The sequence below is a fragment of the Bufo gargarizans genome, chromosome 3 (genome assembly GCF_014858855.1).
Source record: "Bufo gargarizans isolate SCDJY-AF-19 chromosome 3, ASM1485885v1, whole genome shotgun sequence".
Lineage (NCBI taxonomy): Eukaryota > Metazoa > Chordata > Amphibia > Anura > Bufonidae > Bufo > Bufo gargarizans.
The window spans coordinates 426,814,374-426,958,552 of NC_058082.1; the positions used below are offsets into that span (position 1 = coordinate 426,814,374).

The following is a 144,179-nucleotide window of genomic DNA, read 5'->3' on the forward strand; positions in this document are numbered from 1 at the left end:
GCTGCAGTAGTACACGCTGATGGGGGAGGGGAAAGATTTTTTCTATGTGTTTGCTTGGGATAATAGTCCCTGTCATCAAGCAACACTTTAATTCTGGGATTATAGGCCCCTAAAGATTGGTGCACTTGGACAGAGGTGTTTGTTACTATCTATATCCACCTCATTCACTGGCATCCCCTGCTATTGTATGCATGACCCTTATTACATACCAAATTCTTGCACTGGTTATGTACTAATTAGGTTGTGAGTTGTGACAACTAGTGCTCACTGTAGCAACACTTGCAGGTGTATTGGGATTAATGTGTGCATTGGTAAGTTTGGCTATGGTTTGACAGTGGTATCTAACTGTCCACTTTATATTTTTTGACCTGACTCTTTGCATGTTATTTTACATGCTCCATTGCACAGTAGTCTGTAAGCAACCCAATAGCACCGTTTTTTTCATCCTCTGGGTGTTTCAGAGGACGACGTCAGTATTTCTAGGCCCGTTGCTGGGTGTCCCCCCCTTTTAAACTGATTATATCAATAAAGATGATTTTTTTTGAATTTTAGTGTCTATCTCAGGCAGTGACTTGTGTATTAGTGGGGGAAAAAAATATTTGCCGTTCAGTGGTGAAGTCCCATTGTACTACAGCCATTTACAGGGTGTATTAATAGGATAGATACGTACGTCCTATTAGCCGTTCTGCAGTGAATTGTGATTGTTCTATTTATTTTTTGGGGGTGTATTAATAGGAAAAAGAATACAGAAAAATTGATCTGTGATTGTAGACTTTCTTCTGTATGAGCCGAATTACGTTGATTAGCCATTCATTGGTGAAATTATTTTGTGAAACAGCCTTTATGGGGAAAATTGGTTTATAGCTGTAACTATGGTCAAGGACAATATATGTATTTTACAGTCCACTGGGTAAATGTGGTTCCTGCCCAGCCACACCAGCAACTTGGCCAGGTGACGCGGCTTCCGCCTTCACGTTCTCACGGCATTGGTCCTGCGACAATGTACGCCTCTACCTCCTCATCCTCCACCGTGTCCTCAGTCTCCACTGCAGGGGCAATTCACAGTGCTCCTCCAGCATACCACATGTGCAGTGCACGGCAGTGTCGCGGAGGGCTGAGCCATGCGCTCTGCATGGCACACGTGTTCAATCTGGTTGGCAAGCAGTTCCTGAAGTCTTCCACCCATCTGCAAGACATTCTATAAATAGCCAGAAAACTTTGCATGCACTTCAGCCACTCGTACACCACAAAGCACACCCTCCTTGAGCTGCAGCGGCAGATGGCATCCCCCAACATAGGCTGACATGAGATGTTCCCACCCATTGAAATTCTACCCTCCATATGTTGGACCGACTATACGGACAGAGAAAGGCCATAAACAATTTCTTGATGATCCAAGCGTACAGGAGTACTCCCCTGTATAACTTCGATGTCAGCCAGTGGCAGCTCATTCGTGACACCTGCCGTTTGCTCAGGGTCTTTCAGAACGCCACGTTATTTGTCAGTCGCCAGGACCACAGGATGAACAGTCATTCCACTGTTTCATGTCCTGGAACAGATGCTGGTAAATCTGGCTAGTCAGGGGACTGGAGACATGGCACCTAGAAAGATGGCGGCAGAGTTTGATACATTTGTCTGTCAAGTTCTCTGTTTACAGTCAGTGAATTGGAACATCATTTATCGCAAGAATATGCAAACACCTACCGATGGGGTGTTAACCCCCAGAAGTAGGTCATCGCCACGAAGGAGCAGTCATTTTCACAGCTCAAAGTATCTTCCCGGAAGCTTGACCTCTGCCTGTCGACAGTCTGCATTGCGAAGCTTGACTAAAAGAAAAATCCCGCAGTGCACCCCCTTGGAGGAAACTCTTCATCCGGCACATGCTGCTTTGCTCCTTCAAAAACAATGGACTCTGTACAGCATGACACCAATGTATAATTTCTCATACACCAGACTGAAAGAGTATTCCAAGCACCTGTCTGACCACATAGCTGCCGAGAAGCAGAAGGGACTTGCCATTAAAGTGGGCTCAGAGCTGAACCTAAAAGCCAAATTTCCCTGTTTACCTGGACTCAAAGGAAAGGACAGTGATCCACTGGCTGTGCTCATACAGATTTCATCCAAGCCTCCACTCACCAAGGCAAGCACAGAGGACCAGATTGTGTGGACAGGTTGGTTCTGCAGGACGTACACAGAGGATGATCTGTTGGAGGTGTTACCAGAGACATTTACTTGCCTCCCACTCTTCCTGTATAATGGCTCTGAGGCGCTCGCGGCTTTCGTAGGGACATGGTTCCAAATAAACTTTGACTGTTGTTTCGGTAAGCTGGTGATCAGTTCTCAGGACCTTACGTGATTAGCAACGATGTGGACCGGGTATGATCTGTCTGGATCAGTGTCGGCCACAGAGCTTGTTTTCTCTGTTATGGACATTTCTTATGCCAGCCACGCAGTTGACTTCAAGACTTTATGAAATGATATTCATAAAACAAAGGACGAGGTCACATTGGAGGAAGTGGGTAATTTATTCCAATGTCTTTACTCTCATTTCTTCAGACACTTTAGAATCCACTTATCAGCAACCCATCTCGTTAAGGTGACGACATCTGTGACATCAGCGCATTGTGAAGGAAGTTCCTCAGTAAGGACTACCTAATCCGAGTGTTGGGATTTATCACGGACAGGGCCGTCTTTAACGCGGGGCAAAAGGGGCAGCTGCCCTGGGCCCAGTTGCTCCTGGGGGGCCCAAGGCATCTGCCTCTTGAGCCCCACTGCGGTCCTGGTGTCAAGTGGGGGTCACAGGGAGATGAGTGCTTCTATTGTGAAAGCGCTAATCTCCATAGTCATCTGTATCGCCATTCTCAGGACAGCGATACAGAGAATGCAGCCTATCAGAGGCCAGTGCAGGTGGAGCAATGACATCATCGCGCTGCCTGAGCCGTACAGCGTGGGACACAGGCCAGAAAAGGCCTGCATCGCATAGCTGCCAGCCTGATGGAGGTAAGTATAAGTGTTTATTTTTTTATATGGTACTACTTAATGGCACATGATTGGGGGGCATCTATGAGGGCAATTTTTAGTGGCCCATGACTGCGGGCATCTATGGTGCACTTGTTACTGGCACATGATTGTGGGGCATCTATGGGGTACTGGTTACTGGAACATAATTGGGGGGCATCTATGAGGGTACTTGTTACTGGCACATGATTGGGGGGCATCTATGGGGTACTTGTTACTGGCACATGATTGGGGGCATCTATGGGGGCATTTGTTACTGGCACATTATTGGTGGTCATCTATGGGGGCACATTTTACTGGCACATTATTGGGGGCACTGTGGGGACATCTATGGGGGCACATCTTACTGGCACATTATTGGGGCACTGTGGGGGCATCTATGGGGGCACTTCTTACTGGCACATTATTGGTGGCACTTTTTACTTACACATTATTGGGTGGCACTATGGTGGCACTTCTTACTGACACATTATTGGGGGCACTATGTGGGCATCCACAGAGGCCACAAAGAAGGGGTGTTTTATATGGGGGAAAGGGGGGAGAGGAACACTATGGGGGCTTCTACTGAGGCCACAAAGAAGGGGTGTTTTATATGGGTGGCATTATATAGGGGCATTTTATATTGGGGTGGGAACTATGGGGAAGAGGGCACTATATATGGGGTGTTTTATACTGGGACATTATGGGGGGCACTAGGAAGAAGGGGGGAGAGGAGCACTATAAGGGCATTTACTGGGGGCACTATATAGGGACATTAGTTTATACTGGCACATTATGGGGGCACTATGGGGACATTAGCTCAACTGGGGGCATTAAAAGGGGGTATTTTTTGCACTGGCACATTATAAGGAGAATTATTACTACTGGCAGGGCATTATGATTGGCTTTATTACTACTGGGGGTCTATGGGGAACATGATTACTAATATGGGCACTATGGGAGCATTATTACTTCTCGGGCACAGTGGGGACATGTTGGGGGCACTGTAGGAGCACTATTACAATCATGTGTGCTCTAGCAGAGAATTATTCCTATTGGTGGGACTTTTGGGAGCACTATTACTGTGGGGGCACCTTGGCACAGTATCAACTTATCACAATTATTTTAGGGGACATTAGGTTTACACTATTAGTGTCAGGGACACTATTTGCTGGGTGCAGTTATTTTAGGGCACTGTGTGCCAATAATTATTGAAGGGCACTATCTGCATGGTACTACTATTATCAGGGGGTTTATCTGTTTCTGCAGTATAGTATTGGGCAGCACAGTGGCACAGTATTAGGGGTGGTAGGATGATTTGTCCAGAAGATGGGAGCATGATGGAAAAGAAGTGAACTAAGATTTTGTTTGTCAAACTTCAGAGATGAGAAATGGTTGAAAAATGGTGCTCTGGTCTGAAAGGAGAAGATGAGGAAAGAGAACATTTACATCAAAGAGACATCACTGGATGTAGGAGGTATGTGGTGCTGTATTACCCTGTATGTAGGGGTGGATGGAGGGGTTAGTAGTACAGTACTATCTGCACATTGTAAAAAAAAAAAAAAAAAAAGAAAATAAAAGTTATCTGCAAAATATATATATTATATAACATATTTGTGTCAGAAGTTGTGCTTTTTTCATTTTTAGAATAATGATACAGCCATTTTATTTGATACGTTTGTGCTGTTTATTTTATTTTTTCTCTATATTAAGGGACACTATAGTCACCAGAACCACAACAGCTAAAGGTAGTAGTTCTGGTGTCTATAGCATGTCTCTGCAAGCTTTTTAATGTAAACACTGCCTTTTCAGAAAAAAAGGCAGTATTTACATTACTGCCAAGGAACACCTCTAGTGGCCACTCATCATTATTACAGTTTACTACTCTACGAGGTGTGTGGATTAAATTTTTTGTGTGTGTGTGTGTGTGTGTGTTGTGGTGGAGGGCGTGATTGCATGCTAGGGTGTGGGAAGGCAGGATCCAGGGGGCCCAAGTAAATTCTTGCCCTGGGTCCAATCAATATTAAAGACGGAGCTGGCCATCAATAACATCCAGTATTGAACACATGGACACATGGACGACTCTCATCTCAGACCTTGTTCACAATGTTCGGGACCCCCCGGACGTCTTGTCTTAGACATGGTCCTTGCAGTGCTTACTACTTACTACTTTTTTTTTTCAGTTTATCTTTTAAATCTTGTGGTTATGCCCCTTATGTGTTGTAATTTGTGTCCTGTTTGTGAAATAAACGATTTTCTTTTTATCTTTAATAATTAGTGATTACAACACAAACTTACTGCTGACACCCTGTCCACGGTGTAAAAGGAGTGTGCTTCTTCTTGGCGCTAACATCTACCTGTAAGGTTGAGTTCATACTTGAGTTATTTGGTCAGTTTTGGCCCCGTGACTGCCCAAATAAGTAAGGTATGCAGTGATTCTAAGAGCGACGCCTGTCATTTGCATGTCATACTGACTCACAGTACTATTTCATTACCACAGCAGACTCCCTATGCGTGTTATTGCAAGGCACGGTGTTCTACTCCACTATAAAGGCTCTCTGCAGCCAGGAAATAGCTTCTTTTTTTTTTCATCCTCGAATAAATTCGGATCAAAGCAAATTTTTTTTTTAAATTCAGTGAACCTGCCAAATCGAATTTTTTAAAAATTTGCTCATCTCTAGTAATAACTTTGGAACGCTTTTACTTGCCCAAGCCATTCTGAGATTGTTTTCTCGTGACACATTGTACATCATGACAGTCATAAATTTGAGTCAATATATTTAACCTTTATTCATGAAAAAAATCCCAAATTTACCAAAAACTATGAAAAATTATCACTTTTCAAAATGTCTATTTCTCTGCTTTTAAAACAGAAAGTGATACCTCATAAAATATTTATTACTTAACATTCCCCATATGTCTACTTTAGGTTGGCATCATTTTGTAAATGTCATTAAAAAAATTTAGGAGGTTAGAAGGCTTGGGGTACTTTCACACTAGAGTTTTTGTTTTCCAGTATTGAGTTCCGTCACAGGGGCTCCATACCAGAAAAAAAAGATCAGTTTTATCCTAATGCATTCTAAAAGGAGAACATTCCGTTCAGTATGCATCAGGATGCATCAGTTCAGTCCCTCTTACGTTTTTTGGGCGGACAAAATACCGCATCATGCCGCAGTTTTCTCTCCGGCCAAAAATCCTGAACACTTGCCGGAATGCCGGATCCAGAATTCATTTCCATTGAAATGCATTATTGCCGCATCCGGCCCAAAGTGTTCCCGCAAAACGGACCAGGTTTTGTGGTCTGTGCATGCGCAGACCTTTAAAAATGGGAAAAATAAATAAATACCAGGTACGTTTTTCCGGATGACAACCGGAAAGACGGATCTGGTATTGCAATGAATTTGTGAGACGGATCCGCATCCAGATCCGTCTCACAAATGCATCTGTTTGCGTCCAGATTGCCGGATCAGCAATGGAACTGCCTGACAGAATCCTCTGCTGCAAGTGTGAAAGTACCCTTAGAAGTTTAGAAGCAATTTTTTAAATTTTCAACAAAATTTCCAAAACCATTTTTTTGAGCACCAATTCAATTATAAAGTGATTTTGAGGGTCTTACATAATGGAAACTACCCATAAATGACCCCATTTTAGAAACTACACCCCTCAAATTATTCAAAACTAATGTTAAAAACTTTGTGAACCCTTGAGGTGAAAATGGAGCTGAAATTTCAAAATTTCACTTTTTGGGTAGATTTTTTATGTTAATTAATCTTTTCTTGCAACACAACAAGGGCTAACAGCTAAATAAACCTCAATATACAGTACAGACCATAAGTTTGGACACACCTTCTCATTCAAAGAGTTTTCTTTATTTTCATGACTATGAAAATTGTAGATTCACACTGAAGGCATCAAAACTATGAATTAACACATGTGGAATTATATACATAACAAAAAAGTGTGAAACAACTGAAAATATGTCATATTCTAGGTTCTTCAAAGTAGCCACCTTTTGCTTTGATTACAGCTTTGCACACTCTTGGCATTCTCTTGATGAGCTTCAAGAGGTAGTCACCTGAAATGGTTTTCACAGGTGTGCCCTGTCAGGTTTAATAAGTGGGATTTCTTGCCTTATAAATGGGGTTGGGAGCATCAGTTGCGTTGTGGATAAGTCAGGTGGATACACAGCTGATAGTCCAACTGAATAGAATGTTAGAATTTGTATTATGGCAAGAAAAAAGCAGCTAAGTAAATAAAAACGAGTGGCCATCATTACTTTAAGAAATTAAGGTCAGTCAGTCCGAAAAATTGGGAAAACTTTGAAAGTGTCCCCAAGTGCAGTCACAAAAACCATCAAGCGCTACAAAGAAACTGGCTCACATGCAGACCGCCCCAGGAAAGGAAGACCAAGAGTCACCTCTGCTGCAGGGGATAAGTTCATCCAAGTCACCAGCCTCAGAAATTGCAGGTTAACAGCAGCTCAGATTAGAGACCAGCTCAATGCCACACAGAGTTCTAGCAGCAGACACATCTCTAGAACAACTGTTAAGAGGAGACTGTGTGAATCAGGCCTTCATGGTAGAATATCTGCTAGGAAACCACTGCTAAGGACAGGCACAAGCAGAAGAGACTTGTTTGGGCTAAAGAACACAAGGAATGGACATTAGACCAGTGGAAATCTGTGCTTTGGTCTGATGAGTCCAAATTTGAGATCTTTGGTTCCAACCACCGTGTCTTTGTGCGACGCAGAAAAGGTGAACAGATGGACTCTACATGCCTGGTTCCCACCGTGAAGCATGGAGGAGGAGGTGTGGGGATGCTTTGCTGGTGACACTGTTGGGGATTTATTCAAAATTGAAGGCATACTGAACCAGCATGGCTACCACAGCATCTTGCAGCAGCATGCTATTCCATCCGGTTTGCGTTTAGTTGGACCATCATTTATTTTTCAACAGGACAATGACCCCAAACACACCTCCAGGCTGTGTAAGGGCTATTTGACCATGAAGGAGAGTGATGGCGTGCTGCGCCAGATGACCTGGCCTCCACAGTCACCGGAACTGAACCCAATCGAAATGGTTTGGGGTGAGCTGGACCGCAGAGTGAAGGCAAAAGGGCCAACAAGTGCTAAGCATCTCTGGGAACTCCTTCAAGACTGTTGGAAGACCATTTTATGTGACTACCTCTTGAAGCTCATCAAGAGAATGCCAAGAGTCTGCAAATCAGTAATCAAAGCAAAAGGTGGCTACTTTGAAGAAACCAGAATATGACATATTTTCAGTTGTTTCACACTTTTTTGTTATGTATATAATTCCACATGTGTTAATTCATAGTTTTGATGCCTTCAGTGTGAATCTACAATTTTCATAGTCATGAAAATAAAGAAAACTCTTTGAATGAGAAGGTGTGTCCAAACTTTTCGTCTGTACTGTATATTACTCTGATTCTGCAGTTTACATAAATACCCCATATGTGGCGGCAAACTACTCTATGGGCACGTGGCAGTGGTCAGAAGGAAAGGAGCGCCATATGGATTTTGGAGGCACCAGTTTTTAGGCACCATTTTGTATTTGAAGAGACCCTGGTGTACCCCTACAGTGGAAACCCTTAAAAAAGTGACCCCATTTTGGAAACTACACCCCTTAAGGAATATATTAAGAGGGGTACTGACCACTTTGACCCCCTAAGCGCTTTACAGAATTTGGAAACACTTGGCTGTGAAAATGAAGTTTCATTTAATCCAAAATCCTCAAATTTTTCATTTTCACAAGGGGTAACAGGAGAACCCCATTGTTACCAATTCTCTCCTGAATTCGGCAACACCACATATGCGGTGGTGAAGTGCTATGAGGGCACATGGCAGGACTCATATATGGCTTTTGAAGCCCAGATTTTGATGGATTGGTTTACGGGTGACGTTGGTTTTTACTTTTTTAAGTGATTGTCTTATCTGGGGGATTATTTTTTGCGGGATGAGATGACGGTTTGATTGGTACCATTTTGGGGTACATAAAACTTTTTGATTGCTTGGTGTTATACTTTATGTGAGGCAAGGTGACAAAAAATGGCTGATTTGGCATATTATTTTTTTTCCATTCACCTGACGGTGCATATAATGTGATATTTTTATAGAACAGGTTGCTATGGACATCTTTTTTAACTTCAATTTTTTGTCCCACGCTGGGACTTCAACTTTTGGGGGTCTGATCCCCTTTACAACGCATAACAATGCTTCTGTATTGTAATGCATTGTCTGTAAGTGTATTACCAGTGTAATACACTTACAGCCTTCCTGCCTCAAGGGGGCTGGATCTCACAGGCTGACACGGATGGCAGCCACGGTGCCTAAGGAGGGCATCGGGCTGCCATCTAAGCCCTCAGTTCCCCGCCACAGCGGCGCAGGGGCCCGATGGACACAGGGACCCATCAGGATACCGCATGTGCCACGGTCAGCACTGACCGCAGCAGTGCAATGGTTAATGCGCCGGCATCTGTGTTTTCACCAAAGCAGGCGCACACAGCAGGGGTCTGGCTATCAGTGACTGCCAGACCCCTGCAGCTGATCATGACGCCATCACTGTATGGTACTGGGATTTCTGACCCAGTTCCCAGCGCCGTACATATACGGTTTGGTATCCTATGGGTTAAACATCATCTGCCCTGATAAGGGACATTTTTTTAAAGCATGAGCCGGTGTGGTATCTTTTTAAACACACTGTATGATAACACCATCAAATGCGTTGACCCATAACGCCTCCTACACACGAACGTGTGCACCCCATGGCCAGGCTGCGGCCCGCAATTTTCGGGCCGCAATGCTCGCACACCGAACGTGGGGCAGCCACAGTGGATCACAAACCCATTCACTTTAAAAGGTCGGTGATCCACCGGTTCCGCAAAAAGATAGGACATGTTCTATCTTTTTGCGGAACGGAAGTACGGGACGAAACCCCATGGAAGCACTCCGTAGTGCTTCCGTAGGGTTCAGTTCCGCACCATTCCGCATCTCTGGATTTGTGGACCCATTGAAGTGAATGGGTCTGCATCCGTGATGCGGAATGCCCACAGAACAGTGCTCGTGTATTGCGGATCTGCAAATGCGGTCTGCAATACGGCAACGGGCAGCACACGTTCGTGTGCAGGAGGCCTAACTATGTATGTCAGTGTAACGCTGGGTTCAGACCTGAGCGTTCTGAAAGAAGCGCTCTGTATGCGCGATTGTATCGGCGTTTGCAATCGCGCATTCAGAGACAAGCAACGCCCATTGTCGCTCGTTACCGAAAGTCTATGTACGGGAACGCGCGACAAGACGCCCCAAAGAAGCTCATGTACTTCTTGGGGCGTCGGGCGTTTTACAGCGTGATCGTACGCGCTGTAAAACGCCCAGATGAGAACCATGCCGATAGGGAAGCATTGGTTTCTCCTTGTTGAGCATTTTACAGCACGTAGGAATGCGCTGTAAAACGCTCAGGTGTGAACCCAGCCTCACAGACTATTTACTATTGCTGTCATTACGTTCCAGAGCTTGGAAAGGGTGGATGTTGGAGGGGGAAAAAAATCATAAAAAAATGAATGACAAGAGATAACAAGTTTTTCTAAAAATTATGATTCCTAGGGGGTTATATACCAACTTGGAGCAACTTCGATTTGGTCTGGATCAATTCGGGTCTGAATCAAACTTTTTAAAAAATGTGGTGAATCGGACCTGAAACAAATCTCGACTGGTTCGCTCATCTCTAGTTGTGACACACAAATAACACAGTACACAAATCTTACACCGGCCTTTCCTGCATCATTATATTGGTGTTGTTGAGGGGGAATAATCGCATTGCTGGTTTAAAACGTGTGTTTTACAGTAGAGAAATGTCTTTTTTGAAACTGTGGGGGAGATTTTTCAAAGTGGTGTAAAGTAGAACTGGCTTAGTTGCTGATAGCAACCAATCAGATTCCATCTTTCATTATTCACAGCTCCTTTGGAAAATGAATGGTGGAATCTGATAGGTTGCTATGTGCAACTAAGCCGTTTCTACTTTACACCAGTTTAATAAATCTCCCCCTGTGTTTTTACACATACATAATATAGTAGACAAATCTTACCAGCGCCAATACTGCATTACTCCCAAAGTAAATAATCTGTCTTTAAGTGTGGTGGTTGGTTAATTGTAAATAATGTAATGAAGTAAAGGGATCAGGCAAAACCGTTGTCAGGGACAGGCCCAGGTCAGGGTACATGCATTCCAATAAACAAAATGAGGTCACGGCAGACAGCTCAGTATCAGTGCAAAGAACCTCAACGGTTAGGTCAGGCAGTAAAGGGTCAAATCCGAATTAGACAGAAGTTGGTACATAGGCAAATGAGTGAGAAACAGTACACCTTTGCAGGTAACTAGAGAACTAGAAACTATTGCTCATAGAAGAATTTTTCTTAAAGGGAGTCTGTCATCACAGTTTCACCTTTTTAACCCTTCCCATAGCTTTCTAGCAGCATTACAGTTGATAAAAACGTTACCTTTATAAGCAATCGTGGACTTATAAAACTGGCAAAAATCATCTTAGAATGATATGCAAATGAGGGCTCGCAAGTGCCCAGGGGCAGCGTCAACCTCGTAGGTGCCCAGGCAGCTCTGCCTTATCGTCGCCTCCACCCGCCCATCCTTTCCCTCTGCCCGCCCATCTTCTTACTTCTTCTCTCGCCGAGATCCCGCCTGTCGGCCGACGCATGCGCACTGCGATGTCCATTCCTGGTACGGCATCACAGTAATTAATGCATATGCACCGGCTAACTTTACCAGGAATGGACATCGCAGTGCGCATGCGCCGGCCGACGGACTTAGCACACAGGCGCGGGATCTCGGCGAGAGAAGAAGTAAGAAGATGGGCGGGCAGAGGGAAAGACTGGACAGGGGGAAGCGATGATAAGGCAGAGCTGCCTTGGCACCTACGAGGTTGATGCCGCACCTGGACACTTGGAAGCACTCATTTGCATATCCTACTAAGATGATTTTTGCCAGTTTTATAAGTCCACGATTGCTTATAAAGGGAACGTTTTTATCAACTGTAATGCTGCTAGAAAGCTTTAGGAAGGGTTAAAAAGGTGAAACTGTGATGACAGACTCCCTTTAAGTACCTCAAGATGGGCACACTGCTTCTTTAAGCCTAATGCACACGACAGTGAATAATGGCCGTGTGACGGCCGTCTAAGTAACGGCCGTCACGCGGCCATTTTTAGCACCAGTGAATGTCTATGGGGCTAGTCACATGGCCATTCTTTTAACGGCCAGTGAATAGCGTCCGTCCAAAAATAGGACATGGACCCCATTGAAATGAATGGGACAATTTTTAACGGCCGATTGACAGAAGTTCACCCATCTAACGGCGGTTAAAAATGGGTACACAGGCTATTAGGATAGATGAATTACATATAAGTTTATGGGGGGTTGTGAAGATGGCGGCCGGGTCGCGCAGGATAATCGCGCGGTTCGGCTTTATTCGAGCTGCTGCTTCCCTGGTTATAATAGATAGCGGAGTAGGGGTTAAAAAAAAAACTCATCTCATCCACTTTCTCGTGGTGTGGCAGTATCTCCTCTCTTCATTGAGCAGGACCTGCCAAAGTACCTGCGATCTGCGTGAGACGTAACCACGTGGGAGTGACGTCATCACGCATCTTCGGCAGGTCCCATTCTGTGAAGAGACTGCTGCACCACGAGCAAGTGGATAAGATGAGTTTCTTTTTTTTTGGGGGGGGGGGGGGCTGCGGGACACTATGGGGGCATTATATAAACCATGAGGGACATTATAAAGCTGGGGGCCCTAAAAAAAAAACACTCCATGGGGGAAATTATTTAAGATGGGGCCTTACATTGGGGTATTATTAAAGCTGGGGCGGTTAAAAAAAATTCTATACACCGTGGGGGACATTTATTTAGCTGGGGGCCTACATGGGGGCATTATTAAAGCTGGGTGCACTATAATAAAATTCTATACACCATGGGGAACATTTATTTAGCTGGGGGCCTACATGGGGGCATTATTAAAGCTGGGTGCACTATAATAAAATTCTATACACCATGGGGAACATTTATTTAGCTGGGGGCCTACATGGGGGCATTATTAAAGCTGGGGGCACTATAAAAAAAATTATATACACCGTGGGGGACATTTATTTAGCTGGGGGCCTACATGAGGGCATTATAAAAAATGGGGACATTAAAAAAAAAATCTACACTATGAGGGACATTATTTAAAATGGGGACCTACATTGAGGGCATTATTAAAGCTGGGAGCAGTAAAAAAAAAAAATCGTATAGTATGGGGAAATTATTTTAGTTGGGGGCCTAGCATCCTGTGGGTGTTCTCAGAAGGGTGGGTCTAGAAATAACTGACAATCAAATTCATAAATTTTTCATGTCGGTTAAAAACTGATGCAAAACGAACATTATTCTTTCACTGTCGTGTGCATGTAGCCTAAGGTTTGAGGGAGTGTGCAAGCCTGCTTGACAGGCACAGCAGGAAATAAGCCTCAGCCTGCAAAAAGTTTGTTTTAAAATGTGAATTCAAAAGATTTGAGAATGATTAAATATAAGATAACACAGAAAAATCACATACAGAATCATAGAAGCAAATCATCTATCACTAGCCTAGGTTACCGCACATGGCCAACACCCCAGCTTGTACAAGAGATAGAGCAAACCAATACTTACAACCTACCTAGAATGAAGTCTTCAATAGAGTGCCAATTAATGTGTGTGTGTGTGGAAGAGAGTTTATACTTTTTATCACCGTAGTGATGGACCATGTGATCTGATGTCACCACAGGTCCTTTAGCCGGCAGCTCAAGAGGAGAAGGAGAGTTAATTATTTTTTAACCCTCAATTGACCACCTACTAAGCATTCTGTATTAAAGAATGCTATTATTTTCCCTTATAACCATGTTATAAGGGAAAATAATAACATCTACACAACACTGAACCCAAACCTGAACTTCAGTGAAGAAGTTCGGGTCTGGGTACCACAGTCAGTTTTTTATCACCCGCGCGATAAAAACTGAACAACGGAACACAATTGCAGTCAAAAATAACTGCAAATGGGTACCTACTCGCGCGGGTTTGCCGCAACGCATCCGGACCTTATTCGGACACGCTCGTGTGAACTCAGCCTTAGTGGAACAAAATAAAGAAATAGAGGCAGGGCCAATAAAGTAGTGGAGAAAAAAAAAGTTATTTTAATGCATGTTGTGGCAGTCCAAACACATGCTTAATAATGCCTTCTGTTAGCTGTCGAATCACTGTACATCAGTATTACAGGTCACTGTTACCGTCAGGTCTAATTTGTCGCTGTGGACTTAATGTAGTGCCCTAAGATTCAAGTAGTGGCCCATGAGTGCTAAGGGTGGCAGCTGCAGTGGCAGTAATAGTTACAATAGTAGCCCCATGTCAGAGTGGGGAGGGTGGCAGCAGAAGAACTGGCAGTAACCGTGACAAAAGTTCCCCCATGATAGTGTGGGGATGGTTGCATCAGCAGCAGTGGCAGTAACTTTGAAAATAATGCCCCCATGACAGAGTGGGGATGGTGGCAGCAGCTGCAGTGCCAATAACGGTGACAAAAGTTGCCCCATGAAAAAGTGGGGACAGTGGCAGCAACTGCAGTAGTGGCAGTAATCATGACAATAGTGGCCCCATAACAGAGTGGTGACGGTGGCAATAGTGGCCCCATGACAAAGTGGGGATCGTGGTGACAGCAGCAGCAGTGGCAGTAGTGGCCCATGATAGAGTGGGGAAGGTGGCAGAGACAGTGACAGTAGTGGCCCCATGACATGAGTGGAGAGGGGAGGGGGGAGGCATCAGCAAAGGCAGTGATGTTGTTTTAACATCATTATTTATTGTTTCCATTCTTCTGATCCATCAGAAGAACAGAAAACTAAAAACAAAACAAAAAACAATCCAGTATTTTGAGCATCCATAAAGCCTCTTTTAGACTGTCAGTCTTTGGTCAGTGTTTTGCATCAGTATTTGATCAGTATCTGTAAGCCTAAAACAGGAGTGGGTCCAAAATAGAGATAAAATGTAATGGGATTATTTACATCTCATTTGTGTTTTGGACCCACTCTTGATTTATTTTGGATTACCAATTCTCATCAAATATTAATTCAAAACACTGACCAAATACTGACCATCTGAAAGAGGCCTTATGCTCAATCTGCATTCACTTACGTCTGAAATTATTTTATTTTTTTTACAAGGAAAAAAAGTCCTGCATGCATGCCTCTTTCAGAAGGTCAGTATTTGGTAAATGTTTTCATTCAGTAATTGTAAGCCAAAAACAGGAGTGGGTCCAAAACAGAGACAACATGTAATGGGATTATTTCTATGTCTTTTGCACCCACTCCTGCTTTCAGCTTACAAATTCTGATAAGATACTGACCAAACACTGACAGTGTGAAAAAGGCCATATGGATGCTCAAAATACAGGATCCTTTTTTTTATATTCTTTTGACGGTTTAGAAGTAAAAAAAATAAATAAACTTTGATGTCAAGGGTGTAGCAGTGGCAGTAACTGTGACAATAATGGCCCCATGACAGAGTGGGGGCGGTGGCAGCAGCAGCAGCAGCGGCAATAACCGTGACAAACGTGGCCCCATGACAGAGTGGGGATGGTGGCAGTAGCTGCAATAGAGGCAGTAACTGTGACAATAGTGACCCAATAACAGAGTAGTGACAGTGAAAATAGTGACCCCATAACAGAGTGGGTATGAGGGCGGGCAGTGGCAGTAAAAAGGACAATATTGGCCCCATGACCAAGTGGGGAGAGTGGACAACAGTAGTGGCATATAGCACAAGATGGTGGTAGATCACAGTAGTAGCAGAGTTTATACTTTTTAGCCCCTCCTGCAGGGCAGCATGCATGTCTCTGAGATAGCCACTTCTCAGGAATGTGGCCTCAGCACAATGGGGAATGGGGATCTAACTATCTCTAACCGACTACATTACAAAGACTTTATTACACAGAATATTAAAGGTAATATAAAAGAGACAGAATTAAAGGGGATAGAACGAATCAGTTCTTCAAAATTCCCTTACAATACAGAGGTCAATGGAGTAGCGAAACTCAGGAACAACGGAGATTTAATTTCTAGAATGAATCGATTCTACACTTGAATGATAACTCTGATGCTGTAATGTAATCAACAAACGCAGTCACGAGACCAGTCACACATAAGGAAGTGGATGCAGATGGCAGCAGCTTATCAGATAACAAGAAACTTTCCGTGCTGTTTTTCTGTGTAGAAAAGTAGAAAACTTCAAGCGATCAGCCAATTTGCTCAGGGGGATCAGACTAGGAGGAGAGTCCTGCTGGATCAATCAATAAGGTAATAAGCACTGGACACCTAGGGCACTGAACCATGAACTATAGGGATAGGGTGCTAAACTACTGGACACAGGGGGGTGAAATTAAATGACACTTCTCTGTTAGGTGATGTAAAACATAACAATTAGAGAGGGCTTAAAAAAAAAAAAACAGGGGGCACCATAATTAATATGTAGGCTTGGAAGTTAAACTGCCGGGAGAGTGCAGCAAGAGTGCAGGGCAGGGAGAGGGCAGGAAGCATGCAGTGGGAGTGTATCACTGTGTGCATTATGGTCTAGAGCACCCACATTCATACTTAAGCCGTTCTGTAGGTACTGTGCTGTCAGAATTACAGGCAGCTGTAATTTATCACTACATGTCTACATTACTGTGCAGGGCAACCAGATTCATAGTTAACCAGATTCATAGTTAATCATACAACACCCTTCAGTAAATCAGAAAAAGAAAAAGGGTGCGCCCCTGCAGATGCTGTGTTCAAATGGCTCCTTAGGCTGAGTTCACACGGGCGAGATTTCCGCGCGGGTGCAATGCGGGAGGTGAACGCATTGCACCCGCACTGAATCCGGACCCATTCATTTATATGGGGCTGTGCACAGGAGCTGTGATTTTCACTTATGCGTTGCGTGAAAATCGCTCTATATTGTGTGTTTATCATGCAACGCAGGCCCCATAGAAGTGAATGGGGCTAAGTGAAAATCGCAAGCATCCGCAATCAAGTGCGGATGCGGTGTGATTTTCACGCATGGTTGCTAAGATGACAGTCTATTCACTGTATTATTTTCCCTTATAATATGGTTATAAGGGAAAATAATAGCATTGTTTAATACAGAATGCTTAGTAGGTGGTCAATTGAGGGTTAAAAAATAATTAACTCACCTTCTCCTCTTGATCGCGTAGCTGCCGGTCTCTTCTTATTTCTTTAATCATGAGCTGCCGGCTAAAGGAGCTGATGTGACATCACATCACATGGTCCAATCACATGGTCCATCACCGTAGAGATGGACCATGTGATCTGATGTCACCACAGGTCCTTTAGCCGGCAGCTCAAGAGGAGAAGCTGAGTTAATTATTTTTTTAATTTTTAACCCTCAATTGACCACCTACTAAGCATTCTGTATTAAAAAATACTATTATTTTCCCTTATAACCATGTTATAAGGGAAAATAATAACATCTACACAACACCGAACCCAAACCTGAACTTCAGTGAAGAAGTTTGGGTCTGGGTACCACAGTCAGTTTTTTATCACCCGCGCGATAAAAACTGAACAACGGAACACAATTGCAGTAAAAAATAACTGCAAATGGGTACCTACTCGCGCGGATTTGCCGCAACGCATCCGGACCTTATTCGGACACGCTCGTGTGAACTCAGCCTTAGTGGAACAAAATAAAGAAATAGAGGCAGGGCCAATAAAGTAGTGGAGAAAAAAAATGTTATTTTAATGCATGTTATGGCAGTCCAAACACATGCTTAATAATGCCTTCTGTTAGCTGTCGAATCACTGTACATCAGTATTACAGGTCACTGTTACCGTCAGGTCTAATTTGTCGCTGTGGACTTAATGTAGTGCCCTAAGATTCAAGTAGTGGCCCATGAGTACTGAGGGTGGCAGCTGCAGTGGCAGTAATAGTTACAATAGTAGCCCCATGTCAGAGTGGGGAGGGTGGCAGCAGAAGAACTGGCAGTAACCGTGACAAAAGTTCCCCCATGATAGTGTGGGGATGGTTGCATCAGCAGCAGTGGCAGTAACTTTGAAAATAATGCCCCCATGACAGAGTGGGGATGGTGGCAGCAGCTGCAGTGCCAATAACGGTGACAAAAGTTGCCCCATGAAAAAGTGGGGACAGTGGCAGCAACTGCAGTAGTGGCAGTAATCATGACAATAGTGGCCCCATAACAGAGTGGTGACGGTGGCAATAGTGGCCCCATGACAAAGTGGGGATCGTGGTGACAGCAGCAGCAGTGGCAGTAGTGGCCCATGATAGAGTGGGGAAGGTGGCAGAGACAGTGACAGTAGTGGCCCCATGACATGAGTGGAGAGGGGAGGGGGGAGGCATCAGCAAAGGCAGTGATGTTGTTTTAACATCATTATTTATTGTTTCCATTCTTCTGATCCATCAGAAGAACAGAAAACTAAAAACAAAACAAAAAACAATCCAGTATTTTGAGCATCCATAAAGCCTCTTTTAGACTGTCAGTCTTTGGTCAGTGTTTTGCATCAGTATTTGATCAGTATCTGTAAGCCTAAAACAGGAGTGGGTCCAAAATAGAGATAAAATGTAATGGGAGTATTTACATCTCATTTGTGTTTTGGACCCACTCTTGATTTTGGATTACCAATTCTCATCAAATATTAATTCAAAACACTGACCAAATACTGACCATCTGAAAGAGGCCTTATGCTCAATTTGCATTCACTTATGTCTGAAATTATTTTATTTTTTTTACAAGGAAAAAAAGTCCTGCATGCATGCCTCTTTCAGAAGGTCAGTATTTGGTAAATGTTTTCATTCAGTAATTGTAAGCCAAAAACAGGAGTGGGTCCAAAACAGAGACAACATGTAATGGGATTATTTCTATGTCTTTTGCACCCACTCCTGCTTTCAGCTTACAAATTCTGATAAGATACTGACCAAACACTGACAGTGTGAAAAAGGCCATATGGATGCTCAAAATACAGGATCCTTTTTTTTATATTCTTTTGACGGTTTAGAAGTAAAAAAAATAAATAAACTTTGATGTCAAGGGTGTAGCAGTGGCAGTAACTGTGACAATAATGGCCCCATGACAGAGTGGGGGCGGTGGCAGCAGCAGCAGCAGCGGCAATAACCGTGACAAACGTGGCCCCATGACAGAGTGGGGATGGTGGCAGTAGCTGCAATAGAGGCAGTAACTGTGACAATAGTGACCCAATAACAGAGTAGTGACAGTGAAAATAGTGACCCCATAACAGAGTGGGTATGAGGGCGGGCAGTGGCAGTAAAAAGGACAATATTGGCCCCATGACCAAGTGGGGAGAGTGGACAACAGTAGTGGCATATAGCACAAGATGGTGGTAGATCACAGTAGTAGCAGAGTTTATACTTTTTAGCCCCTCCTGCAGGGCAGCATGCATGTCTCTGAGATAGCCACTTCTCAGGAATGTGGCCTCAGCACAATGGGGAATGGGGATCTAACTATCTCTAACCGACTACATTACAAAGACTTTATTACACAGAATATTAAAGGTAATATAAAAGAGACAGAATTAATAAAGGGGATAGAACGAATCAGTTCTTCAAAATTCCCTTACAATACAGAGGTCAATGGAGTAGCGAAACTCAGGAACAACGGAGATTTAATTTCTAGAATGAATCGATTCTACACTTGAATGATAACTCTGATGCTGTAATGTAATCAACAAACGCAGTCACGAGACCAGTCACACATAAGGAAGTGGATGCAGATGGCAGCAGCTTATCAGATAACAAGAAACTTTCCGTGCTGTTTTTCTGTGTAGAAAAGTAGAAAACTTCAAGCGATCAGCCAATTTGCTCAGGGGGATCAGACTAGGAGGAGAGTCCTGCTGGATCAATCAATAAGGTAATAAGCACTGGACACCTAGGGCACTGAACCATGAACTATAGGGATAGGGTGCTAAACTACTGGACACAGGGGGGTGAAATTAAATGACACTTCTCTGTTAGGTGATGTAAAACATAACAATTAGAGAGGGCTTAAAAAAAAAAAAACAGGGGGCACCATAATTAATATGTAGGCTTGGAAGTTAAACTGCCGGGAGAGTGCAGCAAGAGTGCAGGGCAGGGAGAGGGCAGGAAGCATGCAGTGGGAGTGTATCACTGTGTGCATTATGGTCTAGAGCACCCACATTCATACTTAAGCCGTTCTGTAGGTACTGTGCTGTCAGAATTACAGGCAGCTGTAATTTATCACTACATGTCTACATTACTGTGCAGGGCAACCAGATTCATAGTTAACCAGATTCATAGTTAATCATACAACACCCTTCAGTAAATCAGAAAAAGAAAAAGGGTGCGCCCCTGCAGATGCTGTGTTCAAATGGCTCCTTAGGCTGAGTTCACACGGGCGAGATTTCCGCGCGGGTGCAATGCGGGAGGTGAACGCATTGCACCCGCACTGAATCCGGACCCATTCATTTATATGGGGCTGTGCACAGGAGCTGTGATTTTCACTTATGCGTTGCGTGAAAATCGCTCTATATTGTGTGTTTATCATGCAACGCAGGCCCCATAGAAGTGAATGGGGCTAAGTGAAAATCGCAAGCATCCGCAATCAAGTGCGGATGCGGTGTGATTTTCACGCATGGTTGCTAAGATGACAGTCTATTCACTGTATTATTTTCCCTTATAATATGGTTATAAGGGAAAATAATAGCATTGTTTAATACAGAATGCTTAGTAGGTGGTCAATTGAGGGTTAAAAAATAATTAACTCACCTTCTCCTCTTGATCGCGTAGCTGCCGGTCTCTTCTTATTTCTTTAATCATGAGCTGCCGGCTAAAGGAGCTGATGTGACATCACATCACATGGTCCAATCACATGGTCCATCACCGTAGAGATGGACCATGTGATCTGATGTCACCACAGGTCCTTTAGCCGGCAGCTCAAGAGGAGAAGCTGAGTTAATTATTTTTTATTTTTTAACCCTCAATTGACCACCTACTAAGCATTCTGTATTAAAAAATACTATTATTTTCCCTTATAACCATGTTATAAGGGAAAATAATAACATCTACACAACACCGAACCCAAACCTGAACTTCAGTGAAGAAGTTTGGGTCTGGGTACCACAGTCAGTTTTTTATCACCCGTGCGATAAAAACTGAACAACGGAACACAATTGCAGTAAAAAATAACTGCAAATGGGTACCTACTCGCGCGGATTTGCCGCAACGCATCCGGACCTTATTCGGACACGCTCGTGTGAACTCAGCCTTAGTGGAACAAAATAAAGAAATAGAGGCAGGGCCAATAAAGTAGTGGAGAAAAAAAATGTTATTTTAATGCATGTTATGGCAGTCCAAACACATGCTTAATAATGCCTTCTGTTAGCTGTCGAATCACTGTACATCAGTATTACAGGTCACTGTTACCGTCAGGTCTAATTTGTCGCTGTGGACTTAATGTAGTGCCCTAAGATTCAAGTAGTGGCCCATGAGTACTGAGGGTGGCAGCTGCAGTGGCAGTAATAGTTACAATAGTAGCCCCATGTCAGAGTGGGGAGGGTGGCAGCAGAAGAACTGGCAGTAACCGTGACAAAAGTTCCCCCATGATAGTGTGGGGATGGTTGCATCAGCAGCAGTGGCAGTAACTTTGAAAATAATGCCCCCATGACAGAGTGGGGATGGTGGCAGCAGCTGCAGTGCCAATAACGGTGACAAAAGTTGCCCCATGAAAAAGTGGGGACAGTGGCAGCAACTGCAGTAGTGGCAGTAATCATGACAATAGTGGCCCCATAACAGAGTGGTGACGGTGGCAATAGTGGCCCCATGACAAAGTGGGGATCGTGGTGACAGCAGCAGCAGTGGCAGTAGTGGCCCATGATAGAGTGGGGAAGGTGGCAGAGACAGTGACAGTAGTGGCCCCATGACATGAGTGGAGAGGGGAGGGGGGAGGCATCAGCAAAGGCAGTGATGTTGTTTTAACATCATTATTTATTGTTTCCATTCTTCTGATCCATCAGAAGAACAGAAAACAAAAAACAATCCAGTATTTTGAGCATCCATAAAGCCTCTTTTAGACTGTCAGTCTTTGGTCAGTGTTTTGCATCAGTATTTGATCAGTATCTGTAAGCCTAAAACAGGAGTGGGTCCAAAATAGAGATAAAATGTAATGGGAGTATTTACATCTCATTTGTGTTTTGGACCCACTCTTGATTTTGGATTACCAATTCTCATCAAATATTAATTCAAAACACTGACCAAATACTGACCATCTGAAAGAGGCCTTATGCTCAATTTGCATTCACTTATGTCTGAAATTATTTTATTTTTTTTACAAGGAAAAAAAGTCCTGCATGCATGCCTCTTTCAGAAGGTCAGTATTTGGTAAATGTTTTCATTCAGTAATTGTAAGCCAAAAACAGGAGTGGGTCCAAAACAGAGACAACATGTAATGGGATTATTTCTATGTCTTTTGCACCCACTCCTGCTTTCAGCTTACAAATTCTGATAAGATACTGACCAAACACTGACAGTGTGAAAAAGGCCATATGGATGCTCAAAATACAGGATCCTTTTTTTATATTCTTTTGACGGTTTAGAAGTAAAAAAAATAAATAAACTTTGATGTCAAGGGTGTAGCAGTGGCAGTAACTGTGACAATAATGGCCCCATGACAGAGTGGGGGCGGTGGCAGCAGCAGCAGCGGCAATAACCGTGACAAACGTGGCCCCATGACAGAGTGGGGATGGTGGCAGTAGCTGCAATAGAGGCAGTAACTGTGACAATAGTGACCCAATAACAGAGTAGTGACAGTGAAAATAGTGACCCCATAACAGATTGGGTATGAGGGCGGGCAGTGGCAGTAAAAAGGACAATATTGGCCCCATGACCAAGTGGGGAGAGTGGACAGTAGTGGCATATAGCACAAGATGGTGGTAGATCGCAGTAGTAGCAGAACCCAACAAAAGCAGTGTAATAGCAGGGGCCAGTGGCATGCATATCTTTTTTATTTTTTTTATTTAACATGTATATATCAGTAGGCCAAGAAGCCCCTTTGTAGGAATGGCAGTAGAGGTAGTAGGCACAGGCAGGTAGCAACATCAGAATGGTGGCAGCAGCACGTGGCCAGTAACAGCCCATTTTGCACAATATTCCAGTGTGTGTTTCATTAGTGGCAGAATGACCTATTCTGTAGCATCAGGCACTGGTACCTGGAAATCCTGGTTGATCCACGCCTGATTCATCGTTATGAAGGTTAGTCTCTCAACATTTTGGTAGGAAAGGTGAGTTCTCTTAGGGGTAACTTTGCCCCCCCCAACTGCAGAACTGAACACCCGCTCTAATGCCACACTACTGGCTGGACAGGAAAGAAGGTCCATGGCAAACTCGGCCAGTTGCGGCCACAATTCAAGTTTGGCTGCCACGTAGTCCAGGGGGTCTTGAATCTGGGGTGACAGGGTGTAGTCCAAGTATAGAGCAAGAATAGGCATTTCTACAAAGGGCCGCCAGTTCCGTTCCGCAAATTGCAGAAGGCACACAGACGGCTTCCATTTTTTGCGGATCCGCGGTTTGCGGACTGCAAAAAACGGAACGGTCGTGTGCATGAGGCCTATGTGTGTATTTAAAATGTTTAATATGACAATCACTATGCAAACTATTATAAGAATGAATCACCTTTTTTGGATGAACATGCAAAACAGTAAAACATAGAAAAATGTAACATAGCATACTGCCTCAACAGTGCATAGAACACGACAGGTACAAAGTGCTAAATATTTCAAATACCTTAAATAAATAACTCAGTTTCTCCCCTACATATTATTCTCTATCCACAGGATAGGAGATAAGTTGTCTGATTGTGGGGGGGGGGGTTGCCCAGTACCCAGAACGCCGGCTCTGCCAGGCTTCAGAGTGGCACACCCCCTCCATTCATCTCTATGGGAGAGACAGAGATACAGCGTTCGCGTTTCTCCGACTCTCCCAAAGAGATACATGGAGGGGGCTTGTTGACCACAGCTTCAGACTGTGGTCAACAGTAATACGGCAGAGGAGCACCTGGGCACCAGGCAGGAGATCGTGGCGAGTCCCAGCGGTGGGACCCCCTGCAATCATACATTTATATCCTATCCTGTGGATAGGGGATAACAATTAAAGTACCACAGTTTCCTTTAATAAGAAAGAATATCAATAACTTAAAATACCAAGAATCAAAAAACCCTGAGTTTCAAATTTTCCAGCAGTGTAACAAACTTAAATAACAATATACAACAATAAATAACATAAAACGTAAAAGGGGGGGGGGGGGGGAATCCATGAGTTTTAAGAAATTATCACAAAATATGTGCTAAATCACAGTTGGGGCTCATACACAAGCCTCCTTGAGGTGTTAACAGTTGTAAACTTTAAAAGGACCACATCTTTGAGTCAGCACAAGCTGTTGTAAATTTATTCATCACATCTGAATAATTCAATTTTGAAGCCAGATCATGTTCAATGGACAAAATTGCCAGGGCAGATAATCTCTCTTGGCTCATAGTTGATCTGAAGTAGGTTTTTATTAATTTTAGTTTTGAAAAGCTCCTCTCTGCCGATGCAACAGTAACTGGAATTGTTAATGCTACATAAATGTTTGGATAAACAGCAGTTAAGTTATTATTAATGAGGTAATGTATCTCAAAGACCCGCACATATCCAATTTTTGAGGTATAGTACGAGTACACATTCGAAGCTCTTCATACAATTCTAGACTCTGTATGTCAGAATCAGAAGAATTGGGTAAAGTAAGTCGTGTTTCCAGTTCTTTGTAGTTTTGTAAAAGGTCTTCATCAGATTTCATGCATAAAGATGAGATGTCATATAAGAAACCAAAATTGTTAACATAGCCTTTTAAACCTTCAAACCAAGGCGCAGCACTATTGCGAATCTTGTCAACAATAATGTTGCGGTATTCTGCTCTGAATTTGTCTGCAGGTTTAACAACTGGTTCATCTGGGCCGTCATAGTCAAACATTCTTTTGGCCCTGCGTATCCGACTCTGTCGAAATTCTTTTGGAATGTCCAATTCTTCAGCTATTTCGCTGGCAGCAACAATTGCAGAAGTAAAGCCATTTTGCCTATAATCTTCCAACCAGCGAAGGAATTCTTCCAAATGCTTCAATGATGTATCTAACTGCATATTAGACTTTTGCAATACCTTGCTGATCATGGTAATTTTCACCAAAATCTCATACCACACAACTAATGACGGTACAAACTCATATGACAAAATTTCTTCTTGTAGTGAATTTCATTCACTACAGAATGCAGGATCATTGTTTTTCCGTGCTATCTCTTCCAGACACACAGCGATTTCTTTTAGTTGGTAACGAACAGCCTTTACACTCTCAACTCTGCATTCCCATCTAGTGTCAGATAATGGCTTGAGGGTAATAGTAACCTTCTCTTTTAAAGCAGACTGCCTATTGGATGAGCCAGAAAATAATGTGTACAGTCGTTGCAAAACCCCCAAAAATAGTTTAGCTTTTGAACAAGATGCTGCTGCACCGCCAAGTACCAAATTCCAACTGTGACATCCACAGGGTGTAAAAAAGGCTGAAGGATTTATATTTAATATCCTGGTTTTGACACCACTCTTCTCTCCCCGCATGTTAGCACCATTATCATATCCCTGCCCTCTACAGTTTTTAATGTCCAAACCAGATGTTCAATTTCCAGGAGTATGGTTTTTTTGTCAACTCTTCAGGTGTAGTTTTTTCCACTGGTATAAATCCAATGAAATGTTCTTCAATGTCTTCTGACTTTGCATTAACATGGCGCAATATCACCGTCATCTGTTCAATGTGACTGATGTCTCTAGTGCAATCAAGAATGATTGAGTAATATTTTGCCTGGAGAATCTTTTCCATAACTGTTTGCTTGACAAGTTTGGCCATTAGTGCAATTAATTCATTTTGGATGTTTTTTCCCAAGTAATGGTTGTGTACACATTTATCGTCTATCCTCTGTAAGTGCTCACGAAGAACAGTATCAAATCTTGCACAATGTTTAATTAGATCTATAAAATTTCCACTTCTCTCTTCTTCTAAATTATCCCTGTGACCTCTAAATAATAAGTTATGAGATGCCAAAAACTGCACTGTGGCTAGAGGCCTTTCTAGAATTTCCCACCAACGGTGTTTTTCAAGCAGTATTTGTTTCTGTATTTATGCATCACTAGTTCTCCCACATCTAAATTTTGTTTTAGCTTCCATCCATTTAAGAATGTTCTCTAAATGGTCAGAGCTATTTTCATGAAGACTCAGTCGACTGCTGAGGTTCTTCCAGTCACTGCAGCCATCAGACATAAAAGCTTTCCGTGATACTGAGAATAGTCGACAGCGAAAACAGAAAACACAGTCCTTCTAGTAACATAGTACATAAGGCCGAAAAAAGACATTTGTCCATCCAGTTCGGCCTGTCATCCTGCAAGTTGATCCAGAGGAAGGCAAAAAACCCCTGTGAGGTAGAAGCCAATTTTCCTCACTTTAGGGGAATAAAAATTCCTTCCCGACTCCAATCAGGCAATCAGAATAAATCCAGTGGATCAACGATATCTCTCTAGTAGCTATAGCCTGTAATATTATTACGCTCCAGAAATACATCCAGGCCCCTTTTGAATTCCTTTATTGTACTCACCATCACCACCTCCTCAGGCAGAGAGTTCCATAGTCTCACTGCTCTTACCGTAAAGAATCCTCTTCTATGTTTGTGTACAAACCTTCTTTCCTCCAGACGCAGAGGATGTCCCCTCGTCACAGTCACCGTCCTGGGAATAAATAGATGACGGGATAGATCTCTGTACTGACCCCTGATATATTTATACATATTAATTAGATCTCCTCTCAGTCGTCTTTTTTCTAAAGTGAATAACCCTAATTTTGATAATCTTTCAGGGTACTGTAGTTGCCCCATTCCAGTTATTACTTTAGTTGCCCTCCTCTGGACCCTCTCCAGCTCTGCTATGTCTGCTTTGTTCACTGGAGCCCAGAACTGTACACAGTACTCCATGTGTGGTCTGACTAATGATTTGTAAAGTGGTAGGACTATGTTCTCATCACGGGCATCTATGCCCCTTTTGATGCAACCCATTATCTTATTGGCCTTGGCAGCAGCTGCCTGACACTGTTTTTTGCAGCTTAGTTTGCTGTTTATTAAAATTCCTAGATCTTTTTCCATGTCAGTGTTACCGAGTGTTTTAGCATTTAATAAGTACGGGTGACTTGCATTATTCCTTCCCATGTGCATAACTTTACATTTGTCAGTGTTAAACCTCATCTGCCACTTATCTGCCCAAGCCTCCAATCTATCCAGATCCCTCTGTAATAGTATACTGTCCTCTTCAGTGTTAATTACTTTACACAGTTTAGTGTCATCTGCAAAAATTGATATTTTACTATGCAAGCCTTCTACAAGATCATTAATAAATATATTGAAGAGAATAGGGCCTAATACTGATCCCTGAGGTACCCCACTAGTGACAGTGACCCAATCTGAGTATTTACCATTAATAACCACCCTCTGTTTTCTATCATTGAGCCAGTTACTTACCCACTTACAGACGTTTTCTCCCAGTCCGAGCATTCTCATTTTATATACTAACCTTTTATGTGGTACAGTGTCAAATGCTTTGGAGAAGTCCAGATATACCACATCCATTGATTCGCCGCTGTCAAGTCTAGAACTTACCTCCTCATAGAAACTGATTAAATTTGTTTGACATGATCGATCCCTCACAAAGCCATGCTGATATGGCGTTATTTGCTTATTTCCGTTAAGATGCTCTAACATAGCATCTCTCAGAAAACCTTCAAACAGTTTACCCACAACAGATGTCAAACTTACCGGCCTATAGTTTCCAGGCTCTGTTTTTGGACCCTTTTTGAATATTGGCACCACATTTGCCATGCGCCAATCCTGTGGGACATTCCCTGTCAATATAGAATCTGCAAATATCAGAAATAAGGGTCTGGCTATGACATTACTTAATTCCCTTAGGATACGGGGGTGTATGCCATCCGGTCCTGGCGATTTGTCTATTTTAATCTTTCTAAGTCGCTGTTGTACTTCTTCCTGGGTCAGACAGGACACTTTTAATGGGGAATTTATTTCAACATTCGGCATGTCATCTGACAGTTTATTTTCCTCAGTGAATACATTGGAGAAAAAAATATTTAACAGCTTTGCTTTCTCCTCGTCGCTCTCTGCGACTCCCCCCTCATTACTCTTTAACGGGCCGACACCTTCAGATTTATACTTTTTAACATTTATATAATTGAAGAACATTTTAGGGTTAGTTTTACTCTCTTTGGCAATTAATCTCTCAGTCTCTAGTTTGGCCGCTTTTATTTGTTTTTTGCATGTTCTATTTTTTTCCTTATAGTTTTTCAGTGCTTCCGTGCTACCCTCCTGTTTTAGTGTTTTATATGCTTTCTTTTTGTCATTTATTGCTTTCTTTACAGTTCTGTTTATCCACATTGGTTTCTTTTTGTTCCTTAACCTTTTATTCCCATACGGTATGTACCTCTCACAATGAGATTTTAGGATGCTTTTAAAGATATCCCATTTTGTGGCTGTATTTTTATTTGTGAGGACTTTATCCCATTTAGTTAGGCCTATGGCCTCTCTTAGTTGGCTAAATTTAGCTTTTTTGAAGTTTGGTATTTTTGTTCCTCCCTGTAGAAACACTCTTTTGAATGATAATTGGAAGGTTATTACTTTGTGGTCACTATTTCCAAGGTGTCCCCCAACCTGCACGTCTGTTGTTCTGTCAGGCCTATTGGTTAATACTAAGTCCAGTATGGCCGTCCCTCTAGTCGGGTCCTGAACCAGTTGGGAGAGGTAATTGTCTTTAGTTATTGCCAAGAACCTGTTTCCTTTATGAGATATACAAGTTTCAGTTTCCCAGTCTGTTTAGAATAAACCAGCCAGCGCCTGTCTTGGGTTTCCTTGCTGCTAAGAATACGTAAGTAATTAAAGTTGGAAAAATGTCTTTTTGTACTGTCTAATGGGAAAGTTACATTTTCTTCACTGATTGGTCCTATCTGTGTATAACATATTCTGGGCCAGATTTATCATGACTCTGACAGCTCACTCCACTTTCACATGTGGCTAAAGTCAGTTTTAGCCAAGTCAGATTTATGATCAGCCCTTTAAGACTGTAATAAATGTGGTTTGACGGTAGCAGTTTATCCGTCAGCAAGCAGCTTTACAAAAGTCGCCTGTTTTTATGAAAAAGTCGCATGTTCTATTAAAAAGTCTCATAAGATAAGCATGGTCCTCACTGGAATGAAATTGCGACTTTTTTGCGACTTTTTAAATAGTCCCAATAGTAAATCTGTCTAGAGATTAATTTACATAAGAAAAACGCCCACTTTCAGAAAACTGGCAAGCATAGTGCGGAGCAGAAAAAAGTCGCAAATTTGTGCGCAGTTTTAGCGTTTGCACATTTTTGGGGGGACTTTTTCACTCCATTATTCTGACCTGAGCTAATGATAAATCTGTCCCTCTGTCTTTATCGTCCACTGGGAAATTCCATTCCCCAGGATCATAACAAAAAGGCTGACTAGACTCTGTATGGTCAGAACCAGAATCCTGAGGATTTCCTGCAACTCCTTCCTCAGTGCTACACAAAATGTTTTGATGTTCAGTCAGACCAGAAGTGCTTGGCTGTGAATCATCTTTCTCAGCCAAACTGGATTCCACTTGTTCATGTTCAGGTACCTCTTCAACTGCAGTTATCTTCCCTGTCCTTTAAAAATGTATGCATAGAGCCACGTAATTCTTCTTTGCATTCCTCAAAAGCAATATTCTTTTTTCTTTTTTTGTGACCTGATTCAAATTTCTGTCCCCTGTCATGCTCTCTCCCACTTTTATGCATATTTGTCTTCTATCCTATAATATTAAACAAGCATAAATTCTGTTAAATATTATCCCATTAAGGACGGACCCATTTTTTTACCTTAATGACCAGGCTCTTTTTTTTTTTTTCTGGGTCTCTTTAACTGGTAATAACTTTAGAACGCTTTTTCTGAGGATACATGGAGGGGGAGTGTTGACCACAGCTCCGGGCACAAGGAGAGCCGGAGTACCATACAGGAGATCTTGGGGGATCCCATCAGGTGGACCCCAAGCCCCGATCAGACACTTACATGATGCCACATGGAGGGACACTTCCAGATTGTTTTGTGGTGGCGGACAGAAAATAATGTAGTGCTTATAGAACAGACTACACAGTGTAGAGGTATACTGTATATTGTGTGGCACAGTGTAGAGGTATACTGTATATTGTGGGGCACAGTGTAGAGGTATACTGTATATTGTGGGGCACAGTGCAGAGGTATACTGTATATTGTGGAGCACAGTGTAGAGGCATACTGTATATTGTGTGGCACAGTGTAGGCTATATGTGTATAACAAACATATTTCACATGAAAACTTACAATTACTTGGCTTGGCCCTTGGGGATCTCTGACACCACTACAACATTTTGGCAGGGGGGCTCGGTGGAGCTGATGTTGTGTTTTATCCTAATGAGAAAGATTTCATAATAAGGATTTGGAGAAGGGGCAGAGGGATAGCAAAGCAGAGAGAGGTTGGTGCTGCTACTAGGGGGTGATACCATGGGGGAGTAATAAAGCCACCATAATGCCCCCCCCCCAGTATTAATAACTCTCCTTATAATAGACAGTGCAAAAAATACCCCCTTGTAATGCCCCCAGTTGAGCTAATCTCCCCATAGTGCCCCCATAATGTGCCAGTATAAAATACCCCTATATAGTGCCCCCAGTAAATGCCCCATAGTGCTCCTCTCCCCCTTCCTCCTAGTGCCCCCATAATGTACCAGTATAAAATGCCCCTATATATTTCCCCAGTAGATGCCCTCAGTGTCCCCTATAATTTGCAAGCATAAAATACCTCTTCTTAGTGCCCCCCAGAGATGACCACATAGTACTCCTCTCTCCCCTTCCCCATAGTACCCACCATAATGTGTCCCAGTATAAAATGCCACTGTACAGAGCCCTCCATATAACATACCCCTTCTTTGTGGCCACGATTCCCCTATAGTGCCCACCAATATTATGCCAGCAAGAAATGCCTCCATAGTGCCACCTAATAATGTGCCAGTAAAAAGTGCCTCCAATGATGCCCCCTGGCCTTAATGTCACATTACCCCCCCCTCCATCCATGTCACATTTCTCCCCCTCCATGTCACATCACCCCCTCCTTTTTACATCACCCCCTTCGTGTCACATTCCCCCCCTCCCCCCCCCCCCCATGGCACATTTTTCGGACTGATCAGGCATTTTTAAGACTGATACGGATCCTGATCAGTCTTACTAATGCCATTGGTTGGCATACGTTTTGCCGGATCTGCTTGCTGGATCACTCTTCCGCAAGTGTGAAAGTAGCCTAAGTGGAAGACTTGAGGAACCTGGTGACAACGAGATTGAAGACATGCACCATGCAGGGCGCATGGCTCAGCCCTCCCTGACACAGCGAAGACAAAATGTTCTTCCAATTATTAGTGAGCATGGTTACTATCTCCAAATGGCAAGGAGACAGCCATTGTTCGATTTCTTCATTGATGACATGGAACAGTTCCTCCCCGGTGTGGCTCAGTTTGCCCAAGCTGACCAGGTGCAGAACTGCATAATGCCAAGCTTTGCATAGCAGGACCACTGTGAATCGTTCCTACATTGGAGGGTATGAACAAGGTGGAGGATGAGGAGACAGAGGAGGACATTGGCACAGGAATCCCAGCATTACAACGTGTAGGAGGCATTGCCATCCTCTGGCCAAGTTGCTGGTGTGCCCGGTCCGGAACCATATTTACTCAGTGGGTTGTGAACGACATATATTGTCCTTGACCATAGTTGCAACTCCATACCATACGTCACTGTGGTCTGCCAGTTGAGTACTCCTGCACTAAGCTGTCTAAAGATGCACCAAGTTTATCAAAGTGGCTGATGCTGGATGATACATTTGGTGCATTTTTAGAATGGTGTAAGTGTATACCAGCTATTAATTGGCTTATTTTGCACCTGAATTTTGCACACAGTGTTGCAACTTAAGCCATACTCCTTTTAGCCAAACTATGCTTATTTGTTAATTAATGCTTCTCAGCAAAAAGGAAAAGTCAAGCAATTATAGAAATCACAGGATTGATAGACATGTTAAAGGGAACCTGTCACCTCCAAAAACCATCTGAAGCTGCCAGCAGTACCTGAGAGTATCCAGCAGTGTGTTTTGTTCCTGAAGGCAGATGCGGCAAAAGCTCTGAAAACGTTCCTTTATCCCCAGCCGGCGCGATTCTCTAGACATGCTTGAAGTGAAGGGGGCAGCGGCCTCCTTGCTTTAAGTCAAGGTAACCACGCCCCCTTCCTTGCCCCTTTTCTGTGACTGACAGCGCTTCGTAAAGCCAGCCGAACTGCCGGCTGTCAGTCACTGCGAAGCAGGACCGTAGATAATTTTTTTTTCCTGGGGGGGTTCAGCTTTCTCAAATTATAAGACTTTATCTAGCAGACACGCCAGGGTTTGAATACCGATTTAGTTGTTTGACACCATATGGAAAAAACATGTTTTAAAAAGACCTACCCACTCCGGTCTGGAGTGACAGTCTATGGCCCGCATGACACATCACATGCTAGCTTACTCTTGTAATTTCCATAAGACTAGAGTGTGAGAGACTAGAAAAAATACATCAAACCAAGCAGCCTGCACAATAAGTGATGTGGACCAGCATGGTGGTGGCCAATTCCCTCAATTCATAAGAGTCTGAGGGCTGGACTAAATATATGTAGCCTGGTGTGGGGGGTGGGGGTGGGCTTTGAATCTTCTTGATTTTCTTTTTAACTATTACTTTTACTTACACTAGTGCTCCAGAGTCTGTCTGTCTCTCTCTCAAACTACTTATTTTTATTTTCTCTCTCTCTCTCTCTCTCTCTCTCTCTCTCTCTCCCTCTCCAAATCTTCTGAGATCTCCAGGCTCTGTGTTCTGTCAGCCGCCGCCCAGGAGTAGCAGGCCGGGGTCCAGACGTACGGCAGGCGGAGGCGGAGCCTGAAGGCAGCGTGCATGCCATGTGATCATCGGCGTCATCCTTGCCTGGCTGCCCTGTGTGTGTCTGTGAGTTACTTGTGCCGCCGTACCTGTCCCCCTGCGCTGCTGCAGCCTCCATCACCTCTGTGTGCTGCACTGCCCACGCCGCTATTGCAGGCAGCGGCATGCCCGGGCCATTCTCTGGCAGGTTAGGAGGACAGACACTCTGGGGGGGTTTGAACCCCCCTATCCCCCCCTTATCTACGCCCCTGCTGCGAAGGGGCTTTTGCCTCCAGGAACAAAACAATTGTCAGAAACACACTGCTGGCTACTCTCAGGTACTGCTGGTGGCTTCAGATGGTTTTTGAAGGGGACAGGTTCCCTTTAATGATATGCAAATGATAAAAAGTGAAAATAAAATATAAAAAAATCTTCATTTATTTAGTATTGATTAGGGGTGCAATGCACAGAAATACACAAACGTATGTTGGCATGCTATTCATTTGGTTATTAATAGTGGTCTGAGGAATGTTCTGCCACACTTTTGGGCATGCAAATCATGGTAGCTGGCAGCTCCCTTTGTCCCAGATGTGCTCAATGGGATACAAGTCTGGAGATTCTACAGGCCATGGTAGCACGTTTAGGCCACAAAGGCTACTCACAGTGGCACAAGAAAAATGTGGCTTTGTGTTGTCCTGTTGAAAAATTGCTCCTGAGACACTTTGGAGAAGTGGCTGTATCACTAGCTCCACGACCAAATCAATGCAATGCCAAGCTGTTAATATTTCTCAAATTAAGAAAGTTACCGTACCTCATGCTACCCCACACTAAACATTGTGACGTTCCCCTGTGAAGGCTTCTTCATGTCATTGCTCACTGCTATTGAAATCATACACAGTTAAAACATAACTTTTATTACCAACACTAGCAGAAGGACCCGGCTTCGCACGGGTATATTCACTTAATGTTTGAGTGTGTCGTTAAAAGATATCGACAGTATCCCCCATAACAGTGAACTCCACAGCCCCCCACCCCTTAACACTGCCCCCCCCCCCCCCACAGTGCCCAGCCTCCTTAAAATGGCATCTTCACAGCAGCCCATCCCCTTAACTTTGACCTTTACAGCAGCTTGCCCCTTCACAGCACCCCACTCCCTTGACAGTGACCTCCTCAGGGGCCGCTCCTTTAGCAGTAACATCCACAGTGCCTGCCCCTTTAACAGTGACCTCCACAGTGCCCAACCCCTTAATAGTGTCAACACAGTGCCCACCCCTTTAACAGTGACCTCCATAGTGCCTGCCCCTTTAACAGTGACCTCCACAGTGTCTGCCCCCTTAACAGTGAACTCCACAGTGAACGCCCCTTTAACAGAGATCTCCACAGTGCCCACCCTTTTAATAGTGACCTCCACAGCAGCTGCCCTTTCAATAGTGGCCCCTGCCCCCTTAACAGTGTCATCCACAGCGCCCTGCCCCTTTAAAGCTGACCTGCAGCAGTGAAGAAAAATGGCAGGTTTGTTATGGAAACCTGGAGTAAAACTGTGTGTATGTGGAGACTAAGGAACTGCAAGATTCTATTGGCTGATATGGGACATGTGACCGTGTGTATGGCAATTGGGATATGAAGAGAAAGACCTGCAGGCTTCTATTGGCTAATGTAGGTCATGTGATGTGCCATATTTGCATTTTTTGGGAATAATTCAGGAACGGTACGTGCTAGAGAGCTGTGACCCCTCACAAGATTTCTTTCCAGGTAGCAAGGGATGTGTATACCAAGTTTCGTTGAAATCGATGGTTGCGTTTTTGAGTGACTGTGAAACATACACATATACATACATACATATACTGTATTCGTCCTTCTTTATATATATATATATAGATTAACCACTTTTTAAAAATGGTGCTTGCTCACGAGTGCAGTGGCCACCAGTGACCATGGCAACTGAGGGCCAAAAACTCTGGAGAGCTGTGCTACTGGGGCCTGAATAGCTCACCTGTGCAGCGATTGGGGGAGCTTTGGTTGTAAGTGAAAGCCCTACTACAGCTGTGAAAACCAGGGCTTTCACAGCTGTAGTATCTATGGAGAAGAACTTAGCAATAGCAAAGAACTGTAGAAGCAATATAATGATTATTTATTTATTAGCCATCTAGGGTGACAAAAAAGTAAAAAAAAAAAAAAAAAAAGGGGGTTTTGAAGATATAAAAAAAATATAAAAATTCTAATCACCTGCTCCCATCTCCATAATTGAGATAAAAAAACATACATAAATATGACTAACTGCATAACGGAAGAAAAAATAGAAATGGCTGATTTGCCATTTTTCATCTTTTCACCCCAAAAAAACTTGAATATAAAGTGATCAAAAAGTCATGCAAACTCCAAAATGCTATCAATAAAAACTACAGATCACCCTGCAAAAATAGTCCCCATACAGCTCCATAGACATAACTATAAAAAAAGTTATAGGGGTCAGAATATGGCGATGTAAAATTTTTTTTTTTCTAACGTTTTCATTTTTTCCCAGTATTAACCCCTTAACGTCCAGTGCCGTACATGTACGGTGGGGTATTTAAAGATAGCATACACCCGCAGCTCATGTCAGCAATCGGCAGTAATGCAGATCATGGACATTTAACCCCTCAGATGCCTTGGTCAATCCTGACCACATTATCTGAGCGTGTGAAACACTGAAAGCGCGCGCTTCCGATGGTGCTCTGGCACCCCTGTGTGGCGATCAGAGAAGCCGGATCGTGTGCGCAGCAGCCCCTGTCTTTGTGAATGACAGGAGGCTGCTGTATAGTATTTCCTATGGAGCCCTTGCCTGTAATAGGCAAGTGCATTGGAGTCTATGATAATAGCAATCTAATGATTGCATGTTATAGTTCCCTATGGGAACTATTAAAAAGTGTAAAAAAAAAAGTTTTTAAAAATAAAAAAAACATTAAAAAACCATAAAAAAATTCAAATAACCCCCTTTTACTAAAATAAAAATAAAAGAACTAAAAAATGTAAAAAAAAATACACATCATGGCTGTTGCGATGTGCGAAAACGCCCATAGTATAAAAATATATTCCCCATACGCCAAACGGCAAAACAGCAAAACGCGTCCAAAAACTGAAATAAAAAGTGATCAAAAAGTCATACACACCCCAGAATGGTATCAATGAAAAGTACAGATCGCCCCCAAAACATTTGCCCCCATACAGCTCCATACCCATAATTACCAAAAAGTTATAGAGGTCAAAATATGGCGACAAAAAAATAAAACTGATTTTTTTTTTCCCACTTTAAATTTTTTATTTTTTTTATCACTATCAAAACGCAAGAAAAACTACACATATAAGGTATCTCTGGATTCTTACTGACCTGTTAAATAAAAATTAACCAGTCAGTTGTATCATTGATCGAACGTCGTTAATGAAAAAAAAAAAATATTAAAACTGTGGTGGAATAGCTTTTTTTTTTTTGCAATTTCACGCCATTTGGAATTTTTTCCCCGCTTCCCACTACATCATATGCAATATTAAATGGTGGCATTGGAAAGTGAACAGACAAATAAAAAAGTCATGGCTCTGGGAAGGCAGGGAGCGCAAAACGAAAGCGCAAAAAAATTATAAACCTCCGGGCCTGAAAGGGTTAAAACACAAGAAAACCTATATACACATGGTATTATTATAATCATACTGAGGGCTCATGCACATAAATGTGTTTTTTGTCCGCATCTAATCCGCATTTTTTGCAGGTCGGATGCGGAGCCATTCACTTCAATGGGGCTGCAAAAGATGCAGACAGCACACCGCAAAAAAATATAACATGTCCTATACTTGTCCACTTTACGGACAAGGATAGTACTGTTCTATAGATGGCAGGACGTTCCGTTACGCAAAATGCTCCTGGTTGGTATCCATGTTTTGCAAATCCGCAATTTAGTGAACCGCAAAAATGGCTACGGCTGTGTACATGAGTCCTGACACAGAGAATGAAGGGAAAAGGTCAGTTTTACTGCATAAGGAACGTTATAAAAGCAAAGCCCATTTTTGGGAATTTTTTTCCAGCTTCCTACTACAACATATGCAATATTAAATGGTGCAGTTAGAAAGTTAGAAACCTTTAGATCCCCTGGTGACCAGCAAAGGTGTTTGATAGTCTAGTGTTATTGTGATTCACCTGGGTTTATCCTACGTTATCTCCTGCCATTATTCCTTCGTGTTTCAACTTTATACCTTCCTGCCTGTGTACCCCTGCACTTCCAAGTTCAGTTTAGTTTGTGTTTAAGTTTATCAAACTGGTGTAAAGTAGAACTGGATTAGTTGCCCATAGCAACCAATCAGATTTCCACCTTTCATTTTTCACAGTTCCTTTGGAAAATGAAAGCTGGATCTGATTGGTTGCTAGGGGCAACTAAGTCACTTCTACTTTCACAAGTTTGGTAAATTTCCCCCAGTCTATCTTGCCTGTGCTCAAATCAAACCTCAAGCCTGTCTGCCTCATGTTTGTCTCATTACTCCGCCCGCAAGTCTTTCATGTGTCTGTATTAACTGTGCGCTGCCTGGATCTCTAAAACACTGCATTCTAGTCTTGGTGACTGTTCAGACTGTATCTGCGGTTTTCCTGTATTTTTGGTTGGTTTTCTGTATCCTGAGTTTATGGTGCTTGCAACAGAGTTCCTAACCCCAGTGGGTCAACTGCCAACTACACTAAGACCATCCCAGAAGGTAGCAATCTGATCGTTTTTCTCTGCAGTGAAGTCCAGATCCCTGGATAGGGGTTCAAGGGTGAATACCAGGGCTGCATCGGAATAATGCCCTTAGGGTTTAGTTTAAAGCCAAACTGGTTAGTTGGCACCATGGGTTCACACTCAATGATCTATAACATGCAGATCTTAGTGACATCTGACACTTCCTCAATTTACATATCCTTATAGCCTGTCCTTATTACTGTTGCAATTTCAATGTTGAGGAGTGTAAATTTGGCAGATAGCATATGCATGGCCTTTGTAATAAACGTACCTGTCTGGGTTCCAGCAGCACGATCTTCAGCCTTGGCATGGCCGTGTTGGGAGGGGCGCACCGCTGAGCCTCACCCCCTGGTGATGCGACTGCATTCTTTGTCACAGGATGTAATGCTCTGTTTCTCCCTAAAGCGGGCATGAGCTGGAGGAGATTAGCAGTTGGCTCATTAGCTCAGCTGTTCTATTACTGTGTACTAGTGTTTCTGATTAATGGAGCGCCGAGTCATGGACCTATCAGGTTCTGATCCAAGGACTCGGCGCTGTATTTAAATACCTTCCTGGCCATACACAGTTGCAAGAGATAGGTTCTTTCTTTCTCGTTCCTGTTTCGCTTATTGATATTCTGTGTTTCTGACCTCGGCTTGTCTTCTGACCACCTTCTGTCTCTTGTTCTGGTACTACATAACCCATATGGTTCTGACACATTTCTGATTACTCTGGTATTGTAATTGTCTGCCTGTGTTTGATTGTTTGTCTGTCTCTGCACTTAAGTAGCATAGGGACTGTTGACCAGCTGCGTTCTAGCCTTATACTGCAAGTAGGTAGGGACAGTGGGGGTTGCAGTCCAGGCCATCACTGTCCTAGTCCGTATCTATCCTACTGACATGACAGTCTTTCTTGCATCCTTGTAACATTCAGCATACAATGCCACAGACAGTCCGGATCTGTGGCACTTTCGACTGTCTGAAATATTCAATTAATCAGCTTTATTGAGCTTTGCACTGACAAAAAATTGTTATTTACTGAAGAACATGCACTGATTGGCTGTCTAGTAGCACACCTCTACAGCACAGTGTGGTACTACAGGTTCTGTACTGCTATTTACCTTTTCCACGATGAGCTACTTTGGACTTAATGTGAGAATCAGCGTTAGACTGACCTACCAGAGTACCAATGGATACTCCAGTGAGCACAGGCTCTGATACCATAGTGGGCCCCAAAATCAATTTGGAGTTGTCTTTAGGTCAATCACTTGTCACTAGGGTCTTTTGCTTTGAATCAAGAAACTTTAATGATAATATGGAGAATTGATCTTGAGAATAATTTTCTCTAGTAGAGTCAAAGAACTCTGACACTGGTGAGGATGACTGCGTTTTACTTTTTTTGGTACACTGTGTGTATTGTAAAGGACTCTAAGAAATACCAGTCCATGATATAGAAAGTAGTTTATACAGGGAGTGCAGAATTATTAGGCAAGTTGTATTTTTGAGGATTAATTTTATTATTGAACAACAACCATGTTCTCAATGAACCCAAAAAACTCATTAATATCAAAGCTGAATATTTTTGGAAGTAGTTTTTAGTTTGTTTTTAGTTTTAGCTATTTTAGGGGGATATCTGTGTGTGCAGGTGACTATTACTGTGCATAATTATTAGGCAACTTAACAAAAAACAAATATATACCCATTTCAATTATTTATTTTTACCAGTGAAACCAATATAACATCTCAACATTCACAAATATACATTTCTGACATTCAAAAACAAAAACAAATCAGTGACCGATATAGCCACCTTTCTTTGCAAGGACACTCAAAAGCCTGCCATCCATGGATTCTGTCAGTGTTTTGATCTGTTCACCATCAACATTGCGTGCAGCAGCAACCACAGCCTCCCAGACACTGTTCAGAGAGGTGTACTGTTTTCCCTCCTTGTAAATCTCACATTTGATGATGGACCACAGGTTCTCAATGGGGTTCAGATCAGGTGAACAAGGAGGCCATGTCATTAGATTTTCTTCTTTTATACCCTTTCTTGCCAGCCACGCTGTGGAGTACTTGGACGCGTGTGATGGAGCATTGTCCTGCATGAAAATCATGTTTTTCTTGAAGGATGCAGACTTCTTCCTGTACCACTGCTTGAAGAAGGTGTCTTCCAGAAACTGGCAGTAGGACTGGGAGTTGAGCTTGACTCCATCCTCAACCCGAAAAGGTCCCACAAGCTCATCTTTGATGATACCAGCCCAAACCAGTACTCCACCTCCACCTTTCTGGCGTCTGAGTCGGACTGGAGCTCTCTGCCCTTTACCAATCCAGCCACGGGCCCATCAATCTGGCCCATCAAGACTCACTCTCATTTCATCAGTCCATAAAACCTTAGAAAAATCAGTCTTGAGATATTTCTTGGCCCAGTCTTGACGTTTCAGCTTGTGTGTCTTGTTCAGTGGTGGTCGTCTTTCAGCCTTTCTTACCTTGGCCATGTCTCTGAGTATTGCACACCTTGTGCTTTTGGGCACTCCAGTGATGTTGCAGCTCTGAAATATGGCCAAACTGGTGGCAAGTGGCATCTTGGCAGCTGCACGCTTGACTTTTCTCAGTTCATGGGCAGTTATTTTGCGCCTTGGTTTTTCCACACGCTTCTTGCGACCCTGTTGACTATTTTGAATGAAACGCTTGATTGTTCGATGATCACGCTTCAGAAGCTTTGCAATTTTAAGAGTGCTGCATCCCTCTGCAAGATATCTCACTATTTTTGACTTTTCTGAGCCTGTCAAGTCCTTCTTTTGACCCATTTTGCCAAAGGAAAGGAAGTTGCCTAATAATTATGCACACCTGATATAGGGTGTTGATGTCATTAGACCACACCCCTTCTCATTACAGAGATGCACATCACCTAATATGCTTAATTGGTAGTAGGCTTTCGAGCCTATACAGCTTGGAGTAAGACAACATGCATAAAAAGGATGATGTGGTCAAAATACTCATTTGCCTAATAATTCTGCACTCCCTGTAGCTTCCAAAAGCTACATCTACTTGTTATATGTAAAAACTTGCTTTAGGGTCCATTCACATATCCGTGTGTGTTTTGCAGATCCGCAAAACACAGATACTGGCAATGTGCGTTTCAGCTTTTTGTGGAACGCACATCAACGGCACTTAATAGAAAATGCCTATTCTTATCCGCAATTGCGGACAAGAATAGGACATGTTCAATTTTTTTGGGGATCGGAATTGTGGACCCGGAAGTGCGGGTCCGCATTTCCAGATCCGGGCCGCATAGAAATGAATAGGCCCGCAATTCCATTCCGCTAAATGCGGAATGGAATTGCGGATTTGTGAATGGAGCCTTATCTGTAATAGTTACCGACTTATTTTTCCTTGAGCCGTGGAGGAGAGTGGTAGAGGAAGGGAGTGGTAGTGGCCCTGATGAAGTGTTTTGTGTTCTCCCTCAGGCTGTTGCTTCCTGGGCATCAGTGCAGTGGAATTGTATTACTGAAAAGTGAGGCCAGAAATAAATGTAACAAAGTCTTTTTAATAAGTGCCATGTAGAAAGTCCAATACATACAGTAGCAGCAGACAAATCTTCTCTGACACTAGTAATGATTATGAAGGCAGGTTGGATGGTGGCAATGTAACACTTAGTTGGTACTGTTCTAGTAACATGCTAGGTGATGGATGTCTTGGCTGTAATCCCTCAACTTGCAGTAGTGCCTTAAATGCTGGTTGTCGCAGTTCACTCTACTGTCTAGGTTGAAGCTGAAGAAAGATCAATCTCTTTGGAGAATCAAGAACAGAAGCAGGAGTTCAGACTATTGCTTCCTCTCCCTTCTGTCTCTGGACAGTAACTCCCCCTCCTGGCAGGAAGCAGGACCAGCCGACTTCTACCAAGAGGGGAGGAACAGGGTGGCTAGCCCTGTTCCTTCTTAACCCTTGCCATCCACCTCCTTAACTGGAAGATATTGCCATTTGCATGCAATAAAATACATAATGATATAATACAATAACTATACAGGGAGTGCAGAATTATTAGGCAAATTAGTATTTTGACCACATCATCCTCTTTATGCATGTTGTCTTACTCCAAGCTGTATAGGTTCGAAAGCCTACTACCAATTAAGCATATTAGGTGATGTGCATCTCTGTAATGAGAAGGGGTGTGGTCTAATGACATCAACACCCTATATCAGGTGTGCATAATTATTAGGCAACTTCCTTTCCTTTGGCAAAATGGGTCAAAAGAAGGACTTGACAGGCTCAGAAAAGTCAAAAATAGTGAGATATCTTGCAGAGGGATGCAGCACTCTTAAAATTGCAAAGCTTCTGAAGCGTGATCATCGAACAATCAATCGTTTCATTCAAAATAGTCAACAGGGTCGCAAGAAGCGTGTGGAAAAACCAAGGCGCAAAATAACTGCCCATGAACTGAGAAAAGTCAAGCGTGCAGCTGCCAAGATGCCACTTGCCACCAGTTTGGCCATATTTCAGAGCTGCAACATCACTGGAGTGCCCAAAAGCACAAGGTGTGCAATACTCAGAGACATGGCCAAGGTAAGAAAGGCTGAAAGACGACCACCACTGAACAAGACACACAAGCTGAAACGTCAAGACTGGGCCAAGAAATATCTCAAGACTGATTTTTCTAAGGTTTTATGGACTGATGAAATGAGAGTGAGTCTTGATGGGCCAGATGGATGGGCCCGTGGCTGGATTGGTAAAGGGCAGAGAGCTCCAGTCCGACTCAGACGCCAGCAAGGTGGAGGTGGAGTACTGGTTTGGGCTGGTATCATCAAAGATGAGCTTGTGGGGCCTTTTCAGGTTGAGGATGGAGTCAAGCTCAACTCCCAGTCCTACTGCCAGTTTCTGGAAGACACCTTCTTCAAGCAGTGGTACAGGAAGAAGTCTGCATTCTTCAAGAAAAACATGATTTTCATGCAGGACAATGCTCCATCACACGCGTCCAAGTACTCCACAGCGTGGCTGGCAAGAAAGGGTATAAAAGAAGAAAATCTAATGACATGGCCTCCTTGTTCACCTGATCTGAACCCCATTGAGAACCTGTGGTCCATCATCAAATGTGAGATTTACAAGGAGGGAAAACAGTACACCTCTCTGAACAGTGTCTGGGAGGCTGTGGTTGCTGCTGCACGCAATGTTGATGGTGAACAGATCAAAACGCTGACAGAATCCATGGATGGCAGGCTTTTGAGAGTCCTTGCAAAGAAAGGTGGCAATATTGGTCACTGATTTGTTTTTGTTTTGTTTTTGAATGTCAGAAATGTATATTTGTGAATGTTGAGATGTTATATTGGTTTCACTGGTAAAAATAAATAATTGAAATGGGTATATATTTGTTTTTTGTTAAGTTGCCTAATAATTATGGACAGTAATAGTCACCTGCACACACAGATATCCCCCTAAAATAGCTAAAACTAAAAACAAACTAAAAACTACTTCCAAAAATATTCAGCTTTGATATTAATGAGTTTTTTGGGTTCATTGAGAACATGGTTGTTGTTCAATAATAAAATTAATCCTCAAAAATACAACTTGTCTAATAATTCTGCACTCCCTATATATCATATTGTAGTACCCCGAAGTCTGGGGTACTGCACAGTTAGAGTTTGAAGATATGATCTTTTCAATATATAATGGTCACCCTGGAGCTAATATATATATTGTAACTTGAATTACCACAGTTTTACATAGCTTGCTGTGCAGTGGTATAAAAACATCTCAGTTTCTGAGAGAGCTGCTTACTTGGAGCCAGTCTGCCCCTTGGCACAGGACATAATGATATACTATATATGAAAACGTTACCTCCTGCTTTTTTCAGTACAGTAATCTTTAACAGAAGCACAACTTTCCTCCGGGCACATGAAACTTCCGCCCTGCCCTTATATTATCGTCGTAAGAAAAGCCATTTTCTCAGTCAGATCACTTTGGCAGACAGGTGCGTCCAAAGCCTATTGTAAAGGCGCCCTCTGTAATCTCTAAACACTGGTTAAACTTTCAGTGGTTTCCATAGAGATATTACCACGGCTCATTCAGCCCTCCAGGGAGATTATTACAAAGGCTTTCCACAAACAGAAAACCTGTTATGACCCAGAACAGCTGCCTCCAGGTACACTATGTCATCAGCTTTCCTTACGAGCTGTCTTCAAACTTTTAAACTGAGCGACGTATAGAGGGGAAGACATTGCTTTAAACTTCTAGTCCATGAACAAAGGCAATCCTGAGAGCCCATGTATCACACCCGGAAGTGAGAAGTATTTTAACTGCGTTACAAAGTAACAATCTTCCGCATCTCACCTCCAGACTGAGCTTCTGACAGAAAAAAATACATGCTAATGTGAACTTGTACCCAGATCTCTCAGGTAAGCCATGTCTAACCCACCTATTGAGTGTGCTTCAGTGTGTTTAACCCTTCTATCACTGATTTCATAGGAACAGTTCACCCAGCAATATCTGCACTGTCGTAAAAAGTCTTACAACTTTGTTACCGTCCTGAACTATTAGCTCTGTGTAAAATATAGCTACCCATAAGGTTTCAGCTAAGACCATCGACTGAATAGAAGTGTGTAGCACATGCAATTCCTATGACACCCGGCTATGCACAATACCGTAGGGTGCTGTGGTAAACACGCCCTTACAAGCCCACTTATTCTAGTTGAAACAAGATTTGTAAGTAACTTGATTTGTTAGTAACTTATGAGCAGGTACTATACATAAAACTTTATCAAATTCAAATCGCAGTGTTTTATAGTCCTGTTTTTTATTGCATAGATTTCAGTGGGTGTGAAGTGGAGCTCTCAATGTCTAATGTGCGGTAAACAATAAGCATTACAAGTTTCATGTATATTTAGTCATTGGAACCATGTCAAGTTGATTGAGTTTTGAGTGTACATTCTTTTAACACAAAAAAAATAAGTTGTAAAATATTCTAGATAATTCAATATAAAAAAGTGTGGTTATCGTACATATGCATGTAAGTTCTTAAAGCTCCCTCCTTTTTTGTGCTCATTTTAATGTTTATATTACAGTTATGCGACCCCTTGCTGGTCTGCTGAGCTGACTTAGATCATCATGAAATCCTATGATCGTCTGAGTCTAGTTCAGTAGACTTGTTGGGGGTCCAGGTTGTGTGCTGTAAAATGGACGTGAAAATTTCCAGTATTATCGTTCTAATGTTGCACCAGCATGTGAATAAATTCTCACCCGCTGCTGCCAATGGCTGCATGATTTTGAAGTGAAGTCTGATGTATCATGCAACCGCTAGCTGCTGTGAAAGGGAATGGTTTTGTCTGCATGCAACCACCGCAACATTAGAACTCATCCTTAAAGGAGAGGTCTGTGAGAGTGTTCTTTTTCTTTATAGAAACATAGAATGTGTCGGCAGATAAGAACCATTTGGCCCATCTAGTCTGCCCAATATACTGAATACTATGACTAGCCCCTTGTCCTATCTTATATGAAGGATGGTCTTATGCCTATCCCATGCATGCTTAAACTCCTCCACTGTATTTGCAGCTACCACTTCTGCAGGAAGGCTATTCCATGCATCCACTACTCTCTCAGTAAAGTAATACTTCCTGATATTACTTTTAAACCTTTGCCCCTCTAATTTAAAACTATGTCCTCTTATAGCAGTTTTTCTTCTTTTAAATATTCTCTCCTCTTTTACCTTGTTGATTCCCTTTATGTATTTAAAAGTTTCTATCATATCCCCTCTGTCTCGTCTTTCTTCCAAGCTATACATGTTAAGGTCCTTTAATCTTTCCTGGTAAGTTTTATCCTGCAATCCATGTACTAGTTTAGTAGCTCTTCTCTGAACTCTCTCCAAAGTATCAATATCCTTCTGGAGATAAGGTCTCCAGTACTGAGCACAATACTCCACATGAGGTCTCACTAGTGCTCTGTAGAGCGGCATGAGCACCTTCCTCTTTCTACTGGTAATTCCTCTCCCTATACACCCAAGCATTCTGCTAGCATTTCCTGCTGCTCTATGACATTGTCTGCCTACCTTTAAGTCTTCTGAAATAATGACGCCTAAATCCCTTTCCTCAGATACTGAGGTTAGGACTGTATCACTGATTTTATATTCTGCTCTTGGGTTTTTACGCCCCAGGTGCATTATCTTGTACTTATCAACATTAAATTTTAGTTGCCAGATTTTTGACCATTCCTCTAGTTTTCCTAAGTCCTTTTCCATTTGGTGTATCCCTCCAGCAACATCAACCCTGTTGCAAATCTTTATGTCATCAGCAAAAAGACACACATAACCATCGAGGCCTTCTGCAATTTCGCTGATAAATATATCAAACATTATGGGTCCCAGAACAGATCCCTGAGGTACCCCACTGTGTGCTGTGTTCAGACCTCAGTTTCATCATTTAGTCATAAAGCACCTAAAATCTGCATAAGAAATAATCGGCCTGTTGCATAGCACCTGACCCATCAGAAGGATTATATCCTATCACAATAGTACTCATTACTAATGAGATGGAAATCTTTGAGTTGGGTGGGAGAGAGGACTACTGCAGCTCTCTAGGCTAAAAATGCATGGGAAGCCCTGAGGGTTCACATAGAAATATCCATCAGACTTTATAATGAATAACATTTGCTTTGTTTATGCTGTATACAGTATGTACAGTATATATCTTATGCACAATATCCTTCTTGAATAATGATTATGGTGTGACTAAGAGTAAACTAGGTTCTACTTCAGGGGTCAGCAACCTCCAGTACTGTAGCTTCATTGTATCTGGAGCGCTGGAGATTGCTAACCTCTGTTCTACTTTATCACTTAATAAGGCTGCTGTTTTCCTGTGATAATAACAGGTTGGTGACATTCTGGTGATGGTGGGTACGTGTAATTGCTGGCATTGCAGATAACAAAGCAAAGAAAAACATATATTTCTGATTATAGTGCTTTCAGGAAGAATAGGGGTCATACAGAGGATGTGCTATTCTACCCAAACTATCACTGCAGGCTTAAAGGGCTTCTCTGAAAAATTTCCTATGGATAACCTATCCTCAGGATAAGTCATCAATATGAGATTGGCGAGGGTGCTGGGAGTCACCCCCACCACCTTTCCATGATCAGCAGTAGGAAGAGGTTTCAGCTCTCTAGGAGCGCTTAGGCCTCTTCCTAGGCCAGTGACATCACATACATCTGTCACCTGACCTAAGCACAGCTGTCCCATTCAAGTAAATGTGTACGGTGCTGTGCTTAGTAAGCTGTGAACAGACCGCAGTGCTCACCAGACCTCCAGTAAGCACAGTGGCCGATCCAGTGATCGGTGGGGGTGCCGGGAGTCCGACCCCTGACTATCCGATATTGATGACCTATCATGAAGATAGGTTTTCAATATCAAATTCCTGGATGACCCCTTTAATAAACATAGTTATTTCTTTAATTAAAGGTGTAGTCTTATCAAATCAAGTAAAGAATATCACTATCACCACTTCAGCGGTTTTGTGTCCGGTCACAAAACAGAATGCTGCCAGAGCGGAAGACATCCCGATGCATCCTGAACGGATCTCTTTCCATTCAGAATGCATGAGGACTAAGCAGAATTTTTTATTTTTTTTGGTATTGAGATCCTCTGCCGGATCTGCCAAATACGTGTGAAAGTGGGAAACAGGCCTTAATTTGTCCTATACCAGTGTTACAGCAATTACTACTACTAGTCTATGCTGAATATTAACTATAAGGCAAAGTTTACAGAGGGCATTTTTATGCATTTATGTTGTGTTTTTTAGCCATCTTTAAAAGTGTGTGTTTTTAATGTAGTTTTCCCAATGTCTCAAAAACACAACAAAACTATCCTATGTGAATTCAGCCTAACAGTATCTAATCTTTCCACGAAGTATATAATCATTGCACAAAGTGCTGCTATAAAGCATGTTATGTTATGCAGCTGGTTACAAAACCAGATCAAGTGCAAGACATATTATACAGTGAATGCAAAGATAAGTCAGGTAAGGTGTAATAAAATGCAGCTTATATTCAAGACAAAGGTCAGGGTCTTTAGCAGGACTCAGCAATGGTTTCATACAACAGCAAAAGTCAATGTATGACTTAGTGGACCTGAATTATTCTTCTAATCATGTCTGCGAATCCAAACAGCTTTAAACTAATTATTGGTGAAAGCAAACAAATAGCTGTCCCGGTTTCTGTTAATAATTGAGCAAAATTGATGAGTAAAATTGCACAGAAGGCATGCAGTTACAGTCGCTGAATTATTCTGGTTCTTATGTCCAGGGGTGAAGTTATAGGTGGTGCACAGGAAGCCAATACACCAGGGGGGGCACAGTCCTTTTGGTCTGAGTGCTGCATTGTTATACTGTTCTATTCCATTTAGCTGCAAAAAATGTTGATCAGAGGTCATTTGCATCGGCCTATTACCCTGGCCGATGCAAAGTTAATGGGGGAGGAATGATCGCTTCCGCAGTCGTTCCTCCCTCATCCAGTTCTGTTGATTGATTACAGAGGCAATTGTGCTGCTGATCATTGGCACAATTATACAGGCCAGAATGAGCATTCCCATGAACACTTGTTCCCAATAATTAGCTAGTAAATTGTGTAGTTTAGCGGGGCCATAGGAGACAGCATTTCCTTCCCTGCCATCCTGCCTCCTATTCATAAATTAGCGCTTTCCTTCGCTGCTGAGTAAGGTGCTCATTGGTTATTACCGCCTCCCGCCCCCCAGTTATGGGTTATATCTGTGTGACTGCTTCCCTGCAATAACCAGTAAGCACTTTCCCTTACTAGCGGGGAAAGAACTCTTTGGTTAGCCCTTTATTGACCTGACCTTTTTTGTTTTACTATCGGAGAATTGTGTAAACAAATCTTTAAAAAGTATTTTTCTTTCAAATTATAGCTACATATTCTTTAAGTATGCAAACTGACACCTAAATATATTTTTTTAAATGGGTTCCCTATTTTTTGTCGGTAGTTTTGATATCCAATATGTATAGTAGCATCATGTGAATGAGGCAATAATGGCAATGGTTTTGGTTGATGTGAGATTTTTATATTTTTTTTATTTGTATTCTATTACTTTTTTTGCATATTTTTAAATATATTTTTGGCACATAATATGTTCTCCAAGAGATCATTAAAATATCCAGATAAGCCCCAGTTAGGGTCCATTCACACGTCCGTTGTTTCTTTCCTGATCTGTTCCATTTTTTGCTGAACAGATCTGGACCAGATCTGTACCCATTCATTTTCAATGGGTCCTGAAAAAAAATCTTACATTGTGCTGTCCGTTTTTTTTCAGGACCCATTGAAAATGAATGGGTCCAGATCTGGTCCAGATCTGTTCCGCAAAAAAACGGAACAGATCAGGAAAGAAACAACGGACGTGTGAATGGACCCTTACAGGGGAAAAAAGACCTCTGTGGAGACAAAGAAGAGGTCAGAAGCGGGAATTTGTGTCTTCTCAGCGGGGTCCCCGGTTGTCATTGATGAATGCCAACTCTCATCGGCAAGAGGTTGGAAGAGTGACCCCATTGTGGGCCATTGGTTATTTCCTCTCTACTGTCAGCATAAGCTACATAGAGTATCGTACAGTATCTTGAAACAATATTCATACCCCTTGACCTTTTCCTCATTTTTTTATGTTACACCCACAAACGTAAATGTATTTTATTGGGATTTTATGTAATAGACCAACACGAAGTAGCAAGTATGTGTGAAGTGAAAAGAAAATGATACATGTTTTTCAAAAATGTTTATAAATAAAAATCTGGAAAGTGTGTGGCATACATTTGTATTTAGCCCCCCACAAGTCAATACTTTGTAGGACCATCTTTAGCTCCAATTACAGCTGTAAGTATTTTGGGGTATACCAGCTTTGCACATCTAAAGGCTGAAATGCTTGCCCTTTCTACTTCACAAAATAGTTCATGGTCTGTCAGATTGAATGGGGAGCATCTGTGAACAGCACTTTTCAAGTCTTGCCATAGATTCTCAATAGAATTTAGCAGGGCTGGCGTCAGCAACCAGCATACTCGGGCAAATGCCGGGGACTGCTGTTCCTGGGGGGGCCCACTGTTTAGTGGCGTGCCAAGGGGGGTCAGTCCACTCTGGGTGCCAGCTCTCAGGGGGACGGAAGTGCTCATTGCTGGAGCGCAGGAAAGTCGGTGGTCCTTCCATTGACTACCTGCAGCTCCTTCTCTCCTCCAGGCTTGGCCCAGCGGTGATGTCATGACTTGTGTCTCACTGCTGCAGCAGGCCAGAGGAGAGAAGGAGTACAGGAAGAAGAGCTGTGGTTAGTGAATGAAAGGACTGCCGGCTACCTTGCGCTCCAGCAATAATAGGTATGTGAGGGGGCCACTGGGAGGTCATTATACTGTGTGAGGACCCCTTACACAGTATAATGACCCCCAGTGCCCCCCACAGTATATATAAACTGCAAATGGGACTTATTATGGCTTGCTTTAAAAAATGTCGTTCTTCCATTAAGACCAGATTTGTGAAGTACATGACTGATAGATGTCCTGTGGACAGATTCTCCCACCTGAGCTGTGGATCTCTGCAGCTTCTCTAGAGTGACTATGGGCCACATAGCTGCGCTCTCCTTGCCTGGGCTGTCAGTTTAGGTGGACGGCCATGTCTTGGTAGGTTTGCAGTTGTACAATATTCCTTCCATTTTCGAATGTTGGGTTCAACAGTGCTCCATGAGATGCTCAGAGCTTGAGATATTTTTTTAAAACCTAATCCTGATTTACACTTCTCCACAACTTTATCTCTGACCTGTCTGGTGTGTTCCTTTCATGATGCTGCTTGATCACTAATGTTCACTAACAAACCTTTGAGGTCTTCTCAACAGCTGTAGTTTATACTGAGAATAAATTGGCGATGCTGGATTTTATTTAGAGGTATCAGAGTACAGGGGCTGAATACAAATGCATGCCACACTTTTTCAGATGTTTATTAACATTTTGGAAAATCATATTATCATTTTCTTTTCACTTCACCCACACTTGCTACATTGTATTGGTCTATCATATAAAATACATCTAAGTTTTCGGGAGTAACATTAAAAAAAATGTGAAAAAGTTCAAGGGGTATGAATACCTTTTCAAGGCACTGTATCTCAGACTCATTCACTTAATTTAAACAGAGATGCAATACCACGCATAACACATTGACCATCCTCCTAATAGCAATAGAGCGAGAATATTCTATACTACATACATATCTATGGGTTTAATGACAGTACTGCAAAAGTTCTTTACTAAATTATACTGGGAAAGATAAGAACTTCTGTGATCATCTATTGCTTTAATTGTATGTGCCTCAATATTATCTTATGTCCTCAAGGGATATTCTAGGCTTGTAAGGCTACTTTCACACTAGCGTTCGAACGGATTCTGAATAGATCCGATCATATTAATGCAGACGGAGGCTCCGTTCAGTACGGATCCGTCTGCATTAATAACTTAGAAAAAATTCTAAGTGTGAAAGCAGCCTGAGCGGATCCGTTCAGACTTTCAATGTAAAGTCAATGGGGGACGGATCCGCTTGAAGATTGAGCCATAGGGTGACATCTTCAAGCGGATCCGTTCCCATTGACTTACATTGTAAGTCTGAACGGATCCGCTCGCCTCCGCACGGCCAGGCGGACAGCTGAACGCTGCAAGCAGCGTTCAGCTGTCCGCCTGTCCGTGCGGAGGCGAGCAGAGCGGAGGCTGAACGCCGCCAGACTGATGCAGTCTGAGCGGATCCGCTCCATTCAGACTGCATCAGGGCTGGACGGAGGCGTTTGGGTCCGCTCGTGAGCTCCTTCAAACGGACCTCACGAACGGACCCATGAACGCTAGTGTGAAAGTAGCCTAAGTCTTAAGATCTGACACTCTGATGCAATATTGTCTGCTGCCAATTGTTATCGTGTTATAATCAATGTGGGAGTTTATGTTCCAAGAATAAAATAGAGCTTTCTACGCTACCAACAATACAAAAAAAATCCATACCATTTAATAAAATATGAATTAATATCCTTCTTTATGCTTGCCTTAAATATAGCCTACATTTGAGCCCTTTGTGTGGAGGTTCACAAAAACAAGCCAGAGCCAACACAATCTGTTGCACAATGGATACCAGTGGCATCTAACAGGCACTAATGACTTATGATGAGAGGTGGCACTAGCTTCTGACAAGGTGTCTGTCGTTTTGACAGTAAAAATAATAGTTTGTTGTCATATATGTCAGAATCTGAGATGGAGGCTACGAATTGAGCCCCCAATGCAAATGGGAAGAGAGTCAGAGGCATGTTGTATCACTTATGGTGGTCATGTAAAGAACCATAACCATTTTCCATTTTAGAAACATAGGGGCACATTTATTAAGACTGGCATATATAAGCCCTACAGCTGGCGGTGGATCCGCTGAAGTTATGTGGAGCTGCAGGCATCTACATAACTTCGGCACATCCAACTCTGATTCTAAATGTAAGACAGCTTCCTTGCTGTCTTACATTTAGAACATTTTGTATACCTAAACCAAGTGTAGAAAATGAAGAATGAGACTTGCCAGCCCATCCCCTTCCTTGTACATGCCATACTCACTTTTTTTAGACCTGGCGTGAGCAGGGAAGAATATGGCATGCAACAGAATCTGCACCAGATTTATGTATTTCTGATTTAATGGATTTAGAACTTAAAAAAATCACATTAAGTGAGGAACAAACAGAACACTAACATCTTTTTAGCTGCAGATCTGCTATAATAATTCGGAGGCTACTCTTCTGCCATCCAAGATGACCACATCAGCTCTCAGACTATCTGATGCAAAATGTGCATCTATGGTCCAACACACTTCCTACTTGTCCAGCTCTGCTCTTGGATTGGCCAGTACGGTTCACGTGAATAGTGGTGGCCAACCAAGGGCAGCAGGAGGTGTCTTGGGTTGCCAACAAAAGATAAAAGGAGATCACTATGTAAATGTCCTGTTCATTCCCCAGTAAATGTTTTTTTTTTTTTCTTCAACCAGAGGGTCACTTTAAACCAAACACTTTCTTAACTATATTGAACATTCCACTAGGATTCTCATAGCAGCTAGGTTTCACATAGCAAACAAATGGAAACCAACCGATGCTCTCAATTTATCAGAGTTCCTTAAAGAAGCTCTGTCAGCATGATCAACCCATTAAACCAGACATACTGCCTGGTAGAGCTCATTATGCTGATTAAAACAATGGGAGTCATTTATTATTAGATATACGCCAATTTTTGGCATATGTCTCTTACAGAATTGGTCGCAAATGGGATTTGCAGACAAATCTGCAACTTCTCCTTGCTGACAGCAGGTCTAAAAAAGAGGGCATGGCATGGTTGGAGATGGGGCAGGCCGACTGGTCCATCTCATTTACCGTTTTCTATGCTTGTTTTAGGTGCAGAAAATTATCTAAACCTACGCCAGCAAGGGAGCTGGTGTAGATTTAGGTTAGCAGTGGATGCTCCTAAGTTATGTAGAAGCTGGTGCCGCTACATAACTTAGGCGCATCATGCACAAGCAGGGGTAGTAAGACTGGTGTCTAAAATGACAGTATTAATAAATGACCCCATATATTTTTCTGTTGTTTGTATACTAAATAGCTGCAGAGATATCTGTGATTTCATTCAAATGCAAATGAGTAAGTTCAAACACCAGTAGGTCGGGCTGAATCCCTGGAGCCCCTGTGTTATGCACCCTCCCCCCTTCCATTTGATTGACAGGGCTAGACATGAGCATGGTAAGGGTAGAGCTGTGTTCTAGAGCGGTCTCCCAGAATGTACATATTATATACAATATTTACTGTTCCTTTACCACATTGAGGAGAGTGGATTTCTATGATTAGACGCCAGTAACGTGTAGCTTTCTGAGTATAGAAAAAACTATCTTCATGTGGGACTAAGTGGCCAGCTTTGCATGTTGAGATCATACCGGTAACATGTTTTTTTTTTCCTTTTTTTTTTTTTTCTCTCTCATTTAACCCATAATAAAAAGATATACTATAATAAAATATATAATAATAATAATAATAATAATAATAATGTAATAAAATGTCTTACTATATTGAGAATAGAGTTTTTTTATGATTACAAACCTAAAACTTGTTTTTTATTACTGCTCGTATTACTGGTTTATTCACAGGCACAATATATGATTATAAAGAAACCAGCAATGTGTATTAACTTACTAATCATTAAAGAACAGTTCTCTCAATAGACTTTTATTATGGGTTAAATGTGGCAGAAAAAAAATCTAAGAGTCTCTCCCAAGATTCAAACCTGGGATCTCTACATACAAGGCTGACCACTTATCACTTTGCTATAGTATTATAACATAGAGAAAAGGGGTTTTTCTATGGTTAGAAAGCTAAAACATATTACTATATTATAGTAGTATTACTTTATAATCATATATTGTGCCTGTGAATAATCCAGTAATATGTATATTAGTTTTCCATGTGGTTATTTACAATAAGCAGTGTATATGGTATATGGTATGTACATGCTAGGATACCTCTCTGCCCTCAACATGCTGATGTATATCTCTGCCAATCAAGGGGAGCGAAGAGTTCAGAGCACAGGGGGTGTTACATAGCAGTGTTCCAAGGATTCAGCCCTGCCTCCAGGTGCTCAAACTTACTCATTTGCATAAAAATAAAAACACAGCTATCTCTGCAGCTATTTAGCATATAGACAACAGAAATATATAGCTTAATAAGCAAGATGAGCCCTACCAGGCAGTATGCCTGGTTTAATAGGGTTGATCATGCTGACAGAGCCTCTTTAATAGAGTATATCTGCATTTTTTATGCAAACTGTATACTTCAGAGTGGCATAGAAATAAGTGCCTACAACAGTGGGCAACTTGGGTGGGTGTCCTCTAATTTCTTTGCAAACCTCACATTTGTTTTATATGATTGAAAGGCACTGTCTAGACATAGAGCCGACAACCCCTGGGTTCCTCCCCTGTCCCCCTGAAGATAAACAAATCCACTCACCAGTCCGCGTTACATGGCAGATCCATTTCCAGATGGTTCTGCTGCAGCAGTCATGGAACCAAGCAACTTTCTAATCATGCAGGAATTGGAAGACAAGTGTGTTTATGTTAAGGTGGACATTTGCTACCCTATTTCATTGTGCTCTGAGTCTGACCCATTACTGTATGCAACAAATAAATTATTTTTATTTTCTTTATTTTTTTGGATTGCATAATTGTACTTCCCACCATATCCTTTTTTCCTTGTATATTGAGTTCCATTATTTTTTCACATCAGCTTGTTCTCAATATTTAAGTCCTATGACGTGATATTTGCAGTTTATCATAATGCATTTACAAGGAATACATTGTGTCATATGTCGTATTATGAGTCTCACATGTCTTACTATGCTTTCATTATTTTCAATAGAAATATATTTCAGTTGAGAGGAGTGAGCAGGATTGAGGGGTATAATTCTTCATAGGATTATACGTTTATACAATACACTGTGGAGGCTAGGTGTAAAGATGGTCAGTGTCCATGGACAGTTGTTACCACCATGCGCATGAGTAAGGGGGTAGAGTCTCCAGAAACACTACATGGTTGGGGAAGAGGCCAGGAAGATGTTGGGCTTGGCATCCTTTGTATTGTGGAATAGATCCATACAATCAGTGATTTTGTATGGAATAAAGATATGATGATGGTTCATCTATAGCAGGCATGGCCAACCTGCGGCTCTCCAGCTGTTGTAAAACTACAACTCCCACAATGCCCTGCTGTAAGCTGATTGCTGCTGGCAGTCTGGGCATGATGGGAGTTGTAGTTTTGCAGCAGCTGGAGAGCCTCAGGTTGGCCATCCCTGATCTATAGAGTTAGCAATAATGACAAATACTGATTTTGACAAGTAAGCAGTACATTCTGCTTATACTACTACTAATACAGTCAATATGGCTCATTTCTGCAGTCAGAAGAAGAATATACTTATTTCGGGAATAAACTTAAGATGAAAACTTTTCCGTATTACACACAACAATCTTTCATTGTTATCACAAACTATGCTGAGTACATGCCAACCTTCTGAAACAAGTTTTGTTAATGATTAACCCAGCTTTTTCTGCCTGTCGAGCAGACAGGAATAATCTCTCTAAATTCCAAATGTTCTAATGACAACGCACATTTCTTAGATGTCAGCTACATTACATTAAAGCATAACGTTTTAAACATTTCTATTTTTCTGTGGGTCAATTGCAACAAAGGAACCATACTTGTAAAGTGCACTTACACTATAAGTTCTGCCTACTTGAAATTCACTGCATCCCTTTAAAGTACAGTAAGTGTGTTGTATGGTAATATACTTTATTATACATGTAAAGTCACCCCTCAATCCTCTGAGGGTTACTAAGCAGAATCTGTCTTCAGCATTCTGCTAAACACTGAAGGCGCTGGATAAATGTATGATAGAGATGGCTTCTTAGGCTACTTTCACACTCGCGTTTTGGCTTTCCGTTTGTGAAATCCGTTCAGGGCTCCCACAAGCGGTCCAAAACAGATCAGTTTTGCCCTAATGAATTCTGAATGGAAAAGGATCTGCTCAGATTGCATCATTTTGCCTCTGTTCAGTCTCCATTCCGCTCTGGAGGCGGACACCAAAACTCTGCAGCGTTTTGCTGTCCGCTTGACGAAAGTGAGCCAAACGGATCAATCCTGACACACAATGTAAGTCAATGGAGACGGATCCGTTTTCTCTGACACAATAGAAAACTGATCCTTCTCCCATTGACTTTCAATGGAGTTAATGACGGATCTGTCTTGGCTATGTTGCAGATAATACAAACTGATCCGTTCATGACGGATGCATGCAGTTGTATTATTGTAACGGATCCGTTTTTCAGATTCATGATGGATCCGCCCAAAACGCGAGTGTGAAAGTAGCCTTAGCTTGCCAGGAGCATAGTACACTTACTGTCAGTTCTAAACACTGCAGTCCTGCTCCTTTCTTCCTTGTGTCTCTCTGATTAGTCCTTGGAAGATAAGAGGAGGAGCGAGACTACAGCATTCAGCACTGACAGTATGTTTACTATATTTCTGTAAACTTACTGTCAGCACTGCCCCACTACTCTCTGTCTTTCTACTGTGTCTCTGGTTAATGCTGGAAAGATAGAAAGAGGAGCATGGCTGCAGAAATCAGCCCTAGTGATAACTGTACTATGTTCCTGTAATACTGTCAGAGCTAAGGCAGCAGATAAACTGCAGGAAAGCATGTTACATCATTTTTAGAAAGCTATTGCACACAGTTTTGTAATAAAATTGACATATTTCTCTAATAAAATGTATTGCAAAAACACACTCACTGTCCCTACACATTAAAAAATGAAATGATAGTTGCACTTTAAACATCTTTCATTTGCTCTCTAGCAACATACTACCCTGTTTCCCTGAAAATAAGACAGTGTCTCATATAAATTTTTGCTCCCAAAGATGCGCTAGGTCTTATTTTCAGAGATGTCTTATTTTTTCATGACACAGGAGGATCAGAGGGTTGAATCAAAATGAGACAGGGGGATCAGAAGGGGGAATCAAAATGGCACAGACAAATCAGAGGGGGGATTACTATTTTAGTATCCCCTTCTGATCCTCCTATGTAATTTTGATTCCCCCCTCTGATCCCCCTGTGTCATTTTAAGTGATCCCCTCCCCTGTGCCAGCGGGCAGTGGAATATTTAGTCTCTCCCCCCCCCCCCACCCCACCTTCACCAGATATCCCCCACCACTATCAGACATTCCCTTCCAACCTTCCTCAGTCACCCCTGTGTGTCCGTGCTGGCCAGATTTCACACAATGTGCCCGACTCCTGCCCTGTGCGACTCACTCACTGTCTAATTGTGAGTCAGCCAGACTCCGTCAGGGCAGAGCGAGCAGCAGGCGGCAGCTTGTCCTGGCGGCGGCGCGGGCTCTCTGATTTAAAGAGACCTTGCATTGCCTGAACAGCTCTAGCTGCGCTCCGGCTAATTAGCGAGCTGCGTGGCGGCGCCCGCCGCTACGGTCCAGAGGAGTCAGACGCCTTACAGTAGCTTTGGGGGCCTTATGTTCAGGAGAGGCCTTATTATTGGAGAGGTCTTATTTTCGGGGGGATGCCTTATATTACAGCGAGAGGCAAAACTCTCATTATTTTCGGGGATGTCTTATTTTTGGGGAAACACTGTACAAATATACACTTTAACCATGAATTCTGACTAAAAGGACAGTTTGTAATCTGACAAAATTTTAAAAAGTACCTACAATGGTGTCTGAAAGTTTGCGAACTCTTTAGGATTTTCTGTATTTCTGCCTAAATTTGACCAAAAAAGTTGATCAAGATAACCAAATCAAACAAACAAGTAAAAATATTACACTTGGTCATTTGTTTATTTGAGGACAATTCAATCCAATACACCATGCCTTTGCTTGGCCTTGCTGTGAAGCAATAAATGCAACTGTCACATTAGGTAACAGATCCACACCACGGTCCCTATCTACTTGTATGATCACCCTAAATAGCTGTCCCCAACTGGGTAAACGTCCCTTGATTAGCTCAGGAACATGTTCGCTCAACAAGGAGCAGAAAAAGAAAAACAAAAGCGCGTTGCTCTGCTATCTATAAAATTATTTATTAAAAACATACATAAACACTATAAATAATAGGCTAGCTATGTGTTTCAGTGGTGGGCCGCCACCTTAATCAGGCTCATCACACATGAGCAGCGCATACAGTATTATAAAAATCTTTCTTTCTACAGATTGCTAGCATATATGGAGATACCATTAATATCATCAGACTTTGCAGACAAGCACCAAACTACTGTTTTCTTTAAATAGTGACCAAAATTTCATGCTAGAAGCACACTATCAGCTAGATAAAGCATTTTAATACTGGTTATATATGATTTTGTGTGTTCCAAGCCTGCGCTTTCTGATTTGGTGCCTTCTCTTATTGTCATCCATGTATCCATTTTCAAAAGAGGAAGATACATTAATTACTAAATGAGTTTCTTTGTTCTCATTGTTATAGTGACGTCAAACATTACACAATGTACACAAACTTAGATTTTCCAGGCACAGGAGAATAAAGGATTAATTTTGTGGGTAAATACTGTTACTAATTGAATAAACTACCTGAAAACAGATCATGAAAATATGAGGAAAATGCATTTTTCCGTTCCCTGGTGATTTTTCTCTAGATAATTCCTACAAACTGAAATTATATTATAGTAACTCAAATTTTAAATAGGAAGAACTCTTCATTTATCTCTCATAAAGAAAAGTAGAAAGTGTAAGATTTTTTTAAAATAACCTTTCAAGGCCCAAAACACCCTACCCCATGAGTTAGGCCCCATGCACACGGCCGTGTTTCACGGCCTTGTGCGGGCCGTGGAACCGCGGCCTGGATCCCTCCTGAGAGCTGGAGCGCACGGCGTCACTGGTTGCTATGACGCCGTGTGCTCCCTGCTGCCGCACACTACAGTAATACACTGGTATAGATTATACCAGTGTATTACTGTATTGCGGCAGCAGGGAGCGCACGGCGTCATAGCAACCAGTGACGCCATGCGCTCCTGCTCTCAGGAGGGATCCAGGCCGCGGTTCCACGGCCCGCACACGGCCGTGAAACACGGCCGTGTGCATGGGGCCTTAACTTTGTGCCTAAAAAATGTAAGTGGTAATTGTAGATTGTATTTAAAGGAGTTGTCCCACAAAAAAATATTCTACCGTTTTCACACCAGCATCGGTATCCACAATTGTGTGGATGTCCCAATATTTATGGACCTGACTGTACATGCAGGGTCTGCTTTACTTAATGAGGATACCCAACGGCATAGATAGGTTTAGAGTTTTCTTTTATAATTGTAGCCATGAGCATCTTCCTATTCATTTATCATATCATGCAGGTTGTTCTTATCTGCTTCTGTGATTTTTGACTAGTAAGACATTTGCAAGACACTAAAACAGGCGTAGTAAATGAGACGGGCCTCCCAGCCTGTCCCCTTCCCCGCTAACATCACACCCACAATTTAGACCTAGCCTTAGCGGGGAGAAGTCGCTAATTTGCTGCGCAACTAGCTGTTGCACCTCATTCTGCGCCTGAAATACTCCTAAATTATAAATGACCCCCTATGTGTAAATATTTAAAAACCTCAGTCACCGAAAAAATACATCTAGTATAAAATGAAAAATAGAAAACAGTAAGGCCTCATGCACACGGCCGTTGTGCAGCCATTCCGTACATTGGGGGCCACAATTTGTGGGCCCAAATGCACGGGCAACATCCGTGCAGCGGCCGGGATCGATCGATACCCATTCAACTTAAATGGGTCTGTGATCCGTCCGCACTGCAAAAAAAATAGAACATTTTCTATTTTTTTGTGGTGCGGAGGCACGGACAGAAATACCACGGAAACACTCTGTAGTGCTTCCGTGGGGTTCCATGACACCGTTCCGCACCGCAGCTATGGATTGCAGACTCATTCAAGTGGCATTCAAGTGCCAATACAGCCACGGCCGGGCAACGGCCGTGTGCATGAGGCCTAAGAAAGAGAGCTTTAGACTGCATGCTGTGAGAGGGAAGGGGATGGCATGAGCAGACATCTGACTGGTTCAGTGCACATCTCTTATTTACACCTGAAAAAGCCCCCTTACTCACTTAGCACAAATATATTGAAACACGTGTACACCTACACGAAACAGGAAAAGGGGTAAATAAAAAGATGCAAAATATGCAGGTTGAATACAACATTTCTGTCTGCAGTAAATCTGAAAACAGTTGACTCTAAAGAGCGTTTGTGATAAAATATTTGTTATCATAGGAGAGATGTTCATAGAATACAATTGGTATATTTGTACTACTGTGATATTTGCTTAGGCGTACAGTATGCATCATTTTCACAATGTAAGAATGTAGATCATGTCACATATCTTAGGCACAGCAATCCTTCAGGCAGATTCCAGACTTGCTATACTGCTGGTTTAAATTTCAAAAGGTAACAATTAGTTTCACTGCCCATGCCTGTAACACATATCGAACATAAGGTGTATGATAAAACACTCTTCATGTTAGGGTGTAATTAGGAGACAATTTCTTTATCCACAATTATGTGACTGTATGTCTATAAGCAATTCAGAATGTTGCACAGTGTTTTAACAAAGTTGAGGTTTCTATACAATCAGGAGCTTGGTCACAACATTTCACAACATTTGGGTGCATTTTTGGACTAAATTAAACCAACAAATAGGTGATGTAAACTTAGGGGGGTAATGTAACAAGTGCACTGTGCCACAAAAGTGGTGTGATTTTGCCTGTTTTGTCATAAGAGTAGGCATTTGTGCCAAATTTATGGGGTATCTGCACCATTTTTAGAGTTGTTTGTGCCATGTCCCGCATTTTACATGATTGATGTAAATTATCATTATAACTTTTTTGCAAATAGTCCTGGATTTGAATCTGACTAAGGTTAACATCTGCTAGGAGTGTTCATGTTCTCTCTGTGTTTGTGTTCCTTCCACACTCCAAACAGAATGATATATAGTATGTAGCTTAACCACTTAAGGACCACAGGTTTATACCCCCCTAGTGACCAGGCCCTTTTTTACAAATCGGCACTCCACAACTTTAGCGGTTTATTGCTCGGTCATGCAACTTACCACCCAAATGAATTTTACCTCCTTTTCTTCTCACTAATAGAGCTTTCATTTGGTGGTATTTCATTGCCGCTGACATTTTTACTTTTTTTGTTATTAATCGAAATTTAACGATTTTTTTGCCAAAAAATGACATTTTTCACTTTCAGCTGTAAAATTTTGCAAAAAAAACGACATCCATATATACATTTTTCGCCAAATTTATTGTTCTACATGTCTTTGATAAAAAAAAAATGTTTGGGCAAAAAAAAAATGGTTTGGGTAAAAGTTATAGCATTTACAAACTATGGTACAAAAATGTGAATTTCCGCTTTTTGAAACAGCTCTGACTTTCTGAGCACCTGTCATGATTCCTGAGGTTCTACAATGCCCAAACAGTAGAAAACCCCCACAAATGACCCCATTTCGGAAAGTAGACACCCTAAGGTATTCGCTGATGGGCATAGTGAGTTCATAGAACTTTTTATTTTTTGTCACAAGTTAGCGGAAAATGATGATGATTTTATTTTTTTTATTTTTTCTTACAAAGTCTCATATTCCACTAACTTGCGACAAAAAATAAAAAATTCTAAAAACTTGCCATGCCCCTCACTGAATACCTTGGGGTGTCTTCTTTCCAAAATGGGGTCACTTGTGGGGTAGTTATACTGCCCTGGCAATTTAGGGGCCCAAATGTGTGAGAAGAACTTTGCAATCAAAATGTGTAAAAAATGACCGGTGAAATCCAAAAGGTGCACTTTGGAATATGTGCCCCTTTGCCCACCTTGGCAGCAAAAAAGTGTGACACATCTGGTATCGCCGTACTCAGGAGAAGTTGGGGAATGTGTTTTGGGGTGTCATTTTACATATTCCCATGCTGGGTGAGAGAAATATCTTGGTCAAATGCCAACTTTGTATAAAAAAATGGGAAAAGTTGTCTTTTGCCAAGATATTTCTCTCACCCAGCATGGGTATATGTAAAATGACACCCCAAAACACATTCCCCAACTTCTCCTGAGTACGGCGATACCAGATGTGTCACACTTTTTTGCTGCCAAGGAGGGCAAAGGGGCACATATTCCAAAGTGCACCTTTCGGATTTTGCAGGGCATTTTTTACACATTTTGATTGCAAAGTTCTTCTCACACATTTGGGCCCCTAAATTGCCAGGGCAGTATAACTACGCCACAAGTGACCCCATTTTGGAAAGAAGACACCCCAAGGTATTCCGTGAGGGGCATGGCGAGTTCCTAGAATTTTTTATTTTTTGTCGCAAGTTAGTGGAATTTGAGACTTTGTAAGGAAAAAAGAAAAAAAAAGAAAAATCATCATTTTCCGCTAACTTGTGACAAAAAATAAGAAATTCTAGGAACTCGCCATGCCCCTCACGGAATACCTTGGGGTGTCTTCTTTCCAAAATGGGGTCACTTGTGGCGTAGTTATACTGCCCTGGCAATTTAGGGGCCCAAATGTGTAAGAAGTACCTTGCAATCAAAATGTGTAAAAAATGGCCGGTGAAATCTGAAAGGTGCACTTTGGAATATGTGCCCCTTTGCCCACCTTGGCTGCAAAAAAGTGTCACACATCTGGTATCGTCGTACTCAGGAGAAGTTGGGCAATGTGTTTTGGGGTGTCATTTTACATATACCCATGCTGGGTGAGAGAAATATCTTGGCAAAAGACAACTTTTCCCATTTTTTTATACAAAGTTGGCATTTGACCAAGATATTTTTCTCACCCAGCATGGGTATATGTAAAATGACACCCCAAAACACATTCCCCAACTTCTCCTGAGTACGGCGATACCAGATGTGTGACACTTTTTTGCAGCCTAGATGCGCAAAGGGGCCCAAATTCCTTTTAGGAGGGCATTTTTAGACATTTGGATCCCAGACTTCTTCTCACACTTTCGGGCCCCTAAAAAGCCAGGGCAGTATAAATACCCCACATGTGACCCCACTTTGGAAAGAAGACACCCCAAGGTATTCAATGAGGGGCATGGCGAGTTCCTAGAATTTTTTTTTTTTTTTGCATAAGTTAGCGGATATTGATTTTTTTTTTGTTTTTTTCTCACAAAGTCTCACTTTCCGCTAACTTAGGACAAAAATTTCAATCTTTCATGGACTCAATATGCCCCTCACGGAATACCTTGGGGTGTCTTCTTTCCGAAATGGGGTCACATGTGGGGTATTTATACTGCCCTGGCTTTTTAGGGGCCCTAAAGCGTGAGAAGAAGTCTGGAATATAAATGTCTAAAAATGTTTACGCATTTGGATTCCGTGAGGGGTATGGTGCGTCCATGTGAGATTTTATTTTTTGACACAAGTTAGTGGAATATGAGACTTAGTAAGAAAAAACAAAAACAAAAACAAACAAAAAATTTCCGCTAACTTGTGCCAAAAAAAATATCTGAATGGAGCCTTACCAGGGGGGGGGGGGGGGTGATCAATGACAGGGGGGTGATCACCCATATAGACTCCCTGATCACCCCCCTGTCATTGATCACCCCCCCTGTAAGGCTCCATTCAGACATCCGCATGATTTTTTACGGATCCATGGATACATGGATCGGATCCACAGAACGCATGCGGACGTCTGAATGGAGCCTTACAGGGGGGTTATCAATGACAGGGGGTGATCAGGGTAATCAGGGTGATCACCCCCCTGTCACAGATCACCCCCCCTGTAAGGCTCCATTCAGACATCCGCATGATTTTTTACGGATCCATGGATACATGTATCGGATCCACAGAACGCATGCGGACGTCTGAATGGAGCCTTACAGGGGGGTTATCAGTGACAGGGGGTGATCAGGGTAATCAGGGTGATCACCCCCCTGTCACTGATCACCCCCTCTGTAAGGCTCCATTCAGACATCCACATGATTTTTTACGGATCCATGGATACATGTATCGGATCCACAGAACGCATGCGGACGTCTGAATGGAGCCTTACAGGGGGGTTATCAATGACAGGGGGTGATCAGGGTAATCAGGGTGATCACCCCCCTGTCACTGATCACCCCCCCTGTAAGGCTCCATTCAGACATCCGCATGATTTTTTACGGATCCATGGATACATGTATCGGATCCACAAAACGCATGCGGACGTCTGAATGGAGCCTTACAGGGGGGTTATCAATGACAGGGGGTGATCAGGGTAATCAGGGTGATCACCCCCCTGTCACTGATCACCCCCCCTGTAAGGCTCCATTCAGACATCCGCATGATTTTTTACGGATCCATGGATACATGGATCGGATCCACAAAACGCATGCGGACGTCTGAATGGAGCCTTACAGGGGGGTTATCAATGACAGGGGGTGATCAGGGTAATCAGGGTGATCACCCCCCTGTCACTGATCACCCCCCCTGTAAGGCTCCATTCAGACATCCGCATGATTTTTTACGGATCCATGGATACATGGATCGGATCCACAGAACGCATGCGGACGTCTGAATGGAGCCTTACAGGGGGGTTATCAATGACAGGGGGGTGATCAGGGAGTGTATATGGGTGATCACCCGCCTGTCATTGATCACCCCCTGTAAGGCTCCATTCAGACGTCCGCATGTGTTTTGCGGATCCGATCCATGTATCCATGGATCCGTAAAAATCATGCGGACGTCTGAATGGAGCCTTACAGGGGGGTGATCAATGACAGGGGGTGATCAGGGAGTGTATATGGGTGATCACCCGCCTGTCATTGATCACCCCCCTGTAAGGCTCCATTCAGACGTCCGTATGCTTTTTGCGGATCCGATCCATGTATCCGTGGATCCGTAAAAATCATACGGACGTCTGAACGGAGCCTGACAGGGGGGTGATCAATGACAGGGCGGTGATCAATGACAGGGGGGTGATCAGGGAGTTTATATGGGGTGATCATGGGTGATCAGGGGTTTATAAGGGGTTAATAAGTGACGGGGGGGGGGTGTAGTGTAGTGTGGTGTTTGGTGCGACTGTACTGACCTACCTGAGTCCTCTGGTGGTCGATCCTAACAAAAGGGACCACCAGAGGACCAGGTAGGAGGTATATTAGACGCTGTTATGAAAACAGCGTCTAATATACCTGTTAGGGGTTAAAAAATTCGGATCTCCAGCCTGCCAGCGAACGATCGCCGCTGGCATGCTGGAGATCCACTCGCTTACCTTCCGTTCCTGTGAGCGCGCGCGCCTGTGTGCGCGCGTTCACAGGAAATCTCGCGTCTCGCGAGATGACGCCTATTGGCGTTAGTGTGACCTGGGAGAGCCGCCGCGATGACGCCTTTCGGCGTTAGCGTGGCGGCAAGCGGTTAAAGGGATTCTGTCACCTCCTTTTACCCTATAGAGATGCGGCTAGATCGCCGCTAGCATGTCCACAATATACCTGTCCCATATCTCTGAGTGGTTTTATTGAGTGTAAAAAATGATTTCATATATATGTAAATCAGCCTGGTAAGGAGCCCAAGGGGCTGTACTAGCCGTTCTGGAGTCCCAACTAGCCGTTCTGGAGCCCAGACACGCCCCCCTGTGAAGGAGCCCAGCACCACCTGTATCCACGAATCTCCTACTTGCTCACGAAATCAGATCGCCGCAATCTCGCATGCGCAGTTCCTTCCATGAGGCTGATGCCAGCACAGGGAAGGAACACTAGCCGGGTATATTGCAGACATGCTAGCAGCGATCTAGCCGTGCATGTCCGCATCTCTATAGGGTAAAAAGAGGTGATAGAATCCCTTTAATTGACTCCTAAGTTGGATTGCCAAGCCAATTGGGGACAGGGACTGAAGTAAATGGCAGCAATATCAGCGTTGAATATCTTAGCATTGTATAAGCAACAGGTATGTTCAATAGCACCACAGCAAGGGAAATTCGATATTCAGTAAGGTGATCTTTATTACGTCAGTATTACTCAACATTACGTTACCATTAGTTTTGGGCGAGCATGCTCGGCGGAACATCGGCTGAATGCTCGAGTCTCCTCCCAGCTCGTTTGTTGGCTACTAAGCAGCCAATAAAAGCGCGGAGAAGTGCTGGCACTCACTGCAATACTGTAGCCATGTTGGTTACTGCCATTACAGTGATTGGCTGGCCGGAACGCGTCATCGGGTGCTATAAAGCACCCGATGACACGTGGTAAGGCTCAGTCTTAGTCAGGGCGAGCTGCTGCAGAAGGGACAGATAGTGTAGGGACAGGAATTGGTTTTATTAGCGCAACCTGCACTAAATTGCGTGCAATTGTTTGGCAGCTGACAGTGACACAACCTATGCTACATCTGTTGTGTTACATTTGCGCATCCTAAATATCTGTGACATTTAGTGTAATTTTTTCTTAGCCGCTGGTGACAGCGACATTACCTGCGCTACATCTCCTGTATAACGTTTGCGTATCCTAAATATCTGTGACATTTAGTGTAATTTATTTGCGCATACACTTACAAAACCTGCACTACTGTACGTGTGACATACTTGCAAGCATATATGCCATTTAATATGCTCAAGGCGAGCAGTAAGGGATGGGGAAGTGGGCGTGCTGCTAATGGTGCACGCAGAGGCCGTGGCCCTGGGCGCGGTGAAACTGTGCCTGCTGCCAGAGCACAAGAAACACAGTCATCCACGATACCTAGCTTCATGTCCCAGTTTGCAGGGCGGCGCAGGACACCACTCTCGAAGTCACACCAGTGCGACCAGGTGGTCGGTTGGATTGCAGCAGATAATGCTTCCAGTTGGTTAAGCACCACCCTGTCTTCCACAAAGTCCAGTCTCCACAAAGTCCAGTCAACAGAATCCTCACCCTGATCCTCTTTCCTCCCACCATGGAGATTCTTGGCAAACAAGTGATCCCACACTCGGATATTCCGAGGAGCTCTTTTCATCACCATTTCTTGATTTGGGCCTCGTGCCAAGTCCGCCTAAAGAGGGACATGAGGAGATCTTGTGCCCTGATTCCTAAACTCTTGACCATCCCCAGTCAGAAGAAGATGATGGTGGGGAACGGCAATTAGTGTTTCACAAGGTGGATGATGATGATGATGAGACACAGTTGCCAATAAGTCAACGGCAATTAGTGTCTCAAGAGGTTGATGATGAGGAAGAGACACAGTTGTCAATAAGTGAGGTTCTTGTTAGGTCAACAAGTCCGGAGGATGACCATGAGTGAGGAAGTGGAAGAGGTGGTGGTGGACGATGAAATCACTGACCCAACCTGGGAAGGTGGCAAGCCAAGCAAGGACAGCAGTACAGAGGGGGAGGGAGCCGTAGCACTGCAACAGGCTGGAGGAGGCAGTGGGCTGGCAAAATGGAGAAGGCGGCCACACCAAATAGGCCCGCAACTGTTCCCCGGAGCACCCCCTTGCGGCAATCTCCCTTGCCAAGGGGTAGGTGTTCCGCATTCTGGCACTATTTTGAGGAAAGTGCGAACGATAAAAGAATTGTCATTTGCAACCTATGCTGAACCAAAATGAGCAGGGGTGTGCACCACCACCAGCATGATCCGCCACATGGCATCAAGGCACCCTAATAGGTGGGCTGAACGCCTGGGTCCACAATCAGTGTCTGCGGGTCACACCACTGCCTCATCTTCCCCTGTGTTACGTGCTGGCCAATCCTCTGTCTAAGACGCATGCCCGGATGCCTCCCGCCCTGCACCTGGACCTTCGCAAGCATCATCAGCTAGCACATCCACTTGTGTGTCGCAGCGCAGTGTACAGATGTCCATACCCCAGGCCTTTGAATGAAAGTGCAAATACCCAGCCACCCACAGTCCATAGAACTAAATGTGCACATTTCTAAATTGCTGGCCCTGGAAATGTTGCTATTTAGGCTTGTGGACACTGAGGCTTTCAGAAGCCTGATAGTGGCGGCCGTCCCTCGTTACTCAGTCCCCAGCCGCCAATATTTTAACCGGTGTGCCATCTCCGCCTTACACCATCATGTGTCCCGTAACATCACCCGTGCCCTGCCCAACGCAGTTATTGGGAAGGTCCACTTAACGACTGACACATGGACAAGTGCTTTTGGCGAGGGATGCTACATTTTCCTGATGGCACACTGGGTGAACGTTGTGGAGGCCAGGAGCGAGTCGTACCCTGGCATGGCACAGGTGCTACTGACCCCAAGGATTGCAGGCTCTAATTCCATCAGGATTTCCTCGACCTCCTACATTGCAAACCCCCCTTCTTCTTCTCCACCTCCTACTCCACTTCCACCTCTGAATTATCATCTTGCAGCACCATCAGCCATCAGTCAGTAGCTGGAAGCAGTGTAGCACTGCAGTGGGGAAGCGACAACAGGATGTGCTGAAACTAATTTGCTTAGGTGACAAACAGCACACCGCCGCAGAGCTGTGGCAGAATATAAGGGACCAGACTGAGCTGTGGCTCTCGCCACTCAACCTACAACCAGGTTATATAGCCTGAGAAAGGGACACATCCGACCCTCGAAGTCACCTGTTGCCGCAGTTTTTTTTTGTTAAGAAAAAAGATGCTTCTTTAAGACCTTGTCTGGATTTCAGGGAGCTGAACCATATCACGATTCGTGACCCTGATCTCGGACCTGTTTAACCAGATTGTTGGGGCTAAAGTTTTTTCTAAGTTGGATTTAAGAGGGGCATACAACCTAGTCAGGGTCAGGGAAGGGGAGGAATGGAAGACGGCCTTCAATACCCCTGAGGGTCATTTCGAGCCCTTTGGTTTGATGAATGCTCCGGCCGTCTTCCAACATTTTGTGAACAGCATTTTTTATCATTTAATGGGGAAATTTGTACTGGTGTATCTAGATGACATTTTGATTTTTTCTCCTGATTTCAAGACTCATCGGGACCACCTATGTCAGGTCTTGCTGATTCTGTGGGAGAATAAATTATGCGCTAAACTGGAAAAATGTGTGTTTGCGGTTCCGGAGATTCAATTTCTTGGTTTTCTTCTCTCCGCTTCTGGTTTTCGGATGGACCCTGAGAAGGTCTGCGCTGTGCTTGCTTGGGAGCTTCCTGAGAATCATAATGCACTGATGCGGTTTTTGGGTTTTGCCAATTATTACAGAAAGTAAATTTTTATTATTCCTCTGTTGTTAAGCCACTCACTGATATGACTAAAAAGGGGGTGGATTTTTCCACGTGGTCGGTAGATGCGCTTAAAGCCTTTTCTAGTATTAAAGAGAGTTTTGCTTCCGCTCCCATTTTAGTACAACCTGATGTCTCTCTACCTTTTATTGTTGAGGTGGATGCTTCTGAGGTGGGTGTGGGTGCGGTCTTATCTCGGGGTCCCACTCCTGCCAAATGGCGACCGTGTGCCTTTTTCTCAAGGAAACTATCCTCTGCAGAGAGAAATTATGATGTGGGAGATAGGGAGTTGTTGGCCATCAAATTAGCTTTTGAGGAATGGCGTCATTGGTTAGAGGGAGCCAGACACCCTATTACCGTGTTTACCGATCATAAGAATCTGGAAACGGCCAGGCGTCTGAACCCGAGACAGGCCAGATGGTCTTTATTCTTTTCTAGGTTTAATTTTGTTGTTACGTTCCGCCCTGGGGTTAAAAATGTGAGGGCAGATGCCCTGTCACGTTGTTTTCCGGGAGGGGGGAACTTTGAAGACCCGGGTCCCATTTTGGCTGAAGGGGGCCGTCTCTGCTCTTTATCCAGATTTGGAGGCAGAGTTTCAGGGAGCCCAGGCAGAGGCTCCTGATCTTTGTCCTCCTGGGAGGTTGTTTGTGCCTCTCGCTTTACGCCACAAGGTTTTTAAGGAGCACCACGATACTGTCCTTGCTGGGCACCCGGGAGTAGAGCCACAGTGGATCTCATTGCTCAGAGATTCTGGTGGCCGGCTCTTCGTAAGACGGTAGAGGGTTTTGTGACAGCCTGCGAGACCTGCGCTCGTGCCAAGGTCCCTCATTCAAGGCCATCGGGTTCTCTCCTCCCGTTACCCATTTCTTCCCGTCCTTGGACGCATCTGTCCATGGACTTCATTATGGACCTGCCTTGTTCCTCGGGGAAGACTGAATTTGGTGGTAGTGGACCGTTTTAGCAAAATGGCACATTTCATTCCCTTTCCTTAGTTACCCAATGCTAAGATGCTGGCGCAAGCGCTTGTTGATCATATTGTTAAATTGCATGGCATTCCTTTAGACATCGTTTCTGATAGGGCCACGCAATTTGTTTTCAGATTCTGGAAGGCCTTCTGTTCTCGCCTGGGAGTTCGGTTGTCGTTCTCTTCTGCTTTTCACCCGCAGTCGAATGGTCAGACCGAACGCGTCAATCAGAATCTGGAGACATATCTGTGCTGTTTTGTGGCGGAGAATCAGGATTGGTATTTTTTGTCCCTTGCTGAGTTTGCTTTAAAAAAACGTCGCCAGGAGTCCTCTGATAATTCACCATTTTTTGGTGCATATGGGTTTTATCCGCAGTTTGGGACATTCGATGGAGAGGGGTCTTCTGGTTTACCTGATGAGGAGATATTTTCGTCATCTATTTGGCAAAAGATTCAGGGTAATCTGAAGAGGATGAGTGAGAGATATAAGCGTGTGGCGGATAAGAGATGTGTGCCTGGTCCGGACCTGAATGTTGGTGATCTGGTGTGGTTGTATACAAAGAATATCCTCTTTGCCTCCTCCTCCGATTATTGTTGATGGTAACATTGAATTTCAGGTCTCTAGGATTGTGGATTCTCGCACTATCCGCGTTTCTCTTCAGTACCTCATTCATTGGGAGGGTTATGATCCTGAGGAGAGGATGTGGGTCCCAGTGGCGGACATTAAGGCCACTCGTCTCATCAGGGCTTTCCATAGGTCTTATCCTGAGAAGGTGGGCTCTGAGTGTCCGGAGTCCACCCGTAGAGGGAGGGGTACTGTCACTGCCAGTTCTGTGAGAAGGTCTGGCAGAAGTTCTTCTCTACCTCTTGTATGATGTTCTTTGTTTTGGTTTCACTTTCTCATCTCCTTTCCTTCTGCCTTCTGGCTTCCTTTATAATCCCTCCCATACTGCCTCACTTTGCGGTTTATACTACTTCCTGGATGAAGTGTTCACTGCTGGAGGCTGCTGCTGCTGATTGTTCAGATAAGTATTTTACTTTATTGTGTTTCCTTGTTGGCTTGATTCTAGGTGACCCTGACTCCGTCCGTATTAAGTGCAGGGAGCCGGTGGTCGTTTCCCCTCACTATTATAGGGTTTTCAGGTGTCACGCAGTATTAGGTACACGGGCATGCAATCGTCTACCATACAGACCCTTGCATGTGCATAGCAGTCAGAGAGAGCTCTTTGGGTTTTATAGGGCTCACCTATAAGCTCCTTAGTTTGGGATCAAGCCAGTCGCTCATCCGTGACATATAGTTGAGTTCAGGTGGGCACCTGTGGCCACCAGTCAGATACATACGCGCCTGATGCTCATACATTAATTAATGTACCCAGATTGCAGCCATGAGGAGGTCTTGGGCAGCCCCCTGGGCATCGGCCCACTAGGAAATATTCCTGTAGGGTCTATGGCCCCTCTGCCCCTACAGGGCCCACCAGTAAAATTCTACCTGGGCTCCCACTGTACAGCTACATGCAAATAATATCTGCCTAATAGTGTTCTATATGCACTATATTCTAATTGCGTGCGAATTATAGCAAATATCGGCACTTAGAGAATTCGTGAAGATGTTAAATATAGTGCTATATATTCATAATCGCAAATATTCTATTTTTTTTTATCATCAGTAACATCCCTTCTTGCTTGTGGGCCAATGAGAAGGCTGCAATATCTTTGTCAGAGCTTAGAAACATCCCTAGCAACCAATAGGAAAGTTGCCTACTCCTTACCATATAGGAAACTCCCCAGCAGCCATTTTCTGTAGTTTTTTTTGCAGTTCTGAAAGAGAGAGAGAGAGAGCAGTGTCATTGCTGTGCTCTGTGCTTTCACCTGGATCCTTTTCCTTATCCAATTACATTAGATAGTTAGTTAGCTCATATATATACAGTGGATATAAAAAGTCTACACACCCCTGTTAAAATGTGAGGTTTCTGTGATGTAAAAAAATAAGACAAAGATAAATCATTTCAGAACCTTTCCCACCTTTAATGTGGCCTATAAACTGTACCAATCAATTTTAAAACAAACTCAAATCTTTTAGGTAGAGGGAATAAAAAATAAAATAATATGGTTGCATAAGTGTGCTCACCCTTAGGCCTCATGCACACGACCGTTGTGTGCATCCGTGGCCGTTGTGCCGTTTTCCGTTTTTTTTCGCGGACCCATTGACTTTCAATGCACTGTTTTGCAGCCGCATCCGTGATCCGTGTTTCCTGTCCATCCAAAAAATACGACCTGTCCTATTTTTTGGACGGACAACGGTTCACGGACCCATTCAAGTCAATGGGTCCGTGAAAAAACACGGATGCACACAAGATTGGCATCCGCGTCCGTGGTCCGTGGCCGTAGGCAACTTTTACACAGACGGGTCCGCTTCAGGTTAGAATATACTAAAAGAACTGTGTACATGACTGCCCCCTGCAGCCTGGCAGGTGCTGCCAGGCAGCAGGGGGCAGACCCCCCTCCCTCCTGTATTTAACACATTGGTGGCCAGTGCGGCCGGCCACCCCTCCCTCCCCTGTAGTTAACACATTGGTGGCCAGTGCGGCCGGCCCCCCCTCCCTCCCCTGTAGTTAACACATTGGTGGCCAGTGCGCCCGGCCCCCCTCCCTCCTCTGAAGTACTGTAGATTCATTGGTGGCCAGTGCAGCCGGCTCCCCCCCTCCCCTGTAGTACTGTAGATTTATTGGTGGCCAGTGGGCCCCCCCTCCCTCCCCTGTAGTACTGTAGATTCATTGGTGGCCAGTGGGCTCCCCCTCCCTCCCCCTCCTAATTAAAATCTCCCCCCCTATCATTGGTGGTAGCAGAGAGTACCGATCGGAGTCCCAGTTTAATCGCTGGGACTCCGATCGGTAACCATGGCAACCAGGACTTTACTGCAGTCCCGGTTGCCATGGTTACTTAGCAATTTGTAGAAGCATTATACTTACCTGCGAGCTGCGATGTCTGTGACTGGCCAGGAGCTCCTCCTACTGGTAAGTTATAGGTCTGTGCGGCACATTGCTTAATGATCTGTCACTTACCAGTAGGAGGAGCTCCAGGCTGGTCACAGACATCGCAGCTTGCAGGTAAGTATAATGCTTCTACAAATTGCTAAGTAACCATGGCAACCGGGACTGCAGTAGCGTCCTGGTTGCCATGGTTACCAATCGGAGCCCCAGCGATTAAACTGGGACTCCGATCGGTACTCTCTGCTGCCACCAATGATAGGTGGGGAGAGAAGGGGGAGGGAGGGGGGGCCCACTGGCCACCAATGAATCTACAGTACTACAGGGGAGGGAGGGGGGGCCCACTGGCCACCAATGAATCTACAGTACTACAGAGGAGGGAGGGGGGCCGGCCGCACTGGCCACCAATGTGTTAACTACAGGGGAGGGAGGGAGGGGGGGCCGGCCGCGCTGGCCACCAATGTGTTAACTACAGGGGGGTCTGACGGTCTGTCTGTCAGCAGAGGGCAGTTATGTGCACAGTTCTTTGAGCGTCCCTATCACCATGGGAATGCCTCTGTGTCAGAATATACTGTCGGATCTGAGTTTCACGATCTAACTCAAATCCGATGGTATATTCTAAGATAGAGGCGTTCCCATGGTGATGGGGACGCTTCAAGTTAAAATATATCATCGGATTGGAGAAAACTCCAATCCGATGGTATAAAAGGGACTCCTGACTTTACATTGAAAGTCAATGGGGGACGGATCCGTTTGCAATTGCACCATATTGTGTCAACGTCAAACGGATCCGTCTCCATTGACTTGCATTGTAATTCAGGACGGATCCGTTTGGCTCCGCACGGCCAGGCGGACACCAAAACGACTTTTTTTTCATGTCCGTTAATCCTCCAAAAATCAAGGAAGACCCACGGACGAAAAAACGGTCACGATCACGGACCTACGGACCCCGTTTTTGCGGACCTTAAAAAAAAAAACGGTTGTGTGCATGAGGCCTTAAACTAATACTTTGCTGAAGCACCTTTTGATTTTATTACAGCAGTCGTCTTTTTGAGTCTATCAGCATGGCACATTTTGACTTGCCAAGATTTGCCCACTCTTCTTTGCAAAAACACTCCAAAACTGTCAGATTGCGAGGGCATCTTCTGTGCACAGACCTCTTCAGCTCACCCCACAGATTTTCAATCGGATTCAGGTCTGGTCTCTGGCTTGGTCATTCCAAAACTTTAATCTTCTTTTGGTGAAGCCATTCCTTTGTTGATTTGGATGTATGCTTTGGGTTGTTGTCATGATAAAAGATGAAGTTCCTCTTCATGTTCAGCTCTCTAGCAGAAGCCTGAAGGTTTTGTGCCAATATTGACTGGTATTTGGAACTGTTCATAATTCCCTCTAGCTTAACTAAGGTCCCAGTTCCAGCTGAAGAAAAACAGCCCCAAAGCATGATGCTGCCACCACCATGCTTCACTGTGGGTATGGTGTTCTTTTGGTGATGTGCAGTGTTGTTTTTGCGCCAAACATATCTTTTGGAATATTGGCCAAAAGGTTCAACCTTGGTTTCATCAGACCATAACACCTTTTCCCACATGCTTTTGGGAGACTGCAGATGTGTTTTTGCAAAACGTACAGTAGCCTGCCTTGGATGTTTTTCTTCGTGAGAAAAGGCTTTCGTCTTGTCACTCTACCCCATAGCCCAGACATATGAAGAATACGGGAGATTGTTGTCACATGTACCACACAGCCAGTACTTGCCAGATATTCCTGCAGTTCCTTTAATGTTGCTGTAGGCCTCTTGGTAGCCTCCCAGACCAGTTTTCACCCCGTCTTTTCATCGATTTTGGAGGTACGCCAGTTCTTGGTAATGTCACTGTTGTGCCATATTTTCTCCACTTGATGATGACTGTCTTCACTGTGTTTCATGGTATATCTAATGTCTTGGAAATTCTTTTGTACCCTTCTCCTGACTGATACCTTTTAACAATTAGATCCCTCTGATGCTTTGGAAGCTCTCTGTGGACCATGGCTTTTGCTGTGAGATGCGACTAAGAAAATTTCAGGAAAGACCAACTAGAGCAACTGAACTTTATTTGGGGTTAATCAGAGGTACTTTAAATGATGGCAGGTGTATGCTGACTCCTATTTAACATGATTTTGAATGTAATTGATTAATTCTGAACACAGCTACATCCCCAATTTTAAGAGAGTGTGCAGATTAATGCAACCACATAATTTCTTTTTTACTTCCCTCCTAAAAGATTTCAGTTTGTTTTTCAATTGAGTTGTACAGTTTATAGGTCACATTAAAGGTGCAAAAATTTCTGAAATGATTTATCTTTGTCTCATTTTTTAACATTACAGAAACCTGACATTTTAACAGGGGTGTGTACACTTTTTATATCCACTGTAAAACAGATAGTTAGTGGGAGATAGTCAGTGTAGGTTAGATAGTTATATAGTGTAGCTGATAAGTTCCAGTGTAGGGGGTTAGGTAGTGTGATAGGAATTACTGTTTCTCTGCTGTCCATACATACATGTTACAGACATAGTGCTGTGATGTCATAACAATACTTAGTACACCAATCAGTAATATCTACTCAGACCTGATAAAATGTGAAGTTGCATGTATCGCGCAAAAAATATGCGCACCACTAGTGCCGATTTGAGAAAATAATAACGAGATCGCGAATTCAGGAATTTTGCAAATTTATAGCGAATATTATGCGAAGTATTTGTGAAATATTGCGAAAACGAATATTGCCTATGCCGCTCATCACTACTGCTCACACAGCAGCAGCAAGATGCTAGATCATGATTGATTATGGGAGTCCCTGCTGAAGCTTAGAGAAGGCAGGTCCCTGGGGAAAGAGAATGCTGGGTGGCCTGCCGTTATACCTAGATTAGCCACCTGATGCATCTATAATAATAAATTGGGTAGTTTGCTGTTTTCATATATTCACGAAGGTTGGTTGAGATCCTGTGTTATGCAAGCGGGTGTGGACCCACTGCGCCACTGACTGGCTATACTCTGGAGGGGCGTGACTAAGCAACTACCTGGTCTTCACTAGAGCCTATGATGGTTAGGAGAGGCTTGGGCCATTAGGGTAGTTGCCAGGTGCCACTCCAAAGCAGTTCCCCGAGTCAGTGGCAGCTGACTAGGGGTCAGAGATACCGGTTCAAGCACTGTGGGGAAGGATGTGGTTAGGAAATCTGAGGTCAGGGCAGGCAGCGATCAAGCAGGGTCCGTAAACAAAGTACAAGGTCAGGGGCAGGCGGGAAACAAGCAAAATCCGATAATTCCAAATCAGGGTCCAGTACACAGCAAAACAGAACTTCAAAAACACCTTCACACCAGAAACTAGACAAGTTAGTGACCAAGAGTTGCTCATGGGGTAGGAAACGCCTTTAGATACTTCCTACAATCCAGCCAGAGGCTGGTAAGACGGAGGGCGTGTACGTGCTGCCTCATAAGTGAGGAGAGACACACCCATGCAAGCCCTATCAAACAGTTCAGGTCTCCAGCAGGAAGTAAACTCTGGCATGGAGCACAGATGCAACAGTTAGGGTCCATTCACACGTCCGTTGTTTCTTTCCTGATCTGTTCCGTTTTTTGCGGAACAGATCTGGACCAGTTCTGTACCCATTCATTTTCAATGGGTCCTGAAAAAAATCAGACAGCACAATGTCCAATTTTTTTTCAGGACCCATTGAAAATGAATGGGTACAGAACTGGTCCAGATCTGTTTCGCAAAAAACGGAACAGATCAGGAAAGAAACAACGGACGTGTGAATGGACCCTTTAGCTACTTGCTGCCCACGCATGGTAGCAGGAGGGGAAGAGGGAGCCCGGCACCCGTTCCCTCGGGTAGGAGCAGCAGTGGCGGCACAGTCCGCTGGGCTAAAATCCTGCATGTTGCCTTTCTATATGTAGTGCAGTCTTACCGTATGATGTTCGACTTGTGGAGGCTGGGGGACTGGGGGCCCACTGGGAATTTATTTTAGGACCAATCTAAGCTTGTTCTGGTGATTTGCATTCTAGGAGGTGTTGATGATGTGGAAAAAATGATCTGTTCATTGTAGGCATATTAGCCAATTTTTGAGATGGGATATCAGGAAGATTCTGAAGAGGGGAACAGAAAGTAGCATGCTATGATTTAGAACTATGATGGCTGACCCTTTGATATTGTTCTGAGCATATTAAATGGACATTACAAATGGTAAGTATTACGCACATATATTCAACTGTACTAGTAATACAGCACAACCATGTACATTTTGCAATCAGCTTTCAGGTCTGATGAATTTGGTACATTAGCTGCCATGTAAAGTATGAGAAAGGACAAAGCAGTGGAATCTGGGAGAAAAAAAACATGCATTTTCCATTGGATTATGACATTACCTCAAGGAGAGAATACTTCCAAAGTATGGTTCCACTCGGAGTGTCTATTACTGTACCATACAGAAACAAATACACTTTGCAAAGTTGAGAAATGTCAGCACTGCCAAAGATCATGGTGCACACTAATTCAGCTTTATTGTACGAGATAAACCTAGTACAAAATAGTCCAAAAAAATTATGGTTTGCGTTTCAATCTTATCTTTGATATTTTTTTTATACTGGTTTAAACCTGTAAGCAGTTTTCTGAAGATTTTGTACAAGATTTGGATTTCACAATAAATCTGGATTAGTGAGCACTTTGTTCTTTGGCGGTGCTGGCATTTCCTCTCCTTACTATACAATTACTGGATTTCTTGGACAGGATATCAAGAATCTAAGCTGCAGTCACTGATTGTGATTAATGCTTTTTTTTTGGTTCGGAATATTGATGGTCATCAATATCAGATTATGACCCACTAATCAGCTGCTTGAAATGGCTATGCCGCTCATTTATAACCTGCATAGGGGAGGGAAGTCCCCCATGGCAATACTATATAAAACACATTCTAGATGCCCCCAATATCCTCTACTAGGCCACAAATGAAGTCTGTGCTGAGGATGATAATCAAATGCATTAGCATCTGACAGGCAGCACAGTAAATACAATAACTGCGCAGAGTTATCCAGAAGATGTTATCTGTCAGACGTGCATAAGATCAGGTATAAGCTGTTGGCACTTTTTCTGCACATGGATGCAGCTTTTTTTGGAGTAATTCTTTTTAAAGGTTTGTTCACACACAGAAGTGAATGGAATGGTCAACCAAAATGCATACAGTACTACCACTCTATTCAAAGAGGGAACTCGGTTACTCCTCGATCTTTGGATTGAACATTTATCAGCTATCCTGTGAAGGCAAAAAAATCTATCTATGAACCCGCCTCACAATCAATTTTCTTGAACATTAAACCATACAGTAATTTAATGTTTATCTGTACATGTGACTGGTTCTTCATATAGTCATTTCGCATACTGTATTTCATATTTTTTTTGCATACTTAATGTTATAATTTTTTATCTGATTGAGGCTCATCCTTTCTACTTCATTTATTTAAACTTTATTTACTTTTTCATGTGTATAGCTGACATGTTTCAGTTGATTAAACACTTTTTTTTATATTTTTTCAATTTTTTTCAATGTTTTCTGGTTCTTGAGTAAAGGAGCTGCAAAACTCTGTGGACCTCTAGTGTTTAAATTTAGCATTGCATTCAATAATTTCATATTGGAAGAGGAAGTTATACAGTACTTATATATTGTTATCATTATATAGTAGCACCATAGTCTGTACAAGTCAGAGAAATGAGAAAATATCGGCCTATATTCATCAATAGCAGAGTATTTTACAATCGCAAGTATTCATTGAAAATAATTTTGCTTAATTTATTCAAATTAGTAGGCCACCTAGTAAATCTGGTGCTTGTGGAATTGTCTGACAGTTTGAAATGCCATGAGATCTATAAATGTAGATCTTAAGACTTTTTAACAAAACAGTTATAAACAGAAACACAAGGAAGAAATGTTTAAAATCGACAGTAAATATCGTATGTAAAATGTAAATGTGTATACACATTGAAAACATTTTTTAAAGATACATCTTCAGAATGTCTGCGATAGTTGACACTGTTGAAATTGTTATTTATTGTCCAACAAGTGAAATCTACATTTGCCCTGAGCAGGTATAGATGTGCATCAAAATTGTGCAATTTCCTCCTGTTTCATAGAAAAATTTTGGCTTCAGTTACATCTATTTTTCTCAACTGTTTTGTCATTTAGCGACTAGCAAGGAAAAACAAATATTTTACTGCTAAAATATTACACTCTATTACTTGCAACATTTTAGTGGCATGGTGCACATCCAAACGTGCAAACTGCTCAGTAATAAAGCCACAGTCCTGTGCTAGCAGAGCAGTGATCATAGGATAGGTCATCAATATCAAACTGGTGGTGGTCTGACACACAGCAGCCCCACCGGTCAGTTGTCTCGGGCAGAAACAATACAGTGGACAGAGCTGGAAGCACAAGGTTCCACTGTGTAGTTGCCATGCTGGTGTACTGCAGCTAACCTCTCATTCAAGTGAATATAAGCTAAGGCTACTTTCACACTAGCGTTCATGGGTCCGTTCGTGAGCTCCGTTTGAAGGAGCTCACGAGCGGACCCAGACGCCTCCGTCCAGCCCTGATGCAGTCTGAATGGAGCGGATCCGCTCAGACTGCATCAGTCTGGCGGCGTTCAGCCTCCGCTCCGCTCGCCTCCGCACGGACAGGCGGACAGCTGAACGCTGCTTGCAGCGTTCAGCTGTCCGCCTGGCCGTGCGGAGGCGTGCGGATCCGTTCAGACTTACAATGTAAGTCAATGGGAACGGATCCGCTTGAAGATGAGCCCATATGGCTCAATCTTCAAGCGGATCCGTCCCGCATTGACTTTACATTGAAAGTCTGAACGGATCCACTCAGGCTACTTGCGAACTTAGAAATTTTTCTAAGTTATTAATGCAGACGGATCCGTACTGAACGGAGCCTCCGTCTGCATTAATATGATCGGATCTGTTCAGAACGGATCCGATCAAGCGCAAGTGTGAAAGTAGCCTTAGCTGCATTACTGTGATGACAGACACAAAACTGTGGAAAGAGCCTTTAGTCCACTGAAAAGTTTCCCGCACCAGTGGCTGTGTTAGGCAGCTGATTGGTGGTGCTGGGTATCATCAATAACTAAGCACCAGAAAATCCATTTGAGCTATGATCCACAGCAATTTTGCTACTGCAGGTTTTCGCTAGATATGCAGATGTTCAGCTGCAGAGAATCCACAACGGGCCTGCTACATGTGGCTGTACCCTTAGGGTGGTGTCATGTTGTTGTTTTTTTTTGTGGTACTTTTCTGTTGCTTTTTCATGCATGCAAATGTTCCTTTAAAGTCTGTAGTACTTTATAAAGTGCAATATATACGAAGAATTTAATACCTAATGTTTGCTGTTGTTAGTTATGTTCTAGCTATAGCATATTTTTGGTTTTCCCATAGGCTTCTCTAGGATTAAAAAATTTTAAGTGTTAGAAAAATGGCAAAAGTGGCAAAAAATGCTTTAAAATACATACAGGGACTTTTATCAAACTCCCAACATCAGTTTTTTTGTCAAAAAGTCACAAATTCTGATGCAAGCCCCACTTGCACAAAACGTTGTCACTTTTGGAGATTTTGAGCCACGCTCAATACTTTTCAAATAAGTAGGCAATACAGAGAGGGTCAGAGGAGGCCCAGCAATTTTATTATAATTTACTTCAGAAAACTAGCATAAATCATATCTGATATCTAACAGTTACTAGTTGGTAAAGATTTCAGTTCTGGCTTGTGCCTCAATAATTGTGACCCATCTCACATCAGCAAGCAAGATTTAGGGTAGGTTCACACAGAGGATTTTGGGTGTGGTTTCAGCATGGATTCAGTACCAAAAACCGGGCTGAATCTGCGCTGAAACTGCCTTCCAATGTTTTCAGTGGGAGGCCATGGCGATAGTTTTTGCCACACAGTTTTCAAGACCTTGCCAATAATGTACAGGTCCATTTTTGGCACGGTTACCACATGGACCCTCAAAAGCTGCAGCAGGAGCCTGCTCATGGTTTAGCTCCATTCACTGAATCTACACCTAGAGTAGGCCTGCATGAAAACCGACAGCAAAAATCACAGCACAGTGAGAGAGAATTTGGTCACGGGCAAAATCCTCCATGTGAACTTACCCTGGGACCAAAGTAAAAAAAGAGCCCCAAAAACCTACAAGTAATGCCTCATGCACACGGCCGTTGTTTTGTCCGCATCCGAGCCGCAGTTTTGGCGGCTCGGATGCGGACCCATTCACTTCAATGAGGCCGCAAAAGATGCGGACAGCACTTCGTGTGCTGTCCGCATCTGTTGCTCTGTTCTGTGGTCTGCAAAAAAAATATAACCTGTCCTATTCTTGTCCACGCTTTGCGGACAAGAATAGGCAGTTATAGCAAAGGCTGTCAGTGACGTTCCGCAAATTGCGGAATGCACATGGAAGCCATACGTGTTTTGCGGATCCACGATTTGTGGACCGCAAAACACACAACGGTCGTGTGCATGAGGCCTAAGGCTACTTACTTATCCAGCAGATGTTCTCAAAACCGGGGCAAAACGTTTCATTCATTGTCAATGGGGGAAAAAACTGAACAGACCAGATCAGGATGCAATCCGTTACGGTTTGGTCAGTTTTTTGACCGGACACAAAATCGCTGCAGAGGTCTCGTTTCAGGATAATGCGGTAGGTGTATGGGATTTAAAACCGCATATAACTTATTGGGATTTCATAATGAGTTGTTGCAAACTGAGTTATGCTACATCTGTCTGTACATACTGTATAATAAACAAAAGATGGCTATTGTATTTAAAAACTATTACATAGATATTCTTGAAATGTTAGATGTGTAGAATCATCATTAGGGTGCATTCACACGACTGTAATTCTGGGTCAGCATCTGTTCTGCAATTTTGCGGAACAGGTGCGGACCCATTCATTTCAATGGGGCCGCAAAAGATGTGGACAACACACAGTGTGCTGTCCGCATCTGTGGTTCCATTGCCCAGCAAAAATATAGAGCATGTCCTTAATGCTTAATGCACGGAACCAGAATCTGTGTTTTGTGGATCCGCAATTTGCGGACTGCAAAACACTTACGATAGTTTGAATGTAGCCGTAGATAAATATCAGGTAGATATGTTTAGCCTTTCTAATACTAGATTATAAATGTATATGTGAAGCAGTAATTCAATTATTTGTATTCATTTTCAGTCATTAGGAGACCTGATACATGGTGGTTACAATGTATTCAAGAACAACATCAGCACTTTTTGCCATCATTATCTGCACTTCTGCAGTTTGGAAGGTTAAAGCTACAACAACTGGAGTGACTCCGACTGAGGGCTATTCTAATGCAACAGCTTCAGTAACCACAGCAAATGTGCCTTCTGACACACCAGCAGAAACTACACTTTCTCCTGTCTTGTATTCAAGTCCTAATTCAACATTCAGTCATGACAACACGAAAGCTGTGCACTCCACTGAGATGTCACTTCTTACTACACCTACACCTATGACGAACAGTACCGAGGCTGGATCCATCACCACAGCCCCCTCAACTTTATCGTCATCTCTGGCTGTATCGGTGACTGGAGATGTGAGCAGCACAGTTAATAAGAGCAATAACACAACAACTGTCTCTCCATTCCAAGAAATATCAACTCAAGGCAATACACCAGTGACTCTGACATTCCCAGTGGAGGAAAACTCAACGTTAGTGTCAGGTATGTTGTCAAAACTTTTCATATTCATATATTTAATATAAGCTGAAGCTGGTCACAATTATCTATTATGTTTTTTTCTTTTCATACAACAGCATCAAAAAAGAATAGCAGGTAAAGGCGCCTGAAAATGTTTAAGGGCATCTGCAGATTTGTACCTATGAAACTGGCTGACCTGGTACATGTGCCCTTGGCAGCTGAAGGCATCCGTGTTGGTCCCATGTTCATATGTGCCGGCATTGCTGAGAAAAATGATGTTACACCTAGAGGCTCTGCTCTCTCTGCAACTAAAGTAACACACCAAAGAAGTAATAGATATCAACACGAGACAAGATGCAGTAAAATACAGGCAAAAAACAATACTGTGGTGGGTATAGAACACACAGGAAGAAATGCGGCACCACTAGTATATCAACATATACATATAAATATCCAGGCTAGTGAGATCATGTAGATATAGCATGGTATATAAATAACATAGACCGAATATCTAAAACATGAGGCCAAGGCACGGCTAACTAAACAGGATGGAGATCCAAAACAGTACAAGGATGTATAAGGTGCAAAGTGAAAGAATACAAAGTACATGGATCACAAATACCGAACTAACCACAATGGAGCCATGACATGAGTACCTGAGTGGTGAACCGGATTACCCCAACGCACGTTTCGCGTAAGCTTCTTCAGGGGGATGAAGAAGAAGCTTCCCCCTGAAGAAGCTTATGCGAAACATGCGTTGGGGTAATCCGGTTCATCACTCAGGTACTCATGTCATGGCTCCATTGTGGTTAGTTCGGTATTTGTGATCCATGTACTTTGTATTCTTGCACTTTGCACCTTATACATCCTTGTACTGTTTTGGATCTCCATCCTGTTTTGTTAGCCGTGCCTTGGCCTCATGTTTTAGATATTCGGTCTATGTTATTTATATACCATGCTATATCTACATGATCTCACTAGCCTGGATATTTATATGTATATGTTGATATACTAGTGGTGCCGCATTTCTTCCTGTGTGTTCTATACCCACCACAGTATTGTTTTTTACCTGTATTTTACTGCATCTTGTCTCGTGTTGAGACTTTAATAAAGTTTATATCTATTGCTATTTGTGCTAGCCCTTTCCCTTCTTTGGTGTTTTACTTTACGTGCAGGCTTGGCACGGGCACTCACTTTTGTGAGTCATTTATTGGTTTTAATTAATCTCTGCAACTGCCACGCCTCCTGCACTTTGATTGAGAGGCATAATGATATTTTCACTGCCTGGCTCTGTCAATCAAAGTGCAGAGGGTGCGGCAGATGCAGAAAGAGAGCAGAGCCTTTCTGAGTAACAGCAACGCCACGGTTACTCCTAAAGGCTTATTTTGCATATATCCAAACTACTTTTTTCTCAGCAATGCGAAAAATTAATAATTTAATTGATTACTTTCCTCTCATTTCAATCAACAAAGTGCTAGATATAGCAGGATCATGAGGCTGATTGGGAGTCAGTTTCAGATTACTTTATCCATTAACATATTGAGATAGTTTAATTTTTAAGGACCTAGTATGAGACTTTAACCTCGCCCCAACAAAGCAATTTACTTCTTTTACAATTTTGTTTTTCACTCTTTGCCTTCCCAAAGCCATAACTTTTTTTATTTTTCTGTTCACATAGCCATATGAGAGCTTGTTTTTTGCAGAACAAGTTGTACTTTCTAATGACACTATTTTATATTGTATACATGATTCTAAATGGGGTTAAATTGGAAAAAACTTAATTCCGCCACAGTTTTATTGTTTTTTGTTTTTACGTTGTTCCCTATGCAGTAAGACTGACATGTCAACTTCACTCTCTTTGGGTCAGTTACAGCAATACTACATCTTTAAAGACCCGACATACATTAAAACTATGAGGGAGATTTGCAATGAAAAATGTATTATGTGTCTTAGACACTGTTTATACCTCTGTCATAAGTTTGTGTCTATAAGGCCAGTTTCACACAAACTTATATTGTCCAGGAAACAAACTCCATATGGGAGCTGTATTCCTCATACTGAACACTGCTTTAAAGTGTCTACTTAACTGTAATCATGGTATTATGTGAGTAAAATTCAGTAGACCACCGTTAAGATGGGAATCCACAGCATCATAAATCATTATGATGCTGCAAGTTCACTTCAGTGTTCAGTCTGGGAAATACAGCTCCCACACATGAGCATGTTTTCAGGACTCATACACTCCTGTAAAACTGCCCTAAGGAAGGAGGCAACAATGAGACTTGTTAAAGTATTTGCTCGCTTGGTGTTTTTCTTGTTTTGCTACATAACAACCTGGGGTTTGTACCATTTGCTTTACGCAACATGCCTACAATTTGAAGGTGGAAAATATGTTTTTACTGAGGAAGCTTACGCGAAACACGTGTCAGGGTGTTTTGGATGTGCCATCAACCAAATCAGTATTTTACATGCTGTGGACTGTGTAACTTTTCTGACTTCTAGGAGGGTGAGCCATATGGTTAGACTGTTGTGATACACCCCCACCTTGAATCTACTTTATTTTATCTTATGTATATTTACATCCGATTCTATTCTGGCACACTATTGTGGTTTTTGTCTGTCATTGCCAATTCATTTACATCTTTTATCATGTCATTTTATAACTTTAATAAACATATATTTTGGAATGCTACATTGTAGATTTGTGTATACAGCGCGCTTGGGTTTTCCCATATAGGTGTTATGGATTTTTAGCACCTGTGGTTTATTTTTTGGCGTTACTTTGGGCCCTTATCTTTGATAGGTATTCTACTAGGCACTTAGTAAAGGTAACTCATTACCTAAAGTGATGGAGTAGACATAACCCGTGTGCATGTCTCATCACTGCTCTTTGAATTTGAAAAAAGTCATAGAAAAATCTTGCATAAAATGCAATGAAAAATAAAACAAAAACTGAAGCACAAGTGTAAGTGAAGGAGCTTTTTTTTTTTACTAGTATAATTTAAGATAGCAGCTCACAAAGGAGAAAAAGCAGCATGGTGTATATATTTCTTTTTTATCATATTGTTTTATGTTACAACTGAAGGTAATATTTCTCTAACAAATGTTGTCTTCAATATTTCTTTCTCTTGTCCATGTATGCAATTCAATAAAGTAACTGAATGTGATAAGATAAATGTGATAAAAACAGAAAATGTATTCAAATTTAACAATTTTTTATTTTTTTCTAGGTGTAAAAAGTAGTGGTATGAAATACTCGGAGACAGTCTTGACATCCATCTTTAGCACCATCTTAGTTGTGGTATTGTTGACTATTCTCGCCTTCTGTTTCAACAAATACAGGAAAGGAAGATCTCAGTACTCTCACCACCCTCTACGTGAAAATGTGTATGAATCAGGTAAAGCTAACAATAAAATACACGTATTCCATTACTGATAAACTAATATGAAGACCATATCAGGGAACTGCATGCTGCAAATTAAAATAACTGGATTAACTGCAATACACTGATAGTCAATGCAGTATAATACAGATGTATTGTACTGCATTGAAGAAGTGGTCAGACTATGAAATGTTGAAGTCCCATAGTGGGACAAAAAAAAACTTGAAAAAAGTGAATTAAAATTTTAAGTAAAACAAAAATGAAGTAATGCCCCTTTCCCATAAAAAAGACATAAAAAATTGCAAAAAAAACAAAAAACAAACCAGACATATTAGGTATCCCCATGTCTGTAATGACTGACTATATAAAAATACATGATGATTGAAAAAAATGGATTAAAATGGAATGTCTACCAAACAAAAGTGAAATTTAAAAAGTTAATCTCCTTTTTCCATAAATTCTTGTGGAACATCTGAAGGGTTGACAAAGTTTGTAAAATCATATTTGAATAACCTGATCGTGTAGTTTTTAAAAATGGGTCATTTATGGGTGGTTTCCACTATGTAAGCCCCACAAAGTAACTTCATAACTGAACTGGTTCTTAAAGAAGTGAGTTTCATAAAATTCTAAGCCTTATAAAATCCTAAAAAATAAAATATTTACAAAGATATGCAATCATAAAAGTGGACACATGGGAAATGTAAAGTATTACCTCTTTTATGAGTTATCACTCTCTAAAGCAGAGAAATTCAAATTTTGGAAATTGTGAATTTTTTGAAATTTTCTGCAAATTTGGGATTTTTTTTATAAATAAAAGTAAATTATATTGACTCAAATTTTCCACTATCATGAAGTACAATGTATTGCAAGAAAACTATTTTAGAATGGCTTGGATAAGTAAAAGCATTCAAAAGTTACACATAAAGTGACACATATAGACAGACGGGGTTATATAGATGCTCACCCGTCTATTGTCATGTAAGGTGTTCAAGAACTGGCTGACTCACCCAGTCAGAAGAGGGGTATCGGTAACGTAATTATGGTAGACTGGCACACTGTATCTGGTAAATATGTAGAGGACAGACAAGTGGTGTTTAAATAAATAATACTTTATTTTCCGTTTTATCTAGGTTAAAGGTATGCATATAGCAAAAAGTATCTAAAAAATTATTATAAAGGATGAAAATATAAAAATATAAAATATAAAAGGTAGGGATGGTAAAATAATAAAGTAAAACTTCAGAATTCTTCACAAGTGATGGTTGGAGGTATAAAGACAATGTGGCCGCAAGGGTATGGCCAGCAGAAGAATAATAGTCAGTAGTTGGTAGTTAATAATAGTGGTAAATTATGGCCAAGGAGTAGATGAGACTCACATAAATTTTCAGTAGTCACTGTGGGTCACAAAAGGGTTAATACATTCTATAAGGGTTAATACATTCCAGAAGGTTATTAAAATCCAATGGCAAGCAGTGTGTGTTATATCGCTCCTGTGGTATTCCACAGGAGAGTATTACACTGCCTGCTGTTACCTTACTAGCATCTTCATTCACGGCAGGCAAGGATCGGTGTCCCACGTGGTGCGGTATGAATTCAGCGCGCTTAGAGCGCTCGGCATCCCACGTGGTGTTATGTAAATTCAGTGTACCATGTGGTCCTATGTGGAGTCGGCTAGTCACGTGGTAATCCTTCTTTACTCTGCCAGGGAGGTTATGATGGATTTATCATAACCTTCCTGGCAGAGTAAAGAAGCATTACCATGTGTTTCTGCAAGTACCTTTTTTTTTTTTTTTGGCACCAGCATGTGAGGCATTATTTATAATGGGGGCCATCCTTAGACTGGGAGGGGGGCATTTGATGTCCAGTGGACACTATAGGGGAAAGTTTGTAGACTGAGGGCACTGCAGTGGTGGGGATCTTAACCCCTTAAGGACCAGGCTCATTTTCACCTTAAGGACCAGGTCATTTTTTGCAAATCTGACCAGTGTCACTTTAAGTGCTCATAACTTTAAAATGCTTTGACTTACCCAGGCCGTTCTGAGATAGTTTTTTCGTCACATATTGTACTTCATGACACTGCTAAAATTGGGTCAAAAAAGTTAATTTTTTTGCATAAAAAAATACCTTTTTTACCAAAAATTTTGAAAAATTAGCAAATTTCAAAGTTTCAGTTTCTCTACTTCTGTAATACATAGTAATACCCCCAAAAATTGTGATGACTTTACATTCCCCATATGTCTACTTCATGTTTGTAGCATTTTGGGAATGATATTTTATTTTTTGGGGATGTTACAAGGCTTAGAAGTTTAGAAGCAAATTTTGAAATTTTTGAGAAATCTTCAAAATCCCACTTTTTATGGACCAGTTCAGGTTTGAAGTCATATTGTGAGGCTTAGATAATAGAAACCTCCCAAAAATGACCCCATTCTAGAAACTACACCCCTCAAGGTATTCAAAACTGTTTTTTCAAACTTTATTAACCCTTTAGGTCTTCCACAAGAGTTAATGGCAGATGGAGAAACAATTTTGAAATTGAAAATTTTCCAATATAATCAATTTTTTCCAGGAGTAAAACAAGGGTTAACTGCCAAACAACACTCAAAATGGGTTGCCCTGATTCTGTAGTTTGCAGAAACACCCCATATGTGGTTGTAAACTACTGTTTGGCCAAACGGCAGGACATAGAAGGAGGGGAACACCATATGGGTTTTGGAAGGCAGATTTTGCAGGACTGGTTTTGTTTATACCATGTCCCATTTGAAGCCCCCTGTTGCACCCCTAGAATAGAAATTTCAAAAAAGTGACTCCATCTAAGAAAGTACACCCCTCAAGGTATTCAAAACTGGGTTTACAAACTTTGTTAACCCTTTAGGTGTTCCACAAGAGTTAATGGCAGATGGAGAAACAATTTTGAAATTTCTATTTTTTTGAAAATTTTCCAATATAATCAATTTTTTCCAGGAGTAAAACAAGGGTTAACTGCCAAACAACACTCAAAATGGGTTGCCCTGATTCTGTCGTTTGCAGAAACACCCCATATGTGGTGGTAAACTACTATTTGGCTAAACGGCAGGACATAGAAGAAGGGGAACGTCATATGGTTTTTGGAAGGCAGATTTTGCTGGACTGGTTTATTTACACCATGTACCCTTTCAAGCCCCCTGCTGCACCCCTAGAGTAGAAACTCCATAAAAGTGACCCCATCTAGGAAACTACGGGATAAGGTGGTTGTTGTTTTGGGACTATTTTTGGGGTAAATTTGATTTTTGGTTGCTCTATATTACTCTTTTTTGAGGCAATGTAACAAAAAAATTTAATTCTAAAATTGTTTCTACATTCGCTATTTAGTTTTGTGGAACACCTAAAGGGTTAACATAGTTTGTAAAGTAACTTTTGAATACCTTGAGGGGTGTCGTTTCTTAGATGGGGTCACTTTTTTGGAGTTTCTAGTCTAGGCTACATCAGGGGGGGCTTCTAATGGGACATGGTGTAAAAAAAAAGAATGTCCATCAAAATCTGCCTTCCAGAAACCGTATGGAGTTCCCTTCGTTCCATGCCCTGCCGTGCGGCTATATAGCCATTTACGACCACATATGGGGTGTTTCTGCAAACTACAGAATTGGGGCAATAAATGTTTAGTTTTGTTTGGCTGTTAACCCTTGCTTTATTACCGGCAAAATGGATTTAAATTGAAATTTTGCCCAAAAATAGGTATTTTGGCACCGTTTTTATTTTATATTTTTAACACCGTTCATCCGAGGCTTTGGTAAAAAGTTATTTTTATAGCGACGACTTTTACGCACGCGACGATGCCCAATATGTATGGCTCTCAGACTTTAGAGACACTAAGCAGGCATCCTAAAACTGCAGCCCTCCAGATGTTGTAAAACTACAATTCCCACCATGCCCTGATGATGGCTGTAGGTTTGTCTGGGCATGCTGGGAGTTATAGTTTTACAACATCTGGAGGGCCGCAAAGTCTGAGAGCCATAGTGTTTTATGTTCTCTAGTGAACTGTTGGGGATTATAAAAATTTAGTACTCCATGGAAGTGTGATACTCCCTGAAGCAATTGATAATGCAGAGGCCCGGATGATCGGGGCACGTGTCACATTGAGTAGTGGTGTCCTTCCGTATCCCCCTCTTGTGACACACTCTGCACTTTTTTTGGGTTCGTCCCTTCTATCCAGTTTGGGGGACCACACCTGGAAAGTGTTGGCCAGGGACGATCCGGGCGCCTCCAGTTCCCGAGGTACTCCGGCCTGCATTTTCCTGGTCCGAAAAGATCAGGTCCTTGAGGACTGCCTCATAGAACTGGAGGAATGTCCCTGTGCTGCCAGCGCTTCGGGATAGTACAAAACAGTTGTACATGGCAACCTGCACCAAGTAGACCGCAACTTTTTTGTACCATGCCCGGGTTTTGCGCATGGCGTTATATGGCGTGAGGACTTGATCAGAGAGATCAACTCCTCCCATATACCGATTGTAGTCGACGATACAATCGGGCTTGAGGACCGTTGCCGCGGTACCTTGCACAGGGACTGGGGTGGTGCTGTTACCGTGGATTGTGGACAGCATAAGGACATCCCTCTTGTCCTTATACCTGACCAGCAACAGGTTTCCACTGGTAAGTGCACGGGTCTCACCCCTGGGGATAGGTACCTGGAGGGGGTAGGCAGGGAGGCCGCGTTGATTTTTCCGCACGGTCCCACAAGCGAACGTGGATCTGGCGGCAAGGGACCTGAACAAGGGAATGCTGGTATAAAAGTTATCCACGTACAAGTGGTAACCACTATCCAGCAGTGGGTACATAAGGTCCCACACGAGTTTCCCGCTAACACCCAGAGTGGGGGGACATTCTGGGGGTTGAATACGGGAATCTCGCCCCTCGTACACACAAAATTTGTAAGTGTACCCTGAGGTACTCTCACAAATTTTGTATAGCTTCACGCCATACCTCGCCCGCTTTGTGGGAATATATTGGCGGAGACTGAGTCTCCCCTTGAACGCAATGAGAGACTCATCAACCGCGACCTCCCTTCCAGGTACGTAGGCCTGCTGAAATGTGGCCCCAAAGTGATCGATGACCGGCCGTATCTTATACAGCCGGTCATAGGCAGGATCACCTCGGGGTGGACATGCTGCATTATCGGAATAATGCAGACATTTCCGGATGGCCTCAAACCGGTGACGTATCATGACCATACTGTACAGTGGGGTCTGGTACAGGACGTCCCCACTCCAGTATTGCCTGACACTGGGTTTTTGGACTAGACCCATATGCAGCACGAGGCCCCAAAATGTCCTCATTTCGGCTGCACTGACCGGCGTCCAGCCACCGGGTCTAGCCAAAACTGAGCCTGGGTTTTGAGCGACGAACTGTTGGGCGTACAGATTCGTCTGCTCCACCATCAAATTCACCAGTGGGTTACTGAAAAAAAAACTAAAATAGTCTATTTCAGTAAACCCCACTGTGGGAATCTGGATTCCAGGATTGCCAGCGAAATCCGGAATCTCAGGCTCAAAGTCCACTGGGGGACACCAGCTAAGTTCATCGGCAGGGGGCTCCAGTGGACTTATTTGGTGGGCCGGGAAACCAGTACGAACCCCAGGGCGGCTCGTACTAGGGTGGGCCACAGGATCCCTAGCATGTGCGGCCCCTGGCTCCGCCTGGCGGCGTCTCCGCCGCCTTGGTGGCTCATCGTCATCCGATGATGATGAGGAGGATGCAGATGATAAAAGGAATGTGGGGTCATCCTCATCCTCACTGGGGCTCTCAGAGTCGGAGGCAATCTGGGCATATGCCTCCTCGGCCGAGAACACCCGGCGGGCCATGGGTGTGTGTGCGTGTAGGTGTGCGTGTGTGGAAAACTTTATTATATGTGCGTGTGTGTGGGGGCAACGGGTGTTCGCGTACTAAAAAAGGCAAGAAAAAAAGGGCAAGTGTTAGGAAAAAAAAAAGTTTAAACTTGCTGATCAGCGGTACAACGCTGATCAGCGGTACAACGCTGATCAGCGGTGGGGCGGGCGATGCGCTAACAGTGGACGGACGCTAAAAAGTGCCGGCCAGTCAGCGCACGCAGAAAAAAAAAAGTGGTGGTGAGGGGGGGGGCTGGTGGGGGCTGGTGGGGGGGCTGGTGGGGGTGGGGCAAGTGGCAGGGGGGGTCGGGGTTAGGGTTAGATGGATAGATGGAAGTTTGGAATAAAAGTACTTTTTTTTTTTTTTTTTCCTAACTTACTTTTCCCTTCTTTCCCTGCCTAACGGTGCCTCTCCCTCACTGACCCTAACCTACCTAGGTGGCGATGGGTGCAGGAGGGTGATGGATGGCGATTAGGGGGACACAGGAGCTGGTGCTGGACGATGCTGCCGGGTGCTCGTGCAGAACAGGAAGAGAAGGGGAGAGAGGAGCGCAGGAAGTTTGAATCTCGCGCCTCTCTCCCCTGCACCAATCAGCACCCTGGACAGCAGTGTTCAGCACCAGGGCCAGCACCGCCTCCTCAAATCCTCGGACTGCGATTGGTGGTGTAAAATTACGCCACCGATCGCAGTCTTTTTCCGGTTCATCGGGTCACAGGACACCCGAATGGACCGGAAACGCAGAAAACCGCAAATCTGAATTGACCTGCGGTTTTCTGCGATCGCGGATACGGGGGGGTCCAATGACCCCCCCCCCTCTGCATTGTTACGGGATGCCGGCTGAATGATTTCAGCCGAAATCCCGTTCCGATTAACCCCCGCGGCGCCGGAATTACATTTTTAAGTCAGGACGTACCGGTACGTCCTCGGTCCTTAAGGACTCGGGAAATAGGGCGTACCGGTACGTCCTCGGTCCTTAAGGGGTTAAAAAAAAAAAAAAAAAGTGAAATTCATCAGTTTTTAATGGCTGTTTTTAAACTGATGAAAGCCAGTTGCAAAATGGCCATTAAAAAGGATAGACAGAAAGAAAATGGATACACACGACTTTAAATTGACCATGAAAAACAGTATATCCATTTTTAACTCTTAGGCTACTTTCACACTAGCGTTTTTTGAGGATCCGTCATGGATCTGCAAAAACACTTCCGTTACAATAATAGAATCACATGCATCCGTCATGAACGGATCCGGATTATGTCTTCAATAGCCATGACGGATCCGTCTTGAACACCATGAACCTGTAACAATTTGTAATAATTTATAACATTTTTATATGTTAAAAATGACAAAAGAAAGTTTGTAACAGCAAATGTTAAAATGTTTTGGTAGGTTAACTATATTCTACCTTATTTTAAAAATAAAATATACCGACAAGACATGATATAAAATGTACCATAATGTGGGTACACTACAGGGAGTGCAGAATTATTAGGCAAGTTGTATTTTTGAGGATTAATTTTATTATTGAACAACAACCATGTTCTCAATGAACCCAAAAAACTCATTAATATCAAAGCTGAATATTTTTGGAAGTAGTTTTTAGTTTGTTTTTAGTTTTAGCTATTTTAGGGGGATATCTGTGTGTGCAGGTGACTATTACTGTGCATAATTATTAGGCAACTTAACAAAAAACAAATATATACCCATTTCAATTATTTATTTTTACCAGTGAAACCAATATAACATCTCAACATTCACAAATATACTTTTCTGACATTCAAAAAAACAAATCAGTGACCAATATAGCCACCTTTCTTTGCAAGGACACTCAAAAGCCTGCCATCCATGGATTCTGTCAGTGTTTTGATCTGTTCACCATCAACATTGCGTACAGCAGCAACCACAGCCTCCCAGACACTGTTCAGAGAGGTGTACTGTTTTCCCTCCTTGTAAATCTCACATTTGATGATGGACCACAGGTTCTCAATGGGGTTCAGATCAGGTGAACAAGGAGGCCATGTCATTAGATTTTCTTCTTTTATACCCTTTCTTGCCAGCCACGCTGTGGAGTACTTGGACGCGTGTGATGGAGCATTGTCCTGCATGAAAATCATGTTTTTCTTGAAGGATGCAGACTTCTTCCTGTACCACTGCTTGAAGAAGGTGTCTTCCAGAAACTGGCAGTAGGACTGGGAGTTGAGCTTGACTCCATCCTCAACCCGAAAAGGCCCCACAAGCTCATCTTTGATGATACCAGCCCAAACCAGTACTCCACCTCCACCTTGCTGGCGTCTGAGTCGGACTGGAGCTCTCTGCCCTTTACCAATCCAGCCACGGGCCCATCCATCTGGCCCATCAAGACTCACTCTCATTTCATCAGTCCATAAAACCTTAGAAAAATCAGTCTTGAGATATTTCTTGGCCCAGTCTTGACGTTTCAGCTTGTGTGTCTTGTTCAGTGGTGGTCATCTTTCAGCCTTTCTTACCTTGGCCATGTCTCTGAGTATTGCACACCTTGTGCTTTTGGGCACTCCAGTGATGTTGCAGCTCTGAAATATGGCCAAACTGGTGGCAAGTGGTATCTTGGCAGCTGCACGCTTGACTTTTCTCAGTTCATGGGCAGTTATTTTGCGCCTTGGTTTTTCCACACGCTTCTTGCGACCCTGTTGACTATTTTGAATGAAACGCTTGATTGTTCGATGATCACGCTTCAGAAGCTTTGCAATTTTAAGAGTGCTGCATCCCTCTGCAAGATATCTCACTATTTTGGACTTTTCTGAACCTGTCAAGTCCTTCTTTTGACCCATTTTGCCAAAGGAAAGGAAGTTGCCTAATAATTATGCACACCTGATATAGGGTGTTGATGTCATTAGACCACACCCCTTCTCATTACAGAGATGCACATCACCTAATATGCTTAATTGGTAGTAGGCTTTCGAGCCTATACAGCTTGGAGTAAGACAACATGCATAAAGAGGATGATGTGGTCAAAATACTCATTTGCCTAATAATTCTGCACTCCCTGTAATGTTATGCAAGTAATAACATGTAATGAATAATCCACATGTAATTTGTATCATTTATGTCGAAATCGATGTCTATTTGTGATATTTCAATAAAAATCATTCTGACCGGAAAGTCAATGGGAGACGGATCAGTTTTCTATTGTGCCAGATTGTATCAGAGAAAACTGATCCGTCCCCATTGACTTACATTGTGTGCCAGGACGGATCCGTTTGGCTGTTTCGTCAAGCGAACAGCAAAACGCTGCAGGCTGATCGGAGGCAAACTGATGCATTTTGAGTGGATACTTTTCCATTTAGAATGCATTAGGGCCAAACTGATCCGTTTCAGACCGCTTGTGGGAGCCCATGACGGATCTCGCAAACGGAAAGCCAAAATGCTAGTGTGGAAGTAGCCTTCGACTGAATGATATTTGGGCCAATTATTGTAAACAAGCATTCATATGAACGCTCATCCCTGATAAGTGGCCTTTATAATCATGCAGCCAATAGATCTAAGAACAAGCAAAAGCTCATTTGTCAGCTGTTTGGCATCTTTATTTAGGATGATAGATACATAGTTATCAACAGCACATCACCCTGTGTAATCAGGGACACGCTGCCAATAATCAATAAAACTGAATCAGGGAGGAACGACTTTGGTAGCAATTGCTCCTCCCACATTCACTTTGCATCGGCCTGTGTAATAGATGATGATGGATGTGTGTATCATCTATAGACACACTTCCTGCCTGAATATCAGGCAGCATAATTAGGCCTTTACTTATAAAACAATGGCAGGGCGAGAGATTTACTATATGTTATCTTCTTTCTTTAAAGTCATACTACCTGAATTAATGATTGTTGTTTAGAAAGTAGAAATTTACAAAACATACGCAGTCTCTGCTTACACAGTGTGCTAACAGAGGGACAAAAACTGGTACAAGACAGTTAGTGGGAGTCACACACTTGCTTGTCTTCTTTGAAGAACTGCTTGATGATTTCAAGCAGAAAACCATACTGGTTACAAAGCATATAAAATTAATACATAATAAAATTTATTTATTTTATGAGATAGCTTCTGCTGATATTTTACTCATAGTTGTCATTTCACTGATTTCTAATTATTTGTTATGTGACTGCCAGGACTATGGTTGTGATTGCCACCTGTCAACTACTTAGTCAACGATAATCTATATGTAAATAGGGGGTCATTTACTATGCCGAAATACACCTAAATTAGGCATATTTCAGGCGCAGATAGCGGCGCAATGGTTAGTTGTGAAGCTATCTGTGACTTTGCCCCGCTGACGCCAGGTCTAATATGCCAGTCTTAATAAATGTGCCCCATAGTGCAGGGCTGGCCAACCTGAGGCTCTCCAGCTGTTGCAAAACTACAACTCCCAGCATGCCCAGTCTGCCTACAGCTATCAGTCTACAGCACGGCATGGTGGGAGTTGTAGTTTTACAACAGCTGGAGAGCCGCAGGTTGGCCAGCCCTGCCATAGTGTATAACATAAGTGCTCTTATAAACCAAACGTCAGAGATGATTTACTTATTTTTCTACTGCTCTGTTTCTTCAGAGGGATATTCTCCACCTGATGATACTCTTGTGATCTCTGGAGGACTATATGATGCACCCCGGATTTATAATCCCAATATGACAGTTTTAGAGGAAGATGAATCCCAGCATGACTATGTCTCATTCAGCGGCAGACCAGGCCAATTTAGACTGGAGTTTTTACCCGGAGATAAGGACATGGATCCAGCATATACCGGTTCCTTAAGAAGAAATGTTTGATTTGAGATGCACTTTAACTGATGGGAACCAAAAGTTCTTATTTCTTAGGTTCTATGAATTGCCTTAATGAGTTGTTTGTTTTATAAACACTGGCTTATGACCATTAACTAGCAGTTAACCAGTTCACGTCTTAAGTATACCTGAAATGTATGTATGTTTGCCTAGTATCAGGTTCTCTTTCAAGTGCCTTTTTTTTTTTTTATCAACTATGATATATTTTTTCTCATTGTCAAAACAGTTATAATGGGGCTTTCCAGTAGTTCAATACTGATAGCCTATCCTCAGACTAGGTCAATAATATTTGATAACTGGTGGTCCGACACCTGGCATCCCTGTGGATCAGATACTTAAGGAGGCTGCAGTGCACTGCAGCCTCCTCACAGCTTACAAAGAACAGCGGTGTACATTGTATAGTGACTGTGCTTGCTATTGTATCCCAAGTTCATTCACTTGAATGGGACTGATCTGCAAATAGGCACAAGACCAATGAACAAGATGTCAATGGCACTCACTGCAGCTGCAGTTCTTCAAACAGCTGATTGGGGGGGTGCTGGATGTCGGACCCCCACCGATCAAATACTGATGGCATATCCTGAGTCTAGACATCAATATTGAACTGATACAAAATATCTGAGTGTCAACCCCCCCACACACACACACACTCTATTAAATTTATATTTTGTATCTTCCTTCCCATTCCAAGCATGCACCACTGGATTCTTACTTGGCTTCCAGATGTGGGCCATGTTGGTATTTTTAGCTTTAGGGCACCTGCACACTATGCGGATAACATTCGGTTTTTCCATGCAGATTTTTGTGCTGAAAACTACAGCATTATTTGCAGATTTTTTTCTGGGTGGAAATTGACCTGCCATGCAGATTTCAAAATCCACAGCATGTCAATCATGTGTGCGATTTTAGCTGTGGATTTCATCCTTTTCTAATGAAGGGTGAGATCTGTGGCAAAAGCACAACTAAACTGCACCAATTAGAAATTGCAGATTTTGGTGCAGATATGGTGCATGTTCCATAGATGAATTACATGATCCAGGCACTTATGATGTCCCATACGTTTGAGGAGTGGGTTTCAAGCAAATAATTATGGGAGAAAAGTACAGGGTGACAGCGGAACTGGAGATGAAGGCATGTGGACAGACTTCAAAAAGTATATTGAAAGTACCTTGATTAACCTAGTTTAGAGCAGGGAAAGGATAAAAGTTGCGTTTGGGTAAACACCTGTAATTTAAGCTATGAAATGCCTAACTATCATATGCACCATAACGCAATAATATGCTTTATTACTAAATATTGCTTTTGTTCTGCAATTGTTTAGTGTCTAAACCATTATGCAGCACAAATGATAAAACAATGCACAATAATAGTGCTTGTAATTTTCCTGATATAGTGCATTGTACGGTCCATTCTGCCCTCATCATACTCTGTATATTAAGTGTCTCTGCTAGATCCTTAAGATGGGTTCATGTGGGAAAAACTGCAGCAAAACAGATACCCAACATGCTGCCGCTGGAATCAGATATTTTTCCCTCTGGAGTCATCCTAAAATCTGTTTAGTAACTGTTCGCAGAGTCGTGGCAGTGATACTGATTTAGAAACAAAGTTACAGAAGTAGGTTGGACAGGAAGCAAACGCTCAACTGAACTAATACATAGCATGCATTGAAATCAATGGGTTGTCTGTGTTATCCACTCATATGCAGGTAAAGAAACATTTGTATGGGGCTTATCTAAACCAGATAAAGTAAAGGCACTTAACCCTTCCCATGGCAACCACATGTGACCACACTGGCTCAGTCTTAACTGACCTGTTCTCTAGGTCAGTAGAAGCATAACTCTCAACTTATAAAAAAAATGAAAGAAGTTAGCTTAGTCTCCGTTGTGCCCCCACTCAGTAATAGTGTCGCTTTGTATCCCATAGCCTTTCACAGTGCCCCAGTGTAAGTGATCCAACATATTAAGTCCCATTTGAGCTCCCTCAGAGTAAGGATACCCCTTAGTGCCCTGTAAAAGTAAGAAGCCACTCTGCAGTAGTTATGCCCCCTTAGTGCCCCCTCATAGTAAGAATGGCTCCTCAGAGCACGGTTACAGTAGTTATACCTCTTTAGTGCCCCATCATAGTAGGAATTCCCCCTTAGCGACCCCTCACAATAGTGATACTCAACTTGTCACTTCAGCAGGTGGCATTACTCACGTAGAGAAAGTTAATTCAAGGCACTTACTAATGTATTGTGATTGTCCATATTGCCTCCTTTGCTGGCTGAATTCATTTTTCCATCATATTATACACTGCTCATTGCGATGGTGCAATCCATCAGCATGGCCGTGCTTGCATACTTTAAAAAAAGCACTAGCCTGTGTGAGCTCCCACAGTCCTGGTCACCAGAAAGGCCGATATTTTTTCGTATAGTGTGCAAGCCTTAGCACCAATGATGGATTGCAAGGCGGTCAAATGAATCCAGCCAGCAAAGGAAGCATTATGGGTAATAACAATACATTAGTAGGTGGCTTTTATTAACTTTCTCTACATGATAAATGCAACTTGCTGAAGTGGCAAAACCTCTATAAAATAAAAAAGTAATACCTTGCCCTATTCCTCTATGAGCAAAGTACATAATTCCTTGGCTTGTGCTTTCCAATGCTCAGAGCAGCAGGAATGATGACGTCACTGCATCGTGCTTGCCTGCTGGAGAAAGTACAGACTGGTGAATGGTGGAGAAGGGAGCACATGGCTCCTTGATTCACCTTTGTATACAATACAACTGGGAATTCGGAACATGATACAGCCATCCCAGGACTGTGGGACATCCACCAAAATCTGGGACTGGTCTGCTGTATACAGAATGGTTGGATGGACCTCACCAATTAGTGTTTTTATGTGGAAAAGTATCTTAAAATTAAAAGGTCAAACCATGTAAGCAGTCGAGGATTTACAGTCCCAGATATCTAATTGCCATTCCTGGCTATATTTTTCCATTAGGGCATTCTTCCTTGAATACAATAATACTGCACACTGGTACAAAAAAAAGGAAACTGATCTTGCACTTCAAAAATATATGTTATTTTATTTAGTAAATGCCTTTCTAATGTCTCAAATATGCTTCTTGTTGATACTTTATATCTTCTTAAACGTATTGTATCTTAAATAAAGAAAAGGCAGTCGTGCATGTTCAGGTTGTGATCTGGTTTGTAGATGCAGTTTTGAAGCTAAAACTAGTAGTGGATTTACAAAAAGAGAAGGAAAACTGATTTTCTCATTGTTAATGACCCTTTTATGACCCACCCCTGGTTTTGACTTCAAAAACTGCATAATAAAATCTGATCAAGACCTGAACGTGTAAGGGCGACCTAAAGATTTACAACAATAGAACAAAAAGTAGAGATGACAATATCCATTCAAGTGAAATTAAATCACCTATTTTTCTACTTGCTGTTTGGACTGGATTTTTGGACATGTGATTCAGCGTCTTATTATGGACTTGTAATGGTCCTTTCACACAGGCCGATGTTTTAGACAATTATCATGAACAAGCCAAATGTTCCCAATAATTGCCTGATCATATGAGAAGGTGAGAGTTGCATTTACTTTAAGCAATCATGTCTTCTGTATGGGGATAAGAAAATGCCTCTGTGATTGCTAGTTCCCCATAAACATTTATTGTTTCTGGACAGATCACGGTTTACAATGGGAGATATACTGCCCAGAATCTATTATTTTTGGTGCTGTCCAAATGATAATCACCCAATGAATGAGCGTTTGCTTGTTCATCACATGATCACCTTTAGGGCTGTTTCAGACAATCGTGTCTAATGCAGAAATCGCGCTCAGTGTTTGAGTGTGATTCTCAGTTATGGACACTGCACTTTTTGCAGGAGTGCATGGCATTATATTAATTTACAGTATAATTCTGTGTGTCCCTGCATGACCTTACTTCTACAGAATTATACTAACAACATTATGTCAGTATAATTCAGTAGATACAGGTCATGCAGAGACACACAGCATTATAAATCAATATAATGCCATGTGCTGCTGCGAAAAGAGCAGTGTCCACAACGGAGACTCATGCTCACACATGGAGCGTGATTTCCACACTGGACACGCTCATCTGAAACAGCCCTTACAGAAGGAAATTAGCAGGAACGAGCATTACTGTAAACACCCAATATTTTACCTGATGATCGGTCTGTATAAAAAGACCTTTAGTCACGTAGTCTTTGAAATGTGCTGCAGGATGATTACTTATTCAACTTTTTCTGCAGTTTTGCGGAACGGGTGCGGACCCATGAATTTAATCTGTGGTTCCGTTCCTCGGCCCCGCAAAAAAGAGAGAGCATGTCCTATTCTTGTCCACAATCGCGGACAAGAATAGGCATTTTCTATTATAGTTGCGGCCATGTGCGGTCCACAATTTGCGGAACGCACATGGCCAGTATCCGTGTTATGCGGTTCCGCAAAACACTACGGTCATGTGAATGCTCCCTTAGAATGTAGTACGTTGGCCTTACTATGTAGAGCTAGAATTTTGTAAGTTATTGTTTTGCTTCCTTTAACAATCTTTCTGCGAGATTAAAGACAACACAATTTTATAAATAAACTGCTTTAATCATCATCATCATTGTGGTCACACTAAATTTCAAATTTTTCCTGTGCTTTTTAATTTAAATGATGACTAATTCTTTGACCCACCTAACATATTACATTTACAGTTTCACATACAGTATGACAAATTATTCACTCTTCTACATTTTTAATTAGTGCAAGTAAATGCAGAAAAATGCAAGAAAGTTCCACAAAAAAAACAGTAGTCAGCAAAATGGATGCAACTTCAGTGAAGATTTATTTCCCAGCATAACAATCATCACACAAGGTCAAAACGACATGGAAATGACCCAACACGCAATATTAATAGTTTATATTTTTATCTATACCAGGGCTGTAACGATAACAAGAAGGCCAATATGCAATAGTCAGCCCATCCAGGTATACATAATATTGCATAGTCAGCAGCTGGGACACAGTGAAACTCAGCAAAAACATTACTGAATTTGATTAATAAAACCATGATCTTTAATTGATCCAAATTAAAATCTGTAATACAAAATATGTATAAAAGCGCTGTAGTGTTGGAAAAGTTAAAGGGATTATCCCACAAATTTAATAAAAAATAAAAATATTTGGCTTACAGGGATTTCTATGGGTGTTATCTAAGTAATTCACCTGATCCTAATTCTGCTGCAGGAGAACCAACAGGTCACTACCTCTTGGAGTAGCTTCTGTTTAAGTGATTGCTGACCAACAGTGGTCAAAAGACACCAATGCAGAGCACCAAGGGGTCAGGCAAAACAGTAGTCAAGGATAGGTCACGATTAGGGCAGACAGATTATGCGAGATATGATAAATAGTTAGAGGTCATGGTGAGCACCTTAGGGTCAAAACAGACCTTATTGCTCAGGCACCTTTCTACAGGGAAGGTAACTGCTGCTTTACTTACTCAGTGGTTTGGAGATTCTCCTGCCATCTTGTTCTGGGCAGGCCCGGCTGCCAAGCCTGCTCTTTTCCCCCATGCAGATGGTAGCCTGCATGCCATCAAGTCTTCTTCCCCAGTGCTTGTAGCAGGGCCGATTCTAGCTCTTCTGCTGCATGAGGCAAAAAGGGGCACATCTGTGCCCCTTTACAGTGGTAATACCCTCTTTGTGCCCCCTTACAGTAATTAACCACTCTCTGTGCCCCCTTCAGAGTAGTAATGCACTCAGCGGCCCCTTCACAGTAGTAATGCCCATTGTGTTGGCTTCACAGTAGTCATTCCCACTCTGTGCCCCCTTCACAGTAGTAATGCCCATTGGGCCCTCTTCATAGTAGTAATGTCTATTGTGCCCCCTTTATAGTAGCAATGCCCTCTGTGCCCCCTTTATAGTAGCAATGCCCTCTGTGCCCCCTTTATAGTAGCAATACCCTCTGTGTACTTTTATAGTAGTAATGCCCTCTGTGCCCCCTTTATTGTAGTAGTGCCCTCTGTTCCCCTTTATAGTAGCAATGCCCTCTGTGCCCCCTTTATAGTAGCAATTCCCTCTGTGCCCCCTTTATAGAAGCAATGCCCTCTGTGGCCCCTTTATAGTACCCTAATCTTACAGCCAATGTCTGGCAATCCTGGGATACTTCAGGCACCTTCCCAAGTGGGAGGATGCCAGAGCAATAGATGTATTCATATTTCACCCTTTGCTGCCTAACATGACTGTATTTCACATACTCTGCCAGCCCTAACCTTGGCCTGTCCCAGACTATGATTTTGCCTGACCCTTTGGTGACCTGCACTGCTATCTCTGGCCCCCTTGGGTCGGCTGTTAACTGCACAGAAACTATTCCAGGAGGCAGTGGCCTGGTGTCTCCCATGGAGCTAAATCCAGATCCCTGTTAAAGGGTGAACAGAGGGGACTGCCAGCATAGCACCCATAGGATTAGCCCTAAGCCAAATCTTTTGGTTTACATAGTGGTTCCACACCCACTGCCGTAACAACCCCCTTTCAGGTAAGAGCAGATATAGGGGTGGTAAGGGTGGAGAAGTGAGGGTAGTAATTGGTGAAGCCCAGGAACTGCAGCATGGTTCACAGGCCCACAGGACAAAGCTACTTAGAAGTTCAGTCAGCTTCTCGGGGTCCATCTCAGGGCCTCGATCTGAAACTATATAACCCAGAAAGGTTAGGGAGGTTCTTTGAAAAACATTTTTAAAACTTGGCATGTAGTCTGTTCTCCTATAGAGGCTGAAGGACAGTATGAATGTGTCTCTGGTGCAAAGTCTGGTCAGGAGCGAAGACCAGGATGTTGTCCAGCTCACAACGCAGACATAAAGAAGATTACGAATGACATAATTTACAAATTTTTGAAAAACTGCCACATTGCTAAGCCAAACAGCAGGACAAGGTACTTGTAATGGGCATCACAGGAGTTAAAAATGGTCTTCCACTTCTCACCCTAACATATACAGATCAAGTTGTAAACCCCCTCAGAGATCTGACATTGTGAACAATCTCCACAAAGCCTATCAAATAGCTTAGGGATTAGGGGCAGAGTATATTTACTTTTTACTGTGATTTTGTTCAGACCATAGTAATCCACACAAATTCTTCTTGGTTGAGAAAAAAACCAGCCCAACTGGAGAAGAGGGCTTCCTTCCAGCCGTTGGAGCCCAGCCGCGCCCTTTATCTTGGAGCCCAGCGCCGCCCCGCTGTCAATTGTTCACTCCTCTCACCAGCGTTTTTTTTCCCCCCCAGCCGTAATCTCGCACATGCGCCCTTGATCCACACATCCGAGCCATAGATGAGGCTGCTGCCAGGACATTGAGCAGGCTAAAATCTGTCTGACAGAATCCCTTTAAAGGGCTTCTGTCACCCCACTAAACTCATATATTATATTTTTTTGGGGTACTTACGCCGAAAGAGAAGACGTCATCGGCGCAGGCACACTGAGGGAGTGCTGAGGAGGCGAGCCTCCTTATCTCAGAGCGGCTGTGCCGAATCAACACAGGCGCGATTTATGAAATGCTGACAGGGCCAGCTGGAGGAGGAGATCGCGGCTGGCCCTGTCAATCAACAGGAGGAGGGGGCGGTTTTTTGCGGCTGCTACCAGCAAGTAGCCGCCCTACTTGCTGGTAGGCAGGTAAGTAGCATATCATAAAAGTACGTTTTTTGACATATCTACAGAACGAAAATGATTAATAACATAATGTATAGCTATATCGCAGGATAGGGATTATAAGTACCCAAAAAAAAAAAAAATGAGTTTAGTGGGGTGACAGAAGCCCTTTAATATATTCTGACATAGCCTAGATCTCATGCAAAAATAACTGGTAATCACAACCACATGGAGGCAGGGTTCTAAGCATTAGGTCGATGAGACAGTCGTAGGGCTGATGCTGAGGCAATCCCAGCAAGAGTGGGCTAATAGACACCTGCAGAACATAAAAGGAAATCTTCTCTGAATGTAGAACTCCATTGACTCATGCCACCATCAAAGACTTTATCAAATGCACAGTAGGGATGTGGTATTGAGCCACCAAGGCTGAAGTCGTAATTTCCTACCGAACCAGATTCAAGGAAGACCTGCTGGGTAAACTAGAATGTCTATGCACTATATCTAGGCAATCCATATATAAATTGGCAGCTGGCAATAATGTAGTCAGTGTATTTGACAGTATACGGTATATAGTGTATATGACTGCAGATCACATCACTATTAGAAAACAACACAGGTCACAAAACCAGGAACAACATCCCTGGTTTTAATTGTGACATGTCAAAAACACAAACTACATGATGCTGTTAACTGGTAACTCATTTACCAATTCAAGTGTACTTGTACTTTAGCAACATTTTTTATATATTGACATATCAAAGGCTTGGATCAAGGCGCTCTGAGTGCTGAGAATCCTTGAGATCACTAGAACGAGACGAAAGAAATGCTTGTGCAGAGTGGTCTCTCTCCTCACTGCTGGAGCAGAAAGTCTATGAGCCAGTCTCCAGTCCATCTTCTGCAGTGAGGAGAGACAGCGCGTTGTGTGAGAGTTTCTATCTAGGGGTGGCTAGTGGATGCAGTGTGATATTTGATGTTTCTGGGGAGCTATTTTCTGCTGCATTGTGGTACTTAGTGCTGCCAGTATTATATTGATTAAATAGGAGTATTTGGTTGGTGCTGCAGGGGGGACATTTGGGCACTGAATGGTAGTATTTGTCGCTGTAAGGCTGGGTTCACACGGGCGTGTCCGGATTAGGTCCGGATGCGTCCCGGTGTATTGCGGCAAACCCGCGCGATTAGGTACGCAATTGCAGTCAGTTTTGACTGCGATTGCGTTCCGATGTTCAGTTTTTATCACGCGGGTGCAATGTGTTTTGCACTCGCGTGATAAAAAACCGACTGTGGTACCCAGACCCGAACTTCTTCACAGAAGTTCAGGTTTGGGTTAGTTGTAGTGTAGATTGTATTATTTTCCCTTATAACATGGTTATAAGGGAAAATAATAGCATTCTGAATACAGAATGCTTAGTACAAGGTCAATTGAGGGTTAAAAAAAATAAAAGAAATTAACTCACCTTGTCCTCTTCATTGCGCAGTTCCCGGTCTCTTCTGATGAGCTGTCGGCTAAAGGACCTTTGGTGACGTCAGATCACATGCTCCAATCACATGGTACATCACCACGGTGATGTACCATGTGATTGGAGCATGTGATCTGACGTCACCAAAGGTCCTTTAGCCGACAGCTCATCAGAAGAGACCGGGAACTGCGCAATGAAGAGGACAAGGTGAGTTAATTTCTTTTATTTTTTTTAACCCTCAATTGACCTTGTACTAAGCATTCTGTATTCAGAATGCTATTATTTTCCCTTATAACCATGTTATAAGGGAAAATAATACAGTGAATAGACTGTCACCTAGCAACCATGAGTGAAAATCGCACCGCATCCGCACTTGCTTGCGGATGCTTGCGATTTTCACTCAGCCCCATTCATTTCTATGGGGCCTGTCCTGCGTTACAAACGCAGAATATAGAGCATGCTGCGATTTTAAAGCATTGCAGAAGTGATGCGTGAAAAAAATCGCTCATGTGCACAGCCCCATAGAAATGAATGGTGCCGGATTCAGTGCGGGTGCAATACGTTCACCTACCGCATTGCACCCGCGCGGAAATCTCGCCCGTGTGAACTCAGCCTAAAGTAGGGTGGTTCAATAGTGAGACCTTTGCATGACCATGGATTGGCTGATGAGGCCTACGTAGAAAAAGTCGTTGTCCAGATAAGTAAAACATTTTCAAAACTGCCAAAAAAAAGCATTCAAATAATAAAAGGAGTCACACTCAATTCACCACCACTTCCATTCTGATGCTTCTCTGGTCCCCTGTTGGTCTCTACTTTCTGACAATACTGATAAAGTGTCCACCACAGCTAAACAGTATCCTGGACATGTTGGTCACTACTACAGCCAATGATTGGCAGCTATGGTCATATGATTTTCTCTTGTGTGATATAAGAGTTGATAGATTTTAAACAATCCCCGAATTTTTAATCTGCATATAAACTAGTATTAAGGCTGATTTCAGCCTGTGTTTGTGGGCGGGGCGTAGCTCCCTATATATTCCCTCCAATACCTTCCCACAGGCGGTGTGTCTCACTTACCCCTCCCTCCCTTTTTTCACACACTCCAACAGGGTACGCCCTCTTCAGGCCTACCCACGCACATGGCTCCCGGCACAACTCAGCCATAGGTCAGGTTTGGCATGCCTTACCCACGTCTAGTACGTTTTAGCCCTGCCCATAAATATCCAATTTTAGGTTACAAGCATCGAAGTCGCACTGTACTTTGGGAAAAATTTTGATAAGTCATAGAGACATATCAAAAGTTTTAATTGTGGGGATCCAAGTGCTGAGACCCCCATCAGTTGTAAGAAAGAGGAGACAGAAGCTCTCACATAGCTGTCTCTCCTTGCTGCAGGAGATTGAGATGTGCCCATAAACTTTCCATTCGGCCCGTCTTAGGCCTCTTTCACATGAATGATATGGATTATGTCCAGATCTGTCCAGGAAAGAAATTATGGTTTTGCACGCAAGTGCAGTTTTGTCTGCCATTGTGTTCAGTGGTTCAGTTTTTTTTTTTTCCTCAAGTGGATTCTATCGGTTTTTAAGTGTTTTTCACACGGGTAAAAAAAAATAAATTAAGACTTACAAATAGCACCTCCCAGCAACTATCCAGATGCAATGCATTTTTCACGGAAGCTCATTCACTTCTATGGGACGACCATGGCTGCGAGAAAATGCAGAATATAGAACATGCTGTGATTTTCACATAACGCAAAAATTACGGGATACAAGTCCCTAGCCTCCGTTGTCTGGGAAATTCCCGTGGTCTCGCACACCTCCTACGGCCATGCTCCGTTCAGCCAATGGGGGCCAAAAATAGCAGCGAAACCAGTGCTGACCCCGCTGCTGGAGAATACGACGGGGGAGCTATGCGAGACCGCCGGGACAAACATGGACACGCCATTCCAATGACACAAGAAGTGGTCCCACATGCTCAAATCCGCTTGCGCTTGACTGTCCAGGAATACTGGACTATCCTGACAGGGAGCTGCTGAGAGGAGTGGTAACAATCTGGCTACAAAAGACCTACCCTGGGGAATGACGCGCATGACAAAATTTAACATGCCTAACAATGATTGTAGTTCCACCTTGGTGGTGACCCTCCCAGTGACGAAACTGCGAATGACTGCCCGGACCCTAGCCAACTTGTCTTCTGGCAACTTGGCTGACATGCTCTCTGTGTCCAACACGATGCCCAGGAAGGTGATGGTGGTCGCAGGACCATCCACCTTCTTGGAGGAAACGGGAACCCCTAATTGGGCGAAACAAGCTAACAAGCTCTGAAGATCGCGACGCGAGCCCTGTGGAGATTCGATCAGCAAAAAATCATCCAGGTAATGTATCACGTGTTCGCAACAAAATCTGTTCTCGAGTATCCAGTGCAAGGCTTTTGCCAGCTGATCGAAAATCCAAGGGCTGCTACGGGATCCGAAAGTCAATTTTGTGGCGAAATAATAAAGGGAATTCCACTTGATTCCGTGCCACCGCCAAAGTTCTGGCCTGATTGGCATCAACTTGAAGGCGTCTGATATGTCCGCTTTGGACAAGATCGCCCCAGGGCCTGTGGCAAGGATGAGTGCAATTGCCTGATCGATGGAGGCGTACACCATGCTGACCTCCCGTGAGGCGCTGACAGATCGAAAATCAATCTCTCTTTGCGGCTGAACTTTCCCGTGACCACCCCTATGGGGCTGACCCTCCAGCGTTCGAATGGGGATGACGAGAAGGGGCAGATGATGTATCCCTTGTCTAGCTCCAACTGGAGAAGTCTATCTATGGACCCGGGGTTGAGGGATGCGGACTGCAAGTTCCTACACTCATGGGTGTGGTCCGGTAACGCCACAAGACCTGTGTGGAAACCATAGGTAAAACCTGACACAAGAAAGTCGCAGAAGGAAGCGTCCTCATGTCCCTGTAAGTACAATTCCAAGAGGTCTACATTTACCACGCTCATGCAATGTTTATCGGTTTTTAATGAGCAGGCAACTTTCGGGTGGGCTCGGAAACAGTTGGCGCAAATGTGCAACAGACGGCACTGACTATAATTGCAAGTGGCAAAATTGTAGTTGTTGCAGATTTGCGACCTGCCCAGATACTTGATTGGCCGGCCGAGTTTATCAACCGCAGAATTCTGCTGGATGCCAGCCGATGGACCAGGAATAGGAGGAGAAGGATTGGACCTTGGGGCGCTCGCGGCATTATGACACCATTCTCCAGTATGATAGATAGACTGGCATGAAGAGCATGCCGGTGCTTTAAGCCCAGCGAAGTGCCTACAGAATATTTCTGTGTCTATGTTGGCCCAGTTGGTAGTGAACTGGAACTGACTGAGCGCAGCTGCTGCCTTAGCAGAAAATGAGCAATGGTAGTCATAAAACCCGAAGCCTCCGTACTTGTAGCCCAACTCAGTGACCCTGAAGAGATACAGGTCCAACTCTTCTCTCCTATCTGGTCGTACCGAACAGATGATATCTCGGTAGAGACTAAAGGCAAGTACGAACTCCGGAATCGTCAACTTCCTGCTAAGCCTAAGATCACGTCCCTTCAGGACAACAGAAACATCGCCGCACGCAATGACCCTATTGTCCGACGAGTCACGAGTGGCAATAAGGAGGGAGGCCAGGTTCACATCTCTGCCATCGAGGATGTCCTTCTTGATGTTAGCCGGAATGAAATGAGCTGGAGCGACGTTGGGCACCGTAACAAAGTTACCTGAAGTACCGGCAACGGGTGCCGCTACGACTGGCAACAGAGTGGCGGGTGAGGACAAGCCAGCGACCCTAACCTCCACCGACTCCAATCTGGATTGCACACGGAGGAGGTGAGGCTATTCAGCATGACATGGAGCTGAGTTAATGAGGTCTGAACGGTGGCCATAGAGACCTCTTGCTGGGCAGGTTCTGCGGGGTTGGACACCAGTAGCCTATATAATTCCGCCTTCCGGGCTCCGGCCGGGAAAGGAATGCCTCTTTTGGCTAATTCAGACATGAGTTTTGGCACAGTCCAATTGCGCAGAGATGGAATACTGCCGGATTCCGATGCCCTAGAACCCAGGTCTTCACCAGAAGCATCCACGATATCTGACCCGTGAGACATGACCGGACTGTTGAAACAAGCAAAATGACGAACCGTCACTAACACTGTTAAGTGCCAAGATTGACTAACACCCGTGCTTTGACACCACCACCGCAGAAACCGACATGCAAAGAAAATTGACCCTGGTGACCACCTGACAGCTGAGGTATGGAGAAAGAGGAGACGTGTGACAGTGGACGAATTTGGAGCAAAGACCTTACCGAAACAGGACAAGATGCTGGTATGAGAAGAACGCAAAGGGATCAACCGTGGGAGTGGACCTGTACGCATGAATTAAACAAAATTTTTTTTTTTTTTTTACTAGTGCCAGCGTACAAATGACCCAGACTGGGTGACGAGGTACGACTGCCTGATTACTGGGAGCAATCGCGGAGTTGGCTGAATGGCTGACGAGCCTGCGCCAGAAACACACGGCTATCTAAATGGTAAGCAAAAAGTGTCGAAAGTGTATGAATACAGGCAACTGAAACCTGCCCAACTACAACGGAACCATGAATTAAATGCCATGCAATGTGCTGGGTCCGGCGTGCCCTTGCTTGTCAAAACGTTATAGGGGCGCTTGTTACTGGGGGTATGTCCCCCCAACAACTCACCACCACCACACTGCACGGCATAGCCCCCCCCCCCCTACCTAACAGCACGGCGGCCCGTGCCAGACTTTGCCCCCCACAAAATACTGTCTGCCTGCACCCTATGGATGCAATTTTTATTTATTTTTTCCTCAGGATAAACCTTTACACAAGCCAGGCACAAGACAAAACAATGACAGTCCTATGTAAATCTTAACATCGGCTGTTACACGTAACACCTGAAACAATCATGCCGTGCCCTGTTGCCAAAGCATCACTGAAGACACACCACCAGGCTACCTGTATGTGAAATGTCTCCAGTGCTGCCTGCGCACAGCTGTAATCAGCCCCCCCCCCCCCCTCTCTTCCAGGCCTCCGGTAACATTACCCTGAGGAAATAAAATATGAACTGGACGGAGGAACACTTGAAGAAATCAGAGTCTCGCTGACTCCTGCTACCTGCGTGCGAGTCACGTGGGAGCGGGGCGTGCTGCCAGACTACCGCTCCGGTGTGGGGATGTCCCTCTCTTACCTTAGAGGGACCGACCCCACCGACCGGACTTGACGAGCCGATGCTGCGCTGAGGCAGCAGCTACTTACCCGCCGCACGAGGAGGACCAGGACGCCGGACTGCCGGAGGAAGCGGCCTTGCTACATGTCCTGATTTGATGCACCGGCAGTGGAGATACATGCGTATATATCAGCATCATTTGTGGATATCTGTGATATATGTAGAGAACCTCTCTGTATGTGAAACAGGTCCTATATATGTATATGTTACAAGCTTCGAGATATGCACTTGCACTTTTTCTAGCTACCTGTGAACCTTAGCTGATGTATAGCTGAGTGTTGACCTCATTGCCCCCTTCTTTGTATGTAATCATGTTATGTCCCCTCAGGTGTAGTCCACCTTTTTATCTGATGTGATATATCACCCAATTAATTCTGGATTTTTTATGTATTGTTTAATAAAGTTTATGTACATTTTTTCTACTATACCCATCTAGTCTCTGTTTATCCTTTGTTCATGTATGCTTATGTACACTGAGTGGGTATCTCACTATATAGGGTACTTCCCATCACTTAGGATCACTATAAGTAAACGCAAATCTATGTGTTTTCTGTGACTGTTGTTTTCCTACTGTTTTCTAGACACTTTAGAAAAACGTCCATAATTCTGCCACATTTTTGAGTAAGTCAGTCCCACTGTGTGAGTTGTAATCTTGTCTATACAAAATAAAAAAATATATGTATATTTTGCAATGAATGTGATAATGCTTGGGAAATTAGCATTTTATTAGAACTATTTGAACTACACAGAAATCACTATAATGCTATTAAATATATATATATATATATATATATATATATATATATATATAGAATATCTAGAATGGCTTCTAATGCTCACAAACAAAAAGCACATAGCTGTCTACTATTACTAAAAGCATAATATTATGAGGTTTCAGATGACAAAATGCAATCTAAATGTAATGTTAGAAATGAAACTAAGGCTACTTTCACACTAGCGTTCTGCTGTCCGCTCGTGAGCTCCGTTTGAAGGAGCTCACGAGCGGAGCAGAACGCTTCCGTCCAGCCCTGATGCAGTGTGAATGGATGCGGATCCGCTCAGACTGCATCAGTCTGGCGGCGTTCAGCCTCCGCTCCGCTCGCCTCCGCACGGCCAGGCGGACAGTCCGCCTGGCCGTGCGGAGGCGTGCGGATCCGTCCAGACTTACAATGTAAGTCAATGGGAACGGATCCGCTTGAAGATGACACCATATGGCTCAATCTTCAAGCGGATCCGTCCCCCATTGACTTTACATTGAAAGTCTGAACGGATTCGCTCAGGCTACTTTCGCACTTAGAAATTTTTCTAAGTTATTAATGCAGACGGATCCGTACTGAACGGAGCCTCCGTCTGCATTAATATGATCGGATCCGTTCAGAACGGATCCGATCAAACGCAAGTGTGAAAGTAGCCTAAGACATGTATGACAAAAAATGAGAGTTGACCAGGGCACTGTACTCTTCCTGTGAAAAAAAAAACACTGAGGGGCCTTTGAAGCTGCTTTTGCAGGCTGACTTTGTTGCAGATTCTGTACACGTCCTTGCTTACCGCTGTCACAACAGTGAACTGTGGCTGCATGAACAGCAGAGTGGTCTCCTCTTCATAACAATCGGAGGCAGATTCCACATGGCATCCAGCATATTTTTGGCGAGGAATTCACCCCAAATTCTATCTACAAACGCCGCCTTGTAAACACCATCTAAAAGTTTTTCTTTTTAAGATTCAAGTGGAACTACACAAAACCTCTTTGCCATGCCTACTGTAAGATGATAACAATTTTTCCGATATACCTACAGCCTCGAAAAACGCTACTTCCAACTCCACAAGTCACTGCTTCCACTACCTGAAATCCTCTGCTCATACTGCTAGTACAAATGTAACATCACATCACTTTACTACTGCAGCGTGACCTAGCATGATATACAGAGGAACTGCAATAGGGGAAGCAGTGGGTCTGGTGTCAGAAGGAATCTTTTTGAAAACTGTATTATTTTCTTAAAGCAGGTGTCTAATCTGTAAGATATGTACCTGGAAGTATCTCTTAAGGTTTGTTTAAACACATTTTCCAGAGTAAATAGTATAGGCCATCAATGTTAAAACCAAGAATATGCTTGTTGTCTTGCATATGGTAAAGCTGATTTTATAACAGTATCTAATACAATGATAGCCTTCACTACAAACATTGTATGGTCTTGAACTGATACACACCACAATATAGCATTAAAATGCATTGTACTGATTTATTTGACCACATTAAAATTAGACAGACATATTATACTGTATGTATAAGATGGTAATCATCAGGGATGGACTGCGACTAAAGAGACAGCTCATATACATATAGCAATATTGCACTTCCCTCCAAATCAGAATTTTTTAGCAGTGTGCAATCCTCGCTGTGGCACATTTTTACTTGGCTATGCCCCTCAACACTCTCTTAAAACATGTATGGCCTCTTTCACACCTACACTATTGATTTTGCTATGTTAGAGGAGCAGAACAAGGCAAATTAACCAAAGTGGTGGATTATGCACATTACTGACCCATATGGGAACACTGGCTATAATGGGGTCTGTTTGATTTACATTCAGGTTACCATTTTTTAGCCGATTAAAATAATCCTCATTGCAAGACATTTTTGTCCAGTTGAAAAGCAGAGTTTCAAGCAGAAGTCAAAAAGACTCCACTACAGTCAATGGAGTGTGTTGAGCTCCATTCTAGTCAGTTATGTGCAGAATTCAGCACTTCCGCTATTTTCCTAGTTCTGCTCCTCTAAACGAACAGAACAACAAAAATTACAAATGCTGGCCTGGGTCGAGGAGATGAGGAGCAGGCATCACATCTGATGGTGTGAATTGCGGCCTAGACTGAGCAGTGGCAGTGGGCACTACAGGGCGAAGCGCCTTGCAGCACCACCAGACTACAGAGGCTGCAGCAGGTAGCAAGTGGCACAGTAGAAGGCAGAAGACAGTAGCCCTACAAAATATTCAAGAGTTCAATCATCATACAGGGACCAAATACACAAATATCACAGTTAAACAGTATTGACAATATGTAAAAAAGCCCACATGTATAATAAGTAAAGGCGCAACACATTTGCAGCATAAAGAAGTAAATACAGACCACTACGCACCTCCACCCCTATGTTTCACCTACAACGTCCTTCTTCTGGGAGAAGCTACAGGTGAAATGTACATCGGGGTGGACCTGCCTAGTGGTCAGTATTTACTTCATTATGCTGCAAATGTTTTGTACCTTTACTTAGCACACATGTGGGATATTTTGCATATAGACAGAACAGTTTTCTCTGAGATATTTGTGTATTTAGTCCCTGTATGACCATTAACCCTAGAGTATCCTGGCAGAGCACATAGCTATATTATTATATTTACTGTATATATATTTACCACTATAAGCAGTTTCTTTTTGTGATCACCACTTTTTATATTATTACTTTTTGATTTTAATGTGGTCTAATAAAGCAGGACATTTTTGTTGATTACTATATTGTGGTGTGTTTTATTATTAGGTGTAGTAAGTAGTGAATTAAGATAAGCTTTGAATAAGGATAAGCGACAACACTAGACTCATCTCATGGACAAGTTCTGCTGTTTTTGAAGAAAAAATAGAACCTGCTTTCTAATCCTGGACAACCTCTTGAAAAAAATCATTATGAAAGTGCAGTACACCTTTAATTATGATGTTATGGGAGAATACAACATCAAACTATTCTAAACAATGTACTATAATATCAGCTCTTTAGTTGTAAGATAAAACTTATTAATAACTTCAAAAATATATGTTAAAAAAACAAGAAACAAAAAAGTTATGCAAATGTACTATTTAACTAAATATTTTTTCAGCAACTTTCATTTTTCTTCTCCTTTCTATTTTGTATATGGTAGCCCAACCAGCTTCCCGCATCTTTTTCATTGTTGACGTTTTGAGGGCAGGACCAGGGGACTTCAAAGATTCCTCAGTATGAATCTAGTAACAGAGGAACATAACTGATAAAGCAAAAACTGAATATATATACAATGCATTCAGAAATTCTTCAGACCCTTTCATTTTTTTACATATTTTGATATGCTGACGCCTTGTACTAAAATAAAAAAAGAATTCAGGTTTTTCCTTCATAATAAGAAGGTCAAAACAGAATTTTGAAATCTTTGTTAATTTATTGAAAAAAATTAATAATAATTGACATAAGTATTCAGACCCTTTACTCGGTACTTAGTCTTCTCAGTTATGATGCCACAAGGTTTGCACACCTGGATTTAGAGATTTTTCTGCCATTGTTCTCTGAAGATCCTCTCAAGCTCTGTCAGGTTGGATGAAGACCATCAGTGGACAGCCATTTTCAGGCTTCTCCAAAGATGTTCAATTGGGTTCAAGTCAGGGCTCTGGCTTGAACCCAAGCCACTCATGTGTAGTCTTGGTTGTGTGCTTAGGGTCATTGTTTTTGGAAGGTGAACTTTCGGTCCAGTCTGAGGTCCGGAGCACTCTTTCCCTCAACCCTGACCAGCCTCCCCGTCCCAGCCGCTGTAAAACACCCTGAAAGCATGATGCTCCATTACGTTTCACAATAGAGATGGAATTTTCCATGTGATCCGCAGTCCCTTGTCTCCTCCAGACATGAAGCTTAGAATTGAGGCCAGAAAGTGCAATCTTGGTTTCAACAGACCATAACATCTTGCTTCTTACAGTCTGAAAATGCTTTAGTTTTTTTTGCGAACTTCAGGTGAGCTTTCCTGGATCTTTTACCGATGAGAGGTTGGTGGAGTGCTACAGATTGGTGGAGTGCTACAGTGATGGTTGACCTTTTGGAAGTTTCTTCCATAAGCACATAGGATCTTTGGAGCTCAGCCTACGTGACAATTGGGTTCTTGGTGATCTCTCTTACCGATGTTTTTCTCCTCTGATTAATTACTTTGGTGGGGTGGCCAGCTCTAGGAAGAGTCCTAGTTGTTCCAAACTTCTTCCATTTAAGAATTACGAAGGCCGCTGTGCTCTTGGGAACTTTCAGTGCAGCAGAAAATTTTGTACCCTTCTCCTGATCCGTGCCTCCACATATTATTATTATTTATTATTAAAGTGCCATTCATTCCATAGCGCTGTACATATGATAAGGGGTGCACATACATAATACAGACAATTTCACTAATCATAAACAAGATGAGTTACAAACTGGTACAGAAGGAGAGAGGGCCCTGCCCGTGAGGGCTTACAATCTACATGGTATGGGAGAAGGACACAGTAGGTGCGGGTTAAGTTGGTCATGGCGGTATAGAGGCAGCAGGGTCACTGGTTGTAGGCTTGTCTGAAGAGGTGGGTTTTCAGGTTTCTTTTGAAGGATTCCACTGTAGGTGAGAGTCTGATATGTTGGGGTAGCGAGTTCCAGAGTATGGGGGATGCACAGGAGAAATCTTGGAGTCGATTGTGGGAAGAGGAGATAAGAGAAGAGGAGAGAAGGAGGTCTTATGAGGATCGGAGAGTGCGTGTGAGGGGTGTATCGGGAAAGTAGCTCAGAGATGTAGGGAGGGGACAGGTTATGGACAATACATATCTCTTGGCTCTAAAGGAAGTTCTTTGCTCCTTGTGGTGTGGTTTCTGATTTCATATGCATTGTCAGCTGTGAGACCTTATATAGAGTGGGCTAATGTCCATGTGAAATTTAATTTTTTCCTTTATAATAAATCTAAAAAGAATCTAAAATTCTGTTTTCACTTTCTCCTTATGGAGTTATGGGGCATTGATTGCAGATTGATTGGGAAAAACTTGAATAATTTTAAATTTAGCACAAGACCGCAACATAACAAAATGTGTAAAAAATGAAAAGCTCTGAAGACTTTCAGAATGCACTATATAATAATACATAAGTAATAACTGTGTAATTGGAATATAATGGCTTTGACCATTAAATCACTATTTTCACCATAATACTGGACAGAGATTATAAACTAACGTTTCCACCATGCCTCATATGACAGTTGAAAGCCAAGTAGATACATAGATTTAGCCAGAAGTGCTAGGCTCTACTCACTACTATATCTCACTACTTTCAGCAATGTCTTAATCCTTGAATAAATTGCTGACAGGCCAAGATAAATGAGTTAGCCTGGCTATGAAATTTTGATCACTAACTAATCTGTCATCTGATTTAACTTTTGTTGAATACATACTGAAAGAAAACACTTTTTATAGTAAGTGGTCGTCAGTAGAACTGCTGCCAACATTATAAACTGCAAGGGCAATCACTGACAATAAGGTATTTTTCACATGAATGTGTGTGTCCCGTGGCCGTGCTGCGAACTGCAAATTGCAGTTCGCAATGCACGGGCATCGACCGTGGGCCAGCCGCATGCGGACCGCGACCTCATTCCCTTGAATGGGTTCTGTGATCCCTTCATTCCGCAAAAAGATAGAACATGGTTCTGTTCTATTCCGCATCTCCGGATTTGCAGACCCATTCAAGTGAATAGGTCCACATCCCTGATGCGGAATGCACATGGCTGGTGCCCCATGTATTGCAGACCCGCCGTATGCGGGCCGCAATACAGCCATGGGGGACACACGGTCGTGTGAAAGAGGCCTAAATCAGATTTTTGATAATATGTTGTTAATCTGTTGTCTGCATGAAATAATGGGGACAATTAATGGTTAACATATGCATACACTTTCTCTTTCAGCATATTCAATAAAATAGGTAAAAGTAGAGGGATGGCACTCAGAGCATAAGTGATGTATAGATGATAAGTTTAATCTAAAATTATTTAATAGAGAATGGCTAAAATAAGCCTAAAAACCAATGGCTGGGTATGCCTGAATAAAAATAGTAACATAAAGTGTATCGCCAATAGACATGTACAATATCATACAGCAATGGCTTGGTATGCCTGAATGAGAATAATAACATAAAATGTATCGCCAAAGATATGGACAATAACATACAGCAAATCGCTAATAGGTATGTATATCTGTAAGTATCCACACTCGCGTTCAATATAAAATCAACATACTAATATAATGATGGACAATTGAATGTCAATTCATAAAAAGCCTGTTGGAAAAAAGAATCCTAAAGAAAAAGGGGAGGTATTATACACCTGTTGAAGAAAAGAGTCTGTGGAAGGAAAGTCCAATCTTATGATGCAAAATCCAGTACAAGGAATATATGTACAAATCCTGTTAATAAAAAATGATGGACATGTCCTGAAATGTCAATTGTATTCAACTTCTGTTGTAGGAAAACATCTAGTCGACTACTAGGATAAGTGTCTCCTTGTTATAAGAGTAACACGTTGAATTTGGTATATAATTGCTTTACAGGTCCGATGACATGAGTAGTATAAATGGAAAAAACTACTGCTGTATAGGCAGGTACGTTACCCTCCTGTAAGTCGCTGGTGGAATGTAAAGCGGCTCCTGCCTGTAGAGCGGCGTGCACGTGTGAGGCACCCGCCTGCTGTGTATTCCGGCCGTGCAGTCTTCACTTCCGGTGACGTCACCTGCGTTTGAAGCGGAGTTTCCCGCTCGATTTTGTGTCGGCTTGCCACGTGGAAGTGGGTGGCGGGAAACGTACTGCAGTTTAAACAGGAGGGGAAGAGAAATAGTTCCGGAGCTTCTGTTAGGTTATAGAAACCTTTTCCTTGGTGCTAGCTAGTTTGAATAGGCTGACTCAATACCCCATACGCGTTTCGGAGCGTGCTGCTCCTTCTTCAGTGAAGACTGCACGGCCGGAATACACAGCAGGCGGGTGCCTCACACGTGCACGCCGCTCTACAGGCAGGAGCCGCTTTACATTCCACCAGCGACTTACAGGAGGGTAACGTACCTGCCTATACAGCAGTCGTTTTTTCCATTTATACTACTCATGTCATCGGACCTGTAAAGCAATTATATACCAAATTCAACGTGTTACTCTTATAACAAGGAGACACTTATCCTAGTAGTCGACCAGATGTTTTCCTACAACAGAAGTTGAATACAATTGACATTTCAGGACATGTCCATCATTTTTTATTAACAGGATTTGTACATATATTCCTTGTACTGGATTTTGCATCATAAGATTGGACTTTCCTTCCACAGACTCTTTTCTTCAACAGGTGTATAATACCTCTCCTTTTTTTTTTAGGATTCTTTTTTCCAACAGGCTTTTTATGAATTGACATTCAATTGTCCATCATTATATTAGTATGTTGATTTTATATTGAACGCGAGTGTGGATACTTACAGATATACATACCTATTAGCGATTTGCTGTATGTTATTGTCCATATCTTTGGCGATACATTTTATGTTATTATTCTCATTCAGGCATACCAAGCCATTGCTGTATGATATTGTACCTATTGGCGATACACTTTATGTTACTATTTTTATTCAGGCATACCCAGCCATTGGTTTTTAGGCTTATTTTAGCCATTCTCTATTAAATAATTTTGGATTAAACGTATCATCCATACATCACTTATGCTTTGAGAGCCATCCCTCTACTTTTACCTACTCCTCCTCCATTACAAGCGCTGGGTACGCTTTGTCTGGATTGAGCACCTTATTCCACCCCTTTGAGTTATAGTGAGCCGCCTCATACTTATATTATATTCAATAAAATAACAATTAAGATAAAAAAAAATATTCTAATATATTGACTTAATTGTAAAAGCTAGAATATATTATCAGTTTATTCTAAAAAGTAAAAAATACCTTTTTTGGATTTATAGTTTGGGTTTTGGGGGTTGAGTGAGATAGATGATACATACTTTCATTTCCACATATTCCCTAAAGTAAAATACAATAAAATTCATAAAATGTAAAGCGGATCACTTTGCACTTGGGCTGCTAGTTGGACTGCTTAAATAGTACTACTCTTCTTTTTCCTAAACTAAGTGTGCTACATGTATATATGGGAGTTGGGAAGGAACAGTTGACAGCATATTAAGCATTCAGCCAGTAGCTACCTAAAGCACAGGATAAGCATAATTTCTAGTACAATAAATGATCTTAACAAACTTCTTGTGATTACACGACAGTAAATATTAAGAGGGCACTGTTATTTTTACACATTTGCCTACCAAACTAGAGTAAACGGTATATAATGTGAATGATGCTGAGTGATTTTTATCTGCCTATTTCATACATTTTGACACTGTGTTCCAACAAACCAGCAGTAAAATGCATTGAAAGGACTCCTCTTTGAGTCCTCTCCATTATTTGTTTGAACACAGGAGTCCTCTCAATGCATTTTACTGCTGGTTTGTCGGAACACAGTGTCAGAATACATGCAGAGTATGAAGATAAAAATTACATAATTTGACTCAGCACCACATACTATTCACAGATTTCCTTTAACGGGGTTGTGTCATCATTGAACGTAATTTTAATATAACGCAGCATGAAAGACTAGTTACTTTTGTAACAAAAAATGCTCCACTTGTGATATTCTTATTGTTTCATTATAATGGCGACCCCTAGTGTTGATCTGGCTGGTTTCAGTACTATACAGATTATACTGTTACAAGAGTGACAGTTATAGGGAGAGCTGTAGCAGAAAGGACACATCCCTGAGAAATGATACACCCTTGAGTAAGGACATGCCCTCCTAGTTGCCAGCTGGAAGATAATCTAGTAGAGCAATTGGAGCAATGAATGGAGGAGAACTCTGGATCCATGTAAGATACAGGGCTATGTCTAGCTTTGAGAGTTTCATGTACTGTATGATGTCAAAAAAAAATTGTCAATCATAGCATAACCCCTTCAAGATTACTTGAATGTCTCTCCTCTCTAAGGCTTCTATTAGACAGTTATTTGTATTTATGAGTGGCAAGCAACAATTTAGTGAGTGATTTTAGCTCAAAAGGTGTTCAACTACACAGAATAATAATCTCGAAATAATTTTGCTGATTATTTTTTTTTACTCTTTATTGCAATTGTTGTTGGTTTGCCTCTAGCTAACTGGAGGATTTCTGACTAGCATCTCCCTGTGTCTGATTATGGCATAAAAGAGTTGCAAACCTTATACTAGTGACTTTTTAGAAGCTATTGTCACAAGTGGCGGTTTAAGACACCCTTGCCACTTTTCTGAAAGGGGGCGTGATGAAGGTGGGGATGAGCACCAGCATATATTAGTTACTTCCTCTGGTAGAGCAGGGGATGTAAAGACCATTGCAGAAAGAGCTGGTCTTGATAATTCTCCCCCATAATCTTTCGGTCAGGAAGATTTGTGCAATCCATGGATTTATAACTAGTCGTTGCTGTATACTATTATACAGTATGTGACTATAATTTCTCAAATTATAAGGATTATATGAAAATTCCAACAACAATTTCTCTCACAAGCCTATTCTTAGTTAGGAACAGCTGTTTCTTCTATAAGTTGGAACAGGAAAGGCCATTTTTTTCACCATATCAGAATGTACAGTATTTCGGAAAGCAATGACCAAAACCTGTATAAAACCTGTATAAAATAAATATATATATATATATATATATATACATACACACATCAATTGTCTCTCCTTCTCCTAACCATCTCTTCATGTCTGTCTATGCTGTATTTATACTAGTGAAATAGTAATGTCCCAGACTCCGCTGTAATTACTTGGAGTACTACACAAGGGGAGACACTCCAACACTGATACAAATACAGCTTATGCACTATGCTGCTGTTAAAATAACAATATCTTAGTAGAAGAAGGGGATCAGCACTCTTCTTCTACTAATTCTGCTAATAAATCTTCACTTTATTGCCATAAGCAGAATACATGCAGATGTGACGCGTCTCAGCTGAACAGCCTTTTTCAAACAAGCATGGACATACTGTACATGTTTGGAAAAGGCTTTTGTTTACTGATATGTTTTACATCTGCCTGTATATTGCTTATGGCAATAAAGTGAAGATTCATTAGCATCAAAAGGGGAATGCTGATCCCCTTCTTCTACTTGGGTGTATGGGCCTCCAACCCAGGATCCAAGACCCACCTTCTTCAAGATTGATGACTGATTATTTCTTCAACTAACAATATCTTAAAGCAAGTAAAGGTCATGCTTCTTGTCAGCCCAGAAGCAACATTTCAGTAAATTTTATCTTGCAAGTATGTGATCGATTCTCAGTTTTCCCCTAATACTGTAGTTCATCATCCCTGCTTGGAAGCAAGAAATGTCATAGTGTAGTCAAAATCTTTTGAGATTTGGACTGCACAGTTATTAACCTCATATTAAGGCAGGCCATCCAGTTTAGATGTACACATGCATGCTGGGCTTGACCAAATGTACATATGTTCTCTATAGGGAAAGGGGAATAGCTGCTGCTGGAATTGCTTTATCTCTTTTGAAAATATGGGATCGGAAATGCTGAAATTCAACGTAGCTGGACATCTAGAGTAGTGGAGAGTCGGTTAGGCTTACATCCACCTAATGTACAGGTCCTTCTAAAAAAATTAGCATATTGTGATAAAGTTCATTATTTTCTGTAATGTACTGATAAACATTAGACTTTCATATATTTTAGATTCATTACACACAACTGAAGTAGTTCAAGCCTTTTATTGTTTTAATATTGATGATTTTGGCATACAGCTCATGAAAACCCAAAATTCCTATCTAAAAAAATTAGCATATCATGAAAAGGTTCTCTAAACGAGCTATTAACCTAATCAACTGAATCAACTAATTAACTCTAAACACCTGCAAAAGATTCCTGAGGCTTTTAAAAACTCCCAGCCTGGTTCATTACTCAAAACCGCAATCATGGGTAAGACTGCCGACCTGACTGCTGTCCAGAAGGCCATCATTGACACCCTCAAGCAAGAGGGTAAGACACAGAAAGAAATTTCTGAACGAATAGGCTGTTCCCAGAGTGCTGTATCAAGGCACCTCAGTGGGAAGTCTGTGGGAAGGAAAAAGTGTGGCAGAAAACGCTGCACAATGAGAAGAGGCGACCGGACCCTGAGGAAGATTGTGGAGAAGGACCGATTCCAGACCTTGGGGGACCTGCGGAAGCAGTGGACTGAGTCTGGAGTAGAAACATCCAGAGCCACCGTGTACAGGCGTGTGCAGGAAATGGGCTACAGGTGCCGCATTCCCCAGGTCAAGCCACTTTTGAACCAGAAACAGCGGCAGAAGCGCCTGACCTGGGCTACAGAGAAGCAGCACTGGACTGTTGCTCAGTGGTCCAAAGTACTTTTTTCGGATGAAAGCAAATTTTGCATGTCATTCGGAAATCAAGGTGCCAGAGTCTGGAGGAAGACTGGGGAGAGGGAAATGCCAAAATGCCTGAAGTCCAGTGTCAAGTACCCACAGTCAGTGATGGTCTGGGGTGCCATGTCAGCTGCTGGTGTTGGTCCACTGTGTTTTATCAAGGGCAGGGTCAATGCAGCTAGCTATCAGGAGATTTTGGAGCACTTCATGCTTCCATCTGCTGAAAAGCTTTATGGAGATGAAGATTTAATTTTTCAGCACGACCTGGCACCTGCTCACAGTGCCAAAACCACTGGTAAATGGTTTACTGACCATGGTATTACTGTGCTCAATTGGCCTGCCAACTCTCCTGACCTGAACCCCATAGAGAATCTGTGGGATATTGGGAAGAGAAAGTTGAGAGACTCAAGACCCAACACTCTGGATGAGCTTAAGGCCGCTATCAACCAAGTATTGAGTGCATAACTGAACATAATTATTTGAAGGTTGACTTTTTTTGTATTAAAAACACTTTTCTTTTATTGGTCGGATGAAATATGCTAATTTTTTGAGATAGGAATTTCGGGTTTTCATGAGCTGTATGCCAAAATCATCAATATTAAAACAATAAAAGGCTTGAACTACTTCAGTTGTGTGTAATGAATCTAAAATATATGAAAGTCTAATGTTTATTAGTACATTACAAAAAATAATGAACTTTATCACACTATGCTAATTTTTTTAGAAGGACCTGTATATGGCCACATTCAGATTTGCTGACACTGATAGAACAGTAGCGTAAGACTCATTGTCATACACTGCGCACATGTCTACAGTGTACCTTTAATGGGATATTGATTACAACATTTTACCAAAATATCTGCAGGATCTGAACTATCAGAGTGGAAATCAAATTCTAAGGAAACTTTTCTTTTCTTCTTTGCTGAACTGTGCAGATGGGTAACATTTTCATACTTTGGTGGAGTCTTCATAGAAAATGTCTGAAAGTTTACAGATTTTAAGATTAACTAAATAGTAAAAGCATTTAAAAACATAAAATGATAAAAAGACATATGTCTAGAATAGAAAGACTGTAAGGGTGGGTTCACACTAGCGTTAGGGATTCCGTTATGGCTTTCAGTTATAACATGGTTATAATAGAATCCATAGGATGGAATCCAAAACGGAAGCCTTTAACCACCTCAGCTCCCCTAGCTTAAACCCCCTTAATGACCAGACCACGTTTTACAATTCTGTACTACACTACTTTCACAGTTTATTGCTCGGTCATACAACTTACCAACCAAATTAATTTTACCTCCTTTTCTTCTCACTAATAGAGCTTTCAATTGGTGGCATTTCATTGCTGCTGACATTTTTCCTTTTTTTGTTATTAATCGAAATTTATGATTTTTTTGCCAAAAAATTACATTTTTCACTTTCAGTTGTAAAATTTTTAAAATAAAACTACATTTCTATATTCTCTAAATGTATTGTTCTACATGTCTTTGATAAAAAAAATGCAATAAGTGTATATTTATTGGTTTGCGCAAAAGTTATAGCGTTTACAAACTATGGTACAAAAATGTGAATTTCCGCATTTTGAAGGAGCGCTGACTTTCTGAGCACTTGTCATGTTTCCTGAGGTTCTACAATGCCCAGACAGTAGAAACACCCCACAAATGACCCCATTTCGGAAAGTAGACACCCTAAGGTATTTGCTGATGGGCATAGTGAGTTCATAGAAGTTTTAATTTTTTGCCACAAGTGATGATTTATATATTATTTTCTTACAAAGTTTCATATTCCACAAACTTGTGACAAAAAATAACATTTTACATGAACTCGCCATGCCCCTCACAAAATACCTTGGGGTGCCTTCTTTCCAAAATGGGGTCACTTGTAGGGTATTTATACTGCCCTGGAATTTTAGGGGCCCTAATGCGTGAGAAGTAGTTTGAAATCCAAATGTGTAAAAAATGCCCTGTGAAATCCTAAAGGTGCTCTTTAGAATTTGGGCCCCTTTGCCCACCTAGGCTGCAAAAAAGTGTCACACATGTGGTATCGCCGTACTCAGGAGAAGTTGGGCAATGTGTTTTGGGGTGTCTTTTTACATATACCCATGCTGGGTGTAAGAAATATCTCTCTAAAATGACAGCTTTGTATAAAAAAATGGGAAAAGTTGACATTTAGAGAGATATTTCTCTCACCCAGCATGGGTATATGTAAAAATACACCCCAAAACATATTGCCCTACTTCTTCTGAGTACGGCGATACCACATGTTTGACACTTTTTTGCAGCCTAGGTGGGCAAAGGGGCCCAAATTCTTAAGAGCACCTTTAGGATTTCACATGGCATTTTTTTACACATTTGGATTTCAAACTACTTCTCACGCATTAGGGCCCCTAAAATGCCAGGGCTGTATAAATACCCCACAAGTGACCCCATTTTGGAAAGAAGACACCCCAAGGTATTCCGTGAGGGGCATGGCGAGTTCCTAGAATTTATTATTTTTTTGGGCACAAGTTAGCGGAATTTTTTTTTTCCCACAAAGTCTCCATTCCGCTAACTTGGGACAAAAAGTTCAATCTTTCATGGACTCAATATGCCCCTCAGCGAATACCTTAGGGTGTCTTCTTTCTAAAATGGGGTCATTTGTGGGGTGTTTGTACTGCCCTGGCATTTGAGGGTCTCCACAATCATTACATGTATGGCCAGCATTAGGAGTTTCTGCTATTCTCCATATATTGAGCATACGGGTAACGAGATTTTTTTTTTCTTTCAGCCTCTGGGCTGAAAGAAAAAATAAACGGCAAACATTTCTTCATTCGCATCGATCAATGTGGATGAAAAAATCTCAGCCAAAAAAATAAATAAAAAAGGAGGGGAAAGTCGTCTGCCAGGACATAGGAGCTCCGCCCAACATCCAAACCCACTCAGCTCGTATGCCCTGGCAAACCCGATTTCTCCATTCACATCAATCAATGTGGATGAATAAATCTTTGCCGGGATTTTTTTTTATTTTTATATACAAAGTGTTTGCAAAAGCATATGAACACCGCCCCTCAGCTCATAAGCCTCGGCAAACATATCTTTTTTACTGCAGAGGAGAAATCTCGTCTTGCAGCGCCGCATACACCGACTTTTGTGTAATCTGACAGCAGTGGAATGCTTCTGTCAGAATGCACATCAGTGCTGCAGCTGGTTCATCGGTTGATCCACCTAGAAGGTAAAAAAAAAAAAAAAAAAAAAAAACAGGCCGCAATAACGCAATAAATTTATTAACATTAAACTTTATATAACATTTGAACAGAACATTAACTTTTATAAACTTTTGGAACAGAACATAAACTTTTTTGCTTACCGGTGATTTTTTTTTTGTTTTGCTTTTTTTACCTTTATAGGACAAACCTCTCCTTCCCCATAGGACAATGTGCAAAGCGCAAATCGCCCAGAGATGTGGCGAAGTACATTATGCACGTTGTCCCAGGTGAAAGGAGAGGTTTGCAGCAGCTGTGAGGGAAAGGGCCCTAAGAGCCCTGTGTGTGGTACTTCCGGAAACACTCCCCTAAGCATAGGGCAGGGTGGTCAGGGCATCTGTCATGAATTATGAATTGTTATTTCTCATGAGTTTTGCTTCAATCATGCTTGTTTTTTCTGATGCACATATGCGCAGGGAATAAATCCCCGCCCCCGCAACTCCTCTTCATGAATTGATGTATGCGGGCATTTCTCATATAGTCGTTTAATCATGCTAGTAATCTAGTACTTACATATGAACGATAGTCCTTTGAAGGATATGAATTATAAACGATTCATTGAGAAAATAGTGATACCATGGATGAAATTTCCATCCACTAATGAGCAATAATACAATATGATTCATGTAAATTGAGATGTATATATATATATATATACATATATATATATATATATATATGCGTGTGTGTGTATATATATATATATATATATATGTTCTGAATTGTGAAGATATGAATTTTCTTCCTTTTGTTTTTAATATTGTCCTGTGTTTATTATTTTTGCATTTATAGCTTGACAAAGGGCACCAAATGGGCCCGAAACGTTGCAGACAGCAATAAATGTCATTAAATAACTAGAGAATATACCACTGGTAAATAAAGATTGAATTGCAAACTACATTGGTGTGCTGTCTCTGAAAAACTCATTTAAAGCCATAATCTCACTCCGCGGGTGGAAGGAGGTAACAGGAGACGAGCACCCACAAAAGCCACTCAAGATGTGTGCTGAGGTGTCAGTACGACTAAGAAGATTTTGATCCACTCAAGACACCCCGTGCCACCGTCCCAGGCTGACTACACATCACTTTGTCTTGATGTCTCTCTCTCATATTCAACGAGATACCAGTGGTACTTTCTCTTACACAGATGAAGATGCCTTGAGGATCACCGCAAGTGTGACGGCATCGAATGAATTCCTGAATAGCTCAGGACCAAACGCATCAGTCTCAACTCTTGAGAAATCACTTAAAAAAGTGACTGCATTGGAACTCCACGCTGTCACTTTGGCAGAATATTATAGAACCAGACGTATCCCGAGAGGATTGAGGTGCAACCTACGTCCAACACTGTTGCAGAGGATCCAGAATTCTGTCACAACTTCGAAAAAATCTTAAACAAGGCATCTTTCGACATCATCTTATTGATTTTGGAACGAGCCGATCGAGAAATCAAAAAGACGAAAGAAGAAATCACTGCACTAGAAACCTCCCTATTTAACAATATAGAACCAGAAGAAAGCACCAATATCAGAACCAATTTGACCCAGAAGATCAACTTCTTCAAAAGAAACTTGGAGGACAGAAAACGTACAAAATTCCTGAGAGATAGTCAAGATTACGAGTCCGGTACAAGTTTACAGAACCCCTTCAAAGAAACCAACAACACACCAACGGGCACGATCTAGAGCCTCTGGATCCTCTAACGCTAGTGACACGGATTTTTTGGAGGATACCCGACCACGCAGAGGAAGACGCCGAGGAGGTCTGGGAGGAAACACTGGAAGAGACACCTCCAATCCCAATTCATACAGACGAGATCCGATACAGACCAGATCCAGCAACAGGAGCAGGTAAACGAGAACAGAGAACCTTCGACTAAAGAACCACTCAACTTGGTGGTGAACCTATCCAACACCACACTAGATCCAATTACAACTATGGTCTTGAATAAGGGACTTGGATTCGCTAGTACCAACCATACTAATCCTTTTACCTTGGACCAAGAAATGGCGAAATTCTACCGTTTACTTCGGCTGAAAGCACACATCAAATTGGACAACCCAACATGGGCGACCACAGATCCTACCTCAACTCCGACCATCTTTCACTCAAGAATTCAGCAATGCAAACCGAAGAGCACCTTTGAACCACCGCATGCTCACGACGCAGTGGAGACCTATATCTCATTCGTCAAAGCCGACCTATTGGAATTGGAGAAAAAGGGAGCATCCATAAAGGTGAGACACAACCTGAGTAAGTCTGAACAAAAGGCACTTAACAACCTTAGACAGAATAAGGAAATAATTATTAAACCGGCAGATAAGGGCTCAGGAATAGTGATCCTAAACAGAGAGGATTATAGGGGAGAGATTCTTAGACAACTTGAGGATAGAAAGACCTATCGACGGATCAACTATGATCCAATAATCGAAATAAAAACAATTTTAAGTAATTTAATATCACAAGCAAAGGAAGAAAAAATAATCTCAGACAAACTAGCCAAATTCCTTGTGCTTGAACACCCGAGAACCCCTGTATTTTACATCTTACCTAAGATCCACAAAAATCTCAAAAAAAACCCTGGCCGTCCCATAGTATCAGGGTGCGATTCCGTTTTCCAACCAGCTGCCATCCTCTTAGATAAACTGTTACGCCCTTATGCCCAATTAGGGAAATCCTTTATTCTGGACACCACAGACTTCATTAATAAGACCAAAGGCCTAGATATCCACGGAACTGACTTTACTCTGGTTACCATGGATGTCTCCAGTTTATATACAAACATTCCCACGGAAGATGGCATTCGGACGGTGATGGAGGTCCTGGCACAACACCAGGAATACTCACCCAGAGAAAACCTGTTCATTCAGGACCTATTGAATTTTGTCTTGAAAAATAATTATTTTCTGTTTGAAGATGACTTTTTTCTACAGATAGCAGGGACCGCAATGGGATGCAATGTGGCACCGACATTCGCGGTCATTTACATGAATGCTTTTGAGGAACAATTTGTTTACACCCATCCACTATTTGACAAATGTGTTAAGATTTGGTTACGTTATATTGATGACATCTTCTGTTTGTGGCAGGGATCATTAGAAGATCTACAGAGCTTCCATGGGGACCTGAATGCAGCGGTGGGATCCATTGCCCTCTCCCTCGAGTCCAGCCAAACTGGAATCCCGTTCCTAGACGTCCTCCTTCAGGTAGAAGATAGTCACCTACATTACGACCTGTTTACAAAACCCACAGACAGAAATTCCCTTTTACTATACGAAAGTTACCACCCACCAGGTTTAATTAACTCACTCCCACTCTCACAATTATTGAGGGTAAAAAGAATTGTTTCCAACCCCACAATGGCCGAAAGAAGACTCATAGAAATGAACCAGAAATTCGCAGCTCGTGGCTTTCCAGCACAAATACTGAAGGGTCACGCAGAACGAATTAATGATATAAAAAGAGATGATCTACTAAAATCTAAAACTAGAGCCGGTACAAAACAGGATGGTAGAATTCCTTGTGTAACAACCTATTCCACTTGGAGCACCTCCATTAAAAAAATCATATACAAACATTGGCAGATCCTACAAAGGAGCATTCCGAGCATTTTCCATTCCAAACCCCTGATGTCTTACAAACGCCCACCAATAATTCGTGATCAGCTAGTGAGATCCGATTTTGGGTCCGCAAAAATGGACGCACAATGCACCATCACGGGATCCCTCAACCTGGGCACCTAACCATGTTTGGGATGTGCGCAGTGTGGCAATGTCACAAAAGGCAACTCTTTTACCCATCCCTCGTCAGGTAAAAAGTACTACATCAAGGGCCACTTTTCATGCATGACAAACTATGTCATTTATTTGATTAAATGCCCTTGTGGCCTGGGATATGTGGGCGAGACCACACAAAAAATAAAAGACAGAATCAGCCAACATAAATCTAACATCCGCACTAACAAGAAGGATGCCCCTTTAGTACACCATTTCCAGGAACACAAACATACGCCCAGTCAGCTACGTTTCCAGGTTATAGATTGGGTCCCGACCCCCAGAAGAGGGGGGAATCGTGATGAAATGCTGCACTTGAGAGAGATGCAATGGATCCGCCGTCTGGGGACGTTGGGCTCGGGAGGTTTAAATAAGGATTATAAATATGCTTAAACCAGCTTATTTTCATTAATGATTAACCTATGTGCCTTTTTCTTTTTAATAGGATCATCACCTACTACACATCCCCTTGGGCCCATATAGAACGTCTACTTTAGACCTCCATAGTCCTAACTTGTATACCACTCACTCTGGGTATAGTATGCCTGTAGTCATAGATTGAAATAAAAATGTATATGTTCGATACGCAGAGTCCTGTGGCACCCCAGAGAATCGTGCCTCACACTTATTGTGTTGAAATAACCATATACACCCATGTGAAGTCATATCCATTAGTGGATCTAGCCCCTCTTTATCTTAAATCATAATAGGGAACCTAAGAAAGCAGCGCTTGAAATATGCCATGCCCTCTCCCATTCTAGTGCCAGTAACAAAGATTGCGCGGCGGACACAAGACATCATTGCACATGCGCCAGGCACCTCTAAGCCTGAGACCATCTTACTCCTCCTCCCTGGGGGCCGATCTCACCACCCGGACCCGCCCTTCACATGCCGGCAACCGCCGGATATCCGTCGGGACCTTTGAATAAAACACACCACGGCGTGCATTGCAGCTACCGCACGCCGTGGAAACATGAGGACCGGTCAATCAGGTATGTGACTCTGTTTCAGAGTACACCAGCCCCACTCCCGCTTATCTTGCGCTGCAAATAGACATCACTGGTGTGATTCCGCTTGTGCCACATGTCTCTGCCGTCCTACATTACATTGGATCATGTATGCCCGCCCCTCTCCCCCCCCCACCTAAGTGTTCATAAGAATATAATGTGTAAATTACACAAACCTGCTATCTGACACTGTGTCACCATGTGTTCAATTATGAATTTAATCTGCCATTATTACTGCCTCGAATGGAACCATTCTTTATATAATCATGCATTACCAATTTTTTTTATATAATCTACCCAAATCAGGGGCGTAACGATCGCGGTCGCAGGGAGTGCGACTGCGACCGGGCCCGGCGGGGGGAGGGGCCCGCTGTACTAACATGTAATGAAGCGCTGTGACGGGGCCCAGCATGAAGTACAGTGACAATGCCGGGCCCCCATCAGGGCGCTCCATTACATGTTTAATATGAAGCAAGGTGGGGGAGGTTTGCGCAGAGGGGGGGAGGAGGAAGAGGGGGGACGCGCGCACTCACTCACTCACATACAGTCCGCCCGGCATTTCTTGTCACTGCCAGGCTGTATCCAGATCATCAGTGAAGCAGGAGCTCTAGAGCTCCCTCTGCTGGCCGCACATCGCGCTGCTGGCTGTGGGAGGAGCTCTGAAGGCCCGGGAAACTGCCTTCAGCACAGCCAGCAGTGCCATGTGAGTGTGGCAGCGCAACACCAGGGAAGAGGGTAAGTATGTGTTTTTTTATTTTCTTTTCCTAACACTGCAGACTGGGGGCAAAGGGGAAGGGGGTTGATGGGCACAACTAGAGTGAGGGGGCACAAAAGTGGGCATCTCTACTGAGGGGGCACCTAATATGTCATAACTACTGTGAGGGGGGCACATATAAAGGCATAACTATGAGGGGGCACATATATCAACTACTGTGAGGGGGGCACATAATCTAGCATAACCACTGTGAGAGGCACATATGTGGGCATATTTAATGTGAGGGGCACATAATCAGGCATAACCACTGTAGGGGGGCACATATCTGGTCATAACTACTGTGAGGGGCACATAATCTGGCATAACTACTGTGAGGGGTAACATATCTGGCCATATCCACTGTGAGGGGCACATATCTGGGCATAACCACTGTGAGCGGGCACATATCTGGGCAAACCCCTGTGAGCGGGCACATATCTGGGCATATTCACTGTGAGGGGGAACTTATCGGGCATAACTACTTTGAGGGGGCACATATCTGGCATAAATACCGTGAGGGGGCACATATTTGGCATAACTACTGTTAGGGGGCACATATTTGGCATAACTACTGTGAGGGACACATATCTGGGCATAACTACTGTGACAGGAACAAAGGTAGGCATAACTGCTGTGAGGGGCCACAAGAAGGACATAACTTTTGTGAAGGGACCACAAGGTGGGCTTAATTACTGTGAAAGGCCACAAGGTGGGCATTAGTACTGTGAGGGGCCACAATGTAGACATTAGTACTGTGTGGTTGCACTTAGGGGAAATGTCCTAAATTACCCTGCTATACATTGGCATAGCTCAGTCTACCAGGCCCGCACAGCGCCCCCTGCTGGTAGTTTCATAGGGGCAGTCACCATCCCTTCCTTATGTGATTATTCTTTTTTTCTCTATCACCACAGGAACCTTGTTCTGGATCCAGCGGACATCACGCCGACGCCAGAGACACCCTGGATGAGGTAGGACCAGATTTTATTAGGACTGGGTGAGTGTAGCCATGCATTGGGCTTAGGGCTCTTTAACACGAGCGGATCCCGTGTGGCTAAACTGCTGTGTGAAAGAAAGCCAAGCCCCGCTCCGGACAGCAGAGACACTGAGTAGTAACATGATTGATAATGCTCTTTGCCTCTCTGTGATCGTTTTGCTACAAAATCACGGTGACAACTTTATCTCATTGTGATTTTGTAGTAAAAAGGTCACAGAGAGGCACGGAGCTGTCTCTGCTGTCCGGAATGGGGCTTGGCTCTCATTCACGCAGCGGACTAGCCGCACGGGAAAGAGCCCTTAGTAAGAAATTCTGCCGCTTCTTTGTATAAATGGGGGGGGGGGGGGGGCCCGATCCAAAGTTTGCACTGGGGCCCATAACACTCTAGTTACGCCACTGACCCAAATCATCTACTACCTAAATTATGTCTCAATCAGATTGCCGTCTAATCATGTGTCACGTGCTGTTATCTAATCATGTTTTATCTGTCATGAATTATGAATTGTTATTTCTCATGAGTTTTGCTTCAATCATGCTTGTTTTTTCTGATGCACATATGCGCAGGGAATAAATCCCCGCCCCCGCAACTCCTCTTCATGAATTGATGTATGCGGGCATTTCTCATATAGTCGTTTAATCATGCTAGTAATCTAGTACTTACATATGAACGATAGTCCTTTGAAGGATATGAATTATAAACGATTCATTGAGAAAATAGTGATACCATGGATGAAATTTCCATCCACTAATGAGCAATAATACAATATGATTCATGTAAATTGAGATGTATATGTATATATATATATATATATACATATATATATGCGTGTGTGTGTATATATATATATATATATATATATATGTTCTGAATTGTGAAGATATGAATTTTCTTCCTTTTGTTTTTAATATTGTCCTGTGTTTATTATTTTTTGCATTTATAGCTTGACAAAGGGCACCAAATAGGCCTGAAACGTTGCAGACAGCAATAAATGTCATTAAATAACTAGAGAATATACCACTGGTAAATAAAGATTGAATTGCAAACTACATTGGTGTGCTGTCTCTGAAAAACTCATTTAAAGCCATAATCTCACTCCGCGGGTGGAAGGAGGTAACAGGAGACGAGCACCCACAAAAGCCACTCAAGACGTGTGCTGAGGTGTCAGTACGACTAAGAGGGTGGTCAGGGCAGTCAGGACATAAATAGCGGGTGTCACGCCTTATTCCACTCCTGCTACAGACACATTTTTTTCGGGGTGGCGGTTGGTTTGAGGTACCAGCAACAACATTGGGGAAATGTCGCTCAAGTAGATGGCTCACTACACTGGTGGTTGGGGCCACGGAAACTCCTGGATACAGGAGGTTCTCGATGATCTCTTCCTGAAATTTGAGAAAGGATCTTGTTCTCCCAGCCTTACTGTAGGGAACAAAACTATTATACAGTGCCAAATGAATTAAATATACAGACACCTTCTTATACCAGCGTCTGGAAAGTAAATAGGGAGCCAACATCTGGTCATTAAAGTCCACCCCTCCCATGAGCAAATTATAGTCGTGGACCGAGAGGGGCTTTTCAATGACACTGGTTGCTCGTTCAATTTGGATTGTCGTGTCTGCGTGAATGGAGGAGAGCATGTAAACGTCACGCTTGTCTCTCCATTTCACCGCAAGCAGTTCTTCGTTACACAAGGCAGCCCTCTCTCCCCTTGCATAAAGGGTGGTAACGAGCCGTTGGGGGAAGCCCCGGCGACCAGGTCGCGCGGTGCCACAGCAGCCAATCTGTTCTAAAAACAAATGCCTGAAGAGGGGCACACTTGTGTAAAAATGGTCCACATAAAGATGGTACCCCTTGCCAAATAAGGGTCACACCAAGTCCCAGACTGTCTTCCCACTGCTCCCCAGGTAGTCAGGGCAACCGACCGGCTCCAGGGTCTGATCTTTACCCTCATAGACTCGAAATTTGTGCGTATAGCCTGTGGCCCTTTCACAGAGTTTATACAATTTGACCCCATACCGGGGCGCGCTTGCTTGGGATGTATTGTTTGAAGCCAAGGCGCCCGGTAAAATGAATAAGGGACTCGTCTATGCAGATGTTTTGCTCAGGGGTATACAAATCTGCAAATTTGGTGTTAAAGTGGTCTATGAGGGGCCGAATTTTGTAGAGCCGGTCAAAAGCTGGATGGCCTCTGCGACAAGAGGTGCTGTTGTCACTAAAGTGCAGGAAACGCAGGATGGTCTCAAATAGTGTCCTGGACATGGCAGCAGAGAACATGGGCATGTGATGAATTGGGTTCGTGGACTAATATGACCGCAATTCATGCTTTTTTATTAGGCCCATGTTGAGGAGAAGGCCCAGAAAAGTTTTGAATTCGGAAACTTGGACGGGTTTCCACCGGAAAGACTGGGCATAAACGCTTCCCGGGTTGGCGGCTATAAATTGAGTGGCATACCGGTTTGTTTCTGCCACGACTAATTCCAAGAGCTCCGCAGTCAAGAACAGCTAAAAAAAAAACAGTGCCGATCCGATCTGAGCCTTCTCAACCCGAACTCCAGACTGGGCGATGAAAGGGAGAACTACTGGTGCGGCTGAAGTTGGGGGCTGCCAATCAGGGTTTGCCAGCACCTCAGGGACTCTAGGGGCTCTACGGGCCTGTCTGTGCGGTGGCTGCGACGGGGGAACTAATGCACGTGCCACCGTACCAGCTTCAACTGCCCTTCTGGTGCTCGCCACTTCACCATGTTGTATGGCAGTGCTGGTACTAGGTCCAGGATGGGCTGCGCTGCTGGTGTATGCCTCACCACATAATCCAACAGAGCCAGCCCCACTCTGCTGCCCTTGAAGAGGATCCTGCGCAACCTGTGGTCTAGCAACACGGGGCCGGGTACGCCTGGTGGTATCAGGGACCTCATCATCCGAACTTTGGGTCAGACTGCCACTGCTTTCTACAGGTTCGTATTCTGACCCACTGGATTCGTCAGATGAGGGTTCCCATTACTCATCCGACTGGGTCAGAAGCCTGTAGGCCTCTTCAGAAGAATACCCCTTACTTGCTATTTGGTCAACTAAATTTAGGGGGTATTCCCTGAGACTACCCAAGAAAAAAAGCAAGGCTGTCTTACAAATGGGAGGCTAGCGAAGTACCGGAAGCCGCTGCGATTGATAAAAAATATCAAAACTTATTTTTTTTATTGCCGCAGCGCTTGTGTAGTGATTGTGCAGTGATAAAAAAAAATATATATTTTTTGTCACTGCGGCGGGGCGGGTGTGGCTGAATGCACGTGTGGGCGACCGATCAGGCCTGATCGGGCAAACACTGCGTTTTGGGTGGAGGGCGAACTAAGGTGACACTAAGGCTAGGTCTACACGACGACATTTGTTGCGCGACAAAAAGTTGCGCGACAGATAGGGCGCAACAGTTGTCGCGCGACATTTTGTTGCACCAATGTCGCGCGACAATTTTTATAATGGCAGTCTATGGTGTCGCACTGCAACATGCGACATGTTGCGACTGCGACGCGACAGTCGCAGAAAAATCCATCTTGAATGGATTTTCTGCGACTGTCGCGTCGCAGTCGCAGCATGTCGCATGTTGCAGTGCGACACCATAGACTGCCATTATAAAAATTGTCGCGCGACATTGGTGCAACAAAATGTCGCGCGACAAATGTCGTCGTGTAGACCTAGCCTAATACTATTATAGATCTGACAGTGATCAGTTCTGATCACTTACAGATACTATAAAAGTACCAATGCTGATTAGCGATACGCTAATCAGCGAATCAATAACTGCGGTGCGGTGGGCTGGGCGCTAACCGACGCTAACTACCTAACAAAGGGGACTAAACTATCCTAAAACCTAACCGCCAATACTAGTGGGAAAAAAAAGTGACAGTTTAAACTGATTACTTTTGTCCCTTTCACTAGTGATTGATAGGGGTGATCAAGGGGTTAATTGGGGTGATGGGTGGTGATCTGGGGGCTAAGTGTAGTGTTTGGTGTACTCACAGTGATGTGTGCTCCTGGATCTGCAAAAACGCATCCGATCAGATAATACAACCGCATGCATCCGTTCAGAACTAATCTGTTTGTATTATCTTTAACATAGCCAAAACGGATCCGTCTTGAACACCATTGAAAGTCAATGGGGGACAGATCCGTTTTCTATTGTGTCAGTGAAAACGGATCCGTCCCCATTGACTTACAGCGTTCTAGTGTCCGCCTCCAGAGCGGAATGGAGACTGATCAGAGGCAAACTGATGCATTCTGAGCGGATCCTTATCCATTCAGAATGCATTAGGGCAAAACGGATCCATTTTGGACCGCTTGTTAGAGCCCTGAAACGGATCTCACAAACGGAAAGTAGCCTTATGTATATAGATGTTTGGAGGTTGTCACATAACAAGAACTTTTAACCCTTTCGCTACCAGAGCGCTATACACGTACGGCGCTGGAGTGATGGGCAAACATTGCGCCCACTTGCACATGCAGTGGGTGTCATGGCCGGCGGGTCTCCACTGTTTCAAACAGCAGAGACCCGCAGCTAATTACTGCGTCCGGCAATAATGCCTTTCCACAAAATGGAAAAGAATCGGACATGTTCCATCTTTTGAATGGGTTTGCATCCAATCCGCTTTTTTTCCTCAAGAACACTGGATTTTCACAAGACAGGTATCATTCTAATCAACAGGGTCACCTCTAAGGCAGTCTGCCTGGTTTAATAGGGTTGATGCTCTTGAAGGGCAGATAATACTTCGTCATTTTTATGAATCCACTCCTTGTTTTGGCTTTACAAACTGCATTAAAAAACCTGAATGTGGGGTTCTGTACTTTTTGTTTTAACTGATGATCTATCCTCTGGATAGATCATCAGCTTCTGATGGGCGGGGGTCCGACACCCGGGACCCCCACCGATCAGCTGTTTGAGAAGGCAGCGGTGCTCCAGTAGCGCCGCGGCCTTCTCACTGTTTACCGCAGGCCCACTGACGTATCAACTAGCATGGGCGGGGCTAAGCTCCTTTCAAGTGAACAGAGCTTAGCCCCGCCCACGCTAGTTGATACTAGTCGTGACGTCAGTGGGCCGGTGGTAAACAGTGAGAAGGCCGCTGCACTACTGAAGCACCGCTGCCTTCTCAAACAAGCTGATCGGCAGGGGTCCTGGGTGTCGGACCCTGGCCGATCAGAAGCTGGATAGATCATCAGTTAAAACAAAGTGCAGAACCCCTTTAAGAAAATAAACCAGTCTGCAGTCTATTTAGTTCAGGATTGCTCAGTCCTATCCTTGTCCATTATGCAGACAATAATAGAACGTTTAATTTTTTTGAGGAACGGACATGCGGATATACAGAAATGGAATGCACACAAAGTAATTTTTTTGTGTGGTCCCATTGATATGAATGGTTCCTCATACTGGCCGCAAAAAAGAACAAAATGGACACGGAAACAAAATATGTTCGGGTGCATGAGCCCTAAGGCAGAGTTCACATCACCATTTAGCTTTCAGTTCTGATCCGTCAAAAGAACAGAAAAATAAAGAAAAAAACATCCATTATTTTGAGCATCAGTTATGATCAGTTTTCATCAGTTTGTGTCACTTCAGTCAGAGATCAGTTATTCTTGACGGGAGAAAAAGACCTGCATACAATACATTTTCTCCCGTCAAAAATCTCGGGCCTTTGGGCACAACAACAAGGAGTTGCGGTTTGGGACTTAAGCTGCCTTATCTTGCTTCATTGTAAAAAGAGTAATATTACAGGTCCCTCTACAGGTTCAGGAGGCTAAGAAAATATTGAACTGTTCCCATGGGTTCTCCAGGTGAACTCAGGAGAACTCCTTTAAACTTATTACTAGATAGTATAGGTCCCTGGATGTGGAAGCTAAAATGTTCCCATCTTCGGGGAAATCCTGTTGGAGGTGTGGAAGAACACCAGGGTCCCTAATTCATATTTGGTGTACTTGTCCTGTCATTCAGACATATTGGAAATGAGTGGAAGTGAAGATGAATAGCATCTGCTCATCACAGATCACACTTATTCACAGGTCATCCTTTTAAATATGTCTGACAAACAATGTAAGTTATCTAAGACCACGCTGCCTACCTACTTTAATCAAAGCAGCAAAGCATTGGCTAGATCCGGATGCACCATCCATCCAGGAACGGTTAGAAAAAGTACACCAAATATCTAGTTGGAAGAAGTGGTCTCACCCCTCTTTTCTGGATCTATGGTCCCCTTGGATCCAATGGAGAGAGGCTAATAATATGTAGCAGCTTTAGGTCACAAATGGAGGTGTTTAAGGCCCCTGATTCATTCATTCACCCTTTTGTTTCCAACTTTATGTCTTTTTAGTTATTACTGTTAAAAGGCACTGTTTTATACAATCAGCTGCATCTCTTGTATTCTGGTCATGTTTTGGTTCTCATGTCTGTACTATTTTAAAATAGTATGGGGGCGCGGGGGAGGGAGGACACTGGACGCATCGCAAGGGGGGGGGGTGGGAAGGGGATAAAATGGGATGGGGTGATAGCGGGGAGATAGTTTAAAATACATTAAATGCTAGCGATTATCTCCTGGTGATTTTTTATTTTTTATTTTTTTACTTTCTGTTATCTCCTTGCATAAATAATAAAGATGTTTAATAAAAATAAAATAAACAAATATTATATTTAAAAAAATTATCTCTGACAAAATTTACACAAACTGATGCTCAATAAAAGATGGATCAGTTATTTTTTGTGCAAACTGATACTAACTGGGCATAAATAATATAATTTTTTTTTATATTATCAGTGAACTCGTGCTAAGATAGATCTCTGGAGGAAAAGAAAATCACAACCCCCTGCCTGCGACTTTTTTAACACCACTGCGACAATTCTTTTTAGCAAGTGGCATTTCTATGCCGCCCTCTGCACTTTCCGGGGACGAGATGTGGTGAGGGCTGGAAGAGGCAGCGGGAGCCCAGCACATTTATCTTTATTTAAGCCAGTTTTATGGTCTAACCGAAGAAAGAAACTGAGCTGCCATAGATATCAGTTGAGGGGCACGCACATCCTCCACAAAAACATATATCTGTTCTGGTTATAGGGTGGACTAATTCCTTTTGTACATCAATTACAAAGAAAAATATGTAACAATTCATATGTGAGAAAAAGTGCTCGAAAAAAAAAAAAACTTTTAAATACTTTACTGTCCTGTTACTTGCAGGCAAGACCACTTACTGTCATCTCACATATAAAGTGGATATAAAAAGTCTACACCCCCCTGTTAAAATGTCAGGTTTCTGTGATGTAAAAAATGAGACAAAGATAAATTATTTCAGAACTTTTTCCACCTTTAATGTGACCTATAAACTGTACCACTCAATTGAAAAAACAAACTGAAATCTTTTAGGTAGAGGGAAGAAAAAATATAAACATAAAACAGTATTGTTGCATAAGTGTGCACACCTTTAAACTAATACTTTGTTCAAGCACCTTTTGATTTTATTACAGCACTCAGTCTTTTTGAGTGAGTCTGTCAGCATGGCACATTTTGACTTGTCAGTCAGGGAATCTCCTGTGCACAGCCCTCTTTAGATCACCCCACAGATTTTCAATTCGGATTCAGGTCTGGGCTCTGGCTGGGCCATTCCAAAACTTTAATCTTCTTCTGGTGAAGCCATTCCTTTAATGATTTGGATGTATGCTTTCCGTCGTTGTCATGCTGAAAGATGAAGTTCCTCTTCGTGTTCAGCTTTCTAGCAGAAGCCTGAAGGTTTTGTGTCAATATTGACTGGTATTTGGAACTATCCATAATTCCCTCTAGCTTAACTAAGGCCCCAGTTCCAGCTGAAGAAACACAGCCCCAAAGCATGATGCTGCGACCACCATGTTTCACTGTGGGTATGGTGTTCTTTTGGTGTTGTGCAGTGTTGTTTTTGCGCCAAACATATCTTTTGGAATTATGGCCAAAAAGTACAACCTTGGTTTCATCAGACCATAACAACTTTTCCCACATGCTTTTGGGAGACTTCAGATGTGTTTTTGCAAAACGTAGCCTGGCTTGGTTGCTTTTCTTTGTAAGAAAAGGCTTTCGTCTTGCCACTCTACCCCATAGCCCAGACATATGAAGAATACGGGAGATTGTTGTCACATGTACCACACAGCCAGTACTTGCCAGATATTCCTGCAGGTCCTTTAATGTTGCTGTAGGCCTCTTGGTAGCCTCCCAAACCAGTTTTCTTCTCGTCTTTTCATCAATTTTGGAGGGACGTCCTCTTCTTGGTAATGTCACTGTTGTGCCATATTTTCTCCACTTGATTATGACTGTCTTCACGGTATATCTAATGCCTTGGAAATTATTTTGTACACTTCTTCTGACTGATACCCTTTTAACAATTAGATCCCTCTGATGCTTTGGAAGCTCTCTGTGGACCATGGCTTTTGCTGTGGGATGCGACTAAGAAAATTTCAGGAAAGACCAACTAGAGCAGCTGAACTTTATTTGGGGTTAATCAGAGGCACTTTAAATAATGGGTGTATGCTGACTCCTATTTAAGATGATTTTGAATGCGATTGCTTAATTCTGAACACATCCCCAGTTATAAGAGGGTGTGCACACTTATGCACCCACATACATTTTTTTCTTTTTTTTTTCTTCCCGCCACCTAAAAGATTTCAGTTTGTTTTTCAATTTAGTGGTACAGTTTATAGGTCACACTAAAAGGTGGAAAAAGTTCTGAAATGAATTATCTTTGTCTTATGTTTTTACATCACAGAAACCTGACATTTTAACAAGGTTTTGTAGACTTTTTATATTCACTGTATATTCTTATTATTATAGCCAAATTTACCACCCTAACTCCTCCCACAGTTTTTACACTACATAGACAGTAATATACCGAAACGTGTGGATTGTTCCCGATTGGTGTGATATTACTTTGTGGAACGTTTCCCCAAATGGTTCACGAAATAGCGGCATGTTTGTGGCGAAATTAGTCCCATAGGAATGAATGGCGGAATGTTCAAAACTAGAGTGGGAGTTGACAAAAGCTAGAGTGTGAGCTGAAAAATCAGGACATTATTTCTAAACTGCCACCACTCCCTCATTTTCAAGCCCACCTACACGTTCAGCTATCCCTGCTGCCACAAAAAAATGTCAATGGCTAAGCCATAGTCCTGATAGTTTTTACAATATGACCATTTGTTTGCAAGTCACGCTGCCCATTGACATTCATTTAAACTACACTCTAGCCACCTAAAATTTGAAGGGCAATTTCTAAACTGTGACTTCATTTTTAATATTTCAGAGACATACTATAAAATGTAGGTCTGGGTCTTGTGATTCTCACAATATAAAGCTCTGCGCTGTAAGATTTATAATTTTGAAACTACAACCGTTTGAAGATGGCAACCGCCAGTGAAGTGAGCAAGTTGGAGCAGTTTGTTTTTAACCGCTCTTCTCTGCCCTTGCTGTAGAGTGAGTTGCGATAGGAACCCAGGTGTGTGAGCAGCCAGCAGAGTGACAAAAGCTAGAGTGTGAGCTGTAAAATCAGGATATGATTCCTGAACTGCCACCACTCCCTCATTTTCAAGCCCACCTACACAAATCGGCTGCTAATGTTTTTATAAATGTATGTTTTAATGTAACTGTGAAGCACTTCAGGCAGCAACATTGCAATTAAATGTGCTATATAAATAAAAGTTGAAATGCATTTCTCACTCTATCAAGCTTGCCATGTGCACTTTTTAAATTTGATCAATCAATTGGTTAGTGTAATGTTGACTATTTTTACCCACTGCAAGCACTCCACACAGTTACTCTACCCACTCCATAAAGTTACTCTGCCCAGTCCAACCTTTCCACAGTTACTCCAGCCACTCCAACCACACAACAGTTACTCAAGCCACTCCAACCAGTTACCCCGCCCACACCAGTTGTAGACTACTGGTGGAGGCAAGAACACTTCACACAATTTCCTCAGAAATGGTAGCTTTTCTAGTTATACAGTGTTATTGCATAATGTAATGAAAGTGTATCTCCAGTGAAAAGTAAAAACTTCAATAGTGCTATTACATGGTCATTTATAGTAACTGCGAAGGAAAACATTTCCCTTGCAAGCTCATCTTTTTGTGCTGTAGACTTTCAATTCTTCCTAATTCTTAAAGAAGTTATCATTGTCTTCCATGTTTCTGAAACTGCCACCTTACATTACTTACCATTTATCCCTCTTCCCTGTTAGTAAATCTCTACACATTGCTTACATTAGTGCTTAGACTGCTGTTATCACATGACAACAAGTATATGTCCTTTACAGATGTACCAACAGCTTCAATTCCCTTTAGGAGTAAAATATATTGTAGCAGTCTTTACAACCATACAAACCATGCCAATGGGTAGGGCCCCAGAGATCAGGTGGTGGCCTGCTGGTCCAAAACATCAGGGGTTTTGGCTCTAGATATTTTTTGTTCATGGCACTCAATCAATCCCTACAGTGAACTTTTGAACACTGTGGCAGGGCACAGGAGCTGATGGCTTTCTTCCCTGACATTTTACCACTAGGCCTGAAGCTCGTGAGAGGACAAAAACACAGGCATCTCAGGTCATAGACCACTTTGAG

General features: G+C 42.7%; 1 protein-coding gene and 1 pseudogene across 3 annotated transcripts; both read left to right on the forward strand.

Annotated features, from left to right (window-relative positions):
- Positions 1-1,690: 1,690 nt before the first annotated feature.
- On the forward strand, positions 1,691-5,059 carry LOC122933442 (annotated as a pseudogene).
- An 11,167-nt stretch (positions 5,060-16,226) lies between these two features.
- Positions 16,227-101,865, forward strand: LOC122933466. Of its 3 annotated transcripts, XM_044288482.1 has the most exons (5): positions 16,227-16,363; positions 19,865-19,947; positions 82,709-83,220; positions 86,427-86,594; positions 97,021-101,865. In XM_044288482.1, exons 3-5 carry the CDS (start codon positions 82,728-82,730, stop codon positions 97,236-97,238), a joined length of 879 nt encoding a protein of 292 aa, XP_044144417.1. In that variant the 5' UTR covers positions 16,227-16,363; positions 19,865-19,947; positions 82,709-82,727; the 3' UTR covers positions 97,239-101,865. The 3 variants fall into 3 exon arrangements, with proteins under 3 accessions (XP_044144417.1, XP_044144416.1, XP_044144418.1); XM_044288481.1 differs by lacking the exon at positions 16,227-16,363 and having other exon boundaries at positions 19,807-19,947; XM_044288483.1 differs by lacking the exons at positions 16,227-16,363; positions 19,865-19,947 and adding an exon at positions 43,785-44,229.
- Positions 101,866-144,179: the final 42,314 nt, after the last annotated feature.

Excerpts from the sequence above, each read along its gene's own strand:
- LOC122933466 (XM_044288482.1), top strand. The coding sequence starts at position 82,728 with ATGGTGGTTACAATGTATTCAAGAACAACATCAGCACTTTTTGCCATC. Across the intron at positions 83,221-86,426 it reads AAACTCAACGTTAGTGTCAG|GTGTAAAAAGTAGTGGTATG; the intron begins GTATGTTGTCAA and ends ATTTTTTTCTAG. Across the intron at positions 86,595-97,020 it reads TGAAAATGTGTATGAATCAG|AGGGATATTCTCCACCTGAT; the intron begins GTAAAGCTAACA and ends CTGTTTCTTCAG.